The 144,179-nt window shown below is 33.1% G+C and overlaps 6 protein-coding genes and 3 pseudogenes across 7 annotated transcripts; 2 read left to right on the top strand and 7 right to left on the bottom strand.

Annotated features, from left to right (window-relative positions):
* Positions 1-14,943: 14,943 nt before the first annotated feature.
* On the top strand, positions 14,944-16,867 carry LOC132254466 (probable terpene synthase 13; annotated as a pseudogene).
* Positions 16,868-20,787: 3,920 nt separating this feature from the next.
* On the bottom strand, positions 20,788-27,757 carry LOC104878271 ((3S,6E)-nerolidol synthase 1, chloroplastic). Its single transcript, XM_010648365.1, has 3 exons — positions 27,653-27,757; positions 21,063-21,327; positions 20,788-20,951 (listed from the first exon to the last, which is right to left on the bottom strand). Exons 1-3 carry the CDS (start codon positions 27,755-27,757, stop codon positions 20,788-20,790), a joined length of 534 nt encoding a protein of 177 aa, XP_010646667.1.
* A 1,576-nt stretch (positions 27,758-29,333) lies between these two features.
* LOC100854809 ((3S,6E)-nerolidol synthase 1, chloroplastic-like) lies at positions 29,334-31,814 on the bottom strand. The gene is given in 7 exon segments (NM_001280966.1): positions 29,334-29,624; positions 29,905-30,153; positions 30,268-30,406; positions 30,489-30,707; positions 30,820-31,192; positions 31,348-31,612; positions 31,716-31,814. Coding segments are annotated over 7 exon segments (1,635 nt in total).
* A 5,731-nt stretch (positions 31,815-37,545) lies between these two features.
* Positions 37,546-39,636, top strand: LOC132254465 (probable terpene synthase 13; annotated as a pseudogene).
* A 37,912-nt stretch (positions 39,637-77,548) lies between these two features.
* Positions 77,549-80,168, bottom strand: LOC100852812 ((3S,6E)-nerolidol synthase 1-like; annotated as a pseudogene).
* A 6,727-nt stretch (positions 80,169-86,895) lies between these two features.
* On the bottom strand, positions 86,896-89,588 carry LOC100852776 ((3S,6E)-nerolidol synthase 1). The gene is made up of 7 exons (XM_059740282.1): positions 89,385-89,588; positions 89,017-89,281; positions 88,500-88,872; positions 88,177-88,395; positions 87,956-88,094; positions 87,593-87,841; positions 86,896-87,312 (listed from the first exon to the last, which is right to left on the bottom strand). Exons 1-7 carry the CDS (start codon positions 89,484-89,486, stop codon positions 87,022-87,024), a joined length of 1,638 nt encoding a protein of 545 aa, XP_059596265.1. The 5' UTR covers positions 89,487-89,588; the 3' UTR covers positions 86,896-87,021.
* Positions 89,589-113,296: 23,708 nt separating this feature from the next.
* Positions 113,297-121,769, bottom strand: LOC100263747 (uncharacterized). Of its 2 annotated transcripts, XM_059740016.1 has the most exons (4): positions 121,441-121,758; positions 118,987-119,155; positions 115,565-117,249; positions 113,297-115,489 (listed from the first exon to the last, which is right to left on the bottom strand). In XM_059740016.1, the coding sequence occupies exons 1-4, from the start codon at positions 121,552-121,554 to the stop codon at positions 113,555-113,557; spliced, it is 3,903 nt and encodes a 1,300-aa protein (XP_059595999.1). In that variant the 5' UTR covers positions 121,555-121,758; the 3' UTR covers positions 113,297-113,554. The 2 variants fall into 2 exon arrangements, with proteins under 2 accessions (XP_059595999.1, XP_059595998.1); XM_059740015.1 differs by having other exon boundaries at positions 113,297-117,249; positions 121,441-121,769.
* Positions 121,770-124,513: 2,744 nt separating this feature from the next.
* LOC104878358 (BTB/POZ domain-containing protein At3g22104) lies at positions 124,514-127,509 on the bottom strand. The gene is made up of 3 exons (XM_010648592.3): positions 127,098-127,509; positions 125,343-126,443; positions 124,514-125,100 (listed from the first exon to the last, which is right to left on the bottom strand). Exons 1-3 carry the CDS (start codon positions 127,158-127,160, stop codon positions 124,657-124,659), a joined length of 1,608 nt encoding a protein of 535 aa, XP_010646894.1. The 5' UTR covers positions 127,161-127,509; the 3' UTR covers positions 124,514-124,656.
* Positions 127,510-129,407: 1,898 nt separating this feature from the next.
* Positions 129,408-140,238, bottom strand: LOC100241484 (uncharacterized). Its single transcript, XM_059739920.1, has 6 exons — positions 139,897-140,238; positions 138,521-139,547; positions 138,227-138,414; positions 130,753-130,789; positions 130,309-130,376; positions 129,408-130,183 (listed from the first exon to the last, which is right to left on the bottom strand). The coding sequence occupies exons 1-6, from the start codon at positions 139,995-139,997 to the stop codon at positions 129,697-129,699; spliced, it is 1,908 nt and encodes a 635-aa protein (XP_059595903.1). The 5' UTR covers positions 139,998-140,238; the 3' UTR covers positions 129,408-129,696.
* Positions 140,239-144,179: the final 3,941 nt, after the last annotated feature.

Genomic DNA, 144,179 nt, shown 5'->3' with positions numbered 1-144,179 from the left:
TTGGTTGCATTTGGATCCACACATCTCCATCCCGTACTTTCATCAGTATTCCCACTGCAACAATAACAGTTCCTTTCAGATACTTTTGGAGGAAGAAAGAAGGGCCATTTGACGTTCAAGTTATTGCTGAATTATTGATGTAACGATTATTCAAATATCCCATTGTCCTGCTTCAATGCCACCAATTATTAATTCATTACAATTCATGTTTGTTTGAACTTTGAAAGAGCATTGGTTGGTTTTGGATTTGGTGGCCTTGCAGAATGAAAAACTGTGGTAGATCCCCAGAAGACACAGTAGATTTCTGTATGCTCTTAAGGAACGAATCTCAGGTAAATAAAGTGAGAGGATTTGATTCTCTATCCACCACTGATTCAAACCAGTCCTTCACACTTAAGTAAAAACTTCAGAAAAAAAAAAAAATGCCCTATATAATTCAATACTAGAAAAGTGTTAGATGAATTGCAATACACATTTACATTTAAAACATAGTAAGAAAACGAAGGGTCAATCATTAGAATTCTATATCTAATTTCCTATTATCAAAACCCTCGTGATATTATAAAAATGACTATAGGGGGAAATGTAGGCTATGTCAAATAAATATTTTACAAAATAATTTTTAAAAATAGTTTTTTGAAACAGTTCTTCAAAATTGTTTTGCGATGTATTATAAAACAAATGTCTATTTAAAAATTTAAAATATTCTTAATTTTATATATTTATTTAAATATTTTTATAAATAAATTTTATTCATAATACTTTATTTTTATTCATTCACTATTTGTATATAACTTAAAACAATCTTAAAATAATAAGTGAAAGCAATTAAAAATTTAAAAATTATGTTCTAAACACATCATATTTTAAAATATTCTGTAAGAACACGATGTTTTTGTTTTTTTTTTTAATTCTTTTTTCGGTTTTCGAATTGTTTAACACGTTTTCCCATATTTTTCTTTTGAAAAAAAAAGTTTTTAAAAACAATTATCAAATAGGCGTAAAGTTCTCTATTTTATTTAAAAAAAGAGTCCTAGCCAATTTCTTCTACTCTTGGAAAATTCCAACTGCGTTGTTTCCCAAATTTTTCAATAGAAAATTTTGTTGATTCTCTTGTGAAATTTTTTTTTGAACTTTTTGAATGAATCATTTTCTTTCATTTGAAATCCCTCTCGTCAATTACACTTCAATGGATAAAACTGAATAATGGTGAAATTAAATGTGGGTTTTGACCCCCCACAAACACCCACTTTAATGCTTAGATAACTTGTTAATTTCTGGTTACTATTTGGAATCAAATAAACATTCTTATATATGATCATATGGATCTCTAAAACAAGGCCATGAAAAGTGAGGGCAAGAGAGAGCAAGGGTTTTTGGAGATCAGGTGGGATATAAAAGAATCTCAGGCATGGGTTGAAATTGGGTAAAGAAGTTTCAAATATGGCCGGTTGAATTTAATTTGATAACCTCTCAACTTGATCCAATCAGCATGAGTTGTACCCTTATTGATTTAATCATCATACAACACACCTATTCTAAGGCTTTTTGTATCTGGAGGCTTACAATGAAGAAAAACGTACACTTACTCTTGGGCTTTACCGTCATCAAAATGATAGTGATACTTAAGCATCTTGAAACTTACACATAAATCCTAGAGATATTTCTTGAGTTGAACACAAGTTTAGATCCATAGGCTTGAGTTAGGCTTAGGTTGAACCTAGAGTTTTGGTTGAATTTGGGCAAATACGTTTCAAATATGGGTTGAACTTAATTTGATCAATTGTTAACTTGATCCAATTAGCATGAGTTGCACCCTTATTGACTTAATCAAATTACAACACACCAATTCTAAGGCATTTACTATCTATCTCAAAGCTTACAATAAAGACTAACATGCACTCATTCTTGGACTTTATGGTAATTAAAAATGATAGTGATACTTAACGCATCTTGAAACTTACACATACATCCTAAAGATATTTCTTAAGTTATATATCATTCCAAAAGTGTAACTTTGTAGCATATCTAACAATGCGTTGCTACACAAGTCCTAAATGTTACATGATCGAATTCTCGTTTGTTTTTCGATATTAAATTTTAGAATGAAATATATTTTTCATTTTGATTAAATAAATACTTTATCTCTAGTAACTAGGATATAGTAAAAAAAAATGTATAATATATGATCAAAGACAACCATATTATATATATATATATATATATATATATATATATATATATATTATGTAAATCGATACTTATCATAATTCATAAGTTATCTTAACTATATATATTAGAAAAAGAGGGTCAGTCGAAACTCTAACCTGTAGGGGCTTCCTCGTGTGACCATGTGGCAGGCCACCTTTGCTCCACGTGGCATCCTTCTATCTCTATCCGGACGAACATAACCAAATTGGAATGTCCAATCTGGCCCATAAGTATCAGTAGTTGATTACATTGTGTTCCTCTAGGACTGCACGATGCATTCCGAATAGGTTTCCTGTCCCACTCCCACGAGCAATCATTCTCCTCATGCCAGAAGTACGCTTGATGGGACGTCACCCTGTCTCCACAGGCGACCTACTACATGTTGCACCATACCACTTACAGACTGAGGTGACAAATGAATCATCAGTTCACCCCCACTAACAATCTCTGTCAATCGTCTAAAGGGTGATGATTGCTCTGTCATCAACTGTGTTGTCATCATGACTGCAAAAGTCAAGAAGCCATCTTAGCATAGATGTGACACCATTCTAAACACTATAAAAGCCCTCATCTAGCCCAAAATCAAGGTACGCGTGCAATACAAACTCCTTTTTTAGCTCCAAAAATGAGGCAATCTCTCGAGTTGACATTAATCATTTGACTTGGGCTTTGGAGGGTGTGTTCAGACAACCTGTCCAGACATCTTTTGTAGGGAAAAAGGAAGAAGCACCGCTCCCAGTTGGCTAGGCTTCAACATTGGTGACGTATGTGGGAACACGAAACAAAGATGTCAACACCCTCAAGTCGGTCATGGGCCATGGGCGATGAAGATTACTTTAACTAGCGTGAGAGTATGAAAAGACGCCAACAAGAGAGCGAATGACAAGTGTAGGCCCTGATCCAAGAAACAAGGAGGCTCAAGGAGGAGAACGAGGTGTTACAGATTCAGGCATCTTCATCAGGCCTTCCCTACGGTCGGCAACCAATGAGTCAATGAATGAACTCCAAGCAGAAGGAGAAGGCAACATACCCTAGAAATGTAGAGCCCTCCTCTGACATGCACGGTGTATGGCCTAATGAAAGACCCCTACCAGCCTATCACGCGCCATAGGACGACAGCTCAGACTCCACTCGTGTCTCATAAAAAAGAAGACGCAATAGAAAGTCCCAGCTATTGGATGCAATGCGCGCAAGGTTAGGACCACAAACGCCTGGTATAAGGAAGCCACATGTAGCTACGACCTAGGAGGCATATCCTGGTCCTTCAGCTACACCTGTCATACCGGACTGGCCTCCACACCCACCATTACAACAAATCAGAGGGGATATGGTAAGCAAAGACCCCCCAGCTCTATCAGCAAGCAGTTGGACGACATGCTTTCCACGCCTTTCAGCTCTAGCATTATCAATTATGAGCCCTTAAGAGGGTTCATCGTGCCAAAGTTCTCCGCATACGACGGGTCCAGTAATCCATTTGATCATATCATGCACTACAGAATACTCATAACCCTCGACATAGGGAATGACGCGCTATTATGTAATGTCTTTCCGGCCAGCCTCCAAAGTCAGACTCTCTCATGGTTCCATCGCCTCCCGATGAATTCCATTGATAATTTTCGGGATGTATCGGAGGCATTTGTGGGACAATATCTGTGCTCAGCACGACATAAGCAAAATATCAGCACCCTACAAAACATAAAAATGGAAGAGAATGAATCGTTGAGGGAATTCGTAAAACGGTTCGGGCAAGCTATACTCCAAGTAGAATCTTACAGCATGGACGTTGTCCTCTAAATCTTTAAGCGAAAAATCTGCCTGGCCACGTCTTTCTTCGAGTCCCTCGCTAAAAAGCCCCCCGTGACTATGGATGATCTGTTCGGTCGGGCAAACAAATATTCCATGCTCTAAGACGATGTCCATGCAGCCACTCAGCAGATCCTGGTCACTAGCCAACCTACCAAGAATGATGCAGTTAGGAATCCCAAAACTGCGAGCCAATGAAGGCAGTCAAGCAGGGAGCAAGTTAGCTCCATCAGGCCTAGATTAACCAGTGGGAGCACGCGCCTAATAGACAAGGTAATCACCTTTCCCCCAACAACCCCATCGACTCACAGAATCAGGCAAAGAGGGATGGTGGACTCTACACGTCAATGGAGCCTCTCGAACCTTAAGATCCGAAGTAGGCCTCCTCTTACAATCACCAACTGGGGTTCAGCTGGAACAAGCCATCCGACTCGGGTTTCCAACATCCAACAATGAAGTCAAATACGAGGCCATCATATCTAGATTGAACCTTGCACTTGCACTTTCAACTTCCAAGCTCGAAATCTACATTGATTCTCAACTCGTCGTTGGGCATATCCATGGGGAATACGAAGCCAAAGATAGACGCATGACTCAGTACTTAACTAAAGTACGAGATACCCTGAATCAATTGAAAGAATGGGTTATCAAGAGGATTCTCCGCACAGAAAACGTACAAGTCGATGCCTTGGCTGGAGTAGCTGCTACACTCCCCATGAAAGAAGCAATATTATTGCCCGTCCACTTCCTTGATTACAGTCACACTTGTCTACAGCGCCAGGAAAAAAGACACAGAGTGGACGCGTGAAATTGAGAACTACCTTTGGATAGGAGATCTGCCCGAAAAGAGCAAGCATGCACATAAGGTCCGGATGCAAGTTGTCTGCTTCACCTTAATTGGAGACCGCCTCTACAAGCGATCCTTTAGAGGTTCGTACCTTAGATGCTTAGACAATACAAAAGCTTAGTATGTGTTAGCAGAGCTGCATGAAGGCATATGCGGCAATCACACAGGAGGACGATCCCTAGTGCACCGTGCCCACTCACAGGGATACTATTGGCCTACCATGAAGCAAGATGCGGAAGGCTATGTCAAGAAGTGTGACCGATGCTAAAGATATGCACCCATTCCATGCATGCCATCCGAAGTTCTCAACCCAATAACGAACCCTTGGTCATTCGCGCGATGAGAGATGGACATAGTGGGGCCCCTGCCCGTTGCAACCGCTCAAAAGAAATTCCTACTTGTGGCCACCGACTACTTTAGCAAGTAGGTAGATGCAAAAGCTTATACCAGCATCAAGGATAAGGAAGTCTCTAAGTTTGTTTGGAAAAACATCATCTGTCAGTTCGAAATTCCACAAACAATTATAGCTGATAATGGGCCGCAGTTTGACAGCATTGTGTTCAGAACTTTTTATTTGGAGCTGAAAATAAAAAATTTATACTCCACACCGCAATACCCTCAGAGCAACAAGCAAGCAGAAGCAACGAACAAAACCCTGTTGTTCGCACTGAAGAAAAGGCTGGAGAAAGCCAAAGGAAAATGGGTGGAAGAGTTGCCTGGCGTCCTATGGGCCTATTGGATAACACCTAGACGACCAATGGGAAACACTCCATTTACTCTCGCATACGGAATAGACGCAGTCATCCCCACAGAGGTAGGCATGCCCACAGCCCGAACCGTCGTGCAGGGTCAGAGGGATGAATGTCAAGAGCTTGAAAGACACTTAGATTGGGCAGACGAAGTGAGAGAAAGCACGGCCATCCGGATGGCCTCCTATCAACAAAGGGTTGTTGCCTACTACAACCGAAAATTTCGACCCCGTGCCTTTAAGGTTGAGACTCTAGTCATCATAAACGTCTTTGAAAATACAATTGAAAAAAGAGTAAAAAAACTCTAGGAAAATTGGGAAAAACCCTACTGTCTCAAAGGTCGGTGAATCTGGGGCTTACCATTTGCAGAAGTCGAACGGAACACCCTTTCTTCATCCATGGAATGTATCTAATCTAAAACAATACTATTAGTAAAGGAAAAATGAGTGAAGTACGCAAGATGGACAACAAAATGTTGCATTTGTAGTCATAAGCATGAAATTGTTCTTTACAAAATGTTAGTCGGATAAATCACAACAAAGTATAAACTACTTGATAATGAAGAAAAATATGTGTTATGACTCACCCAAAGAGTCAAACAGGGAAAGAATCCCATCTCATTAGGAAGAACCACCGGGTGTTTTACCCTCATCATTGGAAATAAGGGAGGGAATGTCCTGGGTAATGTCATTCTTCTTCATACAACATCAGTAGCCGAAGAAGTACATCTCATCCACTTGATTTTGGTACTCCGTCTCCAGTTCATTCTTATGAGCAGCGAAACCAGCCCGAAACTCCTCCATCTCCTTCTTCTGAGCCTTAAACTTGAATCGAAGCTTCTCCATCTCCTTCTTTAGTTGGGCATTCTCATGGTCAACCTCTTTGCATTTGGCCTCTGTGGTTTTACCCTCATCTCTCAGCTTGTTTGCTTCAGCACGGGCCATTTCCGTCTTCCCATCTGCTAGCTTCAAGGCCTCGGCTCCCTCTACAACAACCTTTTGAGTGACGGCGAGATCGCTCTCCACTCGCTCCAACTTTGCACAAAGCTCTTCACTGCTACTCATACGGTGGGAGATGAAAGTCCCCATGGCCTTAACAACCTCCAACCACTCAAAAAGTAGAGCATGTTGACACACCATGTTGTGGGCTCTGGCTACCACTTGAAGGCAATGACGAAAAAAAAATTAAGACCAGATACCAAAGTTCACATTATCATGAAATGAGGAAAGTAGAAAAGATTATCACTTCCGCAGTCTCCTAAACCGTGCAATCCTACAATTGCTGAATGCGGGAAACAACAGACTTGGGCGTGCCGAATGGGAGTCGGGCTATGACGAAAACGAGAGGGTCACCGCCCAGATTCACTGAGATCTGCTTAGTAAGAGGGAAGAAGTTCGACATCTTTGTCGAAGGCGGCTCAACATCGTTGAAGCATGGTACCAGCCTTAGCATCTCCATCGTTTCCTCCCAACTAGGAGGAGGAACGGAAGCGGAGACATCTTTTTGATCTAAATCCTCATCGATGGGAGTCAAATCGCCAGGTGTCTCATCCTGAGCCGAGCAAGTCTCCTTCCCAGGAGTTGGCACACTGCTAGACCCCGCAGCATCCAATGGAGGCACTAGCATCGGAGGGGTATCTTTCATAGGTTCCTGTTGAACTCCTTCCGGACAGTTTTTTTTTGCTAGGGAAGCAACCACTTTGATAACCTCATGTAGGTGTTTGCGATGCCTCTTCTTGAAGTCGGCCTCAATTTAGTTGCCATGCCTTCATCCACCTCTGGCTCGTTTATGACGCCGAGTGCTATAGGGTTGGGTTCGGAATGGCGAGGGCCTGAATCACTTTGTTCGAAGTCCGAAAGGCCTAAGTCACCTTCTGAATCCAGAACGGAGCTATCTGCCAAAGTAGATGCGGATGGAGTAGAAGCGGAAAGCGAGACAGGGACCAGAGTCAATACCTTAACTGCTTTCGCACTAGACTTCTTCTTCTTAGCCTGAGGACAGGCCAGGGAAGATGAAGCCTAACCCTTTTTACCCTGAGCCCTCCTTAGTTTCCCCTTTTGCCTCTTCTCCTTCCTCTGGTCGAGGTGCTCCTGGCGAGCTTTAGCGTTTGTCTGGCGTGCTTCTTCGTAAAATGGGAGATCCTTCAAGATGTAATGCTTCTCGGCCACCACAACCTTCGAGAGCCGCCTAGGAATGATGGGAAAAACATACGGCTGGGGCTCCCGGATAACTATAAGCAAGTTTCGAGCAGGTAGAAGCGTCTAGTGGTTCATTTCGTTTGAGGTGATCTTGAACAACTTGTTCAAACGGACAAACAAAGTTTTTTCCACCCACTCTACCAAACAATCCTTTTTTTCCTTATCTGTACCAATCGAAACAGAAGATGTTGACATTAAAATGGTATTAGTTCAATAGAAAAATGCAAGGGAAAGAGCGCTTAAGGCCATCATACCAGGAATTTTCAGCGAAAAGTTTGAGCTGAAGTCCTTTTCCAGATGCTTGATTAAGCCAGCCCATAGTCCCCGGACCAGGACATGCCCTTTGGCTCCATCCTTATTCGAGTCGGGAAGACTGGTCACCAATTGGAAGGATGGGATATGGGCAAACATGTTGAAGATATCCTTTTTGCCCTTCTTAATAGTGTAGACGAATAAGACCTCTAATAGGGAGAGGTCCAAATGGAAGAGCATATTCAAGATGCTACATCTCATCAGCACCTAGATGATGTTAAGGTGAATGTGGACAAGAGGAATTTGGATGTAATGCAAGAATTGCTTGAAGAGAGACGAGAGAGGAAAGTGGAGCCCTGCGTTGAATTGCTCATTGCTAAAAAAGATGGCACCCTGAGTTGCTTTCTCAGTGGACGTTGGATCTCCATCCACTAAGTGAACAGAGACACTATTCGGAATGCATAAGCGCTTGCGGAATTCCCGCTCATTAAGGAGCTCGGTAGGCTTCTTCGAACTAGGGCGTCTGGAATTTGCGCCAGCCCGGCCACCCTTCCCACCTTTGCTAGCCGCACTGGTTGAGGTGATGTCCTTTTTTGCAGGCATCTTGGACCAATGGGCCAAGTTGGACTTGCATGGCACAATGTAGAAAGTTAGAAAACAGCTACTCGGCCCTACGGCCAAAAGGCAGTGCCCTAAGACATCTAACGGGCTGTCATGCCAGACTTAGAGCCTGCCCTGTTCAAGGCACCCAATTCTGCTCATCAATCCCCAATCCCAGTTGAGGATTTTCCCGCTATGACACCCCAAACAAATGAAGGAAGGGTAGACGATAGACAAACTCAACAAAACCTCAAAGTACGAAAACAACAAAACCTATCCCTAATAGAGGTTAGCAGGACACACCACTGATGAAACTTACTACCTCAGAAAAGTCACAAACCCACTTCTATAAGCCTCAGAACAACCACTTTGTGGCCAACTGGAACTCTGAGGCGCCAAAATAGTCCCTAATTGCAAACCAACAACACAATCAAGAAAAAACGAGAAAATCAGGGGCATCAGAGAAGAAGGGCGAATGTACCTGAAAAATACTTTCAGTAAATGGCGAAGACAATCCGCAAGTGCCTAGAAAAGTCAATTGAAAAATTGCCGGAGAAGAAGTGTTGTAGTACGAAGGCAATAACCGCTACCTAGATGTGAGAAATGCAGAGCAAATGGAGGATGAAAGACAACTTCGAAGTAGAAACGACAAAGAGATGCGCTTCCTAGGGATTAATTCCCTATTTATAGGGACAAACTCCTTAGGAACCCCAAACAACAGGGCGTCCAGAAACGCACCATTCGAGGTGACATGCCGCTTGGAAACAACTTCAATAACGTCGCCCCTCCTTAAATGCCCCATGGATGCCACGTGTCATGAGGCCATTGAAAAGGTTTGAAAAATGTTTTAACCCGCCTTTTTTGTCTGGACGAAATGATCAGATTAAAAAGGGGCATTGTAGGGGTTTCCCCATGTGATCACATGGTAGGCCACTTTTGCTCCATGTGGCATCCTTCTATCTCTATCTGGACTAGCATAACCAGATCGGAATGTCTAATTTGGTCGATGAGTATCAGTAGTCGGTTACATTGTGTTCCTCTAAGACTGCACAATGCATTCCAAATAGGTTTCCTGTCCCATTCCCACGAGCAAGCATTCTCCTCATGCCAGAAGTACGCTAGATGGGACGTCACCTTGTCTCCATAGGCGACCTGCTACACGTTGCACCATACCGCTTGCAAACCGAGGTGACAAGTGAATCATCAGGTCACCCCCACTAGCAATCTTTGTCAACCGCCTTAAGGGTGATGATTGCTCTGTCATCAACTGAGTTGTCATCATGACTGCGAAAGTCAAAAGGTCATCTCAGTACAAATGTGACATCGTTCCAAACACTATAAAAGCCCTCCTCCAACCCAAAATCAAGGTACGCGCACATACAAACTCCTTCTTTAGCTCCAAAAAGAGGGCAATCTCTCGAGTTGACATTAATCATCTGACTTGGGCTTCAAAGAGTGTGTCCGGACAACCTGTCCGGACATCTTTTGTAGGAAAGAAGGGAGAAGCACAGTTCCCAATTGGCTAGGCTTCAACATAACCCATCTCAAAAACAAAGAAAGAACGTAAAAGGAAATTTCCTTAGATAAAAATCTCAAAGAAAATATATGCCAATGCAATATGAAATTGAGGCAGTCTCTAGTAATTTTAAATATCAAGTCATTAAGATTAGAAATGGGTGTCGAAATAAAATTACAATTGGTGTTTAGCGTGGCCCATGAGCTTACTTTTCTTCTGTTTGTGTTTTTTCCTTGTTTAATTTTTTTTATTTGGTATGCTGTCAGTTTCGTTTTTCCAAGTCCAAGTACTTCGTTGTCAATAATCACATGATCTGACTATCATTCCTGTCTAAGCTACTGTGATCCACATATCCAAATTGATAGCAATAGTCAACAATACATTAGCCAGCTATTACCCAAGAAGAAGGGACACATTTTCCATTCAGATGAAATCACATGGCTTTCATCAAGTTCCTCTTGATATTTTATTGACATTCTTTCGCTTATCCATTAATTTGGAAGGCACTATGGTGGACTTCTCAAGTTAATTATCTTTTACTTCTATTAGTTTCGGAGATCCACTAAAATTGCAACCTGTACTTGTCCATTGTATTTTGCATTTGACCCATCACATTTTCCACTACTCAAAATGCCCCAGCAATATTTACCATTTGAAGACTGATTTTCAAGAAAAATACAATTCTCCCATATCTTGTTATAGTATCCAAAAGGCTGACAATACCATATATGTAAGCTGAATACACGTTCACACGTTCTCACTTCATGATGTGGTCCAACACTTTGACCACGTCCTCCACCATCTCACTTCCGCTGCGGTTAAGGAGCACGTTCCACCAACTGCTCAACATGGTGGCAAGAGCAACGTGGTTTGATGGAAGCCACTGTTATAAAGTTTTCAAAAAATGGTCCCTAACTCACTCTGTTTTTATCTTCAGAAACACCATCTAAAAAAGAGAGATTAGAGTTTGGAAACCAAAGGTTGAACCGATTCTAGCAACTTGATCCGATGGCTGGAGGTAAGTAGACTACAAGTCTTTTACAGATTGAATTCATGTTGTAAGTGTTCATTGAATTGTTTATATGCATTATGAACTGCTTACATTTGGTATCAGAGCCATGAAAACCTTGCCTCTGCCTTGGTATCTATTTTGCACCAGAATTGTTTAGTTAATGTTTCCTTTTCTGGTTATAAAATACAATCATACAGTATGCTTGATAGGAATATCCGTTTTATGATCTCTCAATTAATACTTAAAAAATTAAAATACCCATGCTTGCCGACACCACAAATGATGGATCATTGCTACTGCCACTGTAGTATAATTTTAATAAAGTCGGCTCTGGATGGTGAGCCTCCACCCAATCTATGAGCCATAGCTTTACTTGAAAGAACCCATTTGCCAAACTTGGAGATCGACTTCTCCAATTATCTCTAATGAAAGCTGTTGTCCGGCGACTTTCTGACAGAAATCCTGCATCATTTCCGAAGTGGGTCTGCCTCTGGTACACCCATTTCCAAATGTGACCATGATAAGGGCTAAGGAAGTAATCTGGTGGGTGTTTAAGAGGCCATTGTGACTATGAGTCATGCAAAGCTTTCCCGGAGCGCTGCCAAGATGTTTTGCGGCTGAAGCATGGTGCTGCCTGTGAGGAGAGGCGCAGTATATCTGGTGCATTCAGTCTCCACCATCATTGCCTCAATTCAGCCATGGTCGGACCTAGACTAGCGGCGGTGGATTTGGTGCCGGAAAAAGTAGCAGCAGTGGCGTTCATCCGCTGGTGATGCAGGCTGCTTGAAAGGCACTGCGTGGGGCTGTTCTTGCATGTGTTGCAGGCGGCTCCATAGCTAGCTAATAATGGTGCAATCCATGTGGGTGGCGGCGAGTACGTGGCTATCGGTGATGAAGTAGTCCACAGGGTGGCGAAAAATTAGGATGGTGGGTTTTCGTTGCTATTGATAATAATAATAATAAAAAAAAACTAGAGAGAGATTGGGTTCTGCTAAGTTTTTGGGCCTTGGTATAAGTGACTTTTGGGCCTATGAAGCTTATTGCATGAGAGTGGCCCATTTTACTGGATTAAGGGGCTTTAAGTGTTGGGCTATGGGTTAATTGTTAAAATTGGGTCAATTTAGGTACTTATGGCCCGATTTAAATTATTTTTGATTGGGCTTGTAACTGATTGTGAAATTTGGGCCAATTTAGGCAATTATGACCTGTTTGAAATAATTTTATTGGGTTTAGGCACCCATTCATAATTTGAAACCTTTTAAATTATTCTAAATTATATGTGATTTTTATACATGCAAAATAAATTATTTATTTTAATTTATATGTTTGTATGTGTAAAAATATAGCCTAAATTTAGTTAGATATATTAAAATTATATCATATAGTATGCATGCAATTGTTGCCTAAAATTTAGTTAGATATATTAAAATTATATCATATAGTTTTAATGTCTAGTGAATCCATATGATTTTTTAAATAATTAAGGAATAGCCACAACATCCTTAATTATATAAAAAATTATATATTAATAAGGATCACATTATGGACATTAATTGTAATTAACTATATAAATATGATGATTTTACCCCACAGGATTTTCATTATGTTTATATAATTAATTAGGATAAAATATTAAAATTAATTTTTTCCTAATTTACCCACAAGAGTTAGGAATAATTAATTTAATAAGTTTATCATAAAAATTATAGACAGAAAATATCAAACTATATTCATAATAAATTTCATGATTTAATAAAATAGTTTGATAAAGTCTATCATAAAGATAATAAATCTTATTGAATTAAAGATTTAGCCCACATGCAATTTTTAATAAAATTAGATTCAATTTTAAGCATGTTCTACATTGGTAAAGCATGAATTTATATTAAAGCCTCAAATTTTTAATAAGCTTGTAATATTTTTGTGCAGTTTTACCTAGCATATCTGATATTCGTTGTGAGGTTCCCGAACTTAGAGGAGATAACTTTAAGATATGGAAGGAGAGAATTCTTCTTCAATTAGGGTGCATGGACATAGATTATGCTATAAGGAAAGATGAACCACATAAGATCATTGATACCAGCACACTTGAAGAAATATTATTGTACGAACGCTGGGAGAAATCTAATCGCCTTAGTGTGATGTACATTAAGACAAAAATCAGTGTTGGTATACGTGGTTCAATCGAACAACATGAGAATGTCCGTGAATTGCTAAAGGCTATTGACGAGCAATTCGTTACTTCAGATAAAGCCTTGGCAAGCACTCTAATTATGAAGTTCACATCCCTGAAGCTCACCGGTATAAGAGGTGTGCGTGAACATATCATGGAGATGAGGGACATTGTGGCTCAATTGAAGAAAGTCGAGGTAGAAATGTCTGAATCCTTCTTGGTGCACTTTATCCTTAAAATCATTTTTAAAATTTCAATAATTTCTATCATAAATTTTGATATTTTTCAAATGGAGGAGGTACACGTCTTTAGGTCTCACTGTTTTACAACTTAATTTCATTTATTTATACCTTAGTCTTATTTTTTTGTACTTATATTCAAAAGCCTTTTTTTTTTTTTTTTAAAGTGAAGATTATACTTTTTTTTTCTTCTTCAAATAACTAAATATAAGATAGTTGAAAGTAAAATCTTTTACTTAAAACTTATGTTTCCAATAATAAATTATTAAAACACTAGTAACTTAATGATTAGATTTTGATGGACTTACATTATATTCTTACTTCCAAGTAAAAATATAAGTAACTAATAAAAACTTAACAAGTATTATTTTTTATGATTTAGTTAAATAACTATAAAAAAGAAAAATATTGAGTGAATAAGAAAGAACAAGTGTGAACAATATTAAATAAGATTTTATTTTATTTTATTTTTTAATTTTAGTTCAATCTTAATATATTATTACTAATTAATGGTAAATATTCTTTTTGTAATAAATTCAATTATCATTATTTTATTTTTTAAAATTTTAAACATAAATTTAAAATTGGGGGGTGGGGCTTAGCCGGCTATACTAGTGCTCACGTGCAACTTGTAGGTAAACAACTACAAATAATCCTTTTGAAAATAAACATACGGCAATGTTTGAATGACAGACTTTCCATCAAAAGAAACTTTAATATCATATTAAACTCTCTACAATGAAATCATAAATAAAAAGTTTCATTAAAATAAATCTTGCTTTAATAATATTTAAAGTACCAATTTAAAAAAAAAAAACTTAAATGTATAATATTTTGCTTCACAATGTATATTATACTCTTTTAACATATCAAATTTGGAATAACCCATGCAAACTTGGCTTCTAATGCCAAGTTACTTTCCTCTCCCTCAAATGACATGAAACCTTATTCCAATTATTAAAATATCTCTCAATGTGATCAAATTGTCTTTTAACGCCATCACATCATGTCTCTAAAAAATGTTTATGTTATTTATTTATTAAGTTTTGGCCTACATAGGTAAGTAAATGAAATGAATTCAAGGAGGGCAGAACATTAGAAAAACGTGATGAGCATGTAGGTGGGAAGGGAATTTTAAATATGCTATTGTGAGAGGAAACATTTTTTCCAAACCATTTTTTATAAATTGGGTCTGTCAGTTGTATCAATTGACAACCTACACAAACATCACCTATATATTCATTCATCAACCTCTCCCTGATTCCCAATTGCCTGCTACACATCAATTGCTCCAAGCAACCTTCATTACAGTAGGCAAGACTAGCTTCACCAACATTGCCATTATGTCCACTGCTCACACATGGAGTGTTGCCGAGGACCACAACTTGGTTTCTGTCCCCTCAAAAAATGATAATCATCTATATGCACAATATTCAAGTCTCACTGTTAAGTTTGCATCCCCATTTTCCCTATATGTATATATTTCCATTAGGTCCTATGCTCGATTTTCACTTTTCAATTTCCTGTCGTTGACAATCTTCCTTTGCAGGACGAATTTTATATGAAACATGCACAAAACCTGGAGGAAGTTAAGAGTGTACTCAATGAAGTAGGAGAAGGTACATTTGAAGTTTTGCTCATGATTGATGCCATCCAACGACTAGGCATTGACTACCACTTCCATGATGAGATTGAAGCAATTCTACAAAGGCAGTATAGGATAGTTATAACTATGGATGATTTCAGTGACAATCTTTACGAGGTTGCACTTAGGTTTCGGCTCTCGAGACAAGAAGGTTACTATGTGACTACATGTGGCCGTTTTCTTTTTCTTTTAATTATAGTTTAACCTTCTCTGATTATATATTGAATCATTTGCTTTTTGGGAAAGTTAATTTTCTTGGTAATGTATATGAATGAACTGACAAATGTCTTTAACAACTTCAAGGACAAGAAAGGGAAGTTTGAAGAAAAACTAGGTAAAGATGTCAGGGGATTAATGGGTGTTGAAATCTGTGCAATGATTTATGATGAAAAATAATAAAAAATCGAGAAAGAAGAACACACAAATTTAACGTGGTTCGGCAAATTACCTACATTTATGGGAATAGGGAAGAAGATTTTCACTATGTATCAAATTATGTTTACATAAAATGATATTTATATTAACCCTTAAGAATGAGAATTCCAAAAATACCCCTGAATCGTAGTGCGGGGGGCAACGCACAACAAAAAGAAGTACAAGCTTGAATGAAAAATGTTATCGCTCCACTTTGCTCCAATATTTGCCCATTTTTCTCCATATGTCTTTTCACTCAAATATGAGTCACATACTATAACAATGGGTTTGTATAGAGCTTCATAGCTAAGTGTGCATAGAGAAGATATACTTGAAGAAGCAAGAAACTTTAGTAACCAGCACCTTAATGCATGGAACACCCACAATGATCAGCATCAAGCTTGCATTGTTAGGTATTGTGGATGATTTTCGGGGAATTATATCTTCTGCTGCTACAATTCTTCGTCTCTGGGATGATTTGGGAAGCGCCAAGGTAATTCTCAAGACTAGTCTTTGTTCCCTTGCACCACATGCATGATCATTTCTTGTTTTAATAAGTCCACAAATGAACTCTGGCCCCGACTATATATCACTGGTATATATCCCTTAACTTCTCTTTATCTGATTGCTACATCTCACTGAAGATAATTTGAGGCCATAAAAACTACACTAGTAATGGCTCATTAATTGTTGTGGTCACTTCTGGTGGGAACCACAAACTGCATTAAGTGAACAGGATTATGAGCAATAGTCGTGTTTTTGGACAATGACCTGACTGAAGCAGAATATGTGGTAGGTGAATGGGTTCCCAGATTGGGAATGATATCTTATCTTCATGGTTGGCCACTTACATAGGCATTTACACTTCCCAGGATGAGAATCAGGACGGGCATGATGGATCCTACATAGAGTGCTACATGAAGGAACACCCAGGGACGCCCATAGAAAATGCGCGATGCCATGTTATGCATACTATTTCAGAGACGTGGAAGCTCCTGAACCAGCAATGTCCTGCTTCAAATCCATTTTCAACATGTTTTACAAAGGCCTGCCTCAGTGTTGCAAGGATGGTTCCTTTGATGTATAGTTATGATGATAATCAGTGCCTCCCAAGCCTTGAGGAGCACATGAAGTCGCTTGTCGAGGCGAGTGTTTCCTCGCAAAGTATCCCACCATCAAGGATTACACTTCTCAAGGTTCATCTATGAAAAATAGTATTGTTAACCTTTCTCGATGGTGTGACAAGTCATTGGAGAATTGTATCTTGCTTGAAAATCAGTAATAAAATGGTTTTGGTTTCTGTGGCATTTGAAATTTGAAAATAATGGACAATGTGATGGTTGGATGAAAAATACAATAGACAAGCATTCGCTGCAATATTGGTGGATCTCTTAGAGAAAAAATGACAAGTAACTTGAGAAATGCACCTAGTCCTTTCTAAATTAATGGGCAAATGAAGGAATATTGAGAAAATATCAAGAGGAGACTGAAGCCGAATGATTTCAGCTGAATGGATATTTTGTCCCTTTCCACCTATAGAATAGGTGATGCTGTGATCTGAAATACATTTCTGTTATCACAATAACTAAGACAGGAAAAGAAACAGAGAACACAAAATATATAAGGGAAAACTTTGCAATCATGGATACACCGATTGGTAGAATAGATTTTTTGTGAAGTTAAAGTTTTCACTTTCGGACAAGTACATGTTGAAAAAAATAATTCTTATAATAGTGATATCAATGACAATGTTATCCTTTTGTTATCACCGCTAACAATTACCCACATTATTTTGACTTTTCTATTTTTTTTATTTATAACAAGTGTTCATTATGTTCACAAGTGTGATTATTGTACTTATTATCCTTTTTTTTTTTTAAAGAAAAAAAACTAATTCTAGTGATTTCAATGATAAGACTATTTTTTTTGCTATCACGGTTAATAATTATCCATATTATTTTTACTTTTTCTTTTTTATTTTGATACAACAAAAGCTCATCATGTTCACAATCATAATTATTATACATATTAACTTTTTTTTTTCTTTTCAAAACTAATTCTAGTGATTTCAATGACAAGACTATCCTTTCTATTATCACGACAAACAATTATCCACATTATTTTTACTTTTTCTTTTTATTTTGATACAACAAGTGCTCACCATGTTCACAACTGTAATTATTATACTTGTTAACTCTTTTTTTTACAAAAATAATTATAGTGATTTCAATGACAAGACTATCCTTTTTGCTATAACGATTAACAATTATCCACATTATTTTTATTTTTTCTTTTTATTTTGATACAACAAGTATTCATCATGTTCACAACGTTAATTATTGTACTTGTTAACTTTTTTTTTTTCAAAAAGAATTATAGTGATTTCAATGACAAGGCTATCCTTTCTATTATCATGGCTAACAATTATCCACATTATTTTTATATTTTTTTTTATTTTGATACAACAAGTGCTCACCATGTTCACAAGTATAATTATTGTACTTGCTAACTTTTTTTTTTTCCAAAAATAATTCTAATAATTTCAATGACAATGATATCCTTTCTATTATCATGACTAACAATTATCTATATTATTTTTACTTTTTCTTTTTATTTTGATACAACAAGTGTTCATCATGCTAACAATTGTAATTATTGTACTTGTTAACTTTTTTTTTCTTTTCAAAAATAATTATAGTGATTTCAATGACAACGTCATCCTTTCTACTATCACAACTAACAATTATCCACATTATTTTTACTTTTTCTTTTTATTTTGATACAAGAAGTTCTCATCATGTTCACAATTGTAATTATTGTACTTGTTAACTTTTTTTTTTCCAAGATAATTCTAGTGATTTCAATGACAAATTTATCCTTTTTGCTATCACGATTAACAATTATCTACATTATTTTTTCTTTTTCTTTTTATTTTGATACAATAAGTACTCATCATGTTCACAAGTGTAATTATTACTTTGTTAACTTTTTTTTTTTCAAAAATAATTTTAGTGATTTCAATGACAAGGCTATCATTTCTGCCATTATAACTAACAATTATCAACATTATTTTTACTTCTTTTTTATTTTGATACAACAAGTGCTCATCATGTTTATAAGTGTAATTATTGTACTTATTAACTTTTTTTTTTCAATAGTAATTATAGTGATTTCAATGACAAGACTATCCTTTCTACTATCATGGGCAACAATTATCCACATTATTTTTCTTTTTATTTTTATTTTGATACAACAAGTGCTCATCGTGTTCACAAGTGTAATTATTGTACGTGTTAACATTTCTTTTTTCAAAAATAATTCTAGTGATTTCAATGACAAAACTATCTTTTCTACTATCATGTATAACAATTATCCACATTATTTTTTTTTTAAATTTTTATTTTGATACAACAAGTGCTCAGCATGTTCACAAGTGTAATTATTGTACTTGTTAACTTTTTTTTTTCAAAAATAATTCTAGTGATTTCAATGACAAGACTATTCTTTCTGCTATCATAACTAACAATTTTTATTTTGATACAACACGTGCTCATCATGTTCATAAGTGCAATTATTGTACTTATTAACTTTTTTTTCAATAATAATTCTAGTGATTTCAATGACAAAACTATCTTTTCTGCTATCACAGATAACAATTATCCACATTATTTTTACTTTTTCTTTATATTTTGATACAACAAGTATTTATCATGTTCACAAGTGTAATTATTGTACTTGTTAACTTTTTTTTTTTTCAAAAATAATTATAGTGATTTCAATGACAAGGTTATCATTTCTGTTATCACAACCAATAATTATCCACATTATTTTACTTTTTATTTTTCATTTTTTTATTTTGATACAACAAGTACTCATTATGTTCATAAGTGTAATTATTGTACTTGTTTACTTTTTTTTTTTTTTTCATTTTTTTCCTCATTCTCCGTAGGACTCACCTTCTTCATCTTTGATATTTTTTAAAATGTTAACTATACATTTTCTAATCATTCTTTTTATTTTTATTTTTTTTCACTCAACTTCTCCACCTTTGACCATTTCTTCATGTTAGTTATATATTTTCTTTAAAAAATGTTAAATTTTCTTATTAATATAAAATAAAATTTTGACCATTCTTTTAAGCTTTTACTTGATTAAAATTTTTAATTTTTTTATTTATATAAGATAAATATAAAATAAAATTTTCATAAAAATATTGTCTTTAACAATTTATATTAATTTTCTTTTAATTTTATTAGGAACTAAAAATTTTGCATATTGAAGTTGGACACCTTTTAAGTGTGCTAGCAAAAATAGCGTACCCTCAAGTGATAATTTTTTTTTTATAAAGTAGTGATACTATTTTCTTTCATGGGTTGTGTCAATGAATGTTAACATGTAAAAACTTGCATTCATTTCATGTTATTTCACCGTTGCATAAGATGCGAAATATATAATATGTGGTAACATGTCTTATCGTAAATCAAATGTGTGACACATTTTTTTCCACCTTAGTGGCACTTTTAACACATCAATATTATTTTTAATGCATATCAATGTTACTTTTTGTGGTACCTTTCAATATATCTCATTCTAAACCAAAAGTGTACGACATTTTTCCTTCCTTAATACTACTTTTAGCATACCTTAGTGTTATTTTCTTCATAAAGAAATGATACCCTTCTTTCAACACACATTCTTTCCATTTTAGTGGAAGCATGTAACCTAGGGGTACCATGCGCATAATTACACAATTTGAATAAAATATAAATAATAAAACAATATAATAAAAATATTTTTATTTAATCTATATATGATAAAATTTAAAATATAAATAAACAAATATTTTATTTAATACGAATATATAAAATCTTATATCCTAAATCTTTAAATTTGTTTATTACATATTTATTTTTATATTAATTCCTCTAATTAATTATGAATTACATTATTATTATTAGTTTAAAGTTTCTATAAATAATAGTGAAAAAATGAAATTAAAATATTTCATGAGGAAAAATTATTAGCTCATACTCATTAGTGAATTACCTCAACATCATGATGAAATTATTTATTGAAGAACCACATATTTCTAAGTTGAGTTATTGAAGGATATTAATTATTAGGAGCGCTAGGTAGCATTAAGGAGTAGACTGCTGAAATTTCCGGCTTCCTCAAGTATATCTTCTCCTATACTTAGCTGAGAAGCTTCATACAAACCCATCAATCCTCTGATGTCTTCGCGTAGGTTTTGTTTAAACTTCCCCTCCTTGTTCTTGAAGTTATTCAACACATCTATCCATGAACATTAACCAGTAAATTCACTTTCAGAAACAAACGACTCTTGATAAATGTCGGTAAGATTAATTAAAAAAGAAAAAAGAAATAAAAAGAAAAAGAAACCACCTGCGGGCAGAGTGTAACCTTCTTGTCTCAATAGGCGAAAGCGGAGTGCAACCTCATAAAGATCCTCATCACAATCACCATGAATGCTAGATTTCATATACTGCTTCTGCAGAACTGCTTCAATCTCCTCTTCGAAGTGATGATCAATGCCTAGGCGTTGTATGGCATCAATCATCATCATGCTTTCCATTGCATCTTCTCCTAGTTTGCTGAATACATGCTTAACTTCCTTTAACTTTTGTGCATGTTTATTGTAGAACTCATCCTGTAAAGTTAGGAAATTAGAAAGTTAGAAAATGCATGGCATAATAAGAACTATAAAATAATGGAAAGCAGTAAGGCAATCTTAACAGTAAAACTGCCAAGTTCAGGTGAATGGTTGTCTTTCTTTAAGGGGATAGAAACCAAGGTGTGATCGTGGGCAATACTCCATTTGTGCGTATTAGGGATAGGCACAATTCTGGTGAAGTTAGTCTTGCCTATTTTTCTGAATTTGTTTGGGCCAACTGCAGGAATGGACCAAGCATAAAAGCCACAAGAACAGGCCATTAGGAGTAATAATAAATTATTAAATTAAAGAGAAGAGGGCACGCAACCAGATTGAGGATGAATCAAGTAGTGAGGCTTGTAGTTTTGCTATAACAATGGACTGAATTTATAGACAAGGAGCCTTGGAGTCTTGCTTGTTGCTTTTTACACCATGGGAAGCTTTTCTCATGACAAATAGAAATTTTTTATATTAAGAATGCAATTTACAGTATTTTTAAAGAGCTTTGAAAGAGAAATAGCAAAATTTAAAAATCAATTTTAAAATAGAATTATAAAATCACTTTAATGCTTGCCAAGGAGATATTTAATTGGTGGTTCTTCCAAAAGAAAAATACTTCAAAAGAAAGCCCTTTTATTAAAAATATTTTGAATAAAAATATTGTCAAATAATGCACACCAAGATAATAGTCATTGTCAAAGTTTAGAAGCACTTAATGATGCCCAAGTTATCATTCAATAAAATAGATACGAATTATCAAATTAAAAAAAATCAAAATATCAAATAAATTTAAATATTATAAAAAAGAATTACAAAAACATCCAAAGTATGTAACTTTTAAGAAAATAATATGAATAAATTACTTCAAATATAATTTTTAATAATTTTAGAAACTTTTTAGCAAAGATAATCCTAAATTTTTTTTCAAAGAATTCAATAATTTTTCTAATAAATTTAATATATATTTTCAAATAATTAAATATAAATTAATTGAAAAGTATTTTTTAGTAAAAATTTATCCATAATATCATTAAAATTTTAAATAAAATATAAGTGATTAATGAAACTTTGATTATTGTTAAGATTTCTTATTGATGCATGTTGTCTCTTATAATTTAAACTAAATACAAATTTTCTTAAAATGTTAAAAGTTTTCAAAATTAAAACCGAAAAAATCCAACATTAATTAATATAATAATTGCATGGAAAAATAAAAATAAAAACAAAAAATAAGTTATATATACTAAATGGATTTTGTGAAAGCTTTTTTTTTTTTTTAAATTAATTATACAACGACCTTTTTTTGAAATTCTAGCCAAAAAATAAGTTATATATACTAAATGGATTTTGTGAAAGCTTTAATTTTAATTTTAATTTTTTTTAAAATTAATTATCCAACGACTTTTTTTTTTTTTTTTTAATTTTAGCAATCATTGACACGGCGCCTATGGGTAGCCATACTTTCATGTACTCAGCTACTTTAAATCATCTTCCGAGTAGGTGAGTAGGTGAGATGTCATTTTCTTTTTACGTATCTGCCATTATTCAAAACACTCTGAATAAAGGAAAAAAAGAAAGTACTATTAGTTTAAGTTCACCCATCTTGAGGTTAGAGAGATTGCCCGAGAGCTAGTGCTTTTGAAGATATAGTTCATCCAAATTTGATATAAGTGGTTTTCATATCTAAAACCACCACTCCATCGTCGAAGTTTGATGGAGACTCTTGAAGCCCTCAAAAGTTGTTTTTCCTGAACCCATATATGTTGAAGATGTGATAAGCTTAAAAGGAAGCACATGAATGAAGCATTAATGTGATTTTTCTATGGAAGAATATAAATAAGATATGGGAATTCCTTAATTGATCGACCCATAGCAACTCCAAGATTCCATTATTTTGAATCATTTTCCATAATATGCGCTGGATTTCTTGACCTGACTTGTACCAAGAAAAATTTGTGGATGTTGTGATGTGGTAAGTGGCAACTAATTCCTCGGTAAGTGGCAACTAATTCCTCTACACCTCTACTAAAGCTCCAAATTTGTGGCCATTGTGATGTGATATCTATCTCCTCTACTAGGCCTCCAATTAGCTTGCATCCACTTATGCCATATGCAAATTTCACATTTTACATGCAAGTTAGGTGCAACATCCCAAGTCATAAGTGGTATATTTCTTGACTTGATTTATACAAAGAAAAAAGGTATATATTTTTTTGGGTATGTGCTGAGAAGGGATTGATTAATACTCAAAATTGATGTTTTTTCATATATAAAATAGGTTTTGAAATAATTTTTGAGTTCAAATCATTGTCTTTTTAATTAAAATATTTGTTAAGTCCCCATTAATGACTAATATTTACATCTAGTGAAAAATAAGGTAAAAGAAGATATCATGTACGAGTGCATGACAATCTTAAGATCCAAGGATTAAAGAAACAAGGTGGAGAAGTTCGATGTATGAGAAAAGAGAAGGAAAGTAAGAAAAAAGGAATTTTGATACATAAGAGTGGATCTAATATCATTTCCATACAAAGTATAGAGTAACTCCAAATACAGTGAGTTTTGGGTGTTATATATCAAAATAAACTTTGATATTGGGCAATACACCAATTCAATACCATAAACTCTTTTTGATACCATTGTAAAATGGAGCCTCTTAGTCTTATCTATTAAAATGCAATTCAATATCTTTCAATACTGTTTTGATACAATAGTAAAGTAGAGTCTCTTGGTCTCTATATCAAAACGTATTTCTATACCAAAGTGGAGATATCAAAATCACCCATTGTAGCTACCTAAAGATCCAATGAGTTCAGGAGATTATTGAAATGCATTTTGATATCATTTTGATATTTGATACCATGTCGATACGATGGAAGCATAGAAATTACCTAATAGAAGTGAGATATAGAAAGTTTAAAGGATTATCAAAATAAATTTCAATACCATGTGTCAATACAACTATAAAGTGGAGGTTCCCAACCTCATATATCGAAATGCAATTCAATACATTGTGATATTATTTTGATACAAGATCATGCTTTTTGATACCATATTAGAAGCACGTCATAAGTTTAGAAGGTTTGGGTATTTGTTGAAATCCATTTCAACACCATTGAGGAGGTATTGAAATATTTGATGCCAGTGTTGCAAACTCCTAGAACTTCACTCTAAGACCTAGGCATTTTTTTTTCATTGAAATCATTAATAAAGAGTAAGAAGCAATTGTTTTTACTGAAAGAATTGAGATGAATTGATCTGCATGTGTCATAATGAATTTTGAAAGTTGAGTTGCTTATTTTGTAGAACTTTTCCAAAAATGCCTTCTAAGAAAGCATCCTTCATATAATTAATATAGGTGATCTTAATTTCCTATCTTGGTACATATTCTATAGTTCAAGTCACTTATTATTATTATTTTTTATAAACAACCCCAAAAATGCTGATAATGGCCTATTTAGTCATGTTTTCTTAAAATTGTTTTTAAGTTAAAAAATAATTTTTTTCTATTTTCTAAAACCAATTGTGTTTGGCAAGTGGTTTTAAAAAACACTTGGACCAATCGGTTCCAATGGACACTTACAATATTTCTCAAAAGATGTCTTACTCTTAAACTCCCTAACACCACCTATACTTGAGAAACCTTAAGTAATATCTTACACTTGTATTTTTTTTTTCCCTCAAATAATACCCCATATTTTAGCTTATCTCACAAGATTTACAAGAAATGTGTTTCTCAATAAATATTTCTACTTTACAAATTTTTGCTAAAAAATACAAGGAAACTAGGATTAAGAGGTGCTCACTAAGAATTGAATATAAGTTTTAAGCTTAAAAGACTTAGAAGATGATGGTTGGAGATGGGCTTGGGACAGGGGTTAGGTGGAGAAAAAAAAAATGGGGAAGGGGGGTGGTCTGGTCACTGGTGGTGCACTTTAGTGGGAGCAAAGGAGGAGAATAAAAAAATAAAAAAGGAAAAAACAATGAAGTAAGAGAAAAAGGAAAAGGAAACAAAATAAATAAATAGATAAATAAATAAAATAAATGCTAGGTTTCAAAGTGCAGGAATGGACACAAAAATTGATGTAAAAAAAATATTTTGGACAAGTTTTAAAGTCTATAATAATAATATGAAAAGGAAAAAACAATAAAACCATTTTAAACTGATTTTAATTCATAAAATTTACTAGCAAATGAGTTATTTTTTAATTTTAAATTAATTGTCTTATTAAAAAAACTCTTAACACTTGAAGTTTTGCATGACTTTTTAATCTATTTGTCTAGTGAAAAAATACATACATATATATATATATATATATATATATATATATATATATATATATATACCTTCTATGTTATTTGATTTAGAATCTATATATATAATGAAACAAATTTAGTAAAGTTAAAAGAAGTTTAGAAAATTACATGTAATTAAGATAAATTTTATATTTGAAGATTTTTTATATTGATAGGTGGAATACAATAAAATGAGAAATATTGTATTTTATTTTATTTGCTTTTTATGATTTTTTAATTTATATATATGTATATTTAAAAAAAAGTGAAACACCCGGATCCTAAAATTGTTATCTATGTCACTCTTGTGTTTAAAACCTATTTTGAGAGAACAATCACCAAACAATAGTATAAATTTTTAATCAGAAGTTAAGTAAAATCACAGCTCATAAATTTTAAAAATAATATTTCATTCTCAGGAAAAAAAAAAAAAAAAACTGTACTTTTTAAATCCAAACAAACTCAAAGTCTCAAACAACCTCTTTATGATAGGCAAAGATTTTTTAGACTATTTCAATATTCAGAGTGGAGGGCAGGAGTAGCAGGACCACCTGATGACATTTTACATACATGCCGGGACCAATGTCCTGTACTGTGCAAACTCAGGCGCTGGATTTGTTGACCTGACTCCTCCAAACAAACATTTGTGGTTCTTGTGATATGTCAGGAGTATGGAAAGTCTCCATTAAGCCTCCAATTTGCTAGTATCCATACGAATATGAATCGAGCAGCCATTCAATGTTTCGATTGACCTTTTGGGTTTTGAAAAATACAAGTTTTTATTCCTATATTTTATGTCATTTTAAGCTCTCTTTCATACGGTTGGCCTTAAAGTGGTTACACTTCAAAAAATAATTAATTCCTGCTAGTTGATGCCACTTCCAAGGCTTATTATCAACCACCCATTTGACCACTTCCAAGGTTTATTATCAAGCACCCATTTGTTTACAATGGAGCGTAACCACCCACCAATTTGATACTAGTCTTTGGACCCAAGACATTAATCACTTCACTTTAAAATCGTTTAGCTATCTTTTGAAGGTGTGATATTCGCTTTAGCGTTGGACATCTTACAATCAGTCCCAAGGCTATGTAGCGTTGAACATCATATAGTTGGTCTTTAAGTGGTTACACTCAAAAGAATGAATAATTCTTGCTAATAGGTACCGCTTCTAAGGCTTATCATCAACCACCCATTTATTAACAATGATTTGCAACCATCGTGGGGTCATTAACCCATCGCGTGGCTCTTGATACTACTTTTTGGACCCAAGACATTATATATTTATATAAAACTTAAATTATAAATATATATTATGTAATAATGTTCCACTAATACTTATTTTATATATAACAACAAATATTTACTATTTAAATATTATTTAAAAAATTAATGTTAAGCTAATAAATACAACTAATTTAAACTTATATTTACTAATTCAAGTTTAATCCTATTTAAACCCAATCATATTAAAAAAAAAAAAAGATTTGAATTGAGTTAAATTTAGACAAATAAGTTTCATGTATAAGTTTAACTTGGATCACCTGTCAATTTGGGTACCTTATTAGCTTTATTTTGCTTGGTTGAGTTGCACTCACACTTAAAGTGCAACTTAACCATCTCACAAGACACTAATTCTATGGACTGTTTCTATCTCAAGGCTTACAATAAGGACTAGTTAACATACACTCATTTTGAAACTTTATAAGATTTATAATTAATCATGTTAAAACTTACACACATTATGGAGACATTTCTTGAGTTATCATCCTAGAAGACTGATTTGTTGTATGTCCAATAATGTGCTTCTACACTCTTCCTAAATGTAGTACCATCAAATTCTCTCTTTCTATCACCTTGGAAGTATTAAATTTTAGAATGAAATATATTTCCCATATGGTTAGATAAACACTCTATGCCTAGTAATTGCTCGCATATAGATATTGCAAAGGCTGAGAATTTTGATCCACAGAAAAAGCTGGTATTCACATGTATAATTGGATATTGCTCGCATAGCTTACGTACAAGGACTTGGCAGTTATCTGGGTCCTTGTCAAATTTCTGCACGGGGTCGGCCCTCTCTCCTTTGGAAGAAGTCCCTTGGTTGCATTTGGATCCACACATCTCCATCCCGTACTTTCATCAGTATTTCCACTGCAACAATAACAGTTCCTTTCAGATACTTTTGGAGGAAGAAAGAAGGGCCATTTGACGTTCAAGTTATTGCTGAATTATTGATGTAACGATTATTCAAATGTTCCATTGTCCTGCTTCAATGCCACCAATTATTAATTCATTACAATTAATGTTTGTTTGAACTTTGAAAGAGCATTGGTTGGTTTGGGTTTGGTGGCCTTGCCAGAATGAAAACCTGTGGTAGATCCCCAGAAGACACAGTAGGTTTCTGTATGTTCTTAAGGCACGAATCTCAGGTAAATAAAGTGAAAGGATTTGATTCTCTATCCACCACTGATTCAAACTAGTCCTTCACACCTAAGTAAAAACTTCAGAAAAAAAAAATGCCCTATATAATTCAATACTAGAAAAGTGGTAGATGAATTCCAATACACATTTACATTTAAAACAAAGTAAGAAAACGAAGGGTCAACCATTAGAATTCGATATCTAATTTCCTATTATCAAAACCCTTGTGATGTTTTAAAAATGACTATAGGTGGGAAAAGTAGGCTATGTTAAAGAAATATTTTATAAAATAGTTTTTAAAATAGTTTTCTAGAACTGTGTTTTAAAACAAATGTGTATTTAAAAATTCGAAATATTCTTAATTTTATATATTAATTTAAATATTTTTATAAATAAAATTTATTTATAATACTTTATTTTTACTCATTCATTATTTGTATATATTTCAAAACAATCCTAAAAAAAATAAGTGAAAGCAGTTAAAAATTATTTTTTAAACACATCATGTTTTAAAAATATTCTCTAAGAACACAGTAACACACAATTTTATTTATTGAAATTCTTTCGCTTATCCATTAATTTGAAAGGCACTATGGTGGACTTCTCAAGTTAATTATCTTTTACTTCTATTAGTTTCGGAGATCCACTAAAATTGCAACCTGTACTTGTCCATTGTAATTTACATCTGACCCATCACATTTTCCACTATTCAAAATGCCCCAATAATATTTACCATTTGAAGACTGATTTTCAAGAAAAATGCAATTCTCCAAAAGGTTGACAATAAGGGTCTCCAACAGGCGGGCCGGGCCGGGCGGGGCCATACTAAAATGCTAGGCCCGTGGCCCGGCCTATGAGCCCACGGGCTAGCGGGCTTGCAGGCCGAGCCGCGGGCTTTTTGAAATAAGTCAAAATGACTTTCAAAAAAAGGAAGGGAGAGGGGGGATTCAAACCCCTCCCCTCGTGCTTAAATTTCAAGGTTCTAACCAACTGAACTACATTCCTTTTATGCTTATTAATTGAATTAGTTATATATATATATATATATATATATATATATATATATATATATATATATATATATAAATAAAGTATATTATTTTTAAAAAAAAAATTAAAGGGGCAGGCCTAAGGGTGGGCCGGGCCTAAAGCGGACCACGGGCCGCGGGCTTTTTGGAGACCCTTAGTTGACAATACCATATACACTTTATTTATTTATATGTGATATTTGTCAACTATATAAGTCTTGAAAATTTAACATTGTCATCGACTACAGAATACTTTATGAGGAAACACTTTCATAGACAAGCGACTTCATGTGCTCTTCAAGGCTTGGGAGGCACCGATTGTCATCATAACTATACATCAAAGGAACCATCCTTGCAACATTGAGACATGCCTTGGTAAAAGACGTTGAAAATGGATTTGGAGCAAGGCATTCATTGTTGAGGCTCTTCCATGTCTCTGAAATGGTATGCATAACATGGCATCGGGCATTTTCTATGGAAGTCCCTGGTTTTTCTTTCATGTAGCACTCCAGGTATGATCCGTCGTGCCCATCCTGATTCTCGTCCTGTAAAAGTGTTAATGCTTATATGTGTTAGTGGCCAACTATGAATACGACACATCATTCCCGTTCTCGGAAGCAGTTTATGAATGTATAGTGGGAAACCAGACATCAACCACATGATGCGGTTCCCACCAGAAGTGACCACAACCATGAATGAGCTGGCGTGGGTCTGGTTTATATGTTGAGGAATTTTCAGTGAGATCGCAATCAGGGGTAGGTATGTATAAAACAGACAAAAACTGGAGACTAGAGGTCATTTTTCTTTATGTTTCTTGAGATTTACCTTGGCGCTTCCCAAGTCATCCCAGAGGCGAAGAATTTTTGCGACCGAAGATATAATCTCAGGAAAATCATCCACAATGTCTACATTTCTCTTGGTTATGCCATGACCCAGGAGAAAAAACATATGAACTAGCACCACATGTACTCCGGAGCTAATGACCCCATTCTTCAAGTACTCATCAGCCTTTGGCACGTGTCCATCAGCAAACCATTTTGCTTCTACTAGAAATGCATTGCATAAACATGCCCACTGTTTGCAAAAAATAAAATAAACTATCAAAAAATTGCAGAGGCACTTCCAACTCTTTTGCATTTGCAATTAAAATGAATATTAATCTAGTATGGTAAATGTTATTTGACATACTGCCTTTCGAAGAGATTCCATGGGGTTCCACCCATGATCATTGTAGACCTTGGAACTTATTTCATTGGTGATTCCATTAAGAGCATTGAAACATATCGTCATGTAGTCTGGTAGTTGTTCAACAGCCGCATATTCCCATCTACATGCAATTAGTGATTAAATGATGATTTTTGAGATTTGTAGAAGCATTCTGATGAATTGTATTGTTGTTATATGCCTACCTGTTGACAGCTTCTGTGAAGAGAGTGAGATCATCAAGTGTTCCATGAACATCAAAAATGTCATCTATTATGTAGACTAGTGAGATGGGTTTTGTGAGCTCAACCCTCTGTTCCGACAAGCTTGGATCCGGGAGGACCGCCAAGGGCCACATGTACCATTTCAGTGGTTGGTTTCTTGCAAACTTCAACTCCTTGGCCAAACCTAGATCTTTCCACCATCTAATTAGGTAAAAAGAGAAAAAAAATATATATATATTTACATGAAAGGTACGTCAGGGAATAATCTTTGGAGAACAACAAATTAACTTAATTCAAGGTCAGTGAAACTCACTTGGAAACCTGAAGCATCTCCTTCTGGTGTATGGATTTAACTACGTTGAAATCCATTTTTGCTAGTTCTCTAAAGACATTTTTCCATCCATCTGTGCCTTGAAAATCGCTAAGAAAGCTTTTGGCCATGAACCTTGCCAAGCTCTTATGATGGGGATGGCCTAATGTGTTCCTAACAATTCTAGCTTGACTGTGATCATTGTGCGTGTCCCATGCATTAAGAAGCTGGCTACTGAAGTTTCCGATTTCTTCGAGTATATCTTCCCCCTTTATACATAGCTGCGAAGCTTCATACAAACCCATTAATCCCTTGATATCTTCGCTTAGTTTTTCTTGAAGCTTTCCCTCTGTGTCCTTGAGATTGTTAAAGACATCTGTTCATACACGATAACCATTAAATAACTTACTCTTCTAGAACAAATGATTTAATAGTCGAAACTTAGAATATTTAAATAAATAAATAAATAAAAGGGGAAAACCCGAAAGGAAAAAATGAAAATAAAAAGAAAAAAGAAAAAGAAAATCCCACCTGCACTCACATGGTAACCTTCTTGTCTCAATAGCCGGAAGCCAAGTGCTAGTTCGTAGAGATTGTTATGGCAATCACTCACAGTGTTAAATTTCGTATGTAGTCTCTGTAGTACCACTTCAATCTCTCCATGAAAATGGTAGTCAATGCCTAGGCGTTGGATGGCATCAATCATGAGCAAAGCTTCCAATGTATCTTCTCCTACCTCCTTGAGTACGCTCCTAACTTCCTCCAGTTTTTGTGCATGTTCCATGTAAAATTCATTCTGCCAAAGGAAGATTGTCAACAGTAGGAAGTTGAAAAGTGAAAAACCGCCATAAGAACTAAGAGCAAAAAATATATATGGAAAATGGGGACTGAGGCTTAACAGTGAGGCTGGGATATTCTGTGGATGGATGATTATCCTTTTCTGAGGGGATAGAAACCAAATTCTGATCCTTAGCAATGCTCCATGTGTGAGTTGGCATATTGACGATGTTGGTGAAGTTAAGTATGCTTTCAGCAGGCGATTGGTAATGAGGGAGAGTTTGATGAATGGAATAGGTGGTATTTGTGTGGATGGTACTACGTACAGCACGAGACCCAATTTATAGAATTGGTTTAATTGGAAAATATCATCCTTATCACAATAGTGGCAAACGTGATCTGGGTCTCTTCCTACCCACATGCTTTTCACGTTCCTCGTATGCCCTCGCTACCTCCAATTTATTTAAGCTCTCTGGCTTATTTAGTTTATTTAAATAAAATATAAAGAAATCAAAATATTTTTCTACATTATTTTGACCTCAAAATATTTTCGTACATAGAAGTCAATGTGTTCAGAAGATCGGTGGAAATTTATCATTTTGGTTCAATAATTCGAAACGTTTTTCGCGTGGGTAGGGGAATATATAGATTCTACTAGGCCTAGCTACTACCTAACCATAGTAGCCAAAACCCATGGACCTCCTTGAATTCTCATCGATTAACCACTTGTCTGTTCTCTGACTGAAAAAACATGAAGAATTTTGCCAACCAACACCTGGCCCATTGAGAAGAAATCTAACAAGGATTCAATAGTATTTCTCTTAAGATGTACGTAGAGGTTCCTTGAAACTAAAATCCAACAGGATACTCAGACTCACAAGTCCACCAGGATTAACTCGAAGTATAATCTAATTATATACTTGGAGGCTTATGTTGGAAGTCTTTGTTCATAGTGGAATCCTTGACTTGATTTGAAGCTCGAGAAGGTACTAGATATAGGTTAGGTAGCGTGGAATCACTTTAAAATATTGAGTTTGCATTTTTCTCTTTTTTATTCTCTTTATTTATATGCAATTGTTATTTTTTATTTTTATTATATTATTGCTTATTTTTCTTTTATATTTATCATATTTTATATCTGTGTAATTTGTAAAAGAAAGACTAATTCCTAATTTATTCTCTTGAATGTTTACCTTATGTTGGTATAGTTAGAATCTTAATAATTGGATTAATTTATAGTGATTTTTTTAAAATAAAAAATAAAAACCAATGACTATGAAAACATATTAAAAAATATGTGACACTTCATGTGACATAGGATTGTAAATAAAAATTTAAATCATATTCAACACATGATTTTATTTTTGCACCATTTTTATATGGCACAAACTACCATAGATTTAAAAATAATTTTTAAAATGACTATTTTTCATAAAAATAAAACCCTATAAAAATTTGCTCCAAATTTAAAGCGTGTTTAGTAAAACTTAATACATATTTCAAACTTAAAGTTTTTCAAAATAATCAAATTACCCTAATTAAATTTAACTAACATTTATTTGCATTAATCATAAGCAATAAATTTATTTTTTAAGCATTTATATTAAAAGTATTATAAACATATAACATAACTATAAAATGTTTACTATTAAAATTAATGATAGATGTGAAAGATATTCTCACCAAATATATGAATGATAACTTAGGTGAAAAAGACTTGAAATTCAAAATAAATTAATTATTTTTACTGAACACTTAATGATATTTTTAAATTTAAGTTATAATATTAAGTTATTCTATCAAATACGTTTAGTCTATTTAATGATTTAAATTAAGTTACTAAGTTATATTAAATTATTATGTTGATTTATCAAACATTCTTTAATATTGGAATTACAAAGCATGCTTTATCATTGAGGATTTTTTTTAAATATTATTTAAATATGATAGTATGCAAAATATTAAGAACCATATGATAAATAATGTCACATGAGACTCATAAGACGAATTCATTGCAAAAATAATTTATTTCATCGTATCAAATTTATTTTTTAAAAGACAGGTTTTATATGCTTTCCCACTTTTAGAAGGTATAATGGTATCAAAAAAATATTTTTAGGAGGATAATATTTTAGGTTTGGAGTATAACCCCAATTTGATGACTAAACGTAGGAAAAAATGTTGAGATTTTGAGTAGGTGCCTTCAATTCTAAATTCGAAAGGTTGAACGTGAAGGGAGAGAATTTAAGTATTTAAGTTACAAACAATGAGTAAGTGACACACCAATTCACTTTATTGGTGGTGACTCTTCTAGCCAACCACTATAGGCGGGACCCAAAAAGGTTGTACATCTTTATAAACTGTGGCTGACATCTTTTGCACTTCTATGATTGCTACCCGCCAAATGTCAAATCATTAGGAGTTGTGCACTCTTTAAAAAACGTTATAAACGATTCATTAATCAAATCTCGACGAACTCCCGACTTTTGTACCGACGTACAGATTCCTATTGTGTGATCATTATGGTGCCACGTTTAAGATTTATTTGAGGTAGAAAAAATACATTTGATTATTAAAAATTATTTTTTATATTATTAAAAAATAGAAAATAAAGTATTTTAAAAAATCTTTTTTTTTTGGACAATTGTGTTTTAGATCCACTTGAACTTAAAAATTCAGTTTTGATCAATATAAATTCATTATTTAAGCCTAAAATCCAGAGAAAGTGTGAAAATTGGAAAGAATAATATAAATTTTTTATCTTTCCAAAAATAACATTTGCTCATTATGAAAAAAAGAAAAAAGAAAAATATTAATTTAAATTTCATTCCTTTTGTAAACCTCAATAAAATTTAATATAATTTAGTGATTTGAAAAAAAAAATACACCCTTTTCCAAAAAAATAAAAATAAATTATTATTATTATTATTTAAAAATCAAACATTTTGGAAAATATATATTTTTAAAATTGTGTATATAAAAATAACTAAAAATATGTCAAATATTTTTTTTTAAAATGATATATTTTTAGAATATATTTTAAAAAAAAAAATTAGTTTTATAAAAATAATCAATTTTCAGAATAGTTATTTAAAAAATATTTAACACAAAAAAGTTTGTCAAACATTATGGTAGAAAATAGTTTTGAATGGTATATTCATTTCTTCATATTTTATATCATTTCCATCAATTATACAACTTATATGGACCAAAACTTAATTTTTGAGCCCAACTCGGTGCAAAACTAAATTGTGTCGGGACTGATATCTTTTGTAGTACTATGATTGCTACCCGCCAAATGTCAAATCATTAGTAGTTGTGCATTCTTTAAAAGTCGTTATAAGTGATTCATTAATCAAATCTCGACGAACTCCAAGACAAGGGGGCGGAGGCTTTTGTACCAACAAACAGATTCATGTTGTGTGATCCTTACGGTGCCACACATTTAAGATTTATTTGAGGTAGAAAAAATATGTTTGATTATTAAATTTTTTTTATTTTATATTATTAAAAAATAGAAAATAAAATATTTTTAAAAACTATTTTTTTAATAATTTTTATTTTATTTTTTTAAAAAAATACTTTAGAACATAATTATATAAACATATAAAATAATTAAAAATAAAATATTAAATTTTAAAAATGAGTTTTAAAAAATATTTAAAGTTTTCAAATAAACTTTTATTTTAAAAAACATTAGAAAACAATTTTTACAAATGGTTTTTAAAAACAGTTATCAACCATGGTCTTAACTATCTATATTTCTACCCATTCCTTTAAATTATATCAAATTAAGTGAAAAAAAAAAACGAAAGAGAAAAAGAGGGAAAATAACAACATAATCCTTCAAATATACCATGGATTTCTGAATTTTGTATGTCTACGTGCTATTCATCTTTTATGACCCATGATTTAAAGATGAATTTTTGAGATCTTTCATTTAGATGGTTAAAGTAGTCTTTGAACATTCTTGTTTCAACAGACAAAGATGTCTCCTTAACTATCCTAACAAAAACAAAATCATGGTTGATTAGTCATAGCTGTTTTTATTGAAAATTCCATTTGGAATTAGATTCCCACATTAATCATGGCTTCATTATAACCTAATATCAATTTAGCATCTTGTTAATTGTTAAATTAAGCATGCATAGTATTAAATTACCAATTTTGTTAAAGTTTAAGTTTGTAGGATTTATATTCACAATATATATCATACTTTTCTAACAATCTCCCCTCACATGTAGTGGCAGTGGCAGAGCTAAAAACTTTTGTTAAGGGGGCATGAAAGAAAAATATTATATTATAATCATTATTTATAAATTATAAAGTAATTAATGATATTTTATATTATTGTTAAAAACTAAATAAGTTTAAATATTAATTATAAAAATGTATCAAATTAAATGATGATGATATTAAAAACACTTAAAAAATTAGATTTTATATATAAAAAAAACTATCAAGAATATTTAGAGAAAAATTTCAAAGAAATTTAAAAAATATAAAAAGAAAATTATTAGAAATTTTCAATAAATTTTCTCATTTTGTAGCAAAAACCTTTAAAATCATTTTTAAAAATTCAATAATTTCTATTATAAATTTTGATATTTTTCAAATAGAGAAGGCACACATCTTTACATCTCATTGTTTTATAACTTAATTTCATTTATTTATACCTTAGTCTTATTTTTTGTACTTATATTCAAAAACCTAATTTTATTTTTTTTTTGTATTTTTAAAAGTGAAGATTATACTTTTTCTTCTTCTTCTTCAAATAACTAAATATAAGATAGTTGAAAGTAAAATCTTTTACTTAAAACTTATGTTTCCAATAATAAATTATTAAAACACTAGTAACTTAATGATTAGATTTTGATGGACTTACATTATATTCTTATTTTCAAGTAAAAATATAAGTAGCTAATAAGAACTTAACAAGTATTATTTTTTATGATTTAGTTAAATTAACTATAAAAAATAAGTATAAAAAAGAAAAAAAATTGAGTGAATAAGAAAGAATAAGTATGAACAATATTAAATAAGATTTAATTTAATTTTATCTTATTTTTTAATTTTAGTTCAATCTTAATATATTATTACTAATCCGTGGTAAATATATTTTTTGTAATAAAATTTAATTATAATTATTTTATTTTTAAAAATTTTAAACATAAATTTAAAATTGGGGGTTGGGGCTTAGACGGCTCTACTAGTGCTCACATGCAACTTGTAGGTAAACAACTACAAATAATCCTTTCAAAAATAAATATACAACCATGTTTGAATGAAAGACTTTCCATCAAATCACACTTTAATATCATATGTATAAAAGATTAAACTCTCTTCAATGAAATCATAAATAAAAAGTTTCATTCAAATAAATCTTGCTTTAATAACATTTAAAGTACCATTTAAAAAAAAAAAAACTTAAATGTATGATATTTTGCTTCACAATGTATATTATGCTCTTTTAACACATCAAATTTGGAATAACTCGTGCAAAGTTGGCTTCTAATGCCAAGTTACTTTCCTCTCCCTCAAATGACATGAAACCTTATTCCAATTATTAAAATATCTCTCAATGTGAATAAATTGTTTTTTAACGCCATCACATCATGTCTATAAAAAATGTTTATGTTATTTATTTATTAAGTTTTGGCATACATAGGCAAGTAAATGAAATGAATTCAAGGAGGGCAGAACATTAGAAAAACATGATGAGCATGTAGGTGGGAAGGGAATTTTAAACATGCTATCGTGAGAGGAAACATTTTTTCCAAACCATTTTTTATAAATTGGGTCTGTCAGTTGTATCAATTGACAACCTACACAAACATCACCTATATATTCATTCATCAACCTCTCCCTGATTCCCAATTGCCTGCTACATATCAGTTGCTCCAAGCAACCTTCATTACAGTAGGCAAGACTAGCTTCACCAACATTGCCATTATGTCCACTGCTCACACATGGAGCGTTGCCGAGGACCATAACTTGGTTTCTGTCCCCTCAAAAAATGATAATCATCTATATGCACAATATTCAAGTCTCACTGTTAAGTTTGCATCCCCATTTTCCCTATATGTATATATTTCCATTAGGTCCTATGCTCGATTTTCACTTTTCAATTTCCTCTCGTTGACAATCTTCCCAAACTTGGAGGAAGTTAAGAGTGTACTCAATGAAGTAGGAGAAGGTACATTTGAAGTTTTGCTCATGATTGATGCCATCCAACGACTAGGCATTGACTACCACTTCCATGATGAGATTGAAACAATTCTACAAAGGCAGTATAGGATAGTTATAACTACGGATGATTTCAGTGACAATCTTTACAAGGTTGCACTTAGGTTTCGGCTCTTGAGACAAGAAGGTTACTATGTGACTACAGGTGGCCGTTTTCTTTTTCTTTTAATTATAGTATAACCTTCTCTGATTATATATTGAATCCTTTGCTTTTTGGGAAAGTTAGTTTTCTTGGTAATGTGTACGAATGAACTAACAGATGTCTTTAACTTCAAGGACAAGAAAGGGAAGTTTGAAGAAAAACTAGGTAAAGATGTCAGGGGATTAATGGGTGTTGAAATCTGTGCAACAATTTATAGTGAAAAATAAGGGAAAAATGAGAAAAAAGAACACGCAAATTTAACATGATTTGGCTAATTGCCTACGTCCATGGGAACAAGAAAGAGGATTTTCACGATGTATCAAATTAGGGTTACATAAAAAGGTATTTATATTAATCCTTAGGAATGAAAATTCCAAAAATACCATTGAATCGTACCGCGGGGGCGTTGTCCCCTATACTCCCCCAACCTATCGTTCACCCCACAACAAAAAGAAGTACAAACCTGAATGGCAAATGTCTTCGTTCCCGTATTTGTCCCTTTTTCTCCATATGTCTTTTCGCTCAAATATGAGTCACATACTACAACAATGGGTTTGTATAGAGCTTCACAACTAAGCATGCACGGAGAAGATATACTTGAAGAAGCAAGAAACTTTAGTAACCGACACCTTAATGCATGGAACACCCACAATGATCAGCATCAAGCTCGCATTGTTAGGTATTGTGGATGATTTTCGGGGAATTATATCCCTTTCTTCTTCTTCAATTTTATGCAATGCATTTCTGGTTGAAGCAAAATGGTTTGTGGTGGGGCATGTGCCAAAGACTGATGACTACTTGAAGAATGGGATAATTAGCTCCGGGGTACATGTGGTGCTAGTTCACATGTTTTTTCTGTTGGGTCATGGTATAACCAAGAGAAACGTAGGTATTGTGGATGATTTTCGGGGAATTATATCTTTTGCTGCTACAATTCTTCGTCTCTGGGATGATTTGGGAAGCGCCAAGGTAATTCTCAAGACTAGTCTTTGTTCCCTTGCACCACATGATCATTTCTTGTTTTAATAAGTCCACAAATGAACTCTGGCCCCGCCTATATATCATCCGTATATATCCCTTAACTTCTCTTTATCTGATTGCTACATCTCACTGAAGATAATTTGAGGCCATAAAAACTACACTAGTAATGGCTCATTAATTGTTGTGGTCACTTCTGGTGGGAACCACAAACTGCATTAAGTGAACAGGATTATGAGCAATAGTCGTGTTTTTGGACAATGACCTGACTGAAGCAGAATATGTGGTAGGTGAAAGGATTCCCAGATTGGGAATGATATCTTATCTTCATGGTTGGCCACTAACATAGGCATTTACACTTCCCAGGATGAGAATCAGGACGGGCATGATGGATCCTACATAGAGCTACATGAAGGAACACCCAGGGACGCCCCATGCATACTATTTCAGAGACGTGGAAGCTCCTGAACCAGCAATGCCTCGCTCCAAATCCATTTTCAACATGTTTTACAAAGGCCTGCCTCAATGTTGCAAGGATGGTTCCTTTGATGTATAGTTATGATGATAATCAGTGCCTCCCAAGCCTTGAGGAGCACATGAAGTCGCTTGTCGAGGCGAGTGTTTCTTCGCAAAGTATCCCACCATCAAGGATTACACTTCTCAAGGTTCATCTATGAAAAATAGTATTGTTAACCTTTCTCGATGGTGTGACAAGTCATTGGAGAATTGTATCTTGCTTGAAAATCAGTAATAAAATGGTTAAGGTTTCTGTGGCATTTGAAATTTGAAAATAATGGACAATGTGATGGTTGGATGAAAAATACAATAGACAAGCATTCGCTGCAATATTGGTGGATCTGCTAGAGAAAAAAAGACAAGTAACATGAGAAATGCACCCAGTCCTTTCTAAATTAATGGGCAAATGAAGGAATATTGAGAAAATATCAAGAGAAGACTGAAGTCAAATGATTTCAGCTGAATGGAAATTTTGTCCCTTTCCACCTATAGAATAGGTGGTGCTGTGATCTGAAATACATTTCTGTTATCACAGTAACTAAGACAGGAAAAGAAACAGAGAACACAAAATATATAAGGGAAAACTTTGCAATCATGGATACACCGGTTGGTAGAATAGATTTTTTGTAAAGTTAAAAAGTTTTCACTTTCGGACAAGTACATGTTGAAAAAAATCATTCTTATAATAGCGATATCAATGACAATGTTATCCTTTTGTTATCACGGCTAACAATTACCCATATTGTTTTTACTTTTCTATTTTTTTTTTATTTTGATATAACAAGTGTTCATCATGTTCACAAGTGTAATTATTGTACTTATTAACCTTTTTTTTTTATAAAAAAAACAAACCAATTCTAGTGATTTCAATGATAAGACTATCATTTTTGCTATCACGGTTAATAATTATCCACATTATTTTTAATATTTCTTTTTATTTTGATACAACAAGTGCTCACCATGTTCACAACTGTAATTATTGTACTTGTTAACTCTTTTTTTTTTTTCCAAAATAATTCTAGTGATTTCAATGACAAGGCTATCCTTTTTTCTATCACGACAAACAATTGTCCACATTATTTTTACTTTTTCTTTTTGTTTTGATACAACAAGTGCTCATCATGTTCACAATTGTAATTATTGCACTTGTTAACTTTTTTTTCAAAATAACTCTACTGATTTCAATGACAACACTATCCTTTTTGCTATCATGGTTAACAATTATCCACATTATTTTTAACTTTTTATTTTTATTTTAATACAACAAGTGCTCATCATGTTCACAATTGTAATTATCGTACTTGTTAACTTTGTTTTTTCCTTTTCAAAAATAATTATGGTGATTTCAATGACAAGGCTATCCTTTTTACTATCACGACGAACAATTATCCACATTATTTTTACTTTTTCTTTTTATTTTGATACAACAAGTGCTCACCATGTTCACAAATATAATTATTGTATTTGCTAACTTTTTTTTTTTTCAAAAATAATTCTAGCAATTTCAATGACAATGATATCATTTTTGTTATCACAACTAACAATTATCCGCATTATTTTTACTTTTTCTTTTTATTTTGATACAACAAGTGCTCATCATGTTCACAACTGTAATTATTGTACTTGTTAACCTTTTTTTTCTTTTAAAAAATAATTCTAGTGATTTTAATGACAAAGCTATCCTTTCTGCTATCACGGCTAGTAATTATCCACATTATTTTTATTTTTTCTTTTTATTTTGATACAACAAGTGCTAACCATGTTCACAAGTATAATTATTGTATTTGCCAACTTTTTTTTTTTCAAAAATAATTCTAGTAATTTCAATGACAAGGATATCATTTTTGTTATCACGACTAACAATTATCTATATTATTTTTACTTTTTTTTTATTATTTTGATACGACAAGTGCTCATCATGTTCACAAGTGTAATTATTATACTTATTAACTTTTCTTTTTTTCAAAAATAATTCTAGTGATTTCAATGACAAGGCTATCATTTTTGTTATCATGATTAACAATTATCCACATTATTTTTACTTTTTCTTTTTATTTTTATCTTGATACAAAAAGTGCTCATCATGTTCACAAATGTAATTATTGTACTTGTTAACTTTTTTTTTTCCAAGATAATTCTAGTGATTTCAATGACAAAGTTATCCTTTTTGCTATCACAATTAACAATTATCTAAATTATTTTTTCTTTTTCTTTTTATTTTGATACAACAAGTACTCATCATGTTTACAAGTGTAATTATTACTTTGTTAACTTATTTTTTTCAAAAATAATTTTAGTGATTTCAATGACAAGGCTATCATTTCTGCTATCATAACTAACAGTTATCCACATTATTTTTACTTCTTTTTTATTTTGATACAACACGTGCTCATCATGTTCATAAGTGTAATTATTGTACTTAATAACTTTTTTTTTCAATAATAATTCTAGTGATTTCAATGACAAGACTATCCTTTCTACTATCACGGGTAACGATTAACCACATTATTTTTAATTTTTCTTTTTATTTTGATACAAGTGTTCATCGTGTTCACAAGTGTAATTATTGTACATGTTAACATTTAAAAAAAATAAAATAATTCTAGTGATTTCAATGACAAAACTATCTTTTCTACTATCATGGCTAACAATTATCCACATTATTTTTTCTTTTTATTTTTATTTTGATACAACAAGTGCTCATCATGTTCACAAGTGTAATTATTGTACTTGTTAATTAACTTTCTTTTTTTTAAAAATAATTCTAGTGATTTCAATGACAAGACTATTCTTTCTGCTATCATAACTAACAATTATCCATATTATTTTTACTTCTTTATATTTTGATATAACACATGCTCATCATGTTCTTAAGTGTAATTATTGTACTTATTAACTTTTTTTTTCAATAATAATTCTAGTGATTTTAATGACAAGACTATCATTTCTGCTATCACAGGTAACAATTATCCACATTATTTTTACTTTTTCTTTATATTTTGATACAACAAGTATTCATCATGTCCACAAGTGTAATTATTGTACTTGTTAACTTTTTTTTTTTTTCAAAAATAATTCTAGTGATTTCAATGACAATGCTATCATTTCTACTATCATGACCAACAATTATCCACATTATTTTTACTTTTTATTTTTTATTTTTTATTTTGATGCAACAAGTACTCATCATGTTCACAAGTGTAATTATTGTACTTGTAACTTCTTCTTTTTTTCTTTTTTTTCCTCATTCTCGGTAGGACTCACCTTCTTCATCTTTGATATTTTTAAAATGTTAACTATACATTTTCTTGTCATTCTTTTTATTTTTATTTTTTTTCACTCACCTTCTCCACCTTTGACCATTTCTTCATGTTAGTTACATATTTTCTTTTAAAAATGTTAAATTTTCTTATTAATATAAAATAAAAATTTGACCATGCTTTTAACCTTTTACTTGATTAAAATTTTTAATTTTTTTATTTATATAAGATAAATATAAAATAAAATTTTCACAAAAATATTGTCTTTAAAAATTTATATTAATTTTCTTTTAATTTTATTAGGAACTAAAATTTTTGGATATTGAAGTTGGATACCTTTTAAGTGTGCTAGCAAAAATAGCATACCCTCAAGTGATAATTTTTTATTATAAAGTAGTGATACTGTTTTCTTTCATGGGTTGTGTCAATGAATGTTAACATGTAAAAACTTCATTCATTTCATGTTATTTCACCATTGCATAAGATGCGAAATATATAATATGTGGTAACATGTCTTACCGTAAATCAAATGTGTGACACATTTTTTCCATCTTAGTGGCACTTTTAACACATTAATATTATTTTTAATACATATCGATGTTACTTTTTGTGGTACCTTTCAATATATCTCATTCTAAACCAAAAGTGTACAACATTTTTCCTACCTTAATAGTACTTTTAGCATACATTAGTGTTATTTTCTTCATAAAGAAATGATACCCTTCTTTCAACACACATTCTTTCCATTTTAGTGGAAGCATGTAACCTAGGGGTACCATGCGCATCATTACACAATTTGAATAAAATATAAATAATAAAAATATTTTTATTTAATCTATATATGATAAAATTTTAAAAATAAATAAACAAATATTTTATTTAACACGAATATATAAAATCTTATATCCTAAATCTTTAAATTTGTTTATTATATATTTATTTTTATATTAATTCCTCTAATTAATTATGAATTATATTATTATTATTAGTTTAAAGTTTCTATAAATAGTAGTGAAAAAATGAAATTAAAATATTTCATGAGGAAAAATTATTAGCTCATTTGACTTGTTAAAGTTTTTTCTTAAAAAACTATTATGTGACATGGTTTGTGTGTGTTCTACCACATGTGAAAGTTCCAAAAAAACAAATGACAAACATGATAAGGACGTGACTTGTCATGTCAAAATTAATAAAAAATATTTGATGTAATTGGTTGATGGTAAGAAAGAGGTGGGTTAAGGAATAGTATTGAATGAAATCACGGTGTTGCTATTTGAGTGCATGTTTCCGTGTAAACATGTATCAAAGTTCTCAAAATTTTTATTTTTTTTAAGTCTTTACATGATTACACCAATGTAATCCACAATCAAAAGAAAGAAGTGGGCGTGTTTGTGGGGTTGTAAATCCACTAGTTCATTTTTGTCCATCACAGTGTATTTAATGAGAGGATTTCAAAAGACCTTATCCAGGGGTATCTAGCTACCTTGGATTCCTTTCTTTGGAGCATATACAACTGTACTCTCTCCTAGCTGCCGCTGGTTTCATTCTTGGTAGGTCACCTAAGTCTAAAACCAACCGACAGTAGTCCTTAAGATTCGAAAAAATTTCATGACAATTTCTAATAATTATCTGGATTTGGAGCCGGGGAAGCAGATATTTCAATAGCGCTTATATAAACAATTCAGTAATAATTTTAAGTGGACCTTCTTTTTTCCTCCCATAATATCTTAAATGAACTGGTATTATCGCGTAGAAATATTGATGAATGTACGGGATGGGTGATGTGGATCCCATTTGAACCAAGGAAGAGAGGACCCCTCACGGAAATGGGCAGCAGCCAACTGCCAAGTCCTTCCGTGAACTCAAGCTCCTTAGAGCAACATGACACTCATGTCTCATAATGCAACTAATAACAAAAAAGTAGCTCAATGTAAATGTGAATACTGGATTTTTCTTTGGCGCAAAATCATCCCAGTATTCAACCACACTCTCAGTTATGCTATAACCTAATACTTGGTGATTGAACTTTGTATGTCATGTATATATTATATATATAATATAATATATCATTAGTGAATTTCCTACATTCTTTTTTAATGTCCGCAATGTATCACGTCATACTCATTAGTGAATTACCACAACATCATGAAGAAATTATTTATTGAAGAACCAAATATTTCTAAGTAGGAGTTTGAGTGAGAACTAAAAAACCGATAAAATCAATCCAATCCAACCAAAAATTGATCAAATGAGTTCAGTTTGAGAATTTTAAAAACTGACTTTATTGGTTCAATTTTAATTTAGTTTCCTTGTTTCCTAGTCAATAAAAACTAAACTAAACTAAACTAGGTTAAAACTTTTTATCTCTTGTGATTTATGATTATTCATTATTTAATGAGTTTTTTATATTTATTATTATATATTATGTAGACTTTATTAAAGTAATTTATTATTATTAGACTATGATCAAATAAATATTTAAATGTTGGGTTTAAAATTTTAAATATAATTTGAATTTCAATCCCAAGTTAGTTTAATTACTTTTAAAAACAAATTATATTTAAGGTTTAAATTAACTTATATATATATCCAATGAATCATTTAAATCAAACCATATTGACATTAAATAACCTTGACTTGATTCGGTTTTTTCATCATTAAAACGTTGGTTCAATTTTAATTCAAGTATAAATTAACCATGTCGATTTGGCCAATATTTCCAAAAAAAAAAAAAAAACATATTGAATTAACCACACCTTTTTATCCCCTATTTCAGTAGAAATGCTTTAACCACCATGAATGGAGTAAAAATATTATTTAATATTTTAAGAATCTGATGTGGAGAGCCATGTGAAGATGTAGATATATATTTGATGTTAAACTTCTTGTCATCTTGGCTAGGCAAAGGATATGGTTTGGAGATGTTTCTAGAGAAATGGCTATGGTGCAGTACCACTTCCTCAACCATCTATTTCGTCTTTGCCGCCAACAAAGCTAATGAGGTAATTGGATTTTGGACGGAAGTTAATTCATGATTTGCAATTGATTAGAGGAAGAAGTATTTTGGAATTGCTAGTAGGAAGCTACTTTTGAGTTGCTTTGATTCATGGGGCAAAAAGTACTTTTCTTAGATTCTATGTATAGATCTTTGACTTGTAAAAAAGAAATGGGAGGTAAAGACTATGCATGCTAGAAATTTGTAAATACTCTTTAAGAAAAATTATATGTTTTTAAATTGGATTTTTATTAATTTGAAAAATTATGTAGGTAGAATCTTTATTTTATACATGTATCCTCTTATAATTCCATTCTAGTGGTTAATTAAGGGCTTGAAGAAGTTTGATCTTGAATGGTTTGAGTTTTATTTGGGCATTGACTTAAATTTAGTTTTTCTTCTTAACTTCACTTAGATCTTGTTTTGAAGTGTACCTTGATGTGATTTAAATCTTAGATTGACTTGGCTTTAGAATTGGTGTGGCTTGGGCTTGGAATGACTTGAACTTTAACTTAATTTGGGCATCGACTTGAATTGAATAAGGTCAATTGAGGGCTTGGATAGGTTGATCTCATATAAAGATCGAGGCTTTTTATAAATTTAATTTGATTTTATAATTTGAAACTTTGAAGATCTTAACAATTCAAAAATACTCTAAAGAAATTAAGATTTGTTAAAATCTCCTTCAAAGATTTGAAGAAGATTTAGATCTCTTTTGAAGAGTTCCTCTCCAACTTTTGTCTTCTAAATTATTTGGTTACAATTTGAATCAATTATAAACATTTGATATTTTTATTCATGGATAATTAACTAGATTTGAGTACATGGTAAATTTTAAAATGTTAAATTTTACACTTCTACATCATCAATTTCCTATTTAATGATATTGAAAGCCTTTTTTCTCCTTCAAAATTTTATTTCAAATCTTCCATATTTTATTGATCCAAACAGAAGATATGTCAAATCCAAAAGATTCAAAGAGAAAGAAAATCTAGGGTGTCATATTATGACAGTTAATACCTTTAATAAAAGAAAATAAAAACTAACTTACATTTACTCCAAAAAAAAAAAAAAGAGAGAATAATTCTAATTTAACAACAGAAATAATAACTCAATAAAACTACTAAATAAATAACTCTAAAAACAGAAATACTTGTTAAACTGCATATTTCCCATGATCCATTATAATGCTTTCATGACGGTTAATTTACAAAGCCACCATTACCCTAGAGGCTAACATATCATCTGAGAATCTTTTTCTTATGAAAAGGCAGCAAAGAGGCTCATGAACAGTCGCGCTCAGTGAAAACAACCTCCTAATGGAATTGTTTTTGAGCCTCAAAGCTTGAATGTGAAAGCTCCCAAGAAATTCCCATGAATGTTCTTGGAAGCGGGTCCCCGCGTGACTTCCAATAGTATGCTGGCCTCCAAATCGGCAAACCTTGTCAGGTACTCACCAAAACGTGACTCACGCGATGACAAGGAGGCAGAAAGAACCAAGAATCTTGTTATGACCTTAGACGGACTCAAATACCCTTCCATAATTAGCTTTTACTAGTATTATTCTTTTCATGATTTATAACATTTATGCCAGGACAAAAGCGTATTGTTTAGAAGGCTCAAGTTCTACGCTCCTCTGGAACAAGCATACATCCAAATTCAACTATCCATCTGTCTATTAATACGAAACCCAAGGCCATAGAATGGGGGGTGAGGTCTTAGATTTTAGGAGAATGAACCCAGATAGGCCTAGGTAGAAAAGCTCACTTAAACCTCCCAAAGACCTAAATTGGGTTGAGTAGCCTGAATTTGTAAAAGTCCTAATCTTTTTCTGGCATATCCATTGGTTGAAGCTAGCAATCCTAACGTCTATCCTTGTTAGATTTCTTCTCAATGGGCCAGGTGTTGGTTGGCAACATTCTTCATGTTTTTTCCCAGTCAGAGAAAGAACAGTGGTTGATCGATAAGAATTCGAGGAGGTCCATGGGTTTTGGCTACTCTTTCCAGGTAGTAGGTAGCGTAAAACGTTTCTAATTATTGAACCAAAATGAGTTCAAACATGCTGACGGTATGATTACCAACCATAAAAGTGATTAAGTTCTCCTTCTATTTGTTTCCAATTATCTATAAAATTAAAGATTTGTGTACTAATGGAAGGCATATCCTTTTAATGAGCTAATAAATTTCTTGACTAAAAGGACACCCTTTGTTCCATTGTTGTTGCATGTTTCTAAAAAGTGAGCAACATGTTGCTTTAGGTTTCCTTTCCGTCAAAATATTAAAATTTATGCATCAACTCAATTCTTTGTATATGTGGTTTTGCATATGTGAAAGAAGCATGTGAAACCTACCATTTAATGTTTTGTTTATTATCTCTAAGATGAGGTTTTTTTAATTATTTGTAGAGAAAAACTCATTAGAAAATACTTGAATGTTTTTTATGATTTTTTTTTTCCGTGGAGCAAATTTCAAGGTTATCTTGAGATATGGATGTGTGGTGTAATTTTTGGTTCTACAAAGAGTCCAAGTTTGTAGAAAAATGCATTAATCATGATATCTTGCTCTTAGTTGTAATTTTCAAGCTCTTTCAACTTGATCAATCTCATAACTAGGAGTTTGAGTGAAAAATAAACAACCGGTAAAATCAATCCAATCCAACCAAAAATTGATCAAATGAGTTCGGTTTGAGAATTTTAAAAACTGACTTTATTGGTTCGATTTTAATTTAGTTTCCTTGTTTCCTAGTCAATAAAAACTAAAACTTTTTATCTCTTGTGATTTATAATTATTTATTATTTAATGAGTTTTTTTATATTTATTATTATATATTATGTAGACTTTATTAAAATAATTTATTATTATTAGACTATGATCAAATAAATATTTAAATGTTGGGTTTAAATTTTTTAAATATAATTTGAATTTCAAACCCAAGTTAGTTTAATCACTTTTAATAACAAATTATATTTAAGGTTTAAATTAACTTATATCCAATGAATCATTTAAATCAAACCATATTGACATTAAATAACCCTGTCTTGATTCGGTTTTTCCATCACTAAAACGTTGGTTTAGTTTTGATTCAAGTATAAATTAACTATGTTGATTCAACCAATATTTCCACCAAAAACATATTGAATTAACCACACCTTTTTACCCCCTATTTCAGTAGAAATGCTTTAACCACCATGAATGATGTAAAAATATTATTTAATATTTTAAGAATCTGATGTGGAGGGCCATGTGAAGATGTAGATATATATTTGATGTTAAATTTGTTGTCATCTTGGCTAGACAAAGGATATGGTTTGGAGATGTTTCTATAGAAATAGCTAAGGTGCGGTGCCACTTCCTCAACCATCTATTTCTTCCTTGCCCCCAACAAAGATAATGAGATAATTGGATTTTGGAGGGAAGTTAATTCATAATTTGCAACTTTATTAGAGGAAGAAGTAATTTGGGTTTGCTATTAGGAAGCTACTTTTGAGTTGCTTTGATTCATGGGGCAAAAACTTTTCTTTGACTCTATTTATGTATAGATCTTTGACTTGTTAAAAATAAAAAAAGGTAAAGATTGTCTCATTGTGCATGCTAGAAATTTGTATATATAGATCTCTTTTTAAGAAAAGTTATAAATGGTTAAATTTGATTTTTATTAATTTGAAGAATTATGTAGGTACAATCTTTATTTTATGTATCCTCTTATAATTCCATTCTAGTGGCTAATCAAGGGCTTGAAGAAGCTTGATCTTGAATGGTTTGAGTTTTATTTGGGCATTGACTTAATTTAATTTTTCGTCGTAACTTCACTTAGATCTTGTCTTGAAGTGGACCTTGATGTAATTTGAATCTTAGATTGACTTCGGCTTTAGAATTGGTGTGACTCAGGCCTTGGCATGACTTGAGCTTTAGCTTAATTTGGGCCTCAACTTGAATTAAATAAGGTCAAGGGAGGGATTGGATAGATTGATCTCATATCAAAGACATATTTTTAAAAAATTTAATTTGATTTTAAATTTGAAACTTTGAAAATCTTAACAATTCAAGAATACTTTAAGGAAATTAAGATTTGTTAAAATCCCCTTCAAAGATTTGAAGAAGATTTAGATCTCTTTTGAAGAGTTCCTCTCCAATTCTAGTCTTCTAAATTATTTGGCCATAATTTGAATTAATTAAAAACATTTGATATTTTTATTCATGGATGATCAACTTGATTTGAGTACATGGTAAATTTTAAAATGTTAAATTTTACACTTTTACATCATCAATTTCCTATTTAATGAAATCAAAAGTTTTTTTTCCCTTTCAAAATTTTATTTCAACTCTTCCATATATTAATAATACCTTTCAATAATAATCTTTAGCAACAAAAGTTTGAAACTATATACATCGTATTTTATTGAAAATAATCCTTCCATGGCATATTCAGGTGACTTATAACCACTGTAGTGACAAACAAGAAAAATTATTAAGATTTAATCATGTGTTCCTTATTGGTATCTCATATATGATACTTACTATGTCCCAACTACCCGATTTATGCTACCTTTAATTTGATTCCCACCAAACAATCTAGTCATACCAAAATCTGAAATTTTTTGGATCATATCAACATCTAATAGAACATTGCTTGATTTTAGATCTCTATGTATGATTCTTAATCTTGAGTCCTCATGAAGATGTAAGATCTCGGGCAATTCCAGAAATAATTTTCAAGTGTTCTCTCAAAGTCAATGTTAATCTTTTTGTTTTATCTATATAAAAGATATAAAATTTTCATTTAGTTATGAAAGATTAAAATAGCCTCTCCAAGTACTTATGCAAGAACCATAGGTATAAAAGATGAGAAAAATGATGTATGATATTGAAAATGAAAGAGTTCAAGCTTTTGTAAAACTTTTCTTACATATCCTTGTATTCTTTTTCAAGACATAGGATTTTTTTTAAAGAGACATTTTTTGAACTAAGTTTTTCATGGTCTTCATAGAGTTCCTCAAAAGCATCTTGTAAATCCTCGTAGTTTAAGTTAGAATTTACTTCATCTAGCTCATCAATTGTCATGAAGCATATGTTGATCACTTTATTTTCATTTTTTTCTTCCATGGAGTCATCTTCACTATCACTCCAAATAGGCACCATAGTTTTCTTCTTTCATTTCTTCTCTTTATTTTTGTAGAGAAGACAATCATACTTGATATGTCTATGTTTATTGCATTTGTAGCATATGAACTCCCTTTTTTATTTTTCTCCATTTGTTGACTTCTTTTTTTGAGAGTTTTTCCTTGGTTGAAATTTTTTTTTCCTTATTCTTATTAAATTTGATGAACTTTTTGAACTTCCTTGTGATGAGTGTAAGATCCTCATCTTCTTTACTAGTTTCTTCCTCTCCAGTTTCTTCATCAATGGTGGAAGCCTTGAGAGTAATATTCTTTTCCTTTTTGTCTTCTACTCTTTTTTTTTTTTTTTTTTTTTTATGACTCTTCATTGTAATCTCATGAGTCATTAACGATCCAATTAATTCCTTTGAAGGAAAATTTGAGAGATCCTTGACTTCTTGAATTATAGTGATTTTTTATTTCATTTCTTTAGAAAAGACCTTAGAATCTTCATCACTTTCTTTGTTTCTCTATAGATCTTTCCTGATGCTTGAAGTGCATTAATGATATTGGTGAACCTAGTGATCATCTCCACAATGGATTCATTATTTTTCATATAAAATAACTCAAAACTATGCATAAGAATATTCATTTTAGATCATTTGACATGATTAGTTCCCTCATGAGTTGTTTCAAGTAGTCTTCACATATCCTTAAGAAATTCACCTTGGCACACAAGATTATACTAATTTTTATTTATTACACAATGTAAATAATAAATAACTCTTGCATTTTATTGAGCTTTCTTTCCATCAAGCTCGTCACGTTCTTGACTTGGTTTAGGAATAACTACTCCATTCTCTACTTTAGTTGGAATATGGGGACTATTTTGAATGACATCCTAAAGACTGTAATCAAATGATTTCAAAAACTGTCATTCTAGTTTCCTAATAAGAATAATCAATTCTTGAAAAGAGTAGAGGTCGATTAATTGAAAACCTTTCCATATGAGATGAGTTGTAAGAATTTTTCATATCCTTTTAGATTATTAAATAAAAAAACAAGAGTCCTAGCTTTAATACCAAGTTATGAAAGATGACTAATTAAATCAAGCAAATTATCTAAAAAGAGGGGATGGGAAGTGATGGTGAATTTAGTGTTATAAAACTTTTCGAAAATGTTTTAAAAAGTTCAATGAGACAAGGAAAGTTAAGTAAAATAGTAAAAGAGTTAAGAGTAGAGAGAAAAAAAAACGAACTCTTTTACAATGATTTGACAATCTGCTTACATCCATTCTCATCAAACTTGTTAGAAATATAGAATAATTGTATTCTATTCTGTGAATAAAAGAGTATACATCAGTGCCTTTATATAGGAGGCATATATGTGTAGTACAAGGGTGCAGTACAAAGGTGTAGTACAAGTGTAGTACAAAGGTGTAGTACAAGTGTATAGTACAAGTACTATACAAGTAACCTAACTGGGCCCCTAGGCCTAGAGCCCACAATACAATATACTTTAACAGCCCCCCTCAACTTCAAGGTGGATGTGAGACCAACTTGAGGTTGTCAACTAAATCACGAGTGCGTCTCTTAGGAAGAGACTTGGTGAAGATATCTTCAAGTTGATCTTTGGAGGAGACGGAGAAAAGCTTAAGAGCACCATGGAGAAGATGATAACGGATAAAATGACAATCAATCTCGATGTGTTTAGTCCGTTCATGAAAGACATCATTGTGAGCAATATGAATAGCACTCTGGTTGTCACAATAAAGAGGAGTAGCAGAGGAGGTGGATACACCCAAATCCTTAAGGAGCCATCTTAGCCAAAGGAGCTCAGATGTGGTATCAGCAAGGGCACGATATTCTGCTTCAGTACTGGAGCAGGCCACAAAGGTTTGTTTCTTACTTCGCCAAGAAATCAAAGAAGAACCAAGGAGGAAGCAATAACCTGTAGTGGACCTGCGATCAGTAGGATCTCCTGCCCAATCAGCATCTAAGAATGCACGGAGTACCAGAGGAGACTGGGCTGAGTAGAAAAGGCCATGAAAAAGGGTACCCTTCAGGTATCGAAGAATGCGCAGAACAGCAGCATAGTGAGTTGATCGTGGAGCAGACAAATACTGGCTCACCTGATGAACAGCATAGGAGATGTCTGGACGAGTAACTGTGAGGTAAACTAAGCTGCCAACCAATCGTCTGTAAAGAGAAGGATTAGACAATGGTTTCCCCCCCAAGGGTGTCAGATGCGCATTAAGTTCAACTGGAGTGTCAACTGTTTTGCTGTCAGTGAGCCCAGCTTGAGACAACAGGTTAGAAGCATACTTGGCTTGAGTAATATAAAGACCATATGTGGAATGAGTAATTTCAAGACCCAAGAAATAGCTGAGATGTCCAAGATCTTTCATCTCAAACTGCTGACTGAGAAAATCCTTGAGTTCTTGAATGCCACTAAGGTCATCACCAGTTATGATCATATCATCCACATAGAGAAGAAGCAAAATAGTGCCTTTATCAGTACGACGAAGAAATAAGGCAGAATCATATGGACTGGCGGTGTAACCCAAGCGAAAAATAGTGGAGCTGAACTTGGCAAACCAAGCACGTGGGGCTTGTTTGAGACCATAAAGTGCACGTCGAAGATGACAAACCTTGTTTGATTCAATAGAGAGACCAGGAGGAGGTTGCATATAGACTTCTTCACTCAGATCCCCATTAAGGAAGGCATTTTTAACATCCATCTGAAAAAGATCCCATTTACGAGCAGCAGCAACAGCTAAGAGAGCACGAACAGATGAGATACGAGCAACTGGAGCAAACGTCTCTTCATAATCAATCCCATACTCTTGTGTAAAACCTTTGGCAACAAGACGAGCCTTATAGCGCTCAACGGATCCATCAGAGCGAGTCTTGATCTTATAGATCCACTTACAACCAACCACAGACTGTCCAGGAGGGAGAGTAACCAGGTCCCAAGTATGGTTTTTGGTTAATGCATCAAGTTCCTCTTTCATTGCAATCTGCCATAAAGGGTCAGTAGAGGCCTCATGATAGGTTTGAGGCTCGTGAAGTGTAGCAAGGGCAGTGTAACAATGATAGTCAAGGAGGTGTGGAGGAATGGATCTTACCCGGGTTGAGTGGCGAGGTGGAATGTCTTGTGGAGGATCTTCAGGCAGAAACAGGAGCAACAGGTGGAAGATGAAGATTGTTCACGGGAAACATACGCCCAACTCTAGGATCGGTCCCAAGCTCCTGCCCCGTCCTCGGATCCTGTACAATACACCCAGAATAGTCAAAAATAAGGCGATAACCGAGTTCAGCTAATTGTCCCACAGAGCACAAATTATAGGATAGGTCAGGTACGTGGAAGACTCCAGGAACAGAAAGGGTAGAGGTTGAAACAAAACCTAGACTATTTCCATGCATGGTGGAACCATCGGCTATATGAATATTTAGAGGATGTGGTGCAGGGTCAAGGTTGGTGAACAGGGATGAGTGAGGTGTCATGTGATTGCAGCAGGCAGAATCAAAGAGCCAAGTTTGAGACTTACCAGGTAGAACAGATAAGGCAGTGGAAAGAGATGCATTACCAACCATACGAACAGCCTGAGCTATGATCTCCTGTAGTTCAGTGGAAGAGAGGTTGATAGTAGATCCAGAAGACTGGGACGTGGAAACCGTTGGCGGAGTAGGTGCAGTATTAGCAACAGCAGCAGTAGATTTGTTACGACGGTAACAAGTCTCAATGGTGTGGCCAGGACGCTTGCAATAGTTGCAGAACTTCTTGTTGGTTTGCTTGCGACGATTGCTAGAGCCAGAAAAATCACCTAATTGCTGAGGTTGCTCTATGAGTGGAGTAGATGGAGTAATAGCCAAAATATTGAGCTTATTCTGGGCTTGAAGGGTTGCAAGACGAGCTTCTTCTCTAACCAACTCATTCACAGCAGTATCAAGAGAGGGAGCAGGACTGCGATTTAACAGCTGACCACGAATGGGCTCAAAGTCCTTGTGAAGTGACATCAAGAATTCATAGAGGCGAAATTCATCTCTAATGGTAGCATATTGCTGAGCATCTGTGGAGCATCCCCAAGTTGGATCAGAAAGGTCAATTTGGTCCCAAATGAAGCGAAGCTGATCATAATAGTCATTGATGGATTGCCCCGGTTCTTGCCTGAGTTGATGCAATTCAACCACTAACTGATATTTCATGGATCCATGAGTAGTGGAGTACCTTTTGGTCAACATATCCCATGCAGATTTTGCATCGTCAAAGCTGCCCAATAGGTTGGAAATAGAGGGAATGGAAGTGTTCCGGATCCATGTGAGGATCATGTGGTTATGACTATCCCATTCAATCATGCGACTAAGAAAGACAGCATCTTCTTCACTTGCTCCTTTGACAGGAATAGTCATTGCACCAGTACAATAATGCCAGAGCATGCGGCTCTTAAGAAAACTGCGCATAGCTTGAGACCAGGATAAGTAATTTTTAGTCCCCTCCAATACAGTATGGATGGGGCGAGGAAGAAAAACATCCTTCTTATCCATTTAGGGACGCAATATGCAAAAACCGACTGCAGAAATGAAATCTATACGAAAAACTGGGTAAGGAGAACCTGGTCGGGGAAAAAGTCAACTGGATAGTCAACGGTCAAAGTCAACTGTCAATGTTCGGTCAACGGTCAACGCTGGTCAACGGTCAATGGTCAAAGTCAACGGTCAATGTTCGGTCAACGGTCAATGTTCGGTCAACGGTCAACGGTCAATGGTCAACGACTGGAGATGACGTCAGCAGATCAGTGGATGCTGACGCAGCTAGGGCTGACGTGGCAGCGCGTGGAGGCCCAACGAGCTAGTGCTGATGTGGCAGCGCGTGGGGGCGCGTGGGGGTGCGTGAAGGCACGTGGAGGCGCGTGGAGGCGCTGCAGAATTTTTGAGGGGCGCGTGCGGTCTCCGATGGCGGAGAGATATCCACGAATGTGTAGATCGGCGCTGGACGATCTCAGTGGTACCTTCAAAAGTGAAATCGGAGCAATATTCGTAGCGATGATGCAAAGGGGCAGTGGTCTGTGCAGTGTGAGACTTCTTAATGACTGCGGTTGCAAGTCCGGAACCTAGGGATGACGACTGGATGACGTCGGAGGTTCAACGGCAAGAGGCTACAGCGGCAGTTGTGATGGCGGAAGCGCTTAGTGAAAAAGGAAGTCACACTAATGAAGACAAGACTGCTAAGAAAAAAAAAAAAAAAAAAAAGAGGTCAGAGCAGTGGCTCTGATACCATGTTAGAAATATAGAATAATTGTATTCTATTCTGTGAATAAAAGAGTATACATCAGTGCCTTTATATAGGAGGCATATATGTGTAGTACAAGGGTGCAGTACAAAGGTGTAGTACAAGTGTAGTACAAAGGTGTAGTACAAGTGTATAGTACAAGTACTATACAAGTAACCTAACTGGGCCCCTGGGCCTAGAGCCCACAATACAATATACTTTAACAAAACTCTTAATTGAGTAAAGGTTTCACTATCTCCAAACCTTAAGACTAAAGTCTTCAACCTTTTTACTCTTGGATTACGAAGTTCTAATGGACCTTCACACTTTCTTCAAGTTTACACAAAATTGAAATTTTTTTTTTCTTAAAATAGAATAAATGAGAAAAGAATTCAATACTTCTAATCCTAAAAAGAATTTGGTTTATAATACAAGAAAAACTAGAATGGATTTTGTGGTGCACTAAGGAATCAAGTTCAAATTCAATGCAATTAAATGAAAAGCTTTAAAAGTGAGAAAGTTAGTGATTTTCAATACAATGCAGGTGCTCTTTTTTTAATAAATATAGTAGGGCTCTTCAATTTATACAAAACAACTTTGGACACCTAAAATAGCAAAAAGTAGCCTCAACTGGTAGAGCTACAGTTTGAATGGTTGACTAGTCGTAGATACATTTAACGCTCTATAAGTGATCATTGAATTTTTTTTATTTTTTTTAGGTTTGAAAAAAGCTTAACTGGGTGAGCCAAAACCTCAACCAACTTCATATTAGCTAGTGAAAGAGAAATTTTGTGCACCTTTAACCAATCCTTAATCAAACGAGCCCAACTGATTGAGCCGGTTTCTTAATTGATTTACCCTCATCTAGTTGCACCCAAAAGTGCATAAAAACTTTCCATTTTTTATTCCAATCTCCTAGGAACTTGTGTAACCCCTTTAAAAACTTTTTTTAAAATCAACTTTAAAAGAAGTGAGCTTAAGGTTTTAAATTAAAACACATATTCATCCAATTTCTTGATAAGATTTCATTTTTAAGCCTAAATAAGAATGAAGAAAACAACTTTAAAGTACATGAAAAAACATTTAGATCTAAGGGCAATCTTGAAAATTTTGCAAATGAGCTCAAAATAACAATATTGCTTTTGTGTTTTAATTTATATAGATTTTTGGGATTGAGCCCCTAAAAGTAAGACATGATGTAACAAAATTAGACTTAACTATCCCTTTGCTATCCTTTTGGTGTATTGACATTGATTTGAACATTCAACTCATGTCTCTTACATTGTACATGACTTGTGTGCATTAGGAGTTGCACAGAAAGAAGGAAACCATTCTTTTTGGATAGTTCAATGATAAGAAATAAGATAGCAATTCTTTTAGCCTAGAAGTCTCAATTTAAAAGTAAATAATGGATTTGAAAAATCTCATAAAAGAGAATTTATGGTAAGAAAGGTTGCCAAAATAACTTTGGAAAGGTTTAGTAATTTAATGAAGATAATAAATATTTTGACAATACTTTCCAAAATGGATTGGTTAATTCCTTTTTGGAAATAAACATTTTTGGGGGTCTTTCGTAGATAATATTTTATCTATTAAGGAATTACTAAAACGTTCTATTTTTGGTAGTATTTAATGGAATAAATTATTATGAAAATTCCGTGGAAATATTTATTAAGTAGGAAAAGTGTAAGGTATAAGGAAAAAAAAAACTTATGAGGATTTTTTAATATGAGAAGCAAAAGTTCCTTTCTTGGATAAGATGCTCTCAAGATTATTCAAAATCTCATAAATTGGTAATTTCTTTATTACACGAGTTTTCAATTTGGAAAATAAATATTTTGAAAATTTTCATTAGAGATAATTTATCATTAAAAGATTATTGCCAAAAGTAATTTGATGGAAATAAATTTCTTTGAAACATATCCTAGATAAAATATTTATTAATTGGAATTGTGTATGAAGGAGAATTTTATTAAAATAGATTTTAAAATTTTGAGAGTGGATATTTTATCAAAATTCTTTTTGAAAATTACTCTCAAGGAAATTTTAAATTTTTTTCATGTTGGTGTTTCCCTATTACACTAGGTTTCTAATTACAAAATAAATATTTTTGGAAATTTTCAAAATAGATAATTTATTCATTAGGGAAATTACTAATGATTTTAAAATGCTCTTATTTATCTTAAAAAATTAAATGGGAGAGGGCCTTAGGCATGCCCACCTTGATTTGGGTTCATCATCATCCCCACGATGGGTTAACTAAGAAGCAAGAGATATAGACTCTTTACATGGACGAGACTAGATATGTCTATAGTGGGGGTGACCACCTCCATGGTGGAGTTCTTTACTTGGTGACATTGATAGTTCAAGGACAATGGTTATCCTTTTCACATTGGATACAAAGTAGTAGAATCGCCCCACACTGTCCCACTTGCATCATCTATGAGCCAAATAAAAAGTATGTTGATCTTGTCTTTGATACCTTTATGGTTAAGGCATTGAGATCAATTTGAGAGGGTCTCTAACTAGTAATAAGGTCATGACTTGCCCCACGTAGGCTTGATTCTTATGATACTAGGATACCTTGCAAAAGGACATGTAATTTGAAAGCACTACATTTTTGCTAAATTAATCACCAATTGTCATGAATGCTAAATTATGTCATCTGCTTGGTTATATTCTTTGTTATAGATATCATGTTGGTTCTATAATCACTCTCCTTCTCACAATAGGGCAAGCCGAACTAATCGATTGGACTAATTTTATTATGGATATAGTAATTAATTGCATAGAAGTTAGTTTAGGTAAAGCTAGTTATTCCTTATGAACTAACCTAGCAAAAGAAAAGAGTGGTATATCAAGGTGGTATTAGATGAATCGGAAGACCAAGTGTCTAATACTTGGATCTTTGGATAATGTGTTGCAATAGCAACACATGTCTATTACTAGAGACTTTGATATTCTCTTTCTAGTTTTCAATGGTTATTTGGTGATAAGAGTAAGTCAACTTTGATAAGCTACTATTAGGATTGTTATGAACACTAGTATTTATATGATCTTAGAGACTTTGTCATTTTCCTTTAGGATGACTAAAAAGATTCTCAAAGATTATAGGGTGTTCATATAGAAGTCAAATGTTCTTCAAGTTCTTCTATCAAGAAGAAAAAGAACAATACCAAAAAAAAAAGTTCAAGAGAAATAATAAGAAAGCAAGCTCAAGGGAAAATGATTCCTTTTTGACATTTTAAGACACTAAAAAAAGAATGTCTAGTTTACCTAAAGAAAAAAAGAAAGTATACATCATTTTCTCATTTTTGAGTAATTAGTAATGGATTCCACCATTTATGTTGGATTAATTCCAAGCCCACTGTCTATAAGTCCTTACAAGGTATTCAACAAGTGAGAAGGTTAAATGATGGGATTATACTAACTTAGCTTCAAATGCAATGTTAGTTATGTAGGTTAGTGGGAAGTAATATCCTCTTTCTTTATATGTATTCCACTATTACTTTGCCAAGTGATGAGAACAGTTTGATTTCAAGATTAAACCTAGCACTAATTAAACATTTGGCTTCTAGACCTAGGTCATATTAATCTAAATAGGATCCAAAGACTAGTAAAGTCTAGACTCTTTGATTCTAGAAGATCTTTCAGTCTACAAATCCTGTATAGATGGTAAAATGACCAAGATTATTAGAACCAAGGAATGTTTGGAGTTAATTTATACTGACATGTATGGAACTTTTAGTGTCCATGCATGGAGAGGGTATGGGTATTTCATCACTTTTAGTGATGATTACTTTAGGTTTGAATATGTACATAGGAGATCTGATGCCTTGGATACATTAATTGAATTTAAGGTGGGATCGGATAACCTATTGGGTATATATATCAAGTCACTTCGATTAGATCAAGGTGATATGTTTAGTAAGTTTGATTTTTTCCATTAGAGCATGATATTATTTCCTAGCCATGTGCACCAGGGTCTCCATTGCAAAATGGAGAAGGAGAAAGAATATATCAAACTTGGTTGGACATAGTGAGATCGTGGATAGGTTTCTCATCTTTTTCTGGATTCTTTTAGGGATATGTCTTATAAACAATGTAATGCCTCTTTTTCTTAAGAGGTATATCAGTTTATAGGATATCTAAGAGGATTTTTGGGTTATTACCTTTATAGTCAAGATTATCAGAAGATATTTGTTGACACAAATGTAACTTTTTTTATGAAGACCATATGATAAAGAATAAAGCAAAGAGTGATACAGATTGGAGGATATATTAGAAGATAGACCCACATTGCATAGGATACTATGGATCCAAAGGGTTGAAGACATACCATACCTATGATTTCTAGTACACTAGTGTCTCATCATAGTGGGAAGTTCATATTCCATAGATTACAATGAAGTAGTGAGTAGTGTTTGTGCTCACTTAAGGCAAGGAGCTATGAAAAGGTAGTTAGAATCTTTCTATTCTAACATATTTTAAGTTCTTATAAAAGCACCTAAAGGGATAAAACCCATAGGTGTAAGTTGGTCTATAAGAGAAACATAGGAGTAGATAGAAAGCTTGAGTTTTATGTGGCTAAGATTATAGCTAAAGGTTATAATTAGAAACTTCAACAGTGATCATACTTAAATTCATCATATTACTCCTATCTATTGTAATGTGTCTCATTTATGAGATTTAATAACCCAACATTTTCATAGCAAAGGGTCTTATGTGTATGTGTATAAGAAGACACAAGGAAGTGTGGTGATACTCTAAGATCTTGTAAGTAGATAACAATCTACTCATTGGAGATGATGTAGGGATATTGCCATTAGTCAAGATTTGGTAGTTTACTAAGTTTTAGAGGAAATTGCAATATATTCTTGGGGTTAAGGTCCTTTAAGCTTGTAAGAATAGGAAAATTGTACCATGTCACCTACATGGATAAGCATTTAGTCAAGCACATGATGCAAAACTCCAAGAAGGGTTTGTTACTCTTTGGATTTGGAATTGTCTTTCTTAAGAACAATGTTCTTGGACATTTATGGAGAGAGATCGCATTAAGAAGGTATCCAATGCCTCTCCAATGGATAACCTTAAGTATGCCAAACTATGTACTAGACCATATATTTGCTTTGTTATAGGAATAATGGGTAAATATTAGTCCATTTCCTAATTAGAGCTTTGAGCGGATGTCAAACATATACTATAGTATCTTTAGAGAATAAGAGATTATATGTTTGAGTCTTTGCAATGAGTTGGTACTCTTTTCATACTGACAAATTGGACTTCAAGTTGATAAGGACTCTCAAAAGTCTACATCTAGGTATGTGTACACTTTAAGACTTTTTTTTTTCTATAACAACAAAGGAAGTCTTTTGGCTTATGGGTTATCTTGGCTATATCGTCTAAAGTCCTATTATGTGATAACAATGAGATAGTGGCATGGTCTAAAGAACTGAAGTACCACTAGAAAAGGAAATGCACAAAGAAAAAGTGTTACCTCATTGTAAGATAGTAAAGGGAGGTGATATGACTATGGAGCAAAATCTTTCTACAATGTCCAGTCTAGTTTTGGGGCTAGTGGGATTTTGTTAGGATTAAGCCCCTAAAAGCAAGACATAATGTATCAAAGTTAGACTTAACTATCCCATTGCTATCCCTTTGGTGTATTGACATTGATTTAAGTATTCAACCCATGTCTCTTACATTTACATGACTTGGATGCATTAAGGGTTGCATAAAAAATAAAAGTCATGGGTTCGTTGTAAGTAGATAAGTTGTCCATAGTTGTTTCATGGATTTGGCCAATCCAGTAGAAACTGTATGCACCACCTCTTAATTGGAGGAATGGTTTCTCTTGGCTATCGGGATAGGTTTCACATGATGAGTGTACTAATGTATGTGATGCACACTGGACAAGACCTATGATGAATCATGACGCAAGGCTATCAATTGTCATGATTCACCAAGCTACATGGACTCTCAACCTTGAGAGGATATTAAGGTTATGCCAAAATCAACAAAAGGTTTTGACCTATGGGTGAGACCTTAAAGTGGTCATATATCTCTATGGATTAGGTAACTGTTGATGGAGGTTGGTGGTTGATTACTACCAAAAAGTGCTATTTTGTAGACCTAATTATAATGGTTTTAAGCACCTTTGAGTAGTAATCATATTCATTTAACCCAATTAATTCATTAAGGTCCTTAGTAATTGGTTTTAACCATTTTGTGGCAAGTTTACATGTTTTTATCAGCTTATGAATCAATTCAAGCATGCCAAATGATGGAGGAGCTACTTGTACAAGTTATGGCAAAGCTTTTGGAAGCTCAAATTCATGAAGAACCAAGCTTTGGAGCTCCATAGCCCTTTTCCAAAGTCGTTCAAAGTATGCAAGGAAAGAACAATGGAGAAGAGGAAAAATAGAGTGAAGAAAACAGAGGAAAGCTAGCTGCAGTCTTCTTTCACACTTTTGGAGCACTTCCTGAAGTCCATTTTCTACATTCTATATACCATTTCAAAGCTCAGTAAGTCAAAAATCCAATTCTTCAAACGGTGCGCGATTCGGAGTTGAAACGAAGGAGTTACAGCCATTGCAAGCAGATCACTCCAAAGTGTTGCGAAATCAGCCTTTTGTTGCGAGAATTTCGCAGCCTTTTTGTACAGTGCTATGGAATTCCTCCTGAAGCTACCCGATACATGCTGCAAGCTGGAACGCTGAGAACCTCAAGGTGGAAGCCAATTTCGCAGCCCTGCGAGTTTAACTTGTTGTTGCGAAAATATTTCGCAGCCCTCTTGAGTGTCTGCGAAATCTCGCAGACACCATTTTCTCCTGCGAAATGGTTCCTGGAGCTTCCCGATATTTATGCACCGACTCTTTTAGATCTTTTCTTTAGATATTTTTGTATAATTTCCATTTTCTCCTTGTATTCAACCACTCATGTAATTCCTTAGCTAGAAAGTATCCAAGGAAGGGTAAATTACCTTCCTATATAAACTCCCTTGCATCCACTGTAAAATCATCATGTATGTAATCTAATATATAGAATCAACGAACAGAGCACTTGCTCTGTTTTTCATATATATTCTTGTTTTCTCGTTAGTTTTCTTTCTAGCCAACCAAACTCTGAGGATTTTTCCACAGAGGATGAGAGGCTAAGCTTTTTGTCTCTTGGAGTGAGGAAAGCCGGGTAAGTTTCCACATGTATAATTTGGAAGTTTTGTTGTTTTAGTTTTTAATGAAGAGAAAGTGTGACCCGTTAGTGATTTCTATGTTTTTAGTTAACTTAAAACGCCTTTAAATCACCTGGGCCAACACTTGGTAAGGCAAGTGATCTCCGTCCATGGAGATGCACTAGTTTACCCCTTGCGAGCCTTTGGGAGGTGGTTTGAAGGTAGGATTTTCTAGAATAGCCAACACTTGGTAAGCTTTTGGACTCCAAGGAGACATCCATTAGTTATCTCTTGCGAGCTTTTGACGGGTAATCCAAGGTTAAAGATCACCTTGAATGGCAAGTGCTAGGTGAGAGGTATGAGCCATTGCAAAGTGCATCAGTGAGAGGGATTTAGTGTTTGAACCCATTAATGGGAAGCATCTGTACAATACCGGTTAGAGAATTAACTATATGTTAATTCTCTAATGCGAGGAAAAGAAACAAGTGACCGGAACTCCCTTTTTACATGAGGAATCTGAGCCTAGTGATCTGAAACTCCAAGAAACACTTTTCTTTATAAGTAAAATCAGTTACTATTTTTGGTTAGCTTAAAACCAATCCTTTTCATTCAAACATCTTTATGTTTTCTTTTAAAGCTAACCTTGAAATGAAAAGGCACCAATTCAACTTTGAATTAACATCATTTGTGAAGTGAAAACCCATCCCAGTGAACGATCCTAGAGCCACTATGCTATAGTAGCTTTGTCTTTGCTACCCTAGTATATGGTGTAATAGGTTATAAATTTTGTTGATTAATCCCTCAATCAAGGAGCACCAGCTGGACACGAATCAGTTGAGACACCAATTGGGCACGGATCAAATGGCGCCGTTGCCGGGGATCGAACCCCGAATCAAATGGTGCCATTGCCACTGCCGCTGCTAGGGACGAATCAGTGGTAACAGGTATTCTCGATAAGAGGTACCATGATATCTCATGGGATTGAGACAGTGTGTCATCTTGGGTGATCCATAGAACATGTAATCGTGAAATCTATGGCCATAGTAATTCCTCTAGTGAAATTTGACATATGCTCCTTGGAGCTAGAGTATGTCATTTGATCACATAATAAGTAAGGTTTGTAACTCAAGGATTTGAGAGGTAATCTTGATAGATGATAACACTACCTTATTAGATTACAGACACCAGTTCCTAGGAAGTCTACATGTAGTAGATAATAGGTCACGGATTTGAGCACTTAGTGTTTTGTTGTAATAGACATAGGGTATTAGAGTGTGGTTGACTCTCTGTAATGGGATGTTGAGTCAATTTCAAAGTGTGATTATGAGAGAATCAATACTCCTATGGGTCCTAGTGGTTCCCACTCTAAGCTCATATTCCTTATTGACAAGATTTATGAGGGTTGGATGGGTTTTTAGTTCACTTTTGTGTATCAGGGCGTTTTGATAATCACGCAAGGTTGCACAGGAATAAGTAAGTGGTATCTCTGGACTAGGCTAGTTGATTAATTAGGCCTTGTATGGTTAATTAATCAATCAACAACTTTTTTAGGCTAAATTAAGTGACCTAAGCCCATGGTGGGCTTAAGTCACTTAAGCCCAACAGGAAGCTTATAAATACTCCTTTAGGGGTTAGGGTTTCCAAGTCTTGCCATTCTCCCTTCACTCTAAAGAGAGAACACTGATCTCTATCCTTGAAATCTCCACCATTTCAATGCTTAGATACAAAGAAATGTCATCAAGCGGAAGATCATGGTGTTTATGAGATCCTTTATGAATTTGGAGTTATCTACATCGATTGGAATTGATTCGGGAACATCTAGATCAAAGGTATGTGGTTTTATTCTCTAGATCTATGTTTTCTATGGCATCCATATTATTTTTTAATACATGTTTATTCGTTGCGATAGATTTAGAGAGCTTAGTATAGATTTGCATGCATCCTACACAATCAAGAGCATAAGAATGGAGTAATCCAGGGTTCCCAACACGGACACCCTACAAGTACTATGTTTGTTTTCAAAATTTTGAATTGAACTTCAACAGATTTTCTAAGTGAAAACCATTGATATTTCAATCAAGTATAAGAATACTAGTGCAACTACTCATTTCCAAATTAGAATTGGAACTAAAGACCCTATTGAAAAACTCAATTAAGCTTTCAATTAAACAAATATGTTTGATCAATTGCTCAAATATGTATCCAGAAGCCTTGCAAAACATAAGAATTAGTCAATTATGTAAATAAATAAAAAACTAACCATATTATTTCTCATCCACATAAGCATACATATATTACCCTATAAGTACATCTAATTAAAAAGAACAAAGTGAGTTATAAAGGTAGAGAAATTTAATTATATTGTGTGCATAATTTATTGGCATGGTAAATAAATGTATACTTGAGAGCTTAAACATTTAAAGTGCATCCATAGTTATTGTTCGCTCATTTATAGAAGCTTCTACACTAGGTGAGTTTGCATCATTATGACATGGTTTCACAACAAATGCAGGTTGATTAGGAAGAGGGAGAGTGGAGTTGTTACCCAAAAATGGAAATAATTGTCAACATGGTAGGTCGATCTATTATGAATTCTTGCACACATAAGAGTCCAATGTGGATGCATCTCAATACTTCGTTTGTATGATTTGACTTTTCTAGTGATAGATCTACTATGTCTAAGGCTTTGCTTTCTGTCCATAAGCTCCAAACCTATTTTTTATTTTTTCAATATCAAATAGCTTACATAAGTAAATAATATAAAGGAAAATAAAGCAACAAAGGTTCAATTTACTTACATATCCAACTAAGTTGAAGGAGGGGCTACCACAATAATAAGTTGTGTTTTTTCTCCCAGTAATAATCTCTAATAGCAAAACCCCAAAGCTATATACATCAGATTTTATTGAAAATAGTCCTTCCATTGCATATTTAGGTGACATATAACGACTGCAGTGACAAACAAGAAAAATTATTAAGATTTAATCATGTGTTCCTTATTGGTATCTCATATATGATACTTACTATGTCCCAACTACCCGATTTGTGCTTCCTTCAATTTGATTCCCACCAAATAATCTAGCCATACCAAAATTTGAAATTTTTGGGATCATATCAACATCTAATAGAACATTGCTTGCTTTTAGATCTCCATGTATGATTCTTAATCTTAAGTCTTGATGAAGATATAAGATCCCTTGGGCAATTCCAATAATGATTTCAAAACGCTTCTCCCAAGTTAACATTGATCTTTTTGTTTCATCTGTATAAAAGATATGAAACATTAATTAGTAATGAATGAATGGTTAAAAGAGCCTTTCTAAATGATTATACAAGAACCAAAGGTAAAAAATATTAACAAAATGGTAGAAGATAAGACATCAATACCAAAAATGAAAGAGTCCAAGCTTTTGTTTGGCATGTACTCATAGATTAGCACTTTCTCTTCTTCTTCAATACAACAACCTAGAAGCTTCACAAGATTTCTGTATTGGAGTTTTGCAAATGAGGTGACTTCATTCTTAAATTCTTCTACTCCTTGCCCTGAATCCTTTGATAATCTTTTCACAGCTATTTCTTGTCCATTAGATAACTAGCCCTAATGATCATTATAATCCAAATTTAGCTTATTCATGATGTATATAGCGGAAAATTCAACTTGATATAGTAGTTGTCATGAAACATATATGTAGAAGTGATTGACAAGCCATACAAATTCAATACACATCATTGAGAATGAGTACCTTATAAACTGAGCCAAAACCGCCCCATCCAAGTTTATTAGTGAAGGAGAAATTATTTGTTGCTGCAGCTATAGTGCTTAGATCAAATAATTGCAATTTAGAAGGTGTCCTACTTTCATTGCCCTGCTTTGCTTTTGAATAGTGTGCAAGCCACATATCACTCAAGTTCAAATTAAACAACAATTTATGTTGTCTTCCTTTACCTGCATATGTTGAGAATTAATAACAAATAGTTAATGCATGTTAAATTTTTAAGCACTTAGGTTTGTGGAATTATTCTACATTATTTGACTATGGTAAAAATAGAAATTAATTAGAACATTGTTTGATGATGTTTTAAACAAATTGTTTACGGTTTCAATCTATTCTCCATAAAGAAATCAAGCATTTATGTACAATATAAAAGTTCTCAACTTATTTTCATGTTTCTAGTTATTTGTAAAAACAATCTACAAAAAAATAAATAAATAAATAAAGCAGGTCAAATAAAGATAGTTTTCAAGTGCTTAGAATTTTTAGAATGATTATATTTTATTTGATTATGGTAAAGGAAAAAAGGAAATAAAATATGGGAGAAAAAAAAGAAGAAGAAAGTTTTAGTGTTGCTTTACCATAGATTTTTAATTACCTTTCATTGCCAACCAAGATAAGGAGATCATGAGAACCGTGACCAAAGCAAGCCCCACCGTGAGAATCACCATCAACCATTTCTTGTGAAAGATATTTTTCTTTCTTTTATTTTGAGCTAAAAATGAGAAGATCAGAGGGGAAAAAAAATCATTTGTAGGTAAGTCTGAAGACCCTTTCTCAATGCAAAGGAGAGGTAAAAACAAAATACCATAATATGACATGTAGCTCTTATGACAACTTGAAAATGGAGCCTAACAAAATAATAATATTAATAATAATAATAATAATAATAATAATAATAATAAAGGGAAAAAAAGAACATTAACTTGTTGTAAATCTCAATCTGTCATGAAAGTGAATTGAGTTTGGGATGATGTTTTATAAATTGAAGCCAAACTCGAAATCCATTTGATATATACATTTTAACATGTTAATACAATTATATTTTTAAAATTCAAAAATTTAATTTTGTAAAACAAGAGAAAAAAATTATAATTGTGATAAATTCCTATAATATATATTTAGTTAATTTTAACTTCATTTTTATTATATTTAATACAAAAAGTTAGAATAAAAGTATATATATAATAATTATATTATATTAATATTACACTTAGAAAAATTCTAAGTTTTATGTTATTATCCTTTCCATATTTATTCATCTAAGTAATATGAGAATTTAATTTAAATAAGATTGGATTGAACTTGAGTTGACATTGAATCCAACAAATTCAATCAAATTATAGCTCTAAATAGTGTTAATTTATTCAAATATGTTTAAATAATTTTTTTTTAAATTTACTACTGTAGTAAAATAATTTTGAGTAATTAAGATAAGATGGGTATAATTAATGTCGTGAAAAATAAATACCCAAAGTAATAGCATTTACACGAAGAAACAAGTCTTGGCCCCCTACGCTGAGGACTCTTGTGTCCATCAAATCCCCATACCAGGACAAACACCCACTCTCGAAGATGTCTTCACTAAAATACCAAACCAATCGTCGTCTGTTGAGGGTGTTCTTAATTTGGAACCGGATCCATTCATGAAACGGTTACCACACTGTCATAATAGAGGTATTCCTAAACCCACATATGAACTTGAATTGTCTACCAAAGTCAAATATCCCATGAGCAACTATGTGTCTAACCATCGTTTGTCTGAATCAAATAAGTCATTTGTAAATCAATTATCTACTGTAGTTATTCCTAACAGTGTGCAGGAAGCCTTAGCTGATCCAAGGTGGAAAGCAGCCATGAATGAAGAGATGAAATCATTGCAGAAGAATGAAACATGGGAACTCGTAGAATGTCCACCAGGAAAGAAGCCAGTTGGGTGTCGTTGGATCTATACTGTGAAGTACAAGGCAGATGGTAGTATTGAACGATTTAAAGCAAGATTGGTAGCAAAAGGGTACACTCAAACTTATGGAATTGTCTACACAGAGACATTTGCACCTGTAGCTAAGATCAACACAGTTCGAGTATTACTATCTTTAGCTGCAAACCCGGATTGGCCATTACAACAGTTCGATGTGAAAAATGTCTTTCTGCATGGCGAGTTATCTGAAGAAGTATATATGGATCTTCCACCAGGATGCATGGTGTCAGCAAAGCAATGTTAGAAGGTGTGCAAATTGAAGAAGTCATTGTATGGGTTGAAGCAATTCCCAAGAGCATGGTTTGGAAGGTTCACAAAGTCAATGAGAGCTTTTGGCTATCGTCAAAGTAATTCAGATCACACTTTGTTCCTGAAAAAACAACATGGTAAGATTACGACACTCATCGTATATATGGATGGCATGGTAGTTACAAGAAATGATCCTGAAGAAAGAAAAGCTCTACAAAATTATCTATCTAGAGAATTTGAAATGAAAGATCTAGGTCCTCTAAAATACTTTCTTGGGATTGAAGTTTCTCGATCAAGTGAAGGAATTTTTCTGTCTCAAAGAAAGTACACCTTAGATCTTTTATAGGAGATTGGAATGTCGGGATGTCAACCTATTGATACACCAATAAAAGAAGGTCTGAAATTGTGTGTTGAGCCTAATTAAGTATTAACCGATAAGGGAAGATACCAGAGACCTGTGGGGAAATTAATGTACTTAGCTTATACAAGACCAGATTTTGCTTATACATTGAGTGTAGTAAGTCAATACATGCATAATCTTAGAAAGCAACATATGTGTGAAACCAAGGTTTGGTTAATCTTGATTTTGATGATAACAAAACAAGGTTTAGAACTAATGATCATATTTCAAGTGTGATTAAGCAAGATGATTTTCAAAGTGGCAATCACAAAGACAAATCAAGCCAAGGAGAAATCATGAAGAAGAAGACCACCTCAAAGAGAAGAGTTTTTCAAGACCAAAGCTTCTTAAGATCTCTTTGTAAGGTTGTTGGTGCACTAGGACTTTCATGCATTTCATTCTTTATTTATGCACCAAAATCATCCAAGAGTAATATTATTTTAAATATCTTTAAAATTGGATGATTTCATGTTTTCAACTAAAACCTTGTGTTAAATAATGTTCAAACTTGTGTTAAAAGGTTTTAAGTTGAAAAATGTTGGGTGTTGAGCCAAAAAATGGCTCAACCGGCTCAACCGGTCGAGGAACCGGTTGACCAGTTGTGTTCATCCGGTCGAGTACCGGTCGAGGAGGCCAAAATGTTTCTCTCTCTCCCAGTGGCCTTCTCTTCCCGGTCAAAGTAATTCTCTTCCCGGTCGAGGTTCAATCGAGGACCGGTCGAGGTTTGGCTGAGGCTCAACGGTCACCTGCCAAGCATTTAATGCTAACGGCTAGTCAACCGGTCAACCCATAGCTCTACCGGACGAACCCCCAAATGGCTAGTTTGGATTTTCTCTTCTATAAAAAGGCTTCAATCTTCATTGTTTCAAGAGCTTAACCTTCTGAAATCATTCTTGATTATATTTGAGCCTTGGAAGAGTGTTTTTGAGTGCACCATTGTTTCATAAGTTGCATATCTTTAGTGCACCATTCAATCCTAGTTTTTCTTGTATATTTGAGCCTAAAGTTCTATTACTAGGATTTTTGTGAGATCATTATTTGTATATCTTTGTGAGGAATTTTCTCAAGTGAGGGGTATCACTTGAGAGGTTATTCAAGAGAGGGATATCTCTTGAAGAAGTGTAAAGGGTGCTTGGAGCCAAAAGTCCAAGAGGGTGAATTGGAACCATAATCCAATTGTAAAGAGATTGGAAGCTTGGTTGAAGCTTCAAGATAGTGGAACCCTCACTCATTTAGGAGGTTGAGGAGAGTGGATGTAGGCAAGGAAGTGCCGAACCACTATAAACTCTCGTGTTTGCACTCTCTCTTCCCTAACTCTTTTAAATTATATGCAATTGTGTTTATTTTGTTTATTATATATTTGCGTATAATTGTCTCTTATTTTTTCATAGTTTAAATTTGTAAAAAAGAGACCATCACCCTATTTACCCCCCCTTTAGGGTGATTACCATAGTTTGGATTAGCCTCAAATTCTTAACAATATGAATGCAGTCATGCGTATTTTGAGGTATTTGAAGAATGCTCATGGGAAGGGAATTTTGTTCACTAAAAATGTTAATCATCAAAGTATAGAAGTATATACTGATGTTGATTAGGTCGGTGCAATGGATGATAGGCGATCTACATCTGGTTACTTTACCTTTGTAAGTGGTGTTCTTGTGACATGGAAAAGTAAGAAGCATAATGTCATTGCTCGTTCAAGTGCAGAAGCGGAATTTAGGGGTATGGCTCTAGGACTTTGTGAGGCATTATGGCTAAGACTCCTCTTATAGGATTTAGGTTACCTATCTAGGCAACCAATCTGATTATTTTGTGACAACAAAGCCACATGTGATATTGCTCATAATCCAGTACAATATGATCGTACAAAGCATGTCGAGGTGGACAGATTCTTCATTAAGGAGAAGTTGGATGATAAGATTGTGGAATTACCTAAGATTCAATCAGAAGATCAATTGGCCGATATCCTCACCAAACCTGCAGTCTCAAGTCGAGTGTTCTCAAAATTTTTAGACAAGTTGGACATGTGTGACATCTATGTACCAACTTGAGGGGGAGTGTTGAGAAATTAGGAATGTTTAGATATTAGGAAAGTTGAGATATTAGGAATGTTGAGATATTAGGATATTAGTTGTTCTTTCCTTATATCATTCATTCCTTGTATCATTATTTCCCATTCTTAGAATGGTGATTACCCTCTATATATACTCTATACATGAACGAATGAAATAATCAATGAAAAACTACCATTCATCAATTTGAAGATGGTTGAGGCGCTTCCACGTGTCTGAAATCATATGGGTTGCACTTTGTTTTCCATGTTCCTTGATTGGTTTTCCTTAGGCGAAAGCTACATCAAACTTTTAGATCTACCTAATCTACCTACAAACGAAATTTCAGGTCGCTGTGTGGTCCAAGGAAATAACGGCATAACATATTAATAACCTATGGGCCTGGGCCTTGCCTTAGCGCTTCATAGGTCATTTGAAAGAGGAATCTTTTCTATTCAAGAAATGAAGCTTGGAAAGTCATCCACAAGGTGTACATTTCCATGGGTTACATCTAACTTTTAGGTCTACATTGCCATTGGTTATGTCATGACCAAGAGAAAACCATGTGAACAAACACCACGTGTACCCTTGAACTAACGACTCCATTCTTCAAGTACTCCTCAGCCTTGGGCACATGCCCTGAAGCAAAACCATTTTGCTTCTACTATAAATGCATTGCATAAACTCGCCCACCGTTGAAATAATGGATCCGTTAAATGTGGTTCCATTTGTGACTCCCAAAAAAATTTCAATGTCCATTTTGATGGGAAATTTGGTCAGAGGGTAAATGATAATTTGGTTAGAGTATATCATGCCTTTCAATAATTGTTACTGGTTTTGGTTGGTGAATCCATAAGAGTTTTGCCACATATCTTCATGCAGTCTTGACGTTGCTCCAAATAAGAATTACCAATTTGGTGGAACTTAATTTATATAAGCATATCAATGGATTAACTCCATTGTGAAGAGAGTGAGCTCATCTAGTGGCCCTTAAATATAAAAAACGTCATCATAATGTAGATTAGAGATATGGTTTTTGTGAGCTCAATTCTTTGCTTTGACAACCCTGGATCTGGGAGGATTGCCATGAGCCACATATGCCATTTCAGTGTTTGGTCTCTTGTAAACTTCATACTCATTAGCCAAACCTAGCTCTTTCCAACTAAGACAAAGACTTATATTAGACGTCAGGATCATTATCTTGTATGAAATGAAATAAATAAGGCCCTGAATCATTTTTCAAACTTACTTGGAAATTTGAAGTGTCTCTGGTTGTATATATGGACTGAACCATATGGAAATCCAAGTTAATTTGTTAGTTCTTACAGGTTATTTCTCAATTCATTTGTGCCCTAGAAATCGGTAGAGGAGTTTATGGCCATGAACCTTACCAAGCTCTTATGATGGGGATGCTCCAATGTATGCCTAACAACTGTAACTTAATGGCATCAAGATGTTGCAACCATCATGTATTAAGGAATTGGCTGCTGAAGTTTCCAGCTTCCTCAAACTTAATGATTCAAAAAGAAGTAGCCGAGTTATTTTTGGAGATGCATCCAAAATTATGATAAACGATAAAGCAATTTTGCTTTGTTTGAAATTCAAAATGGAAGATGCCAATTTATTTCAAATGTTTATTATGTTGCAAACATTAAAAACAATAAACTATGTTTGGGTCAACTCTTAAAACAAGACTGATATTTACATAAAAGATTAAAATTGTTCAATAAGATATCAATATGCTAATTTTATTGCAAATTATGTGTCCATAACAAGAATCAGAATGTTCTTGTTGAACATTCAAAAGTAAAAAAAAAAAATGTAAAGGATTTTGATTTGCAGGAACTCACAATATCGTTTATTTATCAAATTGTTCTCTCAATTAAAGTATATGGAACAAAACACCATAAAAAATATTGGAATGGGAGGAGCAAAATTTTTACATTTGAGAGCATTTGAAAGCATTCCATAAGTTCATGTGTCATGGTAAAAGCAACCAAAGTTAGATGACAATAGTAAAAAGTATATTTTCCATAAGTTACAAGTTGTACAATCAAAGTGATGGAAAAATCATTATTAATGATCTATCAAGTTTAATCAAGGAAAAAATGAGATTAGGATATCCAAGAAGATAACTATGTTACTCCTTTAAACTTTGAACAAGATTAAAAAAATAAGTGAAGACTTATAAAAGGTCACTATCACCTTCATTTATGAACATGAAGTTCGAATATCATCTTCATTAATTGGAAAGCTCAAGTTAAGGGACACGATGCTCAAGAGTCTACAAAATTATAAGATAACAAAAAATCATTTTGATTTTTGCTTTATTTTATTATTATTATTTTTTTGCAAGTCATGAATTAATCAATAGATTTTAAGGGAGTAATGCAATATTAAAAAAATAAAAAGGAACGAAAAGATATTATACATGATGAAATAAAAACAATGAAAAAAAATGACACATTGAAGTTAAAATATCTTTTGATGAGGGAAAAAGACAACTATTCAAGGCAAACAAGAAATCAATGGAAGTAAAAATATATAAAACAAGATTGATGGTTAAGGCTATAAACAACAGTAAAACATTGGCTATGATAAGATATTTGCTCCTACAAACTATATGATTAACAATCTCTTTAATAGATTAAAATAATTGGAAAAAAAATTGACAAATGGATGTGAAATCAATTTTTTTAATGAGCATCTTAAAGAAAAAATATATGTGGGATAACATATGAGTTGTGAAGTAAAAGGCATAAGAACAAGGTTTTAGAAATGAAAAAGGTAAAATAACAAACATCAAGAGTATGAAATACTAAAATTGACAAATATTTTAAAGAGAATAATTTTATTAAATCTTCATAAAAATGATCTTTATATAAAGGTCAATGAAAAAAGTGATATGTTACTTATTTGTTTATACGTGAATGATTTTATTTTCACTTAAAATAATCTAATACGGGATCATGTTATACAATATTGCATTGAAGTGAAACAAATTGAAAAAAGTTTTTTTTTTTTAATTGAAAAAAGTTTTTTTTTTAATAAAAAAATGATGCAAATTTTTTTAAAGAACTTCAACAATTCATATGCAATCCAATAAATACACTAATAGAATGTGAAGTACTAAAATTATCAAAAGAAAGAGAAAAGATAGAACCAACACGATATACAAGCTTAATGGGAAGCCTTTGCTCCTTGACTTGTACAAGATTGTATATTCGATTTGGAGTTGGACTTGTTATCTATTATATGTAGGGATGACAACAGAGCGGGTTTGGGATGGGTCGCTCCCATCCCAACCCCGGCCCATTTATCTAAAATAATTTTCATCCCTGTCCCATTTAAAAAATTAAACGGGATGGGTATAAGAAATTCTCATACCCTCCCCGCCCTACCTTCTTTAACTTTTGTTTTTTAAATTACTTTTAAAATTTTAAATTACATTAAAATAAATATGTTTTATAAATAATTAAATTATTATATTTTTTATAACTTATTTTATTAAAAAAATATTTTATTATTATCTATATATTAAAAATAGTAAAATAAAATAAATTTAATTTAATTTTAAAAAATTAAATTTTATATATAATCAGGGTAGGGTAGGTACCTGAAAAAACCCATCCCATTGTCATCCCTAATTATATGGAAGCACTAATAGTGACCGTTAGGTATCAAAGGTATATTTGATTATAACTTATTTTGTTTATCTTTTGGTAATTTTAAGCTTGTTAGATATAACAATAATCATGGAGGTGGAGAGTTGAATTATTGAAATAGTACTACTGTATTTTATGTCTTTTATTAGAGGAATTTCTTTCACTTGGAACTCAAATAAGTAGTTTATTATAACATTTTTAATTTATGAAGTGAAATTTATTTTGGCAACATGATGTATTTTTTATGCAATTTGACTAAAAAAAATTATTGATGGAGCTTTACTTACCACAAAAAGAACCGATGAAAACATATGTGGACAAAAAATTGACGGCATTGTAAAAAAAATCCATTGTTTTATGATTGAAGTAAGTACATTAATCCATTGTGTTTCATGTTTATGTGTGCAAGCAGCATGATTTGAGGTCACTTTTGACTTAAACCTCATCCCAATAAGAAGGTGCACAAGTTTTGAAATATGTCCAATGATATCTTGTTTGATATTCCAACTCCGGCCCCTCTTCTTTTTAATGCTTTTAATTGAAAGGAAAATGTTATGGTATATTAGTTGTAGATACGTACGGAATAAGGAATTCGGACTAATCAATATGTGGAATAAGATCTAGTCTGAAAATGTGCATGCAATACCACTTAAGTAATAATATTTTTTTTGATAGGTATTAAAAAATACACTTCGATATTATAGCTAGAGTCTAATTGAAAACAATCAAATGATTAGTTTTTTTACCAATATTCATGACTAGTGTTAGCGTAAACAGAATCATTAGCACAGAGGTACAAAAGTCTAATATTAAGTCAAAAAGAAATGCAAATTAATTTGCGATGCACCAACATTAATTTTGGTTGAGAGAACATGTGAATGAATCTTAGAATGATTTTTCTTATCATGAATTAATTGGGTCTCCGTCGATAGATCATATGTGCCACACAATTCCCTGTCACTATCTCAAGCAATTCCAACATCGATCATCACCATCAGAAATGAAAATTCACATGGGCCGCTATTAGCCCCTACACTGATAGCTTCTCTATTCATGGACCCCCATATTTCTTGACATAGACTTGCAGAGACTATACAGGATTTATATTCCTTTGTGACTGACAACCATGACCCATGAGAAGGAGTTTTCTTTGGTTTGAAAACTCTGCTGCATGTGTTCCCACATTAGCTGGATTAATCCACGCTTTTGGTTGATTATTTTGAGGAAGAATAGACTAGATAACAACTTGAAGCCACTAAATAATTTGCTTTTGGTTGTTTCTGGGAGGGTGAAACAAATATAAAGATTTTCTGAAAGAACTGTGAACCAAAATATATATTTCACTGAATGATTGATCATGCCTAAATTTTATACATTTATTCTATCATTTCAGCTACTGAGAGATTAAATTTTTTCCAAAGTATTACATATGTGTGGCTTGGAATTGAGGCTGATGTTGGATCTAAAGAAACTAAACAAACCAGTTTTCACATGCATAGTGAATTTATTTTTATTAACTCATCATTTGATCAAGGGGCATACGCTTGAATTCGAGTTCATCATGCAAGGATTCAAATTCCTTTTTATATGTGTATTTCCAGAACCCTACTAAGCTTGTCATTTGGCATGATCATATGAGCCTGCTTTAGATCAAATGCCTAAGAAAAGTCCTTTGTCCCCAAGAGGTGATGGACAGGTCAAAACACAGAATAGTATGGCTTCACGTTGTTAGAGTACATGATATACAATGTGGGTTTAAGTCCTATAAGTTTAAGCTTTTAAAAAGATTTGATAGTTTTAATATCATATCAGAGTTTTGTTTGGTGGCTAGTAGAACTTTTCTCCCACTCAAGATCAACTCCTTAACCCCAATTGGTTCTGATTGCTTAGCACTATATGAACATGTCATGCGATAAGGGATGACTCAAACTTGGGCTAGAAAGGGCCACGTCGAAGTACTTCAAAATCACATGTTTTCGTGATTTTGGGGAGCATTTCAAGTTTTTATCACATGGCTGCAATTATGATTTCGTGACGGAAAAGAAAACGTTGAATAGCACGTGTACATCCAAGTGGACCAGATGCATGCAGTAGTTTGGAATCATTTGCAAAAGGAATCCAAACCAAAGGATTTTCTTGTCTAAAGAACTTGCTTAGGCAGTGGAAACGGAAATGACTTGCAGGTAAATTTATTCAATAAGATTGCACTGAGGCCATGAGTATCTCCAATGGGATGCAAAAGAGGATGCTGTTCTTGTAGGAAGAGTGCAAATTTCACTACATCAAAGCGTATCTCCAATAGGCTGAGGCAAAAATTTCACTCAATTTATTTTTTGAGCGTTTCTGTATGGTAGATTCTCAAGGAGCAAGGACTTCATATGCTCCTCAAGGCCAGGAAGGCACTGTTGGTCATCATAACTATACATCAAAGGGACCATTCTTGCAATATTGAGGGAGCCTTTTGTAAAAGAAGTTGAAAATGGATTTGGAGAGAGGCATTCCTTGTTGAGGCGCTTCCACATATTTGAAATCATATGGGCTACGATTTGTCTTGCATTTTCAACTGAAGAGCCTCGGTGTTCCTTCAAGTAGCACTCTACATAGGACCCATCATGCCCGTCTTGATTCTCATCCTGTCAATTTATTCAACTTAGGGTGGTTCTGTGAAACCAAACATTATGACATACCACTTCAAAACATCAATTAGGCCAACACTACATTTAACTTTTAAGGCCACCTCAAAATAACTTTTTATAAACCAAACATGAAAAATTGTAGACAGATTAATTAACAACCTGCATGTGGTTCGCATTTACCTTGGCGCTTCCGAGGTCATCCCAAAGACGAAGAATTGTTGCTGTAGAAGATATAATGCCTGGAAAGTCATCCACAAGATCTACATTATCCTTGGTTATGCCATGACCCAATAGAAAAAACAAGTGAACTAGCACCACATGTACCCCTGAACTAACGGCCCCATTCTTCAAGTACTCCTCAGCCTTTGGCACATGCCCAGAAGCAAACCATTTTGCCTCTACTAGAAATGCGTTGCATAAACTCGCCCACTGCAGCAATGGGGGATCTGTTAAGCGTGCTACATTTGTAATCCCACTGAAACCCATACAAAAATGTTTTGAATATTACCGCCTTCCGTAGAGAGCCCACTGGGTTCTTGTGGACCTTGTGGACCTTGGTACTGATCTCATTCGTGATGTCATCAAGAGTCTTGAAACACATCTTCATGTACTCTGGAAGCTCTTTGAAAGCAGACAAATCCCATCTATATACAATAATTAATGACACAAATTATTGGAACTATGTATATATATATATACACACATACACACCCATTAGCGAATCAATGAATTAGTCCATTTCTACCTATTAACAGCTTCTGTGAACAGAGTGAGTTCATCAAGGGTTCCACCAACATAAAAAATGTCATCTATTATGTAGATTAGAGAGATAGGTTTTGTGAGCTCAATCCTTTGCTCTGACAACCTTGGATCTGGGATGATTGCCATTGGCCACATGTACCATTTCAGTGGTTGGTCTCTTGCAAACTTCAACTCCTCGGTCAAACCTAGGTCCTTCCACCATCTAATAATTAATATGACAAATATTAGTTAGAGATCAAAGTGTCTTAAGAATATATTACAAGAAAGTAAATATAATCACAATGCAATTTTTCAAACAGACTTGGAAATTTGAAGCATCTCCTTTTGATGCACGGATTTAACCATATTGAAATCTATTTTTGCTAATTCTTGCAATGCATTTATCCATCCATTTGTGCCCTGGAAATCAGTAAGGAAGTTTTTGGTCATGAACCGTGCCAAGCTCTTGTGATGGGGATGCTGCAATGTATTCTTAACAACTGCAGCTTGATGATGATCAAGATGTTGCAAACATGCATTAAGGAGTAGACTGCTGAAATTTCCGGCTTCCTCAAGTATATCTTCTCCTATACTTAGCTGAGAAGCTATACAAACCCATCAATCCTCTGATGTCTTCGCGTAGGTTTTGTTTAAACTTCCCCTCCTTGTTCTTGAAGTTATTCAACACATCTGTCCATGCACATTAACCAGTAAATTCACTTTCAGAAACAAACGACTCTTGATAAATGTCGGTAAGGTTAATTAAAAAAGAAAAAAGAAATAAAAAGAAAAAGAAACCACCTGCGGGGACAGTGTAACCTTCTTGTCTCAATAGGCGAAAGCGGAGTGCAACCTCATAAAGATCCTCATCACAATCACCATGAATGCTAGATTTCATATACTGCTTCTGCAGAACTGCTTCAATCTCCTCTTCGAAGTGATGATCAATGCCTAGGCGTTGTATGGCATCAATCATCATCATGCTTTCCATTGCATCTTCTCCTAGTTTGCTGAATACATGCTTAACTTCCTTTAACTTTTGTGCATGTTCATTGTAGAACTCATCCTGTAAAGTTTGGAAATTAGAAAGTTAGAAAATGCATGGCATAATAAGAACTATAAAATAATGGAGAGCAGTAAGGCAATCTTAACAGTAAAACTGCCAAGTTCAGGTGAATGGTTAGCTTTCTTTAAGGGGATAGAAACCAAGGTGTGATCGTGGGCAATACTCCATTTGTGCGTATTAGGCATAGGCACAATTCTGGTGAAGTTAGTCTTGCCTATTTCTTCGTTTGGGCCAACTGCAGGAATGGACCAAGCATAAAAGCCACAAGAACAGGCCATTAGGAGTAATAATAAATTATTAAATTAAAGAGAAGAGGGCTCGCAACCAGACTGAGGATGAATCAAGTAGTGAGGCTTGTAGTTTTGCTATAACAATGGACTGAATTTATAGACAAGGAGCCTTGGAGTCTTGCTTGTTGCTTTTTACACCATGGGAAGCTTTTCTCATGACAAATAGAAATTTTTTATATTAAGAATGCATTTTACAGTATTTTTAAAGAGCTTTGAAAGAGAAATAGCAAAATTTAAAAATCAATTTTAAAAAAGAATTATAAAATCACTTTAATGCTTGCCAAGGAGATATTTAATTGGTGGTTCTTCCAAAAGAAAAATACTTCAAAAGAAAACCCTTTTATTAAAAATATTTTAAATAAAAATATTGTCAAATGCACACCAAGATAATAGTCATTGTCAAATTTTAGAAGCACTTAATGATGCCAAGTTATCATTCAATAAAATATATACAAATTATCAAATTAAAAAAAATCAAAATATCAAATAAATTTAAATATTATAAAAAAGAATTAGGAAAACATCCAAAGTACGTAACTTTTAAGAAAATAATAGGAATAAATTACTTCAAATATAATTTTAGAAACTTTTTAGCAAAGATAATCCTAAAATTTTTTCAAAGAATTCAATAATTTTTCTAATAAATTTTAATACATATTTTCAAATAATTAAATATAAATTAATTGAAAATTATTTTTTAGTAAAAATTTATCCATATTATCATTAAAATTTTAAATAAAATATAAGTGATTAATCAAACTTTGATTATTGTTAAGATTTCTTATTGATGCATGTTGTCTCTTATAATTTAAACTAAATACAAATTTTCTTAAAATGTTAAAAGTTTTCAAAATTAAAACCAGAAAAATCCAACATTAATTAATAAAAAATTAATATAATAATTGCATGGAAAAATAAAAATAAAAACAAAAAATAAGTTATATATACTAAATGGATTTTGTGAAAGCTTTTTTTTAAAAAAAATTAATTATACAACGACCTTTTTTTGAAATTCTTGCCCAAAAATAAGTTATATATACTAAATGGATTTTGTGAAAGCTTTAATTTTAATTTTAATTTTTTTAAAATTAATTATCCAACGACCTTTTTTTTTTTTTTTTTAATTTTAGCAATCATTGACACGGTGACTATGGGTTGCCCTACTTTCATGTACTCAGCTACTTTAAATCATCTTCCGAGTAGGTGAGATGTCATTTTCTCTTTACGTATCTGCCATTATTCAAAAGACTCTGAATAAAGGAAAAAAAAAAAAGTACTATTGGTTTAAGTTCACCCATCTTGAGGTTAGAGAGATTGCCCGAGAGCTAGTGCTTTTGAAGATATAGTTCATCCAAGTTTGATGTAAGTGGTTTTCATATCTAAAATCACCACTCCATCCTCGAAGTTTGATGGAGACTCTTGAAGCCCTCAAAAGTTGTTCTTCCTGAACCCATATATGTTGAAGATCTGGTAAGCTTAAAAGGAAGCACATGAATAAAGCATTAATGTGATTTTTCTATGGAAGAATATAAATAAGATATGGGAATTCCTTAGTTGATCGACCCATAGCAACTCCAAGATTCCATTATTTTGAATCATTTTCCATAATATGCGCTGGATTTCTTGACCTGACTTGTACCAAGAAAAATTTGTGGCTGTTGTGATGTGGTAAGTGGCAACTAATTCCTCTACGCCTCTCCTCTACTAGGCCTCCAATTAGCTTGCATCCACTTATGCCCGATGCAAATTTCACATTTTACATGCAAGTTAGGTGCAACATCCCAAGTCATAAGTGGTAGATTTCTTGACTTGATTTATACAAAGAAAAAAGGTATATATTTTTTTGGGTATGTGCCGAGAAGGGATTGATTAATACTCAAAATTGATGTTTTTTCGTATAAAAAATAGGTTTTGAAATAATTTTTGAGTGCAAATCATTGTCTTTTTAGTTAAAATATTTGTTATGTCCCCATTAATGACTAATATTTACATCTAGTGAAAAATAAGGTAAAAGAAGATATCATGTACATAAATATGAGTGCATGACAACCTTAAGATCCAAGGATGAAGGAAACAAGGTGGAGAAGTTCGATGTATGAGAAAAGATAAAGAAAGTAAGAAAAAAGGAATTTTGATACATAAGAGTGGATCTAATATCATTTCCATACAAAGTATAGAGTAACTCCAAATACAGTGAGTTTTGGGTGTTATATATCAAAATAAACTTTGATATTGGGCAATACACCAATTCAATACCATAAACTCTTTTTGATACCATTGTAAAATGGAGCCTCTTAGTCTTATCTATTAAAATGCAATTCAATACAATTCAAAATCTTTCAATACTGTTTTGATACAATAGTAAAGTAGAGTCTCTTGGTCTCTATATCAAAACGTATTTCGATACCAAAGTGGAGATATCAAAATCGCCCATTGTAGCTACCTAAAGATCTAATGAGTTCAGGAGATTATTGAAATGCATTTTGATATCATTTTGATATTTGATACCATGTCGATACGATGGAAGCATAGAAATTACCTAATAGAAGTGAGATATAGAAAGTTTAAAGGATTATCAAAATAAATTTCAATACCATGTCAATACAACTATAAAGTGGAGGTTCCCAACCTCATATATCGAAATGCAATTCAATACATTGTGATATTATTTTGATACAAGATCATGCTTTTTGATACCATATTAGAAGCACGTCATAAGTTTAGAAGGTATGGGTATTTGTTGAAATCCATTTCGACACCATTGAGGAGGTATTGAAATATTCGATGGTAGTTGCAAACTCCTAGAACTTCACTCTAAGACCTAGGCATTTTTTTTTCATTGAAATCATTAATAAAGAGTAAGAAGCAATTGTTTTTACTGAAAGAATTTAGATGAATTGATCTGCATGTGTTATAATGAATTTTGAAAGTTGTAGTTGCTTCTTTTGTAGAACCTTTCCAAAAATGCCTTCTAAGAAAGCATCCTTCATATAATTAATATAGGTGATCTTAATTTCCTATCTTGGTACATATTCTATAGTTCAAGTCACTTATTATTATTATTTTTTATAAAAAAAAACCCCAAAAATGCTGATAATGGCCTATTTAGTCATGTTTTCTTAAAATTGTTTTAAAAATTGTTTTTAAGTTAAAAATAAATTTTTTCTATTTTCTAAAACCAATTGTGTTTGGCAAGTGGTTTTAAAAAACACTTGGACCAATTGGTTCCAATGGACACTTACAATATTTCTCAAAAGATGTCTTACTCTTGAACTACTTAACACCATCTATGCTTGAGAAACCTTAAGTAATATCTTACACTTGTATTTTTTTTCCCTCAAATAATACCCCATATTTTAGCTTATCTCACAAGATTTACAAGAAATGTGTTTCTCAAAAAATATTTCTACTTTACAAATTTTTGCTAAAAAATATAAGGAAACTAGGATTAAGAGGTGCACTAAGAATTGAATATAAGTTTTAAGGTTAAAGGACTTAGAAGATGATGGTTGGAGATGGGCTTGGGTTAGGGGTTAGGTGGAGAAAAAAAATGGGGAAGGGGGGGTGGTCTGGTCATTGGTGGGGCATTTGAGTGGGATCAAAGGAGGAGAATAAAAAAGTAAAAAAAGAAAAACAAAATGAAGTAAGAGAAAAAGGAAAAGGAAAATAAAGAAAAAGAAACAAAAAATAAATAGATAAATAAATAAAATAAATGTTAGGTTTCAAAGGGCGTGAATGGACACAAAAATTGATGTAAAAAAAATATTTTGGACAAGTTTTAAAGTCTATAATAATTATATGAAAAGGAAAAACAACAAAACCATTTTAAACTGATTTTAATTCATAAAATTTACTATCAAATGAGTTATTTTTTAATTTTAAATTAATTGTCTTATTAAAAAACTCTTAACACTTGAAGTTTTGCATGACTTTTTAATTTTTCCAGTGAATATATATATATATATATATATATATATCTTCTATGTTATTCGATTTAGAATTTATATATATAATGAAACAAATTTAGTAAAGTTAAAAGAAGTTTAGAAAATTACATGTAATTAAGATAAATTTTATATTTGAAGATTTTTTATATTGATAGGTGGAATACAATAAAATGAGAAATATTGTATTTTATTTTATTTGCTTCTTATGATTTTTTAATTTATATATATGTATATTTAAAAAAAAAGTGAAACACGCAGATCCTAAAATTGTTATCTATGTGATCTTGTGTTTAAAACCTATTTTGAGAGAACAATCGCCAAACAATAATATAAATTTTTAATCAGAAATTAAGTAAAATCACAGCTCATAAATTTTAAAAATAATATTTCATTCTCAGGGGAAAAAAAAAAAACTGTACTTTTTAAATCCAAACAAACTCAAAGTCTCAAACAACCTCTTTATGAGAGGCAAAGATTTTTTAGACTATTTCAATATTCAGAGTGGCGGGCAGGACCACCTGATGACATTTTACATACATGCCGGGACTAATGTCCTGTACTGTGCAAACTCAGGCCCTGGATTTGTAGACCTGACTCCTCCAAACAAACATTTGTGGTTCTTGTGATATGTCAGGAGTATGGAAAGTCTCCATTAAGCCTCCAATTTGCTAGTATCCATACGAATATGAATCGAGCAGCCATTCAATGTTTCGATTGACCTTTTGGGTTTTGAAAAATACAAGTTTTTATTCCTATATTTTATGTCATTTTAAGCTCTCTTTCATACGGTTGGCCTTAAAGTGGTTACACTTCAAAAAATAATTAATTCCTGCTAGTTGTTGCCACTTCCAAGGCTTATTATCAACCACCCATTTGACCACTTCCAAGGTTTATTATCAACCACCCATTTGTTTACAATGGAGCGTAACCACCCATTAATCACTTCACTTTAAAATCGTTTAGCTATCTTTTGAAGGCGTGATATTCGCTTTAGCGTTGGACATCTTACAATCAGTCCCAAGGCTATGTAGCGTTGAACATCATATAGTTGGTCTTTAAGTGGTTACACTCAAAAGAATCAATAATTCTTGCTAATAGGTACCGCTTCTAAGGCTTATCATCAACCACCCATTTATTAACAATGATTTGCAACCATCGTGGGGTCATTAACCCATTGCGTGGCTCTTGATACTACTTTTTGGACCCAAGACATTATATATTTATATAAAACTTAAATTATAAATATATATTATGTAATAATGTTCCACTAATACTTATTTTGTTTATAACAACAAATATTTACTATTTAAATATTATTTAAAAAATTAATGTTAAGCTAATAAATACAACTAATTTAAACTTATATTTACTAATTCAAGTTTAATCCTATTTAAACCCAATCATATTAAAAAAAAAAATTTGAATTGAGTTAAATTTAGACAAATAAGTTTCATGTATGAGTTTAACTTGGATCACCGGTCAATTTGGGTACCTTATTAGCTTTATTTTGCTTGGTTGAGTTGCAGTCACACTTAAAGTGCAACTTAACCATCTCACAAGACACTAATTCTATGGACTGTTTCTATCTCAAGGCCTACAATAAGGACTAGTTAACATACACTCATTTTGAAACTTTATAAGATTTATAATTAATCATCTTAAAACTTACACACGTTATGGAGACATTTCTTGAGTTATCATCCTAGAAGACTGATTTGTTGTATGTCCAATAATGTGCTTCTACACTCTTCCTAAATCTCCATCCCGTACTTTCATCAGTATTTTCCACCGCAACAATAACAGTTCCTTTCAGATACTTTTGGAGGAAGAAAGAAGGGCCATTTGACGTTCAAGTTATTGCTGAATTATTGATGTAACGATTATTCAAATATTCCATTGTCCTGCTTCAATGCCACCAATTATTAATTCATTACAATTAATGTTTGTTTGAACTTTGAAAGAGGATTGGTTGGTTTAGGTTTGGTGGCCTTACCAGAATGAAAACCTGTGGTAGATCCCCAGAAGACACAGTAGATTTCTGTATGTTCTTAAGGAACGAATCTCAGGTAAATAAACTGAAAGGATTTGATTCTCTCTATCCACCACTGATTCAAACTAGTCCCTCACACTTAAGTAAAAACTTCAGAAAAAAAAAAATGCCCTATATAATTCAATACTAGAAAAGTGTTAGATGAATTCCAATACACATTTACATTTAAAACAAAGTAAGAAAACGAAGGGTCAACCATTAGAATTCGATATCTAATTTCCTATTATCAAAACCCTTGTGATGTTATAAAAATGACTATAAGTGGGAAAAGGAGGCTATGTTAAAGAAATATTTTATAAAATAGTTTTAAAAATAGTTTTCTAGAACAGTTCTTGAAAACTGTTTTACGATGTGTTGTAAAACAAATGTGTATTTGAAAATTTGAAATATTCTTAATTTTATATATTAATTTAAATATTTTTATAAATAAATTTTATTTATAATACTTTATTTTTACTCATTCATTATCTGTATGTATTTCAAAACAATCCTTAAAAAATAAGTGAAAGCAATTAAAAATTATTTTTTAAACATATCATGTTTTAAAAATATTCTCTAAGAACACAATAACACAATTTTATTTATTGAAATTATTTCGCTTATCCATTAATTTGAAAGGCACCATGGTGGACTTCTCAAGTTAATTATCTTTTACTTCTATTAGTTTCAGAGATCCACTAAAATTGCAACCTGTACTTGTCCATTGTATTTTACATCTGACCCATCACATTTTCCACTATTCAAAATGCCCCAACAATATTTACCATTTGAAGACTGATTTTCAAGAAAAATGCAATTCTCCAGAAGGTTGACAATACCATATACACTTTTATTTATTTATATGTGATATTTGTCAATTATATAAGTCTTGAAAATTTAACATTGTCATCGACTACAGAATACTTCATGAGGAAACACTTTCATAGACAAGCGACTTCATGTGCTCTTCAAGGCTTGGGAGGCACCGATTATCATCATAACTATACATCAAAGGAACCATCCTTGCAACATTGAGACAAGCCTTGGTAAAACACGTTGAAAATGGATTTGGAGCAAGGCATTCATTGTTGAGGCTCTTCCATGTCTCTGAAATGGTATGCATAACATGGCATCGGGCATTTTCTATGGAAGTCCCTGGTTTTTCTTTCATGTAGCACTCCAGGTATGATCCGTCGTGCCCGTCCTGATTCTCGTCCTGTAAAAGTGTTAATGCTTATATGTGTTAGTGGCCAACTATGAATACGACACATCATTCCCGTTCTCGGAAGCAGTTTATGAATGTATAGTGGGAAACCAGACATCTACCACATGATGCGGTTCCCACCAGAAGTGACCACAACCATTAATGAGCTGGCGTGGGTGTAGTTTATATGTTGAGGAATTTTCAGTGAGATCGCTATCAGGGGTAGGTATGTATAAAACAGACTAAAACTGGAGGCTAGAGGTCATTTTTCTTTATGTTTCTTGAGCTTTACCTTGGCGCTTCCCAAGTCATCCCAGAGGCGAAGAATTTTTGCGACCGAAGATATAATCTCAGGAAAATCATCCACAATGTCTACATTTCTCTTGGTTATGCCATGACCCAGGAGAAAAAACATATGAACTAGCACCACATGTACACCGGAGCTAATGACCCCATTCTTCAAGTACTCATCAGCCTTTGGCACGTGTCCATCAGCAAACCATTTTGCTTCTACTAGAAATGCATTGCATAAACATGCCCACTGTTTGCAAAAAATAAAATAAACTATCAAAAAATTGCAGAGGCACTTCCAACTCTTTTGCATTTGCAATTAAAATGAATATTAATCTAGTATGGTAAATGTTATTTGACATACTGCCTTTCGAAGAGATTCCATGGGGTTCCACCCATGATCATTGTAGACCTTGGAACTTATTTCATTGGTGATTCCATTAAGAGCATTGAAACATATCTTCATGTAGTCTGGTAGTTGTTCAACAGCCGCATATTCCCATCTACATGCAATTAGTGATTAAATGATGATTTTTGAGATTTGTAGAAGCATTCTGATGAATTGTATTGTTGTTATATGCCTACCTGTTGACAGCTTCTGTGAAGAGAGTGAGTTCATCAAGTGTTCCATGAACATCAAAAATGTCATCTATTATGTAGACTAGCGAGATGGGTTTTGTGAGCTCAACCCTCTGCTCCGACAAGCTTGGATCTGGGAGGACCGCCAAGGGCCACATGTACCATTTCAGTGGTTGGTTTCTTGCAAACTTCAACTCCTTGGCCAAACCTAGATCTTTCCACCATCTAATTAGGTAAAAAGAGAAAAAAATTATTTACATGAAAGGTACGTCAGGGAATAATCTTTGGAGAACGACAAATTAACTTAATTCAAGGTCAGTGAAACTCACTTGGAAACCTGCAGCATCTCCTTCTGGTGTATGGATTTAACTACATTGAAATCCATTTTTGCTAGTTCTCTAAAGACATTTACCCATCCATCTGTGCCTTGAAAATCGCTAAGAAAGCTTTTGGCCATGAACCTTGCCAAGCTCTTATGATGGGGATGGCCTAATGTGTTCCTAACAATTCTTGCTTGACTGTGATCATTGTGCGTGTTCCATGCATTAAGAAGCTGGCTACTGAAGTTTCCGATTTCTTCGAGTATATCTTCCCCCTTTATACATAGCTGCGAAGCTTCATACAAACCCATTAATCCCTTGATATCTTCGCTTAGTTTTTCTTGAAGCTTTCCCTCTGTGTCCTTGAGATTGTTAAAGACATCTGTTCATACACGAAAACCATTAAATAACTTACTCTTCTAGAACAAATGATTTAATAGTCGAAACTTAGAATATTTAAAAAAATAAATAAATAAAAGGGGAAAACCCAAAAGAAAAAAAAGAAAAAAGAAAAAGAAAATCCCACCTGCACTCACATAGTAACCTTCTTGTCTCAATAGCCGGAAGCCAAGTGCTAGTTCGTAGAGATTGTTATGGCAATCACTCACAGTGTTAAATTTCGTATGTAGTCTCTGTAGTACCACTTCAATCTCTCCATGAAAATGGTAGTCAATGCCTAGGCGTTGGATGGCATCAATCATGAGCAAAGCTTCCAATGTATCTTCTCCTACCTCCTTGAGTGCCCTCCTAACTTCCTCCAGTTTTTGTGCATGTTCCATGTAAAATTCATTCTGCCAAAGGAAGATTGTCAACAGTAGGAAGTTGAAAAGTGAAAAACCGCCATAAGAACTAAGAGCAAAAAATATATATGGAAAATGGGGACTGAAGCTTAACAGTGAGGCTGGGATATTCTGTGGATGGATGATTATCCTTTTCTGAGGGGATAGAAACCAAATTCTGATCCTTAGCAATGCTCCATGTGTGAGCACTTGGCATATTGAAGATGTTGGTGAAGTTAAGTTTGCTTTCAGCAGGCGATTGGGAATGAGGGAGAGTTTGATGAACGGAATAGGTGGTATTTGTGTGGATGGTGCTACGTACAGCACGGGACCCAATTTATAGAATTGGCTTGATTGGAAAATATCATCCTTTATCACAATAGTGGCAAACGTGAATGGGTCTCTTCCTACCACATGCTTTTCACGTTCCTTGTATGCCCTCGCTACCTTCAATTCATTTTGGTTCAATAATTAGAAACGTTTTTCGCGTGGGTAGGGGAATATGTAGATTCTCCTCGGCCTAGCTACTACCTAACCATAGTAGCCAAAACCCATGGACCTCCTTGAATTCTCATCAATTAACCACTTGTCTGTTCTCTGACTTTGAAAAAACATGAAGAATTTTGCCAACCAACACCTGGCCCATTGAGAAAAAATCTAACAAGGATGGGACATTAGAAATCTGACAGGGATTCAAGAGTAGTTCTCTTGATATGCATGTAGAGGTTCCTTGCAATTAAAATCCAAGAGGATACTTAGACTCATAAGTCCACCATGATTAATTGGAACTATAATCCAATTATATATTTGGAGGCTTATGTTAGAAGCCTTTGTTTGATAGTGGAATCCTTGATTTGGTTTGAAGCTCGAGGAGGGTATTGGATGTAGTTTAGGTTACATTGAATCACTTTAAAATATTAAGTTTGCATTTTCTCTCTTTTTTACTCTCTTTATTTATATGCAATTGTTATTTTTTATTTTTATTATGTTGTTGCTTATTTTTCTTTTACATTTATTTTATAGTTGTATAATTTGTAAAAGAAGGACTAACTCCTAATTTATTCTCTTGAATGTTTACGTGATGTTGGTATAGTTAGAATCCTAATAATTGGATTAATTTATAGTGATTTTTTTAAAGTAAAAACCAATGACTATGAAAACATACTAAAAAATATGTGACACTTCATGTGACATAGGATTGTAAATAAAAATTTAAATCATATTCAACACATGATTTTATTTTTGCACCATTTTTATATGACACAAACTAGCATAGATTTAAAAATAATTTTTAAAATGACTATTTTTCATAAAAATAAAACCCTATAAAAATTTGCTCCAAATTTAAAGCGTGTTTAGTAAAACTTAATATATATTTCTAACTCAAAGTTTTTCTAAATAATCAAATTAACCTAATTACCCTAATTAAATTTAACTAACATTTATTTGCATTAATCATAAGCAATAAATTTATTTTTTAAGCATTTATATTAAAAGTATTATAAACATATAACATAACTATAAAATGTTTACTATTAAAATTAATCATAGATGTGAAAGATATTCTCACCAAATATATGAAGGATAACTTAGGTGAAAAATACTTGAAATTCAAAATAAATTAATTATTTTACTTAATACTTAATGATATTTTTAAATTTAAGTTATAATATTAAGTTATTCTATCAAATACGTTTAGTCTATTTAATGAGTTAAATTAAGTTACTAAGTTATATTAAATTATTACGTTGATTTACCAAACATTCTTTAATATTGGAATTACAAAACATGCTTTATCATTGAAGATTTTTTTTTAAATATTATTTAAAATAATATTATTTAAATATGGTAGTATGCAAAATATTAAGAACTATATGATAAATAATGTCACATGAGACTCATAAGATGAATTCATTGTAAAAATAATTTATTTTATCGTATCAAATTTATTTTTTAAAAGACATGTTTTATATGCTTTCTATGATTGCTATAGGCGGGACCCAAAAAGGTTGTACACCTTTATAAACTGTGGCTGATATCTTTTGCACTTCTATGATTGCTACCCGCCAAATGTCAAATCATTAGGAGTTGTGCACTCTTTAAAAAAACGTTATAAGCGTTTCATTAATCAAATATGGACGAACTCTAGGACAAGGGGCCGGAGGCTTTTGTATTGACGTACAGATTCCTATTGTGTGATCATTACGGTGCCGCACGTTTAAGATTTATTTGAGGTAGAAAAAATATGTTTAATTATTAAAAATTATTTTTTATATTATTAAAAAATAGAAAATAAAGTATTTTAAAAAATCTTGTTTTTTTTTTTACAATTGTGTTTTGGATCCATTTGAACTCAAAAATTAAGTTTTGATTCATATAAATTCATCATTTAAGCCCAAAACACAGAGAAAGTGAAAATTGGAAAGAATAATATGAAATTTTTATATTTCCAGAAATGACATTTGCTTACTATGAAAAAAAAAAGTAGAAAAATATTAATTTAAATTTCATTCCTTTTGTAAACCTCAATAAAATTTAATATAATTTAGTGATTTAAAAAAAATACACCTTTTTCCAAAAAAATAAAAATAAATTATTATTATTATTATTTAAAAATCAAACATTTTGGAAAATATATATTTTTAAAATTGTGTATATAAAAAATAACTAAAAATATGTCAAATAGTTTTTTTTAAATGATATATTTTTAGAATATATTTTAAAAAAAATTAGTTTTCTAAAAATAATAAATTTTCAGAATAATTATTTAAAAAATATTTAACATAAAAAAGTTTGTCAAACATTGTGGTAAAAAATAGTTTTGAAGAGTATATCCATCTCTTCATATTTTATATCATTCACATCAATTATGCAACTTATATGGACTAAAACTTAATTTTTGAGTCCAACTCGATGGAAAATTAAATTGTGTCGTGACTGATATCTTTTGCAGTACTATAATTGCTACCCGCCAAATGTCAAATCATTAGTAGTTGTGCATTCTTTAAAAGTCATTATAAGTGATTCATTAATCAAATCTCGACGAACTCCAAGGCAAGGGGGTCAGAGAATTTTGTACCGACATACAGATTCTTGTTGTGTGATCCTTACGGTGCCACACGTTTAAGATTTATTTGAGGTAGAAAAAATATGTTTCATTATTATTTTTATTATTATTATTAAAAAATAGAAAATAAAGTATTTTAAAAAACTATTTTTTTAATAATTTTTATTTTATTTTAAAAAAATTACTTTAGAACATAATTATATAAACATATAAAATAATTAAAAATAAAATATTAAATATTAAAAATGAGGTTTAAAATATATTTAAAAATATTAAAAATATTTAAAGTTTTCAAATAAACTTCTATTTTACAAAACATTATAAAACAATTTTTAAAAACAGTTATCAACCATGGTCTTAACTATCTATATTTCTACCCATTCCTTTAAATTAGATCAAATTAAGTGAAAAAGAAAAAGAAAAAGAAAAAGAGGGAAAATAACAACATAATCCTTCAAATAAACCATGGATTTATGAATTTTGTATATTTACGTGCTATTCATCTTTTATGACCCATGATTTAAAGATGAAATTTTGAGATCTTTCATTTAGATGGTTGAAGCAGTCTTTGAACCTTTTTGTTTCAAGAGGCAAAGATGTCTCCTTAACTAGCCTAACAAAAACAAAATCATAGTTGATTAGTCAAGTAGTTAGCTGTTTTTATTGAAAATTCCATTTGGAATTAGATTTCCACATTAATCATGGCTTCATTATAACCTAATATCAATTTAGCATTATAAAATAATTAAAAATAAAATATTAAATATTAAAATGTGTTTTAAAATATATTTTAAAATATTAAAATAAATTAAAAATATTTAAAGTTTTCAAATAAACTTCTGTTTTATAAAACATTAAAAAACAATTTTTAAAAACGGTTATCAACCATGGTCTTAATTGTCCATATTTTTATTCATTCCTTTAAATTAGATCAAATTAAGTGAAAAAACAAAAGAGAAAAAGAGGGAAAATAACAACATAATCCTTCAAATAAACCATGGATTTCTGAATTTTGTATATCTACGTGTTATTCATCTTTTATAACCCATGATTTAAGGATGAATTTTTGAGATCTTTCATCTAGATGGTTGAAGCAGTCTTTGAACCTTCTTGTTTCAAGAGGCAAAAATGTCTCCTTAACTGGCCTAATGAAAACAAAATCATGGTTGATTAGTCAAGTAGTTAGCTATATTTATTGAAAATTCCATTTGGAATTAGATTCCCACATTAATCATGGCTTCATTATAACCTAATATCAATTTAGCATTATAAAATAATTAAAAATAAAATATTAAATATTAAAATGTGTTTTAAAATATTAAAATAAATTAAAAATATTTAAAGTTTTCAAATAAACTTGTGTTTTACAAAACATTAAAAAACAATTTTTAAAAACAGTTATCAACCATGGTCTTAACTGTCCATATTTCTATTCATTCCTTTAAATTAGATCAAATTAAGTGGAAAAAAAAAAAAGGAAAATAACAACATAATGCTTCAAATAAACCATGGATTTCTGAATTCTGTATATCTACGTGTTGTTTATCTTTTATGACCCATGATTTAAAGATGAATTTTTGAGATCTTCCATTTAGATGGTTGAAGTAGTCTTTGAACGTTCTTGTTTCAACAGGCAAAGATGTCTCCTTAACTAGCCTAACAAAAAACAAAATCATGGTTGATTAGTCAAGTAGTTAGCTGTTTTTATTGAAAATTCCATTTGGAATTAGATTCCCACATTAATCATGGCTTCATTATAACCTAATATCAATTTAGCATTTTTTTAATTGTTAAATTAAGCATGCATAGTATTAAATTACCAATTTGGTAAAGTTTAAGTTTGTAGGATTTATATTCACAATATATATCATACTTTTCTAACAATCTCCCCTCACATGTAGTGGCAGAGCTAAAAACTTTTGTTAAGGGGGCATGAAAGAAAAATATTATATTATAATCATTATTTATAAATTATAAAGTAATTAATGATATTTTATATTATTGTTAAAAACTAAATAAGTTTAAATATTAATTATAAAAATGTATCAAATTGAATGATGAAATCACTTAAAAAATTAGATTTTATATATATAAAAAAAAACTATCAAGAATATTTAGAGAAAATTTTCAAAGAAATTAAAAAAATATAAAAAGAAAAATTATTAGAAATTTTCAATAACTTTTCTCAATTTGTAGCAAAAACCTTTAAAATCATTTTAAAAAATTCAATAATTTCTATTATAAATTTTGATATTTTTCAAATAAAGGAGGTACATCTTTACATCTCATTGTTTTACAACTTAATTTCATTTATTTATACCTAAGTCTTATTTTTTGTACTTATATTCAAAAACCTTTTTTTTTTTTTTTTTTTTTTGTATTTTTAAAAGTGAAGACTATACTTTTTCTTCTTCTTCTTCAAATAACTAAATATAAGATAGTAGAGAGTAAAATCTTTTACTTAAAACTTATGTTTCCAATAATAAATTATTAAAACACTAGTAACTTAATGGTTAGATTTTGATGGACTTACATTATATTCTTATTTCCAAGTAAAAATATAAGTAGCTAATAAGAACTTAACAAGTATTATTTTTTATGATTTAGTTAAATTAACTATAAAAAATAAGTATGGAAAAGAACAAAAATGAGTGAATAAGAAAGAATAAGTATGAACAATATTAATTAAATTTTATTTTATTTTATTTTTTAATTTTAGTTCAATCTTAATATATTATTACTAATTCATGGTAAATATTTTTTTGTAATAAAATTTAATTATAATTGTTTTATTTTTAAAAATTTTAAACATAAATTTAAAATTGGGGGGTGGGGCTTAGACGGCTCTACTAGTGCTCACATGCAACTTGTAGGCAAGGATGAAAATATCGGTAATCACGGATATATCAGTATTTCGATTTTACAGATATATCGGAGATATATCAGTGGATATTTTGGAAAAAAATATCGATAAACTTAAAATTGACCAAAATTTATAAAAATATAAAAAAAAAACTTCATAAAAATATAATTAGAAGTATAATGATATTTTTAAGTGGTTTTATTAAATAATTTGATATATGTATAATATGATTTATCATATTTGATAATAATATTGTATGCATCGATAAAAATATGAATTTTATAAGTGTACATTTATTATTAAATTACATCTAATATTATGATATTTGATTATAATATGTATAATTTTAAAATATATATTAATATTAAAATTATGATCCATTTAATTCAATTATATTAAATAATATAAAATAAATTATGATATATGTACAATTTTTTAATATTTAATTAATTATTAATGATATTTAAAACACTATCAAGAAAATTATATAATTTTTATATTTTTGGTAATCAATTAAAAGAAAATTTTGCATTTAATTATAAAATAACTATAATTAATTTGCTCTTTAAAATATTTTTTTAATATTTTCTTTATATAATGAATTTAACTATATATAGGTTTAGTCTATATTATTTAACAAGGGCAAGTTTGTTCGGATGGTAATTGGTGTGAACCTTAAACCTTTTGGTTTGGGGTTTGATTCCCCTCATCAGCAGGAGAAAGGCCATTTTGGGGGGACTGTTGTTGACCAGGTGATATAAATCAACCTTCATTTTACAGTAGACAAGACTAACTTCACCAACATTGCCATTATGTCCACTACTCACACATGGAGCATTGCTGAGGACCACAACTTGGTTTCTGTCCCCTCAAAAAATGATAATCATCTATATGCACAATATTCTAGTCTCACTATTAAGTTTGCATCCCCATTTTCCCTATATGTATATATTTCCATTAGGTCCTATGCTCGATTTTCACTTTTTAATTTCCTATCGTTGACAATCTTCCTTTGCAGGACGAATTTTATATGAAACATGCACAAAACCTGGAGGAAGTTGAGAGTGTACTCAATGAAGTAGGAGAAGGTACATTTGAAGTTTTGCTCATGATTGATGCCATCTAATGACTAGGCATTGACTACCACTTCCATGATGAGATTTGACTGCATGTGGCCGTTTTCTTTTTCTTTTAATTATAGTTTAACCTTCTCTAATTATATATTGAATCATTTGCTTTTTGGGAAAGTTAATTTTCTTGGTAATGTATATGAATGAATTGACAGATGTCTTTAACAACTTCAAGGACAAGAAAGGGAAGTTTGAAGAAAAACTAAGTAAAGATGTCAGGGGATTAATGGGTGTTGAAATCTGTGCAACGATTTATGATGAAAAATAATAGAAAAACAAGAAAGACGAACATGCAGATTTAACGTGGTTCGGCTAATTGCCTACATTCATAGGAATAAGGAAGAGGATTTTCACTATGTATCAAATTAGGGTTACATAAAAGGGTATTTATATTAACCCTTAGGAATGATAATTCCAAAAATACCCTTGAATCGTAGTACGGAGGGCAACGCACAACAAAAAGAAGTACAAGCCTAAATGGAAAATGTTATCGCTCCATTTCGCTCCGGTATTTGCCCATTTTTCTCCATATGTCTTTTCACTCAAATATGAGTCACATACTACAACAATGGGTTTGTATAGGGCTTCACAACTAAGTGTGCACGGAGAAGATATACTCGAAGAAGCAAGAAACTTTAGTAACAAGCACCTTAATGCATGGAACACCCACAATGATCAGCATCAAGCTCGCATTGTTGGGTATTGTGGATGATTTTCGGGGAATTATATCTTCTGCTACTACAATTCTTCATCTCTGGGATGATTTGGGAAGCGCCAAGGTAATTCTCAAGACTAGTCTTTGTTCCCTTGCACCACATGATCATTTCTTGTTTTAATAAGTCCAAAATAATTCTAGTGATTTCAATGACAAGGCTATCCTTTTTGCTATCACGACAAACAATTATCCACATTATTTTTACTTTTTCTTTTTATTTTGATACAACAAGTGTTCATCATGTTCACAACTATAATTATTGTACTTGTTAACTTTTCTTTCAAAATAATTCTAGTGATTTCAATGACAAGACTATCCTTTTTGCTATCACGGTTAACAATTATCCACATTATTTTTATATTTTCTTTTTGCTTTTTTGATACAACAAGTGTTCATCATGTTCACAACTGTAATTATCGTACTTGTTTTTTCCTTTTCAAAAATAATTATAGTGATTTCAATGGCAAGGCTATCCTTTTTACTATCACAGCTAACAATTATCCACATTATTTTTACTTTTTCTTTTTATTTTGATAGAACAAGTGCTCACCATGTTCACAAGTATAATTATTGTACTTGCTAACTCTTTTTTTTTTTTCAAAAATAATTCTAGCAATTTCAATGACAAGGATATCCTTTTTGTTATCACGACTAACAATTATCCGCATTATTTTTACTTTTTCTTTTTATTTTGATACAACAAGTGCTCATCATGTTCACAACCGTAATTATTGTACTTGTTAACGTTTTTTTTTTCTTTTCAAAAATAATTCTAGTGATTTCAATGACAAGGCTATCCTTTTTTGTACCTTCTTCAAATTCTACTAATTTACCTGTCATTACTTCATCAAGACCATAAATACGAGCAATGTCATCGCCTACTTGGAGTACGGTACTAGTATTTACAATTTTTACTTCTCTATTATATTGTTCAATGCGTTCACAGATAATATTACTAATTTCGTTGACTCAGCTAATAATTATCCACATTATTTTTACTTTTTCTTTTTATTTTGATACAACAAGTGCTAACCATGTTCACAAGTATAATTATTGTACTTGCTAACTTTTTTTTTTCAAAAATAATTCTAATAATTTCAATGACTAGGATATCATTTTTGTTATCACGACTAACAAGTATCTATATTATTTTTTCTTATTATTTTGATACAACAAGTGCTCATCATGTTCACAAGTGTAATTATTATACTTATTAACTTTTCTTTTTTTTAAAAATAATTCTAGTGATTTCAATGACAAGGCTATCATTTTTGCTATCATGGCTAACAATTATCCACATTATTTTTACTTTTTCTTTTTATTTTGATACAAGAAGTTCTCATCATGTTCACAATTGTAATTATTGTACTTATTAACTTTTTTTTTTCCAAGATAATTCTAGTGATTTCAATGACAAAGTTATCCTTTTTGCTATCACGGTTAACAATTATCTATATTATTTTTTCTTTTTCTTTTTATTTTGATTCAACAAGTACTCATCATGTTCACAAGTGTAATTATTACTTTGTTAACTTTTTTTTTTTCAAAAATAATTTTAGTGATTTCAATGACAAGGCTATCATTTCTGCTATCATAACTAGCAATTATCCACATTATTTTTACTTCTTTTTTATTTTGATACAACAGGGGCTCATCATGTTCATAAGTGTAATTATTTTACTTATTAACTTTTTTTTTCAATAATAATTCTAGTGATTTCAATGACAAGACCATCCTTTCTACTATCGTAGGTAACAATTATCCACATTATTTTTACTTTTTCTTTTTATTTTAATACAACAAGTGTTCATCGTGTTCACAAGTGTAATTATTGTACGTGTTAACATTTTTTTTTCAAAAACAATTCTAGTGATTTCAATGACAAGACTATCTTTTCTACTATCATGGCTAACAATTATCCACATTATTTTTTCTTTTTCTTTTTATTTTGATACAACAAGTGCTCGGCATGTTCACAAGTGTAATTATTATACTTGTTAACTTTTTTTTTTTTCAAAAATAATTCTAGTGATTTCAATGACAAGGCTATTCTTTTGCTATCATAACTAACAATTATCCATATTATTTTTACTTCTTCTTTTTATTTTGATACAACATGTGCTCATCATGTTCATAAGTGTAATTATTGTACTTATTAACTATTTTTTTCAATAATAATTCTAGTGATTTCAATGACAAGACTATCCTTTCTGCTATCACGGATAACAATTATCCACGTTATTTTTACTTTTTCTTTATATTTGGATACAAGTATTCATCATGTTCACAAGTGTAATTATTATACTTGTTAACTTTTTTTTTTTTTCAAAAATAATTCTAGTGATTTCAATGACAAGACTATCATTTCTGTTATCACGACTAACAATTATCCACATTATTTTTATTTTTTATTTTTATTTTTTTTTATTTTGATACAAGTACACATCATGTTCACAAGTGTACTTATTGTACTTGTTTACTTTTTCTTTTTTTTTTTCTTTTTTTTCCTCATTCTCAATAGGACTCACCTTCTTCATCTTTGATATTTTTTAAAATGTTAACTATACATTTTCTTGTCACTCTTTTTATTTTTATTTTTTTTCACTCACCTTCTCCACCTTTGACCATTTCTTCATGTTAGTTATATATTTTCTTTAAAAAAATGTTAAATTTTCTTATTAATATAAAATAAAATTTTGACCATGCTTTTAACCTTTTACTGATTAAAATTTTTCATTTTTTTATTTATATAAGATAAATATAAAATAAAATTTTCATAAAAATATTGTCTTTAACAATTTATATTAATTTTCTTTTAATTTTATTAGGAACTAAAATTTTTGCATATTGAAGTTGGACACCTTTTAAGTGTGCTAGCAAAAATAGCATACCCTCAAGTGATAATTTTTTTTATAAAGTAGTGATATTGTTTTCTCTCATGAGTTGTGTCAATGAATGTTAACATGTAAAAACTTGCATTCATTTCATGTTATTTCACCGCTGCATAAGATGTGAAATATATAATATGTGGTAACATGTCTTATCGTAAATCAATTGTATGACACATTTTTTCCACCTTAGTGGCATTTTTAACACATCAATATTATTTTTAATACATATCAATGTTACTTTTTGTGGTACTTTTCAATATATCTCATTCTAAACCAAAAGTATACAACATTTTTCCTACCTTAATAGTACTTTTAGTATACATTAGTGTTATTTTCTTCATAAAGAAATGATACCCTTCTTTCAACACACATTCTTTCCATTTTAGTGGAAGCATGTAACCTAGGGGTACCATGCGCATAATTACACAATTTGAATAAAATTAAAATAATAAAACAATATAATAAAAATATTTTTATTTAATCTATATATGATAAACTATTATGTCACATGGTTTGCGTGTGTTCTACCACATGTGAAAGTTCCAAAAAAACAAATGGCAAACATGATAAGGATGTGACTTGTAATGTCAAAATTAATAAAAAAATATTTGATGTAATTGGTTGATGGTACGAAAGAGGTGGGTTAAGGACTAGTATTAAAATCATGATGTTACGTGCATGTTTCCGTGTAAAAATATATCAAAGTTCTCAAAAAAAAAAAAATTTTATAAGTCTTTAAATGATTACGCCAATGTAATCCAAAATCAAAAGAAAGAAGTGGGCGTGTTTGTGGGGTTGGAAATCCACAAGTTCATTTTTGTCCATCACAGTGTATTTAATGAGAGGATTTCAAAAGACCTTATTCAGGGGAATCTAGCTACCTTGGATTCCTTTCTTTGGAGCATATACAACTGTACTCTCTCCTGGCTGCCGCTGGTTTCATTCTTGGTAGGTCACCTAAGTCTAAAACCAACCGACAGTAGTCCTTAAGATTCGAAAAAATTTCATGACAATTTCTAATAATTATCTGGATTTGGAGCCGGGGAAGCAGATATTTCAATAGTGCTTATATCAACAATTCAGTAATAATTTTAAGTGGACCTTCTTTTTTCCTCCCATAATATCTTAAATGAACTGGTATTATCCCAGTAGAAATATTGATGAATGTACGGGATGGGTGATGTGGATCCCATTTGAACCAAGGAAGAGAGGGTCCCTCACGGAAATGGGCAGCAGCCAACTGCCAAGTCCGTCCGTGAACTCAAGCTCCATAGAGCAACATGACACTCACGTCTCATAGTGCAACCAATAACAAAAAAATTAGCTCAATGTAAATGTGAATACTGGATTTTTCTTTGGCGCAAAATCATCCCAATATTCAACCACACACTCAGTTATGCTATAACCTAATACTTGGTGATTGAACTTTGTATGTCATGTATATATTATATATAATATAATAAAAAATAACAGGTTAAACAACCATAGATCAAATAATCCATTAAATATAAAAGGAAAATACACACTTTAATTAACTTGATATATATGACTGTACTTAGTCCCACAAGTTTTATATGATCAGCCATCATCTACATTCTTTTTTATGTCCGCAATGTATCACCTCATACTCATTAGTGAATTCCCTCAACATCATGATGAAATTATTTATCGAGGAACCACATGTTTCTAAGTCGAGTTATTGAAGGATATTAATTATTAGGAGTGCTAGGTAGAATAATGACTATGAGATCACATTGTGGAGTGACTTATTCAAATGAACTAAACTTTAATTTGTTACTATCTTGCATTTGTCCTTTTTCTTGAAAGCAAAGCCCTTTTATTTTTTTTTAGCATTTCAAACTGCACTCGCTCTATCTTCACCAATGATGTTTTTGTTAAAGTTCTTGGATGGACATGTTTTTACTTGCAATTCTTTTTATGCTGAATTCTATATCATGCATTTGTATAGCTAATTGTTCAAACATTTTTGGCTTCATACAGTGCAAGATGTAATGGAGTTCCCAAGACATTCATTGGTTCACTTTTTGTTATCTAGTATTGGTTGAGTTCAAACATGCTGATGGTATGATTACCAACCATAAAAGTGATTGAGGAGTTCTCCTTTTATTTGCTTCCAATTATCTATAAAATTAACTTCAAGATTTGTGTACTAATGGAAGGAATATCCTTTTAATGAGCTAATAAATTTCTTGACTAAAAGGACTCCCTTTGTTCCATTGTTGTTGCATGTTTCCAAAAAGTGAGCAACATGTTGCTTTAGGTTTCCCTCTCCATCAAACTATTAAAATTTATGCATTAACTCAATTCTTTGTATATATGGTTTTGCATATGTGAAAGAAGCATGTGAAACCTACCATTTAATGTTTTGTTTATTATCTCTAAGATGAGGTTTTTTAATTTATTTGTAGAGAAAAACTCATTAGAAAAGACTTAAATGTTTTTTGTGATTTTTTTTCCATGGAGCAAATTTCAAGGTTATCTTGAGATATGGATGTGTGGTGTCATTTGTTGGTTCTACAAAGAGTCCAAGTTTGTAGAAAAATGCATTAATCATGATATCGTGCTCTTGATTGTAATTTTCAAGCTCTTTCAACTTGGTCAATCTCATAACTAGGAGTTTGAGTGAGAACTTAAAAATTGATAAAATCAATCCAATCCAACCAAAAATTGATCAAATAAGTTCGATTTGAGAATTTTAAAAACTGACTTTATTGGTTCAATTTTAATTTAGTTTCCTTGTTTCCTAGTCAATAAAAACTAAACTAAACTAAACCAGACTAAAACTTTTTATCTCTTGTGATTTATAATTATTAATTATTTAATGAGTTTTTTATATTTATCATTATATATTATGTAGACTTTATTAAAGTAATTCCTTATTATTAGACTATGATTAAATAAATATTTAAATATTGGGTTTAAAATTTTAAATATAATTTGAATTTCAAACTCAAGTTAGTTTAATTACTTTTAATAACAAATTATATTTAAGGTTTAAATTAACTTATATCCCATGAATCATTTAAATCAAACCATATTGACATTAAATAACCTTGACTTGATTCGGTTTTTTCATCATTAAAACTTTGGTTCAATTTTGATTCAAGTATAAATTAACTATGTCGATTCGACCAATATTTCCACAAAAAAACATATTGAATTAACCACACCTTTTTATCCCCTATTTTAGTAGAAATACTTTAACCATGAATGGCGTAAAAATATTATTTAATATTTTAAGAATCTGATGTGGAGAACCATGTGAAGATGTAGATATATATTTGATGTTAAACTTCTTGTCATCTTGGCTAGGCAAAGGATATGGTTTGGAGATGTTTCAAGAGAAATGGCTATGGTGCGGTACCACTTCCTCAACCATCTATTTCATCTTTGCTGCCAACAAAGTTAATGAGATAATCGGATTTTGGACAGAAGTTAATTCATGATTTGTAACTTGATTAGAGGAAGAAGTATTTTGGGTTTGCTACTAGGAAGCTACTTTTGAGTTGCTTTGATTCATGGGGCCAAAAGTACTTTTCTTAGATTCAATGTATAGATCTTTGACTTGTAAAAAAGAAATGGGAGGTAAAGACTATGCATGCTAGAAATTTGTAAGTACTCTTTAAGAAAAGTTATATGTGGTTAAATTGGATTTTTATTAATTTGAAGGATTATGTAGGTACAATCTTTATTTTATGCATGTATCCTCTTATAATTCCATTCTAATGGCTAATCAAGGGTTAGAAGAAGCATGATTTTGAATGGTTTGAGTTTTATTTGGACATTGACTTAAATTTAGTTTTTTTTTTCTTAACTTCACTTAGATCTTGTCTTGAAATGGACTTTGATGTGATTTAAATCTTAGATTGACTTTGGCTTTGCAATTGGTGTGGCTTGGGCTTGGAATGACTTGAACTTTAACTTAATTTGGGCATCGACTTGAATTGAATAAGGTCAATTGAGGGCTTGGATAGGTTGATCTCATATAAAGAGGCTTTTTATAAATTTAATTTGATTTTATAATTTGAAACTTTGAAGATCTTAACAATTCAAAAATACTCTAAAGAAATTAAGATTTGTTAAAATCTCCTTCAAAGATTTGAAGAAGATTTAGATCCCTTTTGAAGAGTTCCTCTCCAACTTTTGTCTTCTAAATTATTTGGTCACAATTTGAATTAATTATAAACATTTAATATTTTTATTCATGGATAATTAACTAGAGTTGAGTACATGGTAAATTTTAAAATGTTAAATTTTACACTTCTACATCATCAATTTCCTATTTAATGAAATTGAAAGCCTTTTTTCTCCTTCAAAATTTTATATCCAAAAGATTCAAAGAGAAAGAAAATCTAGGGTGTCATATTATGACAGTTAATACCTTTAATAAAAGAAAATAAAAACTAACTTATACTTACTCCAAAAAATAAAAAAGAGAGAATAATTCTAATTTAACAACAGAAATAATAACTCAATAAAACTACTAAATAAATAACTCTAAAAACAGAAATACTTGTTAAACTGCATATTTCCCATGATCCATTATAATGCTTTCATGACGGTTAATTTACAAAGCCACCAATACCCTAGAGGCTAACATATTATCTGAGAATCTTTTTCTTATGAAAAGGCAGCAAAGAGGCTCATGAACAGTCGCGCTCAGTGAAAACAACCTCCTAATGGAATTGTTTTTGAGCCTCAAAGCTTGAATGTGAAAGCTCCCAAGAAATTCCCATGAACGTTCTTGGAAGCGGGTCCCCGCGTGACTTCCAATAGTATGCTGGCCTCCAAATCATAAAAAATCATATATATAAATTAAAAAATCATCATCAACTGTTTCTTATTTTATTTTATTGTATTCCACCTATCAATATAAAAAATCTTCAAATATAAAATCTATCTTAATTACATGTAATTTTCTAAACTTCTTTTAACTTCACTAAATTTTTTTCATTATATATATAGATTTTAAATCAAATAACATAGAACGTATTTCTTTTTTTTTCCTTTTCATATAATTATTGTAGACCTTAATACTTGTCCAAAATATTTTTTTACATCAATTTTTTTTGTCCATTTACAACCTTTCAAACCTAACATTTACTTTAATTATTTATCTTTTTTTTTTTTTTTGGTTTCTTTTTCTTTATTTTCCTTTTCTTTTTTCTCTTACTTCATTTTTCTTTTCTCTTTTTTTTTATTTTTTTTTTATTCTCCTCCTTTTCTCCCACTCAAGTGCACCACCAGTGACCAGAGCAGCCCCCTTCCCCTTTTTTTTTTTCCCCTATTTCTTCATTTTTCTGGGACTTCCTCTTTCCTTTTTTTTTTTTTTCACTTAACCCCTCACCCAAACCCATCTCCAACCATCATCTTCTAAGTAGTTTAAGTTAAAACTTATATTCAATTCTTAGTTCACCTCTTAATCCTAGTTTCTTTGTATTTTTTAGCAAAAATTTGTAAAGTAGGAATATTTATTGAGAAACACATTTCTTGTAAATCTTGTGAGATAAGCTCAAATATGGGGTATTATTTGAGGGAAAAAAAAATGTAAGTGGAAGATATTACTTAAGGTTTCTCAAGTATAAGTGATGTTAGGGAGTTTAAGAGTAAAACATCTTTTGAGAAATATTGTAAGTGTCCATTAGAGCCGATTGGTCCAAGTGTTTTTTAAAACCACTTGCCAAACACCATTGGTTTTAGAAAATAGAATATTTTTATTTTTTAACTTAAAAATAATTTTTAAAACAATTTTAAGAAAATATGACTAAATAGGCCACTATCGGCATTTTTGGGGTTTTTTATAAGGAAAAAAAATAATAAGTGACTTGAACTATAGACTATGTACCAAGATTGGAAATTAAGATCACCTATATTAATTATATGAAGGATGCTTTCTTAGAAGGTATTTTTGGAAAAGTTCTCCAAAAGAAGCAACTACAATAGTAAAGAAACTTTCAAAATTCATTATTACACATGCAGATCGATTCTTTTATTCTTTAATTTTTAAAGAATTAATAAATTTGAAACAAATATTTTGTCTTTTATAAACAGATTTAATTCCTTCATCATCTACTTTAAAAGGGTAAAGTATAGCAAGAAATGGTGTTCTCAAGACTATCTTTTTATTCATGTCTCTTGACAAGTAAAAGAAAAGTCTTGTAACAAACATTTTGATACAAATATGTACATTTGAAATTTTGAAATTTTGAAATCTATGGTCAAGGGTGTTGAGTTGGCACTCATAGCACCTTGGTAAGTTTTTTCAAAGTATACAGTCGGAATTAATCCTTCATGTACACAGTTTATATCAGCACCAAACTCAACTAATGCCAAAAACTCTTTACAAAAGTCAGGTTTTATAAAAAGTTTTACTTTGATATGCCATTTTTAAGTTAACATTTTGGTTATAGAGTTTACAAATAATTGAGAATATTCTCCTTCTTCTAATTGTTTATTCTCACTAGTTTCTGTGTTTTGAATTTTTTTCATTTTCTAACATTTGAAGTCTTAGATCTATTTCTTGATTTTGATTTAGCATGGTATTAATTTGGAGTTTTATTTAACTTATTTCATTTTGAAGATCTTGAATCTTATAGGTTTTAGTTTATAAAATTGATCTAATACAATTTTTAGGCTGTATTGATTTGTATTTTCTATTTGTTTTTCATTATTTTGTTTTTGAATTTCTAAATATTTTTTAAAATATTCTTTTTGAAGGTTTTGATAACGAATTTTGTCAATTAATTCCATTAGGAAGTTTATTTCACTTGTTATTACATTTACTTGTTTGATATTACAGAGATAATTTTCAATACAGTCACAAGATGACTGTGAGGAAGACTCATTTGAAGAATCATCTTCTAATAGAAGTACTTGATCTTCATCATAGGTTTCTACAGAGGTTTGGCTAGATGACTCCGACCATGACTTTGTTTTGATTAAGTTAATCATTTGTCGTTTTAGACATTTTCCTATATCTAAATCGGCAATTATTTCTTTGACTCTGGAATTTGGAGCTATATGCCCTCTTTTGCTACATTCGAAACATTTTATATTTTGTTTATCAATTTTCTTTGAAGAAGAATTTTGATATGTTTTATTTGAATGTTTCTTATGCTTTGATTTCCCTTTTTTCCGATTTTTTTTTTTAAAGTCATCAGTAATTATTCTTTTATTTTTACTTTTCATTGAGAACTTTAATTTTTTACATTAAAAAAATATAAAATTGTCAAAAACTTTAATTTGTATTTTTGTCTTTTAAAAAATTTTAAAAATTAGGTTATCATGAAATTTTAAACAACAACAATAAAGTATAATACAAATAATCTTTTAAACACTTTATAAAATATAAGTTTTAAATAAAAATTAATTTAATAAGACAAACTAAAACCAAAAAAAATCAAAAAACTTTTTTAAAGAGACTTTTAAAATGAACTTTCAAATAAAATATTTGGTGTAAAAGCTTATTTAAAATCTTAAAATGTAATCTATTAGTTTTTTTAATCTAGATTTTTTTTTTGTTAGATTGAAACTATTTTATATATTGAAACTATTTTATATATAATTTCTTCTAAAATATTGAAATGTAATATTTTTTTTAAATAATGTAATTCAATGAAATATTTTTTTTTATTCCCACAATATATTTATTACTCATTTTTTAAACTCAAAATTATGGTTAGTGCATTTTGTATATTTTACTCGAAGGAATGGAATAAAAGGAAAATAGAATGGAAAGAAAAGAGAATTAATCCTAATCAGAAATTTGATCTAAATATTTATAAAATTATTATGAAAAAGAATAAATAAATGTTATTTGATTAAATAGATTTTGGATTAAAAAAAAAAAAAGCAAAAAAAAAAAACAAAAACTTTTCCATTTTTTTATAATATGTATAATTTTAACTTAATGACCCCTATGTATTTTATTTTGCATCTATGATTATAAGGTAAAAGAAAATGTTGATTGATCAAGTAAAAAAATGAAATTTATTATAATTTTATTGATAAAAAATATCATTCTTTTTATAAATTTGATATTTAATTAATTTATTCTCTCCTTTAATAAAAATTATTATTCATATAATAAATAACTCTAATATAAATAATATACTATTTTATTAAAGATATAACAATAGCTACATATCTAAGCCCAAGGACAAATTAAGTAATTTATTCACAAAATTTGATTCCTCAAATAAGAAGAGTCTCATATGTATGAGAGGGGAAGAATCAACGAGTCACCTCAAATTATGGTAGACCCAATTATTATTTTTCATTTCAAATCATTTGGAAATTAGCTAAACACGTAAATAATGGAAAAAAGACTCACTCAATGGAATCCAATAAACGTGGCTTCAGAGACGGAGACAGGTAGTGTCTAGGAGCGGCAAATGCACCTTTTGAAATTTCCATCCGATACTGTGGAAAGGTGCGTTCCAGGACTACCATGCATGCACGTATCCGTTCCATGTCTCTATCTCCAAATAGCCGTCGAGTTCACAGGCTTTAAATTCATCACTTTCACATTGTCCCACCATGCCTTTGTCCTAATAATCATGGGTACTCCAAGCCTCCAACATGTGAAGAATATGAATTTGAAGCCCACTTATCTAATCGACAGGGTCTATTAGACCATAACATCAGTATTCACGTGGTCGAAATTTCTCATTGTGTCAATATTAAAATATGAATTGTGTTATTTGAGAAAAAAGCATTACCCGAAAATATGTCCTTAAGTCAACTATTATATGTGGATCTTCTAAGCGTTGTGTATCACATGTTGGCCGGTAAACTAAAACAAAATAAATTTAAAATGAATAAATTAATTTATATATATATATATATATATATATATATATATATATATATATATATATATATATATATATATATGTTACTTCAATCTCATCTTATTCTATTTTTTCCTCTTTTATGTAAAGGTTAAATATAAAATTTTCTAATTTTTTTTTAATTTTTTTTATAATGAAATCAAATATGAGAAAATTATTTTCCTTAACATTTTGTTTTATTTCCGTAATACTTTTTGAAAACCAAACATACCATAAGAGTCTATACCTATTCAAAATAGTTAATTAAAATTGAAAAATTGATTGTACAGTAGGCTGATTTAGATGGGATGAATGAGTGTAGTTCAAAGATTTTAATATAAGAGTTAAAAATTTTAATTCGAAGATACATGTCTATGCGTGTCTAAGTGAAAACATTCAATCTTTTTATTTTTATAGACTTTCTTATCTTTTTCTTTAAAAGTACATTCAAGTTTTTTACCCTTTTTCTAAGTCAAGTTCCTTATTGGTCTTTTTATAAAATTTCATAGCATTTTTTATTCGTTTTGATAAGAGGGTAAATTCCTCTAAATCTACTTTTTCAAAATTTTCAAGGCCTTCCTCATTCTTAGAAGCCTTAAAAGCATATTCTCTAGGCTTTTGAGAACTAGGAAGTATTATTTCATATATCTTAAGATAACCAACAAGTTCATTAACTCTCATAGAATCAACGTTCTTACTTTCCTCTATGATTGTGACCAAGGCCTTAATCTTTTTTAAAAAGACCTCAAAATTTTTCTAACTACTTTGGATGTTAAAAGATGAATTCACGATATCACCAAGTTTTGAATATAATGCAGAGAAAGTCTAATCCTCTTGCATTTTAATGTTCTCAAATCTTGAAGTGGGCATTTAAATCTTGTACAACTTCACAACAAAGGTGCCCTTATATGTTATAGAGAGAATATCTCAGGCCTCTTTAGCATGTTTACATGTGGCTATTCCGCAAAACTTGTTAGGACTCACTCCATTAAAAGTGTTATAAAGGACTTAAGCATTAACCTTACTACTCTCATTATCAATTTTATCTCATTCTTGTTTGGGCTTAAGTTCACCAGTGGATCTTCCCGTTCCATCTAATTTTAACAGTGGCTCCCATCCAAATTCAATAGCATTCCAAACCTATTCTCCTTGTATTTTCAAGAAGAATTTTATACAAACCTTCCAATGAGGATAGTTGCCACCATCAATGTAGGGTGGATTAGTAATAGAAGATCCTACCCTCTATTGGTCCATACTAGACTAGTAGGACCAAGAAATTTTTTTTATTTTTATTAAAAAATCTTGCTTTGATACCAATTGAAACCAGTAAGATATCATCCAAAGAGGGGTGAATGAGTATATTTTAAATATTTTGATATAAGGGTAGAAAATTTCAATTCAAATAATCCTTTTTTAGAGTGCAAATTAAAAGATTTTTTATGTAGAAAATCTCCACTCGAATTGTGAAAATAGAAAACCACAAGTCAAAATCCGTAGAGTTGTAATCCACTAAATATGAAGATGAAGTATATAGATTTACTTGACGGTTGTTACTCCTTAAGACTTATACACTGGATCCTACACCTAATCTCATGTCCATGATGGAACACCATCGTACTTCTTATTGGACTTCTCATCACTTTAGGGGGATGTGAATCTCTCTCACGAATCCAAGATTAAGAATCACAACTTTTTGAGAGTTTTGGATTAAGCGCAAAGAGTAATGAGTTAAAAGTATAGGCACATCCGCTTTTAAGAGAACTCTCCCAATAAGCATATATAAGAGAAAATCTAGTGAACTTGGAATCAAATTAGAAATCATATTTTACAAAAAAATAATTTAGAAACTTAAGAATTTTAAAAAGATTTGAAAAGATTTTATATTTTAAATTTAAAAACATTTGGAAAGATTTTTCTTTTAGAATTTAAATTCTTTTCCAAATCATTTTTTTTCAAATTAATTTTATTATTTGGAAAGATTTTTCTTTTTAAATCCTCGATTTAAAATTTCTTTCCAAATTATTTTTATTATTGGAAAAAAAATTATTTTTAAATCCTCAATTTAAAATTCTTTCCAAATTAATTTTATTTTTAATTTTCATAAGTCTACTCTATACCTTTTATGTCATTATTCTCATCAATTTAGTCTCCAGTTTATTCTACAATAATCTTGAATCTTCAAAAAAAATATAAATCATAGAAAAGTACATAGAATCCTAAACCAAGATGGAAAATTTTCAACTTAATCTAAATAGCCTAATATATTAACAAAAATCCTTAAACTGTGAGAAAGACATTTCTAACAATATTGATGATGAAAATGATGATAAACATAAATATATAAGTACTTCTAAAATGACAATAATTGATTTGTCCAATCAAACTTTTTGGATAGGAAAATATAGTAACCATAAATACATACCAAATGAGATCTATCACACAAATAAAAGCAACAAATATTAAACATGATGCATTAGAGTAAGACACACATGGTTTAATAATAGTATTGTCTAATTAAATATCAACCTAAGTACATGTAAACGTAAGCAATGAGCTAGAATATTCATGTATGGGATGTCAATATAGAAAACCTTCAAATATAATCCTCTCTTAATTACACATGCATGATGATCATGGACATTTAACTCAGTAAATATGTTTAAAAGTAATATTTATTTGAAAAAAAAAAGAAAAAAAAAATACACCTAGCTGCCCACAAGCCTAAGAAATAATTTTTATTTGGAAATTAATTAAAATCCTAGTCTCATTATAACATAATCTTTAAAAATCACTCACGTGTTATAATTTTAGCCCACGTGAGAGATTATAATGACGTGTTGATTTTAGTTGTTTTTTATTAATTTACATGGGTAAATTTTCCATATTTGCTTCATTGCATGTTTGATAAACTTTATTTATTTATTTTAGCAGCTATTTAATCTTTGTTTGTTTCAAGTTTTAATTCATTTCATATTCCATTTTTAAATGATAAATATGTTGATTGGAAGGAGAAAGCTCTCCTTACATTATGATGGATGTATGACCTATGACTTTCATTTTATATTTTTGTATTTATGAAAAATTTCTAACAGATTCTTCTTTACACGCAATTATATTTCTATGAATTTTTTTAATTAAAAAATAAGTTATAAGTCAATTAAGACTTAATATGTTAGAATTATTACATTTAAAAATAAATTAAAACTCAATTAATGTCATAAATTTATGAAAAAATAATAATTTATAATAATTATGTTATTTCTCTTCTATATATATTGAATTGTATTTTTTTTTTTAATTTTCTGATTAGACAAATAAATTCTAAATCAAGCAAGACTTAATGTATTGGATCCTTTAACAAGTACATTAATTTTAAAAATAATTTAGAATTCAAAAAATAATTCAATCTCCATTAAAAAATTCATGGATTCAAACTAGTTTTAAATGATTTAATTATTTCTTTTTTTTTACATATAATTGTATTTTTATAAATTTTCTCACGAGACAAATAAACTTCAAATTAAGTAAAAATTAATACATTGAATTTATTAATAAGTTTAATAATTTTAAAAAATAATTTGCAGCTTAAAAATAGACTCAATTAATCCCATTACGTAATGGACCAAAACTCATAATCTCCTCTATATACTTTTTTGAATTTTCTCACTAAATAAATAAACTCTAATTTACACAAAATCAAATCAAGATGGATCAATTGTTTTAGATTCTTTAATGAATTTACTAGTTTTTAAGAATAATTTGGAATTTAAAAACTAATAAAATTAATCAAAACTAATTCAAAATATCATGCTCATATGTTTTAGATTCTTCAATGAATTTACTAGTTTTCAAGAATAATTTGGAATTTAAAAACTGATAAAATTAATCAAAATTAATTCAAAATATCATGCTCATAATTAAGTATTAAATATACACACGGCTTATTTACATATAAAAAGAATTAAACATTGCTTGTTTTCAAATTTATTTTTTAACAAAATATTATCAATCATTATTATTTTTAAATTATTATTATTCATTTTCAACCAAAAAAAAATCAATTATATCTTTTCAAATTTGTTAATATTCTAATTTTATAATATATACCAAAGTAGCTTTTTTAATAAACAAGTATAATTTAAAATTCATCATAATAGTAGTATTTACATTTAAAAAAACTATTTTAAATTTATTTGTAATTATAAAATTATTTTTACTTTTAATAAAACTTAAATTAAATTTAATTAATATTATATAAATTGAATTTACAATTTTTTTTAAATATCAAGATAAAAGAGTTCTTAGAAGCAACTAAAATTTATTTATTTAAACAAGGCTTTTCATTCTTTGCTCTTTCAAAAAAATGTTTTTAAAAATAACTTGTGAATCACCTTATTTTAAAAATATATATAAAAAATCATTTTTTGTTTTCTAACTTGAAAACAATTTTTAGAAAAGATGGCCAAACACCCCACTGTTCTAAGCAAATTCAAGACAATCTACAGAATCTTGTACCGAAGAGGACTATGGTTTTATTTATTTCAACGAAGAAACACATGTAATAACTTCACAAGGATCCTACATTTTTCTGCAACCAAATCTTCAGCCTGAACTAGAAATATGTCCCCCCAGAGGAAGGAGAGGCCGCTTTCATTTTCTCTCTAGTCGTCCAGTACGTTTTTTGTGGTAACCTCATCAATGGTTTTAAAATGGGATATCCATGAAGGGACAATGGGTGCCAGCTCGAAAATGGGATATCTCTGTGTCTCAGGGAGTTAAAGAGTTGAGCTTCTTTTCAAGCATTTTGGCCCGTCGAAGAGCATCCAAGGCCTCAGCTTGCTTTCCTGCACGTTTCAAGTTTACTGCCTTCACCTTCTCAGCCTTGATCCGCTCTTCCAATTGGCTTTTCTCTTGGCTAGAGCTATCACTCTTACTAATGTGGAGTTTTGCAGGCTCTGGTTTTTCAGGGCTTTGTGCTAAGGGACTAGCATCTTCCAGCCCTATCGCTTTCAATGCAGATAAAAGTTGAGGATCCAGAAGATCATCGACATGCACATCATCTACTGGTTCAGCACCTTTGGCAGAAGACTTCGCCGCATCATGGGCAGCCAACTCCTCCAACTGGGTTTCAAGAGCCTTGGCCAATTCAAATTCAGCTTCTGCTTCTTCAATCCGACCTTCCCGTCTTAGCTTCAGTGCCGATCGTTTGTGGCTGAGGGACTCCTGCTGCAGCTTAAAACGATCACGACCAGATAACATTTTTGGAGCTGAATCTACCAAAGTCTGCGTCCTTTGTCCAATGGAAGTCACACTGGAACTAGAAATTGACGTATCACTTGGACTAGACCTGGGCTGGGGATCATCTTCCTCTAAATTCTTCTCTAATAGTTTTGCCTGCCGAAGTTCATCACGAGCTTCTGCCAATTTTCCTTCTCTCTTCAGAGAAACTGCCTTCCTTTTATGAGACAGGATTTCTTGCTGAATGGAACTTTTGTTCTTTTGAGAAGCAATTGCCTGACCTGAATTTGCTTCACTTACATGCAGCTTCCTATCTGCATCAACCATCTCCTCTCTTTTTTGAGGTGCAGCATCAACTTTGCTTCCCAAATCTTCATTGGTACTCTTCAAGGATTCTACCAGAAGAGGGGGATTAGCAAAAGAGGAAATTCCAGAACTTAAATTCCATTCACCTTCTTGTTTTTCGGAAGGTACATGAGAAGCATTCCACTCGTCCCCAGTTAGCAAATCCATTATGTTTCCAGACTGGTCTGATGGAGGAACAAAATAAGTGCCTTCTGAGATTCCCATTTTGCCTGGTGGACCAATGTCCACCAATAAGGGATTGTTGCCTTCAACGATCTGAGACATCTCAGGAATTAAAAGACCTGAACTCATTGAGGGAGGCTTCACTGTTTCACTCTCCTTCAATCCTGAACTTGTTGCCCACTCAACTTTTTCAGTTGGATCTACTACCGCCTGGACTGACTGCTTATTTACTTCAACCACATCCTTCATACTTCCATGTTTTTCAGTGGTAATCAAAGATTCAAAACTCTCGAGATCTTTATCCTTAGAAGGATCAAGCAGAAGCTCTGTTCTTGGGGCTTCCATGTCCATTTGGGCTTCCAATATCTTTGCATTCCTCAGCACTTCCTCAGCCTCTTCAGTTTTCCCTTGCCTTCTAAGAGTGAGAGCCTTTCTTTTCAAACCCAAGAGTTCCCTTTGGATTTCTCCTTTGCTTTTTCTAGCTGATATGACTGGAACTTCAGAATTGTATTGAATAACAGATGGGTCAGTAGAATGTGTATAAATACCAGCATTTTGTTTAAAGGGTTCTGCTTGTGTGGTTTCAGGTCTGTCTTCATCCTTCCACCCCAAATTTTTTTGCATTGAGAGAAGCACAGGATCACCCAGATCCTTTTCTGTTGCATCCCCTTCACCTCCTTTGTCAGATGAACTTTCAAGGGGATATTTGATGACTTTGTCTTCCTTGTACTTATTCTCAACAGGAGCTTCTTTTGTTGGTGCTTCCATTTCTGAAATTTGAGCCTCTAATACCCTTGCCAGTCTCAACACTTCTTCTGCCTCCTCAGTCTCTCCTTGACGTCTCAGAGCAAGGGCCTTTCTTTTCAATCCTAAGAGTTCTCTCTGGATTTCACCTTTGCTTCTTCTAGATGTCCCTACTGGGGTAGTTGTAGGAGCCTGTATAATGGAGGAATCAGCAATCTGTGTAGATAAACTATCATTTTGTTTCCGAGATTTTGATGGAAAGCTTACAGTTTCATTATCTTCATCCTTCCAACCCATATTACTTAGAAGTAAAAGATACATTGGATCATTCAGGTCCTGATCAGTTACATCACCTTCTTCTCCCACATCACCAAGGTCCAGGGTTCCAGAAATATCAGGATGCTTACTGCTAACATCCACCTGTGTAAACTTTACCTTGGAGGCATTGTCCATCTCTTCAAGCTGCTGCTCAAGAACCTTCCCTTTCTTCAATTCTTCTTCTGCCTCGTCTAATCTTCCTTCCCTTCTCAAAGCAAGAGCCTTCTTTTTCAGACCCAGAAGCTCTTTTTGAATCATTAATTTACTTTTTGGTGCCATTTTAGGTTCCACAATTTTCATCCCATTAACATTTTTATTATCCGCCTTATTTAACATCAATGAGTTATCTGCAGTTTGGGAAGTCGAACCCTTCTGAAACATCGCAGGATCATTTGCAGATGAGTTGTCTCCTTGAGAATCAAAGCCATCAAGGTCCCTTTCAAGTACTTTGGCCTTCTTAAGCAGTACCATTGCCACTGAAGTATTACCTGCCCTTTTTTCATTGAGAGCCTCTCTTTTCAAAGATTGAATTTCATGTAAAAGGGTGTCTCTATCAATAGGGGCAGACTGGGCCACAATGTCCACAGGATGATGAGAATCTTCACTCCAACCTAATGATTTTAAAGCAGCAGCCATTTCAGGATCATCCATATCCTCATCCATAGCTTCGAAATTACCATCAAGACCAATATCATCAGCCATGCCCACAAGGTGATCAAAGTCGAAATCATTCGCCGGGTTGTACCCAATTGAAAAATCACCTTGTTTATCATTGTCAATACTACGAATCAAAGAGGATATCTCATCATCAGAATCTTCAGCCTCAGCCAAGAATTCCTGTTCCTCAAGCTGCTTTTCTAAAAGTTTAGCTCTCTTCAGTTCTTCCTTTGCTTCAATGAGCTTGCCTTCCCGCTTAAGCATGAGAGCCTTTTTCTTAAGAGCGATGACCTCAGACTTGTCAATACCATGGGTTTCCTTATCCGTATTAGTTTTTTGGGGGACTTCTCTAAGGAGAGTAGAGAGTTCACCCTCTAAACTAATATTTACAGGTTTTTTATCTGCATCATGAAGCTCCCTGTCAGACCACCCAAGTTCTCTGAGTTCGGCAGCAAGGTCATCCTTTTCTTTTCCCATTTGAGGAAGAAGTCTATTTTTTCTGCCTGATTCTTTAGGGTCATCCATAATTTTCTGGTTCTCTGCAATGTTACTTGAAGACAATGCCCTTTTACGACTTTTCCTTAATGATATCTCCAAAGCCCCAGCCTGCCTCTCAAGCTCCTTTCCCCTCTTAAAGGCTTTCAGAGCTTCCTCAGATTTTCCTTCTCCTTTTAAAATCTTATATTTCCCTTTTTCATCCAGGGCTTGTTGACGCAGTTCCTCAGGGCTAATTGATCCCATCTCACCAGGCACATGATTGGGCTCATTGACAGTGAGACTTCTAACTATTTGCCCTTCCATATCCTGACTGGAAAGTTCTTCAAGTTTTGAACATGATGCACTGCTCGTTGACCTTTCAATACTGGAAACCGTATCACTAGTGGACTCTCGTCCTGATGAAAAGGATTCCTTTCCGTCTTTCCCAAGAATTTGGTTCAAAACTTCATCCTCATGCTTTGATGTCAATCTTGAGCTACCTGCACAAGGCAACCAACACTAAGCTGAAAATGCTAACTTTAATATGAAAAGTAAACCTATCCTGTTACATTTTATGCCTGCAAGAACTTTCAAGGTGAAAAGGCTTAGTTTAAAGATAAGAAAAAGGAGAACAAAAACACAGTCAATCCAAGAACAGATATTCCATCCATGTATTCCAAATTATGACAACACTTTCCAAATATTCTTAACTTTTAATCATCTTGAACCAAATTAGGTGTTCATCTTAGAAATCTAGAATAAAAGACTTCCAATAACTTCTGACATTGCTAACCACTATTTAACCCATACTTCCCTTAATTGAGACATGCAAAGAAGGGGCAGCATAAAAGAAAAAAAAAGTTACAACCCTCTACTCCAGTGTAATCTAAAGAGCCCGTGATGAAATAATCTGCCCCAAAAGGTGCAAGCATACCCCACAGCATATAATAATCACAAACCTGAAGCCTCTTGTCCTGAAGCAATGCAGTATTCTGGTACATTGAATTCCTTGCCTCACCCTGAGATGAGAGGGAAGGTCGATTTGACTCGAATCCTGGACCTGATCTTTAAGCCTACACCGGTGAATGGTGCGATGGGAGATATTTTTCTTTTGTAATTTTTTCATCAATGCTGGCCCATTCGAGGCTCGTCCATGCCCAATCCCAATGGACAAACCTTCGATCTATCTGCCCCTAGCTCTATAATCCACCCATCTTCCCCAGTCCCTGAAAGCCCATCCTCTTAAGATCTACAAGCACACTGCAACAGCTCATGGAGCTTCGTCTCAGAACCAAACAAAGCCACAGAATATCCCTTTGGATTCCCAAATCCATCCTCAAATTACCCTGGACTAGGCTCACTTAGAGCCACAATTAAAACCAGAGGTGGTTTGGTACATAGAAACCCCCTCTTAAATAACTTTATAAGCCATTATACTCTTGTTTAAAAGACATTGATTCTACTTAACGGAAGTCATAATACCACTTTTCAATGGAGCATATATCCAATTCCCAAATCAGTAGTTTCTAACTCCCCTCATTTCAGCACAACTTCAACCTTTCGTGACTCAATTTTCTAGACATGCCAGGTTAAACTGAAGGCATCCTAAAATGATCCACCACTGTGCCATGCCTGGCCACTAAACAAGTCTGTTGTCATTGCCCAGCCCACAGTGCCCATCTCAAGGCAACAATTACTTGGTCTCACATATGTTAACTGCAAGATAACCTATATTCATCTCAAATGTTTACTATAAAAATGTCCACTGACACATCAGCATGTACCATACTATACAACATCTGCTGTGACTAAGACATCAACTAAGACAACCAAGTAGGGACTTAAAATCGTTTTCCAGCATCTGCTGGACCACCAGAGCTCTCAAGAAATTGATTAGGACTAACACCACAGTCAATGAGTAAGCCCGAATGGACCATGAGAGAAGGGTGACTCAGTGGACATTAAAACATGTTATGGGGTGAGCTCCTTTTTGTAAAGAAAACATAAGACAATTGTATATTTCTCAGGCACATCCCCCCTTCCCCCTCCCCCCCTTTTTTTGGCACTTTTAGTATACTCTCATTTGCCTATCACTTAAATAAAAATAAAATAAAAAGACCTGATATGTGTTTTTCTGCAAAAAGCAAACCATAGTTGTTGACACATTAAAGAAAATAGGCAAGGCATTCAAAATGGAACTTAACAACCTCAGGAAATTATTAATCTCCAAAGCGCACCTTTTCCAGATTTATTCTTGTGCCCGTGTCGCATCTCAAAGCGTGCAGCCTCTTCCAGATTTTTACAGGGGTCACAAATACGCACTGGTGAATCACCTTGTCCACGTAAAACCATTCGTTGCTGGGTGCAACTGTTGCAGAACAAGCCTCCACACCTGCGGCAATGATGCTGAAAATCCACAATACACGACATCAAGCAGTAACACAACAAAAAGAAAAATAAATAAATAAGAGAATGAAAAAGCGTCTTTTTGAAAAGTGACACCATACCCCTTACTCAAAAAGTGAGGAAGGGATATGGTGTCGGGTTTTGGAAAGCAATAAGGAAGGATAGGGACCTTGTGCATAGCAAGATTTCATTCTTGGTGGGTAATAGGGATAGGGTGAAATTTTGGAAGGATAAGTGGTGTGAAGATAATCCTTTGAGTGCCACATTCCCTTCCTTGCTTGCTTTAGCCATTTCCAAGGAGGCATGGGTGAAGGGGGTGGTGGAGTCCTTACTTCTCTAGATCTTTCAATGATTGGGAAATAGATTGTATGGAGAGATTCATATGGTGTTTGCATGAGAGGAGAGTGTGTAGGAATGAGGAAGATAGGGTGTTGTGGACAGAGACAAAGAAAGGCAAGTTTACAGTTAAGTCCCTCTATAACATCTTAGAGTTGGGCAATTCAATTTCTTTTCCATTGAGAACTATTTGGAACCCATCGGTGAAACCTAAAGTATGTTTCTTTGTTTAGGAGGCAACGTGAGGAAAAGATTCAACATTAGATCAAGTCCAAAGAAGAGGGTGCTCTTTAGTGAATAGCAATTATCTTTGCCAAGTGGAGGAAGAATCCATAAACCACATTTTTTTACATTGTGTAAAAATAAGGGTTTTATGAGAGTTGCTTTTTACACTTTTTGGGATGTCTTGGGTGCTTCCTTCGTCATTTAGAGGGAGGCACTTCTAAGTTGGCATGATTCATTTTGGGCAAAGAAATGCAAAAAGGTTTGGAGAGTAGGACCCTTTTGCATCTTTTGGACAGTCTGGAAGGCAAGGAATAGGATCGTTTTCGATGATGAAGTGTTTTTGATCCAAAGGGTAAAAAGTTCTTTTGTTTACTTTCTTTGGTTGGAGATTAAGATGTTTATAAATGATATTTTTTTTACTCTAGTTAGTTTCTTTGATTGGTTGGGCTCATGTTGAGGGTGGGGGTGTTGTTGCCCCTCCTCTTTTGTAGATCATTCACTTCTTTGGGCCTTTCGGCATTGGGTGTATAGTCCTATATTCATTGGGCCACTTATTTGGCGCCTCTTTTTTTAACATATATATATATATATGAGTGAAAAAGAATTCAGAAAATCTGATACAAATGCCTGTACAGACCATAAACCCCAATTGTTTCATGATAATAGTATTCTTCAAGAGCACTGAATTGTGCATTTGAATCCATTGAATCTCTAGTTGTGCACTCCTATTATCCAACAAATTTATCAATGGTAATCGAAGTACCATCTTTAAAAATTTGTTAACCATATGAAATTTTCTTCCTCCAAAAAATTGTACATCAATTTAGTCAGTCTTCAGCCTTTTCTTGAACTTATTCTCTCGCAATCTCTAGAGAAAAAAAAACATGCATTCAGAATTTTATACCAGATTACCCTTACAGTGTCTATTCCTAGTACATTCCTGATCCATGGTTCTCAAAATTTCAGTTTCAGCCCCAATCAAATTCAGATGGAACATTCTGAGCAAATTTATTAAAATTCCCATATATATTTCAAAAGTCAGATGATTCATATTTGGTATTAACTAAGCTGAAAATTCAACAAAATAAGGAAATACATAGCGAAACAGGCAAATTCCCCAGCAATCCCCTTATTTCATTGAGGCTGTCAAAGCTTCCAGAATTCCCAAAGTAAAACCCACATTTTGAACTTCTTGCCAAGGATTCTACTTTTTGGATGAATTTACTATCTCCAACCCCCCAGTCTTGGTAGGAACACAATGCAATCCCAGATGGGCCTAAACAAACAAAAATTCCAAAGAGGCAGCAATACTTCAAAAATAAACAAAGCGTCTAAATTATTTCTATCTCTAATAAATCAACATACTTCAAGAGCACAACAAGATAGACATGGATGGCTTAATAGAGATTATTACAAAAAAGCACCTCAAATTCTCAACAAGCCTAGTGAACTAATCGCTGAATCTACTCAAACTATTATACAAATTGAAAAGAAGAAAGTCATGGGCCTACTAGCCATGATCAAAAAAGTGATCTATACGTCAACAATCAAGCATGGTTAGTGGAGAAACACATGGTCTCATCTAATCATAACCATCACTTGATGAATATAACCCAAAAGATCAAATTTTTTAAAATGGATTCCGAAGAAAAATAGAAAAATCAAACAAAGATTTTGATTAATGGATCATCAGATCGAAGAAACGAAATAGAAGGAAGAGAGACCTTGCGATTGATAAAGGTGAACTGAGAAGAACATCCCTGACAATGAGAAGCATCGACTACCCAAATGTTTCCCCTCAGTGATGGCTTTGGCGGCAATCCGATTTTCTCCAACATCGTGATTTTCTCGGAAAATAAGAGTCAACAGGAAAAGGCAGGGAAAATGAAAGACAAAATAGGGAAAGTGAGCAGTTTAGAAAAAGTATACGAGATGGGCACAGGGGACTTCCCTGCTATTCACCTTCCTTTCTTCCCTTTTTGTTTTCTTTTATTTTCTTTCTTTTCTAATCGAAGAGAGAAGGAGAGAGAGAAATGACTTCTAATTTGTAAGCAGATTAGAACGGCTTCGAATAGGAAGATAGATTAAAACTACGTCGTTTTGGCTAGCCCAAATGGTGAACCAACGAGGATTCGACATGTTAATCAGCACGACGTCGTTTTAATGGTTTCTTTGTAAACTGCGATCATGCCACGCAACGTTGGGTCAACTTTGACGGGCAAAGTTCTTCGATATCGGTGTGATGACCTGAAAACTTTTCCTAAGTTGGAGTATGAGTTGGCAACATATGATAGGGTGGTTAAATATAATTGTATTTGAATTGAAATTGTGTCTATTACAAATAAGTTATTTTTTTACTTAATTTATTTGAATTAATTTATTTAATAATTGTAATAATTAGATGACTTTTTAAATGAGTTATACCAATGTATTACCAATTTAATAATTACATCGTATTTGGGTTTATATTTTTAAACTCGTTATTATTTGTATTGTATTTAGATTAGCTTAATTGAGTATTTGATGTTTTCACATGAATATAACTTATCAATACAAATTATCACCCCTTAGTTTGAAATACTTAACGATGATAGTCACCTGTGTTGCCTCCAATTACGATAAGTATTGGGCTTTAACTTAACTAAAATAAATAAATAAATAAGTCCGATCTTTTATATACCAATAATAGTTTCATGTGATTCGTCATTACAATTTAAATTTGACACTTTCTTAAAAGTTTGGTTTAAGTATATTTGTGTTTGAGACAAATTCATATCAACTTGCATAACCCATTTATTCCCAACCGTGCGAGGGCTACTATTCTTATGAGTAAGTCAAGGAGCCAAAGTGGAGATGACCTTTTCAACATCACTATGAGAACGCTCAAGTAAAGAATTCTTCAAATGTCTTTCTTAGTGCTTCCTAGAGCTAGTCACTTTTGATCCACATAAGTACGACTATCTCGCCCTCACTCGACAGGCCATGGGCATCAAACCTACAGATCTTCCCCCACCCATCCTACCACTTCAACACCTTGTGATCTTTAAGATGATCATCACGAGCCCTCTACTAGAATGTCTTGGTAGATTCCAAAAATTCCATGGTGGATCAAGACAAAAATGAATGTGGGAATCCAAGACATACTCATCCTAGAGCTTCTACTCTCCTCGGGGGAGGGGGTTTTTTTTAGATAGAGAGGTGATTCGAGGGTAGCCTCCCAATTTACATAACTCATTTAATAAATAAGTTATTTTTAATTAATTTGTATAACACAATTTTGATCTCAATTAACCTATTTAATAATCATGTTGATGAGTCTGATTATAACCATAACATATTTAACCTACATTTAAAATTTGATTTTAAATAAATAGGTTAATTGAATTGTAAATATGTCAAATTAAAAGGTTAATCATATTAAACGTGTTAAATGATGTATTATCAGTTTAATAATTATGTTGTGTTTAGGTTTATGTTTTTAACCCAATTATTATTGTTGTTGTGTTTTGATTGACATATTTGATCAACTACCTAAGTTTTGACATAAAATCAACACCACCCACCAACATAAGTTATAACCCCGTAATAAAATTAACAATGACATCCCCTTTGTTGCCTTCAACTGCAATCAGTATTGGGCTTAAATCAACCCAAAAGAAGCAACCCAGTACTATATGTGGGGCTCATAATTTGGGCGTTCTGCACCAAACCCCACAATTTAGGGTAGGAGTGAAGGATGGGTCCAGACTTGTTAAACTGGATAGTGCTGAGTTATGGGCTTGGTCCCAAAATTCGTATTGGGTCAGTTTGGGCCTAGCTATACCTCTACCAAGAGGCCAATCGGATGCTGTTTATATAAAGGAAGTTCTCATTTCAAAAGCTTTCCGCTGGTTAGAAGTTGAAGCCAAATTGAAAAGGTATCCATGCGGTAAAAGTTCATGATGTGCACGAATAAAAGAAAAGCAGTGAATACAAGTCTGAAGCAACACTTCACTGACAGAGGCCAACCCTTTTAAGTTTGATGCAAGAGAAATGTTTTTCCAAACATAGACCATCGAAATAGGAGACCAGTAAGCCTGGGTCCAAGAATGGCATTTTGTTGATTGGTTCCAACCCATTTTATGAGTCCTTATTCCTCATGGTATAGGGGCAAAGCTTGACAGCGCCATCACCAACTAAAATATTAGAAACTAAACCAAGATTAAAGAAAAACCCAGAGGGAAAGCTTCTAGGCTTTGTTGTTCATTAATGCTCGTCTCTCCCAATGAATTGGAAGCTTAAAGAATCACGCTTCTCAAAGATGTCTGTAGCTGTTTCAAGGATGTTGGTCCACAGGGCATCCTTGGAGTCATGGTTTGATAATGAATTTTACAAAAAGCTTTGGTTTCCATAACACCCATTAATGCTGTTGTCTCAGCGAGCCCCACAATACGCGTTTTCTCCCACATTGTTTGTCAACCGAGTCAAGGTTATTAGACTCGGCAGTCGGTACAAATATGCCTTAGAAACATCCAATGCTTTGGTTTGGGAGAGATGCCAAAATTGTCTCTACATGTGGCTGAAGCTCTTAAATTTTAAAATTACATTCATGTATGCCCTCTGAATCATGGAGTTTCCCCCTCAATTTTGCCTCTGTAAGACAAGAACTGGATTCGTTAAACCCACCATTTCACTTTGTGTATCTGCAGGCAAGTTGCCAACTTGGATTTCTCACATGGGAATTGCTCAGAAAGTGAAAAGGACTAAACCTTTGACATTAATGTTTGTCATATTAAAGTAGGGGATGGACAAGTAGGATTCATGAAAAGTAAGAATTGATATTGCAGCTGCTCTCAGTTCATCTTTCCAAAGAAGGAAAACTTTGTTATAATTGTATTAACCCGTTACTTATACTGTACAGATCATTTGGAATAGAGGTAAAAATCAGTGGAAAGTACATATCATGAACAGAGCTTGGGCAAGGATCTGGCTTGTAGTCTTGATTTCATCATGTGTTCCATCCGCGTCTGCATTCCTTTACAAGCCTTCTCCAATTCTATCACCCTCCATTGCATCCCTTGCAAGTGTGCTCTAAGCCTCTCATTCTCGGTAGAAAGTTCGATTTTTCTCACGTGCAGAAGAATTTGATCAAGATCCCCTTTCTTGTCCTTACTTCCCTCTATGGTGTAACAAGATGCTGAATAACTGAAATCCTTGAGAGGGTGGGTGTTAGGGAGTAAGCTTTTGAGCTTGGTTTGCTGAGAGGTGATGACAGCTTTAGCTGCTGCTCTTGATGGAAGTTTTGAGTTTCGAGCTAGGTGTCTCAAAGCTTCTGGGGAGAGCTTCTCATAGTTGAGTGCACAGCAGACTGTCATCTTTTCTTCTTCACTTAATCCGCCATGGACCTGTTGAAAAATTCAATTCAATTCAATTCAATTTCCTGACAACTCTTGCATCCTCGAATTGGCAGAAAGTATAAAAAAACCAGTTTCTCAACACAACTGAACTAAAAATTTAGAATTCTCCATGTTTCTGAGTAGTGTTGGTGCACATAACCAAGTAGCATAAGTAGCTACGTTGTAAATTCAAAGCAGATCAAGTAAATTTCATTTACTAGCATAAGAAATTCTGCAGAAAAGCATCATACCTCTAGATAGATGTCTGTAGCTTGGTAAATACCATCATAAGAGTCTCTTGCAGAATCTGGCAGGGCAGCAACTAACGCCACAAACTTGGTAGGTTTCAGACTGGAATCTGGGGCAACTTCAGCAATGTACAAGTCCATCAAGGCAGCAACCTTTTTCAATTGAGTTGATGAAAATTGACCTCCAAGAAATGATTTCAGCAACCTCAAAACCAGATTCACATAGTATATACAACCCTTGCCATGTGGAGATGGAACAAGCAGATTATCCAATGTTGCTTGGTCCAGCTGCGAACCAATCAGACTCTCTAGTATGTTCTTGCAACATTTGCTTACTTTCAAACTCAAAGCCATCCGAAGAATATCATATAACCCTTTGCAAGAAACAGAGCTCCTATCTAGGGAAGAAAGCAGAGTGACTACAACCTCTGTGGTTTTGCTCTTTTCAGCTGGCCCAGCAATAAGAAATCTGGATTTTTGGTAATAAAAGAGGAACCGACTTAGTGTAACATGATCCAATTTCTGGGATACCATCATTTTTATCACCTTATCAATCAAATCAGCATTCAAAAACACGAGATCTTCAAACCACCAAGTTGTGCGAGACCAGCTGTTTTTCACGCTGTCGGTGCTTCTTGAATCACTGGAAAGCTGAAAACTAGAGCAGCCTGAGGATGAGGATGGAGTACATGGGCTCACAACACTAGGCAAGGCAAGCCTCCCCACAAGTGAATCCAAGATTTTCTGAAGCAAACATGAAGAATTCATGGCTGGAAGCAAATCTTGGCACTGTTTCAAAGCTACTAGGAGCTGGGACCAAGTCCAGGAGTTGATCTCTTCAAGGGATTTCTCAGTTTGGTGTAATAAGCTGGGTGTTCCAGAGCAAACTTGGTCCATTTCCATGAAACAGGCAGCACAATTTAGCAGGACGGCATTAACGGGACTTATCTCAGCTCTACCATTGTTATAGCAGAACCTTGCAATGAGCTCAAAACCCTCCGCCCCTCCTGGAAAGTCAGGTAGTATCACTTTCAGGGTCCCAGCCTTTCTTGTCAATCCACTGAACAATCTGCTTAGTTTACTCGAGAAAGTTATAAGAATTTTCTGCAAATATTTATGACAAAACAGAGTTGAACAGTCATAAAATCTCCAAATAAATTAACTAATCTCAAACTCAGGAAACAAAATCCAGATACACTCTGAAAAAAATGGATTAAATTAGATAAAAGTAAATATGAAATCATATCTACAAACCTCCTAAGATTGGTTTGTCAAAAATACAGGAATTTTTTTGTGAGAAAGACCCAACAACCTTCACATTCAAGACCCTTTCAATGTTTGCCGACCCGACAAAAGCATTAAATTCATAAAAAATTAGCAGAAATCCGCGTAAGAAAACAAGGGAATATTGCACTCATACAGCTAAATTATGGTGAGAGGTCATTATTAACAATAAATTGTGGGTGGACCTGATTTCACTAGAATCTAATGGCCGGAGAGAAATCTTAAACTTAAGTAAAAGACCAAGTCCATGCTTCACTCACCACGAACTTAAGAAAAATCATTCCTGTTTTATAGATCAGAAACAGCCATGGCTGCTAGAATAAATAAGGAAGGTGCGGTTTCAATATCCATCAAGTTCACGTTGAAAGAAACTGTTGTAACCACAACCAAAAGCAAACCAATGTAATTGAAAAGAGTGCAACCGTGCAAGCCACAGAGCAGGAAGGAAGAAACAAAGTAGAGCAGAGGAAGTACCTTATCCAGTAAGAATGTCTCTTCGCCGTTGACATCCACTTCAAGATCACAGCAGAACCCCATGGTTCAAATACACCAGAACTTAAACGCTTATGCAACTTAGAAAAGTTTCAGATCGACCCAACAAAGAAAAGAGCTATGAACATTCATATCCTGACAGGGTGAGAATGAAGCTGAAAAAGGTAGTTTCCCAGCTTTGCTCAGTCAATGAGTGCAGATGCAGTGTTTGTTAGTACACAGTCAATGGAGAGAATAAGAAGCAATGAAGCGTTTTACTTAACAAACAAACAAGAGTAGCTGCATATAGTTATCAGAATTAAATAAAGAAAAAGAAATAAAGAAGACTCCTAACCCAAGACACACCAAACCTTCTTAGAAGTGAGCAAGTCCCCAAGGTGCATTGGTAAAAGGTCACTTGACACTTAATGCATTTATATTGACCTTCTGTTCTTGTGGAACAGACAAAAAATTAGGTTAATGGGTCATTCATCCTCTGTACAAAAACTTTTGCTATGGGGGTGATATTGTGGATAAGTGGGGGATACTCAGAAGTCAGAACACTAGCATTTTCCATGGCCCATGATCACAAATCTTTTACATGTGATGATTTCACTGACTGCATTATACTTTTCCATTCCACATTCCGTTACTTTCGCCGCCAATTTCCGTAGTGGATTGACTCTGACTCAGTGGCAGGGAACTGATGCTGGATTCCACTAAAGGAGGGGGCCGGAATGCTTTTCACAAAATGGATTGGATATGCAATGGGTTTGTTCAGGATCCATGTGTGCTGTCTTTTTTCCAAATCATTAACATTAGGGTGAAGTCCGTATGAAGAGAATACTACCCAAATCGAATCTAATAATCCATGAAGGACTGAGAATCTGAGATCTAGATCAGAGTGCAGCTTAGCAGGAGTTAATAAAGCTTGGGTTTCATCATGCACAAGGAAAAAGCCATGTCCTTTTAGAGGGTCAAAAGCTAGGCTAAGCCAGGTCATGGTGACCTATAGTTTTTATGACATGAGAGAATTCTCAAGCCCATTCAGCCCAAGCGCCCAAGCTTCCGACAAAGGCCAGGCCTGACGAAAATGCTAGGCCTGACGAAAATGCTGTACATACTATTTTTTTCTTTTTTTTCTTTTTTTTTTTAAAAAAAAAAAACCCTTTTCCCTGCCATGCCGGATATTCTAGTATAATCAATGCTCGTGTTGTTACTTGTTACAACATTTTTGGGATACAGATGATTGTAGAACAAAGGAAGAATGTGATAAAAACAATTTTGGGCGTTCTAAAATCATAATTTTTAATTTCAAAGATGATGATTGTGATTTTGATAGAGTTTCCACTTAAAATGTTTTTAGTTGAAGTATTTTTTCTAAAAATATGTTTTTAGAAAATTCATTTGTCCATATATTTATCTAAAAATCATAATAAATTATTGATAACAATATTAAAATTTTGGCATCTACAAAATTTACAGTATTTGAAGCATAGTTTAATCAAATTTATATGCTTGTTAACAAATAAATGAATTTTTTTTTATAACATTCATTTAATCAAGTTCAAAATGTTTTTGAACTATTTCAATTATTCACATTTTTTTAGTTATTTTAATTACTTAGGATTCTTTATAACATTTATTTGTTTTAACTATTTTTAGGGAATAATCCATGTATTGTTTTATAGTAAATTATCATTCATATGGTATTTGAAAAAAAAAAAAAGAGATTAAATTTGTAAAATAAATTATTTTGAAATTTAAGTTATTTCTGTTATCAAATAATTAAATTCAAACAGTAAACACTTTTCACTTAATATATACTTAATTTTCAATTATATATATAAAAAATACCTATAATACATCCAAATCTTAAGTAATATAACCATAATACAAAAGTATGATAATATAGTAAAATTTTCCATTTTTTTTTCCTTTCTCCTATTTAATTTATTCGGCAACACAAAATAACATTAATTTCCAAAATTAAGATCTAGAAGATTTTTTTTAATTTAATTCTAAATAAAACTTAAATATTTTGATTTTTTCCATGTAATAAAAAATTTATTATAAATCATAAAAAAATAAAACGATGTAAAGTTTGAAAGTAAATCATTTTAAGCAAAAAAATAGAAATTCAAACACCCTCTTATTGACAACAAAAATGGAATATACCAGTCTCATGCCTCACTCCACATTGGATTGTGTAGAGGCAAGAACCTGATTCTCCTTAAAATTAGGCATAAGAGAAAAATACAATATTTGAGATGACATGCATAAATCACTCTGGCATATCATGAATTCATTGTGTAATTCAACCTATAAAAGCTTCATTTTCAAATTAAATAGTCAAATAAATAAGTATTCCTTCTTAAAGGATGAAAAACCTTAAGTCTTAAGGAGATAAAATAGGGGGGAAATACAGCCCAGGTTGCCAATCCTTGTTTTTCTTTAACAATCCTTTATCTGAAAAGGAAAAGAAAAGAAAATTCAGGTGCAGGCTAAGGCATCTCCACACCCTAAGCGCCACTTGAGCGATTAACAAGCATCTCCGCTACCAAGTAATGGCCAACTGCCCACCCAACCACAATAAGGGATCTTAGTAACCATTAATCTGAGGCCTTGGGCCTGAACCCATCAACCTTGAGAAAGGCATCTGGCCCCGGCCAGGGAGGGCCCTTTGGGTAGACAATCGGTCAGTTGTCTTCTGATCTGAGACTGAACTTGAGAATGCTTGGGCAAGCTCAACAGCTGAAGCTACTTTACCGTATCTCAGGCCATTAGCATCTGGAGAAGCTGGCCTTGGCTGCTCAGCCGGCTTGCGCCAGGTCTCTGGTGAAGGCAGTCTCTCCTGCTGCTGATGCTGCTGTGGTTTCGGCTTTTCTGTCTCCCTTATGTTCTTCCTGTTATCATTACGCCAGTTCCTCCTCTGCACATCAGCTCTGTCAGCTTCTACCCTGTGATCCTTCCTCTCAGCAGTCTTTCCAATCCTATCATCAAGAGGAAGATTCATGGTCTTTTCACTCAAACGAGTGGGAACCGCATTCCCAGGAATCATGTCACTCTTGGGACCATCATGTTTGACCCTTCACATAACAATTAGTAAGGCAAATATTAAGAAATAACCCACATAAAACATACCATTCGAACACCAAATGCATCCCATGAAGAGTAGTTCCCTACAAAATGAAATTTAAGAATGACTCCCTACCTAATGGAAGATTGACCTACATCATGGTTGTTGATAGCAACCTCATCAATTCCCCGCTCTTTCAGAACCTGAGAGAAGGTTTAATTATTCCATCAAGTGAAGATAATAAGTCTTAATGACTTCATAAAGACACCATAATGGTCAAATGAGAAGGCATGAGAGAGAGAGAGAGAGAGAGATAACACCCATATTTTCTAACAAGAACAGCTAAAGAAAATCAATGGAAAAACTTTTTAATGGAGAAAAAAAGAACAGTTAAAGAAATCAATGCAAAAATTTTGTTATTTGAACATCAAAATGCAAATCTTGGGGAATTTCTATTTTCTTTTATCATCTTGCAAGGTAGAATTGAACCCATGGTGTCTGCTCCATGGCAGCCAAGGCACTGTGGGTGTAAGGAACTTCAACTCTTAACATCTTAAAATGACAGAAAAGACTACTTACCAGTTCTCGTGGGCGAGCGCCACCAAACAATGTGTTCCTGCACCAGTCAGATATCACAACCTGTTACTTATTGATGCCAGGGAAAAAACCCACAATCTAGTAGAATAAAATCCCCATAATTTGGGGGGACCATCTTTGCCTGTTTTGAGAAGATGACCAGACATCCAATACAATTAAGTTATAATCTACTGAATGCCTTCACTTAAGAAAAGCTTCTGTTGCAGGAATTGATACAAAACTTGACATGCACAAGATGGCTCAATTTAACTTTTCTAACAGAACCGTTTATGCAGGGAAAAAAATCTTTCTAATAAAACCATAACAGCAGGAGATTGTTAGTCCAAGAGCTGAGAATTTGACTCGAATAAGATAATAACTGAGTGCTTTATCTATCTATCTATCTATCTATCTATATATATCTTTGTGTGTGTGTGTGTGTGTGTTAATTTTTTAAAAGGCAAACAAGAAAAAAGAATAAATTGAAAGCACCAAGCAAAAAAGGGGCTCAACCTAAGTGTGTATGTGCATATATATATATATATATATTTATGTGTGTGTGTTAATTTTTTAAAAGGCAAACAAGAAAAAGGAATAAATTGAAAGCACCTAGCAAAAAAAGGGCTCAACCCAAGCACATTGGGAATGGGTGAACTTGCTAATTATCAAAGGAGGATGGTTTCACAGAAGAACAGAAGCCTAAATGAGCAGCCTTTAAACCAATTGATCGGGCTAACATAATACAGAACCAGGTTTGATGAATGACTAACCCAAGTGCACCACTTCTAACAAACTTCATTTCTATTATAAAAGAACACAAAAGAAACAGACAGAAGAAAAATACAATTGTTCTGGGGAAAAGAACATAAAAAGTATGTAGCTTCAGAACTAAAATTTGTGATGGACTCTCTAATTGTTGGGACTGTAGGAGGGAAGTGGTGGTAAATATGAGATCTCTACAATGGAAAGATATTGTGAATCAGTAAGATACTGAAAGGACATATGTGCTCATATATGTAGTAAAAAAAAATGGCAAGTCATGTTTAGTAGTTGAGAGGTATTAACCATTATGTGAAGAATAATACATGTGCCTTTAGGCATCAAGGCATCATACATAAGGTCAAATCTTGCGTACAAACTACCAACTATGAAGCGGTGGTTGCTATGGTAAATAAGCACTACACACATTTTTCTTTAAATGTTAGCAGCAAAGACATTGGAAGTGTCAAAATGGTGCCAGATCATTAATTAATTGTTGGTCATGTCAACCAATGCTAAAACATGTTAATTATTTGTTAGCCTGGTATACATAGTGGATCCTAGCATATAAGCTTTTAGGATAGTTGGCAGTTTAACATGGCATCAGTGTTATAATTAACTAGAGGTCTTGAATTTGCTGCTTATTCTCTCATCTATTCATCCATACTTATTACTGTTGATTTGGCTCTCTACCATATGGTATCCATTCAGATATTTTGCCCGTCTTTGAAAAGCTTGTTTTCATCTTTTTTCCCATGCATGTCTTTCTGGCTACCATTCACTTTTTTGTTTAAAATTCTTGCCCATATGAAATACACATTTCTCTTGGGAAACATGTTCTAGAAAGAGCATTCAAAGTCGTCCTGTAAATTCATATAGCAATTTGACTGCTACATGTAGATTTCTATTGAACTCATAAACTCTGCTTTAATTTTAGAAACTTCATGGAAAGGGGAAAAAAGAAAACAAAAAGGGCTATCATAAGAAACGTCAATTCCTCTCACATGGTTGATGGAAACTATAGGGAAAAAAGAGTAGGAGAATCATACATTTTCAAACTTGTCATTATCTTTTCTAAAAAAAAATAAGAAAATGGGAGAAAAGAGGGGACAGATTTTTTATTTTTAAGGTATACGGGGCATTGTGGTTCAAAATTGTTTTATTTTTCTTCTTTCCTTCCTTTTTCCTATCCTTTCTTTCTCCCTTCTAGTATCCTTTGGTTCATGGTTTATGAGATCCAAATGGAGCTGTAAAGGGCAACTGCAGTCATCATTCCTATACGACAGTAAACATACTACTCGGCATCAAAATTTTAATGGAAGGTGAAGGAACTGAGAAGGGAAAGGCACGTCCACCAATAAGAAAGCCTCATATACAAATTGAGTAGAAGTCAAGAGCATAACAAGCAGCTCAAAATTCAAGAACATAAACATTACACAGCCTTGAATAAGAAACCACAACAAGGTTTCCATACCTAGAGTCATAAAAAAACAGATAAATCAGATAACAAGCAAATAAATTCTAAACTAACACCATGGGTTTCTCATGTGGTTCCGATGTTTGGATTGTGTGGAAATGCAGGGCAAGAGGTTAGGGATGAAGCTGAAGGAAGTTCACGTGCTGGAGAAAGCGTGAGGAGAGACAACTGGTTATGCAGAACCCAGTGTCTGATGTGATGGTTGAGTGTGGTGGAAGTAATAGGGGTGCAGAAGGTGCAGGTGGTAGGCCTGCTAAGGGTACTGTTCTGGAGTCAAAGAAAGATGGTCTAGGGACCGGGCCAGCTGGCAGCGTGGAGGAAGAGAGAAAAGGTGAAATGGACCACAGTAATTTTGCCTGACAAGCCCACAGTTAGTGCATGTTGAGGCTGAGGGGTCCAAATCCATGAGGTTTTTGGAAGCGGACTGGGATGTTAGGCTGACCCTTTCTCCTAAAGGGTCTAGGGCTCCTCTACAGCCTTCTGTGGAAGAAGTGTGGAGGGTGATAGAGGTGCCGGCCAATGGAGACTTGACTTGCTAACAAGCCGATTGATGCTCACCGACGAGGCGCTGACGGTGGAGGCTTCCAAGTACCCTGTCTCTCACTCTCAACCTCTCTTTTCTTTGGGGTTATAGGGTGTCTCTTCTTCTACTCCTTTCTTGTTGCCCATTGAGGCTTTAGGGGTGCGGGAGGAGGGGTTTGTTGCGGCGGATGGCTTTAAGGCAACGAGAGAGGATTGTGACCCTCTACCAATAGTCTTGGCAGAAGATAGTGCCTCGGTCCTTGATAGTCGGTAGGAGCTCTTTTGCAGCCTAGTGGATTGGGGGGGTCTCGTCTAAGCTTGCACTTGTCCCGATTGGGGCGGACTTCCTAAGGCCTCTGGAGGCAACGATTGATTATCAAGAGAAAGAAGGGGAGCGAAACCCTGAAGGGTAGCTCAATTGGTCCGGCCTTAGGTTTGCTCCCCAATGGTCACCGGTTCCTGTCCCCTTAAGGCCACTGGAGGTTTACCCAGTCGTTAACTTCAAGACCCCATGAGATTAGTCGAGGTGAGCATAAGCTAGCCCGAACATCCACTGTTTTATATATATATATATATATATATATATATATATATATATATATATAAAAAAAAAGGAGCGGCTAGAAGGGTGGTACTTCAGTTGTCTCGCTAAGTTCATTCAGTGCCCTGACATGCCAACAGAAGGCTTTGAAGATGAGATTTTGTACCTTATTAGGAGGATGAAGGAGAGAATTGACCAAAGGGGGCCAGAAGGGACTACTAGAAGGGCGAGGTCCATGTCTGCTAAATTTGAAAGGGAACTCAAGAAGTTAGAGTGGACAATGAGTTATAAGAGAGCAAGAAACGATAGCAGATTGGACAAATCTGATGGGGCTTTTATTTTGGGGCGCTAATGGAGATAAGAATGTTATCCTGGAATGTAAGAGGGGCAAACGACAGGAACAAAAGGAAGATAATAAAGTCCTTGATCAAATCAAAGAGGGTGGATGTGGTTTGTTTGCAGGAAAGAAAATATAAATGATGACTATTGGACTTGTGCGTAGTCTTGGGGTGGGAAGGTGTTTAGGTTGGAGTGCAATCAATTTGGGGGGTGCAGTAGGTGACATTCTAGTGTACTAGGATAGCAAGGTGATGGAGTTAGTTGGTTTGGAAATGGGGGCCTACTCAATTCCGTGTTGCTTTAAGAATTGTGAGGATAGTGTTTTGTGGGTGTTTACTAGTGTGTATGCCATGGTTTGCAAAAGAGCCAAGGAGAACTCCTAGGATGAGCTTGGGACAATAAGAGGATTATGGAGTGACCCTTGGTGTGTTGGTGGGGATTTTAACCATAAGGTTCCCTGGAGAGCGCGATAGGGAAGGAGGGCAAACTTCAACCATGAGGAGATTTTTAGAGGTGATAGAGGAGCTGGAGTTGAAGGGCTTTCCTCTGCAGGGGGGTCCTTTCACTGGGAGGGGTGGGTTGGATAACCAATCCCAATCTAGACTTAATCGGTTTTTTATGATAGAAAATTGGGACAATTTGTTTAATGGGACCATGTAGTATTTTCTACCCAGATCGGTTTCTAATCATTTTCCCATTTTGCTTGATGGGGGAAGCCTAAGGAGGGGACCCTTTCCTTTTAGATTTGAGAATATGTGCTTGAAGGAAGAGGGGTTCAAAGATTTGCTTAAGAATTGGTGGGTGGGCCTTAATTTTAACGATTCCGCTAGCTTTGTTTTAGATGCAATTTGAGAGCTTTAAAAGCAGTCTTGAAGTCCTGTAATAAAGACATGTTTGGTTTCATTGAGGCTAGAAAGGGAGAAGTCTCGGTCAAGTGGCGTTATAGGATGAAAAGGAGAAGGGTACAACCCTGAACCTGGAAGAGTTTGAAGCTAGAAAGGAGGCAATGGAGGCTTAAAAAAAGTGGATATTTAGAGAGGAAATCTCTTTGAGATAGAAATCAAGGGAAGTGTGGTCGAAGGAGGATGACTGCAACACTAGTTTTTTCCATAGGATGCCGAATGCACATAGAAGAAGAAACCGGTTACCTAAGGTGAAAGTGAATGACAGTTGGCATACCGAGGAGAATGAGATAAAAGCTAGTGTGGTTAGGGCATTTCATAATCTCTTTTCCGAGGAAGGGGGGTGGAGACCTAGTATTGATGGGTTGACTTTTGAGTATTTAGATAGCCATAAGGCTAAGAAGCTGGAGCTTCCTTTTTTGGAAGAAGTGGTGTTCGCTGCTCTCTTTGATTTGGGCAAGGACAAAGCACCAGGTCCAAATGGGTACACCATGGCATTTTTGGCTTTTCAGTTGGGAGTTTGTGAAGGAAGAGGTGTTGTGTTTTTTCTAGGGAGTTCCATGAGGGAGGCAGATTTGTTAAGTCTTCGAATGCAACCTTCTTGGTTCTTGTTCCAAATAAAGGAGGTGTTGAAGACTTGAGAGATTTTAGGCTGATCAACCTAGTAGACAACCTCTATAAGTTGTTGGCTAAGATGTTAGCCAATAGACTTAAGAAGGTTATGGGTAAAGTGATCACGAAATCCCAAAATGCTTTTGCAGAGGGTAGACAGATTTTAGATGCAATTTTGATTGCAAATGAGGCTATTGACTCAAGGTTGAAAAGCAATGAAAGTAGTGTTCTTTGCAAGCTTGATATTGAGAAAGTGTATGATTATGTGAATTGGAACTTCTTGTTTTTGGTGCTAAAAAAGATAGGCTTTGGGGAGAGATGGATTAAATGGGTAGAATGGTGTATCTCAACAACGAAGTTCTCCATTCTAGTGAATGGATCCCCATCTGATTTTTTTCCAAAGTTCGAGGGGATTGAGAAAGGAGATCCCCTCTTCCCTTATTTATTTGTGATCACCATGGAGGTTTTTAGTTGTCTCTTGAAGAGGGTGACAAGTGGTAGCTACTTGTCTAGGTGGTGGGTGAGAGGTAGGGGTGGTGGTGGGTGAGAGGTAGGGGTGGTGGTGGGATTCAGATCTCTCATTTATTATTTGTCGATGATACTTTGGTGTTTTGTGAGGTGTCACTGAACCAGATAACTTTTCTAAGTTGGCTTCTTATTTGGTTTGAGGCTTGTTCTGGTTTTAGAATCAACTTGGAAAAAAGTGAACTAATTCTGATAGGGTGGGTAGAAAATATTAATGACTTGGCCTTGAAGTTGGGGTGTAAGGTGGGCGGTGTCCCTTCCCACTACCTGGGTCTTCCTTTGGAGGCTCCTTTCAAATATGTAATAGTTTGGGATGGTGTTGAAGAGAGATTCCGAAAAAGGCTAGCCATGTGGGAAACACAATATATCTCAAAAGGAGGGAGGCTCACTTTAATTCATAGCACTCTTTCTAGCATGTCAATCTATTCCATGTCTCTTTTTTGCATGCCAAGGCAGGTGAGGTTGAGGTTAAGGTTGAGGTTGGAAAAGATTCAAAGAGATTTTCTTTGAGGTAGTGGGGCTCTTGTGCAAAAACCGCATCTAGTAAAGTTTGGAGAAAAAGAAGGAAGGATCGGGTGTGAGGAATCTCTTTGCAATGAACAAAGCCTTCTTATGCAAGCGGAGTTAGCGGTATGCCAATGAAAGAAAGGCCCCTAGAAGCAAGTCATTAGTCAAAAGTACGGAGAAGATGATGGGGGGTGGCGTCCATGTGAGGTGAGTGAGAGGTATGATGTGGGGCTATGGGAAGCTATAAGAAAGGAGTGGCATATTTTGAGTAGCAAATTGGCCTTCCAAGTGGGTAATGGTCAAAGATTGTGATTCTGGAGGGACAAGTGGCGTAGAGATGAGCCACTTTGTGAGTCCTTCTCTTCCTTACTTGCCCTCTCCTTTTCTAAAGAAGCTTGGGTGGCAGATGTTTGGAACCCTGAAGGTGAAGAGGGTGGTTGGACCCCTTGGTTCTCTAAGGCCTTTAATGATTAGGAATTGGAAACTGTGGAATGTTTTTTGCTAAAGATTCAAGCAACTAGGGTGCACAAGGATATGGGTGACAAAGTGATTTGGATAGCCTCAAGGTGTGGGAACTTTTCGTTCAAAATTCTCTATTCTATTTTGGAGCCCGAAGACCCTTTTTGTTCCTTAGTAGCAGGATTTGGAGATCATGTGCTAAGGTGGCTTTCTTCGCTTGGGCGGCAACTTAGGGGAATGTCTTAACTCTGAACTAGATCCAAAGGAGTGGGTTCTATTTGGAAAATAGATGATTCCTTTGTTAGTCTAAAGTAGAAACGGTCAATCATATTCTTCTTTGAATCTTTACTATGCAAAATCGCGGGTTCTTGGGCATCTGTTCTTTTCCCTCTTTAAGGTGTCTTAGGTTCTTTCCTACTTGGTTAAGGAAAGTCTTTTTGGGTGGCAAGGGACCTTCATGGGCAAAGCCCATAAAAAGGCTTGGTAAGTGGCCACTTGATGTATATTTTGGACAATGTGAAAGGGAAGGAACTTGTTAGCGTTTGACAATGAAGGGTTATCGGTCCAAAGATTAAAGAATTCTTTTGCATGTAATTTATGATCTTGGTTTAGGGTATCTGTAGATATGAGCCCTAATTCTCTTGTTAGCTTCATTGATTGGTTAGGTTCAAAGTAAAGGCAGGTGATGTTTTTTGCTTTTTTCCCTTTCCCTCTATGGTGAGCCTTTAGGCTTTTGCTGTATACTTTATTCAGCTCACCCTATTCTAACAACATGTTGATAAGGCAACTCATAACAAGTAGTATTCATAAAGAGTTCCAAAACAAGTTACTGACCTTTCTCTTTCAACATTTCCTTCCAATCTTTCAAGAGACTGTGTCCGGGGCTTTAAATTCAATTTTGGACGCTCTGCTGCACGACTCTCTGTCTCAGTTCCAGCTAACCCTGTTCTTGCAGGATTCGTATTTCCATATAATTCAGTAACAGTTTCAGCATGAATAGGGTCACTTGACCAATTGTGCCCCTACATTACCCAAATGAAGAGAGCTCAGTGCAATGAATATACTGGAGACTTCAAAAAATATAAAAGAGAATTTCAAAAAATCATCATATAGGAACCAAACTGGTACCAGCTTATAATCATTAACGGGTTGCTCCAAACCGTCCAACCGCTTTGATGCAGGAAGTAACTTCAGCTTGGGTCTCTCTGCTGCATCTGAAGGCACTGGTGGCTGGAATTCAGACCTACCAGATTTTCCATTGGTAGGAGACACCTGAACCCCATCATTGTAAGATTGAGGGTTCCTCTCTTTTGCTTCTCGATGTATATTAGACCTAGGACTCCCATAGACTGTTACATCCCTGCCACCAGCCCAAAACCCATCTTTGATAGTCAAACCCCTTTCAGCATGCCTTGCTAATGATGCATCATAATGTTCCCTCCCGTTCACCACATCCATCCCATTTAAGGCATAATTATCAATACCACCCTTGGTGTGCAAGCTACTCTCAGTTTCAGAATGTCTAATAACCTCAACATCTGGCTGATGATGGACTGAGTGCTTTGACTGCCATCTACCTGAAGATACCTTTTCAAGGGCACTTGCTTGAGCAAACTTTGATTCAGCAACAGACCCAGACCAGGCAGACTGCCCAGGCTCAGCAATGCCAACAGCCTCTTTCCTAGCAGCCCATGCATTTGGATAAGAGCCAGAAACAGCCTGCCCGCCATGACCCATCGAATTCCCAGGAATCACCCCCACGTGAGCTGACCCCCCTTGAGTTGCCTCAGCCAATCTTGCTGAGTAAGAACTTGCAGAAGCACTTGGCAACTGTGAGACCGGAGTTGAAACCTGTCGCCCTGCCAACCTCCCTGAGGATGTATAATCTGTCTTTGGTTCCACACGAGTCAGCGGAACATTAATATTTTCATCACTAACAGTTCGCCGTGGGGCTGATACACCATCTAAGGGCTTCCGCTCATCCTCGTCAAAATTCCTACCAATGTGTACTGTATGAGCAAGGAACGGAGTTTTGTCATCAAAATTTCTGGTCGCTGGGGAAGAGTTGGGTCGGGAACGATAATCGGGCCTTCCCGTAGGGTTTCCCCAAGATGTATGGCGGTCAAACCCAGAACGATCCGAAGGCCTCACCACTCTGCGAAACCCAATGAACATTAACTCGGCTTTTACACAGAAAGAAACAATTCTTAAAAATGAAAAAAGAGAGCTTGAACCAGGGCATAAAGCATAAAAATTTCACAAATTGAAAGTTCCATTTTTTATAGCTGAAAATTTTTCCAGGAAAACACACGGGAAAACTGATAAGACAATCAGATCTAAAAGCCATGTAAGCCGAAACACCAAGATAGAGAAAGAAATCAACTCACATAAAAGAATAAATTATTTCCAAAAAACAAATAAGAATCACAAAATCAGAAATCGAGATAGATTCGATAATTAATAAAAATAAGAAAAACAATTAGAAAAGAAGAAGATGAACATACGCGCCAGGAGCAGAGGGGAGAGGAATATCGGAAGGGATAGAGCCGCCATGAAAGTCCTTAAGGGTCATAGTTGAGCCGCCGAATGCCTTCTTCTTCGACATTCTCACCGCTCTCTCACTCTCTGTGGATTTTGTTTTCCTGTGAACTGGGATTTTAGATAAAGAAAGTGAGAAACCCCGATCCACAGATGAGATGCCGAGAGGAGGAGTGGTAGGAAACCGGTGGGTTTACGGTTTGCCCTTCGTTCCCAAACACCCGTCTTGATAGGTTTCAACTTTCAGGTCTGGACCCCAACCATGGGCCTTTCTAGGCTTTCCAAGTATTGTTTTTTAAATTAAAATAGTTTTAAAATATTTTTTTTTTCTCTCCTTTAATATATATAGAAACACAGTTCAATAAGAATTTTCCTTGAGAATAAATTATTTTTTAAATCAATTGGAAGCCTTTTTAGTTATTTTTTTAAAATATGTTTTGAATAATAATTAAAAAATAAAAATTATTTTAAAATTTTTCATTGCAAATAACTACCTTAACATTTTAAAAAATAAGTTAAAAAAAATATTTTTCATATTTAAATTTTTATTTTTTATTTAATCAATTAACTTTTCATGATTTAGCTCTTAAAACTTTCCATGGGACTCAAACGTTGAGATATTGATCACCTCACAACAACTAGCATTGAATAAATTCAATATATTATTAGTGGCATGATTCGAACTAGGGACCATATATTATTTATTAATATTAATAATATTAACTAATACTAAAAATGATGTTAACATATTTAATTTGAATACAGGTATGATATTAAAATGGTGATATATTCAATTATTTAAGGATATAAAAGGAAAGATGGTATAAATATAATTGTTATTATTTATTGTAAATATTTTCAACAACCACTTAAATAAAATTCAAAAATAAGATAATTAAAATTAATTATTCTATTAAAATTTTGAGACCACATATTGGGCATAATGTATAAGAATATGGAGGAATCGCGAGATGTAATAAATAAAATACATGTAATTATTTTTTAATGTTGTTATTAGGTTAGATTGCTTCACCACTCAGCTTCCACAAACAATATGCTGAACAAAAATATGGCCACTTGCTCTAAGAACAAACATATATTCTCACAAATAATGATGATGATGTCATATGACCCCATGAACAAATCTTTCTAAAATTTATAAGTAATTGGGAATTTTGACCCATGTTGCCATGCCCCCCACTCTCTTAATTTCTTATTATTTTGATTTATTATTTTTTTAATCGCCCACTTGGGATTGAATTGAAATAATCACTTTGTCTCCACAAAGAAGATATTTTCTTAATTTTACTTTTGAGAATTCTCAATGAGTGTGTTTTTAAGATTTTTTAATATAAAACCTTAATTTTAAGAGACAATTTAATATATGGTGGTATTCTCTTATCGACATGGATAAATATGTGATATTAAGGACTAATGTTTTTAAAATTACTTTGTTAAAAGAGAGTTGAGTGGATGTACCCTAAATTCAATTTGACAAATACTTCTCTTTCTTAAATAAGTGAAAAATGATACATGAAATGATTGTAATATCCGATAAAAGAATCAGATCAATCAATTGAAAAATTTATTAGATCAAGTCATTGATCCAACTGATAATTCAACCTTCATGATATAATAATGATATGATTTATATTTTATAAAATTTAAAAAATAATTATAAGGAATTAAAATATATATATATATATATATGTATATATATAAATAATTTAAAACTTTTATCATGTTTCATTTTTAAGATGAAAAACATAAAATAAAACAAAATATAATTAATCCTCACATTTTCTCTTAAATTTTTTTAGGACCAAACATAGTATTAAACCATCTCATGCTACATAGAAAACAAACAAAACCGATGACTTCTTTAAATGTCAAGTTCAATGGAATTCAATAATTCTTTTGTGGCAATCCTACATTTAACAATTAGCCTTTTCTGGGAATAATTATCTACAGTGTTCTATCCCGGCATCGAAAACAAATGGAAAGAGTAAGCTCTTTAAATGTCAAGTTCAATGCTAATGCATAAATTATCTTGTCCTGAGATGAAAACAAAGGTGTTTATATATCAAGAAGAATGGCGTAAGGCATCAAGCAGGACTAAGAATAAAAAATCCCTTTGGTTAAGAGTGAAAGAAAGTTCTCATTAGAGACATTCATCATATTTGAACAATCAAAACCAGCCCTTGTAACCTAACAGTTAAGATAATTTGTCCATATATAAGTCGGTGATTAGAGAATCAGGACAAGGAATTCATGATGTACAAGACTAGCATTCCAGTTACAACGTATATGCAAATGTCCTGATCATTATCAATAAGTCCAGAGGTGTAAGGCCACCCACCACAAAAATTCCCTTCTCTGTCTTCATGATTAATTAGCATAATTACAAACTAACAACTTGTTCTTGTCTTCGTCTAAAAGATCATGTCTGTAACAGGAATCCTTACAAACTCTCCATCAAAATAACTAATGTTTGTGGGAATTCAACCATGGCCGCATGCAGTACTGAACTATTATACTTTATGATCTTTTTTGTTCACTATTAAAAATAAGAAATATGCTATATATTATTAAATGAAAAAGGGAAAATGGAGATCGAGGATTGTCAAGGAATCCTCATGATACATAGTTACTACACCATGCATAGGAAGACAAAAGGACAAAGGACATATAACTAGTTATGTGGGTGCAATTATTTTAGCTAAATATGCACCAATAGCTTGGTTTGAGTCGAAGCCACCTAGAAAATATGACGGTTCGGTTGATTTCCAGAGGTTTAAAAAATAGAGAGAGGATGTCAGCATGAGTTTCACGATCTGGTACACCAAACCCACCTCCAAATTGGTAAGCCCATTGTGCCATGCGGGCAATGTTTATGATGATATTAACAATGGATTGTACGTAGCAAAGGAGATGAGGTGATGAAGTGTTGGTTAATCTTCTTCCAAGTTTTAATTGTCATGCCTTTAATGCACCTCTTAGGCCATCTCTTTTGGGACATTCATGTGAAACTGTAAAAAAATTTCTATTTTTTTCTTCGATTGAATTTCAAGATATAGAGGTACAGGGAGATAATTTAGGATGTTATACTTAGCTTATACAATATCTTCAGCTAAACTAATGGTTGACCCTTAAATTAAGGGATTTCTATAGTTACAATTTCAATAACCCAATAATTCCAATGACTCACGTCAACACTCCCTCTCAAGTTGGTGCATAGATATCTCTCATGCCCAGCTTCTCAAGAGAGTTATGGAAGTTTTTGCTTGAAACTACCTTTGTGAGTATATCTGCCAATTGGTCTTTTGATTTGACAAATGGGAACCGAATGATTTTTTCTTCAAGATCTTGTCTAATGAAATGCCTATCCACTTCCACGTGCTTTGTGCGATCATGTTGAATAGGGTTGTGGGAAATGTCAATGGCAGCCTTATTATCGTAGAATAGGTTCATTTCCGAGCTAAGACCAAAGCCAATCTCTGTTAGTAATCTTCGGAGCCAAAGAATCTCACAAAGTCCCTTAGCCATACCTTTAAATTCAGCTTCAGCGCTGGACAGTGCTTCTACTTTTTGTTTCTTACTCCTTCATGTAACTAGATTTCCTCCCACAAGGTGAAGTAACCCAAAGTGGATTTTCTGTCCAAAATATTCCCTGCCTAGTCAACATCTGTGTACCCTTCCATGTTCAAATGATCATTTTTTTAGAACAACAATCCTTTCCCTGGTGAGGATTTTAAATAGCGAAGGATTTGAATTACTGCACCCATATGGTCTCACCACACTCACGGCGTAGGCGATGTTTAGGTGAGTATGAGACAAATAGATGAACTTACCCACTAATCTTTGGTATCTTCTCTTATCAGTTGACACTTGATATAAAAACTCCCCAAGTCTATGATTTTGAACAATTAGAGTATCAGTTGGCTTGCTCTCCAATAATCCTATCTCCAACACTAGATCCAACATATATTTTCTTTAAGAAAGAAATATGTCTCTCCGTGATCTTGCTACCTCTATTCCCAAAAAATACATAAGTCCTCCTAGGTTCTTCATTTTGAATTCAGTTGAAAATTGCTCTTGTAGTCTTGAAATTTCCTCTGCATCATCTCCCATGATGATCATGTCATCCACATAGACAATTAGAGCGGTCACTTTGCCTTGTCGATGCTTTAGGAAGAGAGTGTGATCTGAATTGCTTTGGAGGTACCCATACTTTCTCATAGCCGAACTA

Source organism: Vitis vinifera, chromosome 10 (assembly GCF_030704535.1).
Source record: "Vitis vinifera cultivar Pinot Noir 40024 chromosome 10, ASM3070453v1".
NCBI classification, from domain to species: Eukaryota; Viridiplantae; Streptophyta; class Magnoliopsida; order Vitales; family Vitaceae; genus Vitis; species Vitis vinifera.
Note: the sequence above shows the minus strand (reverse complement) of the source record. Positions and strands in the feature narration are given on the sequence as shown.

Excerpts from the sequence above, each read along its gene's own strand:
- LOC104878271 (XM_010648365.1), bottom strand. The coding sequence starts at position 27,757 with ATGGAGATGTGTGGATCCAAATGCAACCAAGGGACTTCTTCCAAAGGA. Across the intron at positions 21,328-27,652 it reads CAGATAACTGCCAAGTCCTT|GATGAGTTCTACAATAAACA; the intron begins GTACGTAAGCTA and ends CTAACTTTACAG. Across the intron at positions 20,952-21,062 it reads AGGTTACACTCTGCCCGCAG|ATGTGTTGAATAACTTCAAG; the intron begins GTGGTTTCTTTT and ends GTTCATGGATAG.
- LOC100852776 (XM_059740282.1), bottom strand. The coding sequence starts at position 89,486 with ATGCCAAGTGCTCACACATGGAGCATTGCTAAGGATCAGAATTTGGTT. Across the intron at positions 88,396-88,499 it reads GAGATGCTGCAGGTTTCCAA|ATGGTGGAAAGATCTAGGTT; the intron begins GTGAGTTTCACT and ends TTACCTAATTAG. Across the intron at positions 87,313-87,592 it reads ATGACTTGGGAAGCGCCAAG|GACGAGAATCAGGACGGGCA; the intron begins GTAAAGCTCAAG and ends ACACTTTTACAG.
- LOC100263747 (XM_059740015.1), bottom strand. The coding sequence starts at position 121,554 with ATGTTGGAGAAAATCGGATTGCCGCCAAAGCCATCACTGAGGGGAAAC. Across the intron at positions 119,156-121,440 it reads TCACCTTTATCAATCGCAAG|CATCATTGCCGCAGGTGTGG; the intron begins GTCTCTCTTCCT and ends GTGGATTTTCAG. Across the intron at positions 117,250-118,986 it reads CAAGAATAAATCTGGAAAAG|GTAGCTCAAGATTGACATCA; the intron begins GTGCGCTTTGGA and ends TGCCTTGTGCAG.
- LOC104878358 (XM_010648592.3), bottom strand. The coding sequence starts at position 127,160 with ATGGGGTTCTGCTGTGATCTTGAAGTGGATGTCAACGGCGAAGAGACA. Across the intron at positions 126,444-127,097 it reads AGACATTCTTACTGGATAAG|AAAATTCTTATAACTTTCTC; the intron begins GTACTTCCTCTG and ends AAATATTTGCAG. Across the intron at positions 125,101-125,342 it reads CTACAGACATCTATCTAGAG|GTCCATGGCGGATTAAGTGA; the intron begins GTATGATGCTTT and ends ATTTTTCAACAG.
- LOC100241484 (XM_059739920.1), bottom strand. The coding sequence starts at position 139,997 with ATGTCGAAGAAGAAGGCATTCGGCGGCTCAACTATGACCCTTAAGGAC. Across the intron at positions 139,548-139,896 it reads CTCCCCTCTGCTCCTGGCGC|AGTGGTGAGGCCTTCGGATC; the intron begins GTATGTTCATCT and ends TGGGTTTCGCAG. Across the intron at positions 130,790-138,226 it reads GGAAATGTTGAAAGAGAAAG|GAACACATTGTTTGGTGGCG; the intron begins GTCAGTAACTTG and ends TGACTGGTGCAG.